The sequence below is a fragment of the Lissotriton vulgaris genome, chromosome 12, assembly GCF_964263255.1.
Source record: "Lissotriton vulgaris chromosome 12, aLisVul1.2, whole genome shotgun sequence".
Classification (NCBI taxonomy): Eukaryota; Metazoa; Chordata; class Amphibia; order Caudata; family Salamandridae; genus Lissotriton; species Lissotriton vulgaris.
The window spans coordinates 530161557-530305735 of record NC_141700.1 but is presented as its reverse complement, the minus strand read 5'-3'; the positions used below and the strand labels follow the sequence as shown (position 1 = coordinate 530305735).

At 45.1% G+C, this 144179-nt stretch overlaps 2 protein-coding genes across 2 annotated transcripts; one reads left to right on the top strand and one right to left on the bottom strand.

Moving 5' to 3' along the window:
• Nucleotides 1-33276: 33276 nt before the first annotated feature.
• On the top strand, nucleotides 33277-69556 carry LOC147677673 (zinc finger MYM-type protein 1-like). Its single transcript, XM_086945320.1, has 2 exons — nucleotides 33277-33355; nucleotides 66138-69556. Exon 2 carries the CDS (start codon nucleotides 66145-66147, stop codon nucleotides 68653-68655), a length of 2511 nt encoding a protein of 836 aa, XP_086801446.1. The 5' UTR covers nucleotides 33277-33355; nucleotides 66138-66144; the 3' UTR covers nucleotides 68656-69556.
• A 16261-nt stretch (nucleotides 69557-85817) lies between these two features.
• Nucleotides 85818-129185, bottom strand: LOC147677672 (uncharacterized). The gene is made up of 2 exons (XM_086945573.1): nucleotides 128837-129185; nucleotides 85818-86656 (listed from the first exon to the last, which is right to left on the bottom strand). Exons 1-2 carry the CDS (start codon nucleotides 129183-129185, stop codon nucleotides 85818-85820), a joined length of 1188 nt encoding a protein of 395 aa, XP_086801699.1.
• Between the last annotated feature and the right edge of the window lie 14994 nt (nucleotides 129186-144179).

The following is a 144179-nucleotide window of genomic DNA, read 5'->3' as shown; positions in this document are numbered from 1 at the left end:
AAGTTAAGTCTGAATTCTGGCTGATTCTGGCGGCAACTTACATTGCCCTCGCCACCCAAACACCCATACCCACCCTAAACCCTTTTCTAACAAGCATTTACAATGCAATGGTCTCGGCATTATTAAAGGTAGACCTATTGGCATTGCTTATGACTTTTTTTATCATAAATAAATAGCATTGTCATTTACAATGCCAATAGCTTAATCGCTCGCATATGCAAGACCTATTGCATTTATACACACAGAGCCACCCACACAAAAAGCTATCTACACAGGAGGAAAAAGTGAGATGGGCAGAAAGAAAGACAAGAATAGAAGGGGAAAGGAAGAGTGAAAGAAGGAAGGAAACTTCGAAACAAAGAAGGAAGAAATGGTGAAGGGTGGAAGGATGGATGGACTTTAGAATGAACCAATTGGAGTAATGGATGGAGCAATGAGTAGCAGAGTGAATTGAGGATTGGTGGAAGGATAGGTGATGGGCTAGTGACTGGATCAATGGCTAAAAAGATAAATGGATGCATGCATATACCGACGAGTGGATGGACAATGAAGGAAGCATGCAAATGTGGATGAATAAAGGGTGAAAGTGAGAACCGATGTGTGGATGGATAAGTGAAAGGAAGGACGACGAAATGGTATAGGAAACTGTTCTAGGGAGTATGGGCAGTGTCCCTTGGTGTTATTTAAGATAGGGTTCCAGGTGGGAGCTATTTTACTGTTATTACTGCTCAGTTGTTTCAAAGTCTATGAAATTCTGCAATTCAAGGAGCGCTGTGCTGCACTCCCGAATTTTCATCTGTTGACAAAGTTTGATTTGTTTCCCCTGAATATTTTGTCAATCTTTGTATTGCTAAATTAAAATCAACTAAAATTATGTGCACAGATTATCAAATCTGGCAACATATGTTTTGCTACCTCGGAAATCACAGCATTTCTAATTATATATTCTAGTATTATGAACCCAGATCTGGAGGGAATGTCCTGTTATCAGGACATTTCTGTATAGATTTTTTCTGGTCACCCTGAGAACAAAGTTGGTTACGAAGTGCAAACAACCCAACGTGAGAATACTTCTGATTACCTCTGAGGGCCATTGCTGGTTCCCAAATCTCTTTTCATCCTTCAGGGCAACAACATTGGAGCTTGCTGTGTAGACTGAATCGCCTGTCACAGGGCAGGCTACACCACTATATCTTCCAGCCGTTGAAGTTAGCATCTTGGCTCCTACATTCCTTAAAAATATGGAGATATGCCTTTATTACCTAATCTACTGAAGACAGCTAAGAGCCATTGTATCAGATTGTCTTGTTCCCCTAAGTGAGAGAGGTTCTGCATCTAATGTATCAATGTGAACATCGACCCAATGTACCGCAGGGGGACAATATTCTCTTCTCTTCTACTTAGCTCAGTCTGACTTGTCAGGAATCCCCGAGCACACTTTCCGCAGAGGTTACTGCTCGTATCTGGAAGGCCTTGTCACATTTCTGAATTCCACGGTAAGCATAGGCTTATTGTAGGCCGGCCTTAGGCAGCTATAGAGGCAAAGGAGGGCAGGGCACAGTGGACTACACACAACATTTTTGGGGCATGATAGGGAGAGTGAGAACAGACTGGCGAACTACCAGGGCATTTGGCTCAGGGGAAGATTTAATCACCAGTTGCAGCCACAACCTTTGCCTGGCAACTACAGTTTGTTGGTTCTCTGCTTCATTAGATATGATTATTATTTCACCCCATGTGTGCTCCCTTCACCTTTTCTGTGTATTACCATTACGGCCCCCTTTTCCTCATATAGGTCTCTATTCCATTCATGCAGTGCCACTCCTCTGTCATGTCTTGCACTATTAACCTCCTTCCGAATTTCCAAATTGCCTCCCAACCTATGATATAAAGACAGCAGGTACAGACTTTTACCCTAGGCTTGTTGGCATATTACTCGATTACACCGGCTAGTTACATGGAGAGTTTGTGTTTCCTTCTCCCCTCTTTCCTTTCTCTTACCTCTCCTTTCTGCCCTCTACACACTTTAGTGTCAATCATTAGTGCCCTGAAATAACCCCGTTTCTTTTCTTGTTCCCATAATTACATGTATCAGGGCTCAAAGTAGTTCCAAGGGTGAGGAGACAAAAGACATTGTGGGTTTTATTGGAATAAGACGTGTGAATCATTCCATCAGTTTCCCCAAGTGTTTCAGACTGAGACAGTGCTTAATTGGAGCGATGCTTGCAGGTGAGGCCAATTGGCACAAATTGTCAGAACCAGCACTTCCTTTTCCTTATCAAACATTGGCCCAGGGTAGCAGCATGCCAAGGTCCAATGTTTCACCAGAGGATCATCTGGAGCATCTCTGATTTGGCCGGGAGCAGGGTGCTGAGGTTGTTGGTAGCTGATGCTCTACGAAGAAAGGGTCCACCTCAAAACAGGCTGCTTAAGGGGACCCAAAATAAGGGACTGGTCACAATGGCCCCTGAACCACAGGAGCACAGCTGGTTTGTCGGTACCCAGGTCGGGAGGGATGGGTGCAGAGCAGATAGGTCAGCCGTGCACTGTGCATCAAGATGATCATTGTGGTCAGGAGCAGGCAGGATGTGGGTATGATTCCAAGACAGCTGGGCCACTCACAGAGTAGGTCTCTATATCCCTTGATGGGTTCTTGCTTCCTAGGCTGTTGAAGTCTGGATTGGAATCTTCGTCTTGGTGTCAGTTGCACGTGGTCCGGTACCTTGAGTATTGCTACTGCCTGGCTCCGGTGGGTCTGATGTCCCCTCACTTGTTGGGGGGACAGATCTGACCCTCTGTAGTTGGTGTACCACTTCTGGTTCTGTTGCTGTGTCATCATTGCCAGGGAGAAGCAAGTCAGTAAGTTGGACTCTGCGGGTTTGGTGCCTGTGCCTGCAGGGGACTTGTTCCTCTACTCCAAGGGAGTGCTCTAGGGATTGTTGAAGGGCTGGAGGTGCTTTGGGGTTCCTTGAGACCTCACAGCAGCAGGGTGAGTCAGCACCACATGATGGTCGAGCCCTTGGAGGCAGCAGGTAGGGGTTTGTGCCAACATTTTGCAGCAGGTACTCTGTTCTTGGGTTAGCAGCTCTTCTTTGTCAGCTTTCTTCTTAGGGCAGTTGAATCTGAAGTTTAGGGTCCTAGTGTGGCACCTAAGTACTAAATTTAGGGGCTTTAAAGGGGGTGACAGCTAGTAGCAATCAGCTACCTACCTTTAAGATGTCTATACCCTCTATTTGACCACTTGCTGTGGGAAGGGACAGAACCCTGACCCTAATAGGCTAATTCCTTCCACCCCAAGATGGAGGAATCGGTAAAGTGGGGTCCATATCTCCTTCTTCACCTTAGGGGTGGTGCTGGCTGAAAATGGGCAACCCTCCTAATCTAACTAATTTCCCCGACTGTCCTCCCACCAAATAAAGAGCAGGACAGGAGAGCTAGCATCCCTCACTAACTGGAGATGCCTGGGTTGCAATTCAAAGGCAGCATCGCCTCTGAAGCTACTCACCTTGGAGTGCCATTCCGGCCTGGGGCATGTGCGAAGCACCTCCGCCCGAAGCAGGCATTGTTTACGGCCTCTGAGACTGCAAGCTCTCACCCCATGAGGTCAGAAACATGATGGTAGCAGGCTGGCTAAGACTAGTCCGAGACCACACCAGTGTTTGGTAGGTTTTCAGGGTACACCTCTAAAGTGCCTCTGTGTGCATTTATTAATAAATCCAACACTGGCATCAGTGTGGATTTAAAAAGAAGAGATTTTTGATATCAAACATTCCTCTGTACATTGAAGCCATAATGGTGCTGGGGAACTTGTAATGACTGGTGTCCAACCCATGTACTCTCTCTGGCTTCCCTGCGCACTTACAATATCCAAGAATGGACTTAGATATTGTAAGGTCATATCTTCTCAGGTAGATAGAATCACACATGTGATATAGTGCACGCTGCCTTAGGGCTGTAGCACCTGCAGTAGGGGTGACTTACTTATTTCTCTTGCAGTGTCTGTGGACATGGCACACACAGATGTGTACTATGTCGACTCTTCAGTTTTCTTTGCACCAAGACACACAGCCTACAGTGGCAGTTTTCATGGTCTTGGTGAGGGGTACCTAGAGTGGCACAATTTGTGCTGCAGCCTTATTGGACCCTCTTCAGTTCCAATACCCTAGGCTTCTGAGGTACCATTTACTAGGGACTTTCAGCGGTTGCTGAAGTTGTGCCAATCATGGTACAGTTTAGGGAAAGAGCTCTGGCACTGGAAACCTGCTTAACAGGGAACTGGTGCACTTTCATTCGAAGTCACATCATGTTCCAGGCAAAAAGTGGAGGCACTTTCCTACAGTCTCCTCCAGACACTGTTTAGCCAGTAATTTTAACTTGCACTTTGCCCCAGAGAGGTAGAAAAATAATAGGCTGATAGTTGTTAACATCATCCGAGTGGTGTTTACTCTAAGCTGAGAATACTTGCCAACAAAATCAGATACTCTTGGGCCGGAAACAAAGGCAGCATTTGGCCATCACTATGTGTGGACTTTAGGGCAGATTAGTATGATTTTGTGCCTAGTTGTGTCACTTTTGTGGCATAGCCCCAACGCATAATCCATTTTGGCATTTAATGAGCCATGGAAACTCAATGTGTGAGTCCGTGAGTAGTAAATACAAAGAAAAGCGATGAAGCTCATAGGGCTGCTTTGCATTACCTAGGCATTACAGGAATGGAGCATGGGCATTACGTGCATTAACCCATTATTTTGATGCCAACCCTGATTTACAAACACTTGGTACAAACACTTGGATCCAAAATGGTGCACCTATCCAGCAGAAGCATAACAAGGAGAAATATCTTCTTTTCTAATTATTACTTACTCTTTCCATGTGTTATGAATTCTGCAGCACACACAGAAAGAGGAATATGCCTCTAAGGAGGATTGTTTTTGAGGGAAGATATTCCTTCCTGCACAAACACAATCCTGCCCATAGTGCAGGTACCTTTGCACCATGGCACTAGTGGGCCTGCGTTGGCGCTAGGCAGCTACAAGTATACCGGTGCATACAGGGTGCAGAACAACTCCAGAAATTCGTAAATAAGGCACTGTTCAGGTCTGGCACTTCCACATTGCATTTCTGAGCAGCTTTGTGGGAACTATCAGTTATAATATGCAACTTAGTGACCATCTGTATAGAACTAAGTGATTCCAAATTCTTGTGGAGTTCTTGGGCCAGATGTTCAGAGCTAATGGCCACATGCAACTTAAAGTCTTTCTGCAAAAAAATAACCTTGCCAAATGACGGATCTCATGTCCAGATTGCTTGATGATGGCATTAGTGATATTCTAACTAGTTCTCGTGTCTGATATAAAGGTCAAAGAAGGTTCATATTCTAGATGACTGTTGGACCTGGTCCTCTCTGTAGGATCATCCCCAAACAATTTGCCTTCCCTCCTCCTGTCTTTTTTTTTGTTAGGTCAGGCAAAGATAAAACATTTTAGGTCTCTGATTACAATGTCTGGAGATAAATTGGACCATCTTACTCTCTTAGCAACCGGGAACCAGTGAAGCCTGGCTAAGTGTCCTGAGATATTGGTCCTGCAGTGGCGGGCGAGTAGAAACTGAGGAACTCCATTTTGGGTGACCTGCAGGTGTTCAAGGAGGTATGAAGGCAAACCTAGGAATAGTAAGATTAGTCCAGAAGTGGTCACACTATTGCCTGGACCACCTGGGAATGGTGTTCACTAGGGAGAAGAGAGATGAACCTTTCACAGCCTTCTAAGGCAAATGAAACAGGTGGATGCTATTCTGTTGATCTGCATACCAAGGATAGTAGGTTATCATAGAAAAGTCCAGAGTTGTGAACTGTCACAATTACGAGTTGTGCTCAAGTGATAGGGTCACCATACCTCGTCCCAGAATCACAAGGGCAACCCATGATCATAATCAAGACGTCAGTTCGATTAGAACGGAACTACAAGAGGTTTTGATTCACCCATAGGGCCATCGAGATCATACAGTGCAGAAAGGTCTGCAGTGTTGTATCTATTGTTCCATCCAGGCAGATGATAAATGTGTGTTAGTGTCAGCTTTGAAAATGAAGCCAAAGGATTCAAAGGATCAAAGGATCCAAGAACAAGAAAAGTATTTCCTTCACCTACACTCCCTGACAAAACTTCAGTCTATTAGCACACTTTCCAATATGTAATCCCTTCTTTAGGCCTAAACAAAAAGCACCACCTCTATCCTAGTTCTAAACCTACCATCCTAATGAGACCCCAACTTTACAGGTTCTGGTGATATTACCTCTGACATAAAATGGTGTGTGTGTGTGCGTGTGTGCGTGTGCGTGGAAAGATGGGGCATACTGGACATTAGCAGGGTTGTGTGCCTGTTGTGCCCATAGGGCTGCCGTGTGGAACACAGAGCTGGTAGACACTTCATGGTACCATTAGCTCCCACCTGCCCTTTGAAGCTACATCTTCACTGCCATGCATGTAGAACAGTGTGAAGGGAGCCTCAGGGATTCTGCTACAATGGAAATGCTCTGTAATATACTGAATTACCATTCTTGGGCATGGTAACGCCCCTAAAAAGTGCACATGAGGTAGCGGAGAGGGGGAAGGAACCCTGGTATCCGCATTTTGCCTGGAGTGTATGAAGAGGGTAATCCTAGGGTTTACTGATGTAACACTTGTGTGGGATATGAAAACTCTTTCTGTGTTTCCCTCTTAGCTTGCAGCACATGCAAGTCGTCCAGAGGAAACTTGAGAATTTCCTGAGATATGCATAGTGAAGAATTAAGGAATATTATTAGATCAGTATGGTGGGCGTCGACATTCTACTAACATCCTGCCCAAACACTTGTCCATATTGGAGTCGAGAGGTCATTCCCTACCAACATGGGCAATTCACTGGCAAATGTGGGGTGATTTCACTATAAGACTGATGGAATCCCTTGCTCTATTCCTGTCGTGTGTAGTATGTGTTCTGGCTCCCCGCAGTCATATGACCCAGGCACGGTTTCGCGATGGAGCGTGACGCGGGGCGTGAAGAGAGCGGGATTACAGAGACTGCTGATTTGACGGACTCACCCCTTCATAGAGCATAACTTAAATAAAGTTACTGTTAATCAGCCCCATATCCCTTGTTCTCTGTTCCGAGGGGCATTACTACCAACCCCACAGTGGTGACGAGGCTGCCAGGCTGACGGACCTGCACCCAGCCCGACAGCGGACACGTAGGGGAGTTCAATCCAGGCGAGGCTGCATACTGCTGTTGCGCTCTTCAGTGTCCCCACTCATAGCGCCCCCCCCCCCTTGCTGGGAGGCTGCAGCGCTCCTTCCAGTGTGGTGCCCTGCTCAGCGCTTCAATCTCTGTGCGCGCATCTCGGTGCGTGGTGGACACCACGTGACCCTCACCAGTCTCGTACTTCAGGCCCAGCGCCCAAGGGCAGTCACTACTGAGCCCCTGCTCACAGGATAGCAGCCTCTGCCCCACACAGCGCAATCTCCACAGGCAGCCAGCTAAAGGCTGCAGTAACAAGGGAGCCTCAGCTGCATTTTGAGGCCGTGCACAGTGGGCCTGCCCCCAGGCCTGCTTCACGTGATTCCTCCTCCACCTGTGGACAGATTGGCATGCGCCAACCTCACTGTGCATCATTGGCAGGGAGCATTAAACACGGGACACCCAACCAATGGGATCCAGGTCTCCCTTCTAGCGCCCAGGAGCCACAAAGGATCACCGTGGTCTCCCGCACCGATACTGCCAGCCTGCGACCCTGGTAGCAGCGCCTTCCAAGCGCACGCAGGGACACCCAGCCCTCACGACCAGCGGGTGTCATCCGGGCCCTACAGATGCTGTTCAGCGCCACTGCAGTCCTCTCCACACGCACCATATGTGCCCAGACCTTCTCCTTAACCAACCCCATGCCCTTCCTGCCTAAGCCGGGAGAACAAGCCATGAATTGGGCTGATTGGAAGGGGTACATCTTGAATTACCTCTCAGCGTTACAGGACTAGGGCGAAGAGGAATTCTCAAGCAAGCGGAGGAAAAAGATCCTACTACATAATTTAGGACCAGAGGGCTTGCGCTTTTACGACCAGATGGTAAAAAAGACCAGGGCCTCGACCAATGACGATGTCTTCCAACATGTCCTCGAAGATCTGGACAGCCATTACCAGCCAGTGATATGCACGGCTATAGACCGTTACAACTTCTTCCAACGGAAACAGGTGGAAGCAGAGTCAGTGGAGGACTATGTGGCGGCCCTCAAGAAGCTAGCCATTAACTGCAAGTTCAGCACCCTGCACAATGACCTCATACGGGGCCAAATCACCATGCACTCCACCCACACAAGTGTCCAGAAAAACCTCTGGGTGAGCCGCGAAGCACCCCTTCCCGAGATCATCCCGATCATGAAACGTGCGGAATTATCCAAACGATGCATACTCGCAGCCAAGAAAGACACTGCACCAGAAGCCACAGTGTGCAAGATCTCCGACGGCTAGGTTCCATCGTCGAAAACTGCGACAGACTCCGTCTCCCCCTGCCAATCATGCCTAGGAGCAGAGGTCCCAGTCGCGCCCCTCCGGGGAAACAATGTGCCTGTTACAGATGCGGCAGCCACTCCCATGTGAGTAACGACAAAAAATGCCCGGCGTTCCACGTCGAGTGCTCCTTCTGCAACATCACAGTAAACTTCAGCTAGGTTTGCCGTCTGAGGCCCAGAAACGCAGCAGTCAAATACGTCCAGGACGTCTCTGATGACCAGGAGGGGGTGAAACTCTCAGACCTGGATAGCATCCTGTGTATGGAAGACCACATTCTGGGCGTAGGGGCGGTCCTACACAGTAAAAACCCTTGTGCAGGTTGTCCATAGGTGTCGTCCATTTCATCATGGTGGCGAACTCAGGCTTGCCCTACACCATCATCCAGAAACAGATTTGGGATACAAAGGGGAAAGGATCCCCATGGTGGGTTTCCAGCTGCTCCCGTTTGAATTCAAAGGACGGCACACCACAGCGAAATTATACGTGGCTAAAAAGGGCCCGTCAGTCCAAGGTTGGCCTGACCAGGGAGTGCTTGGGATTCAGCTCAACCCCGGCGGTGACACACAAGTGCTTCTGACGGATGACACACCCACGCCATCCTCACTCCAAGCAGAGTTCCTCACTGTCTTCAGCAACCAGATTGGGAAGATGTGCAAGTTCTCCCACAAGATCGTCCTAAAATAAGGAGCAGTACCAGTCGTCCACAAAGTCGGGAACATCCCGTTCAACTGCCGAGAAGCAGTTCAGCTAGAACTCAAGCACCTAAAGACAGCGGCATCATTGACCTGATCAAATGCGCCAAATGGCTCTCACCTTTAGTGGTGGCGCGCAAACCAAGCGAGAAGATCCGCCTCAACATCGATCTTCGCGAACTCAATAAGAATATCATTGTGGAAAAATTTCCGTTACCAAAAATCAACGAATTGCTCGCCCAGACCAAAGGTATCGAATGGTTCTCTACCATCGACCTCAAAGCCGATTACCACCAAGTGTCACTCCACCTTACAAGCCGAAAACGTACTTTCTTCATTACACCCTACGGTGCTACAGGTTCAGACGCATACCCTTCAGGCTCGCCTCTACAGCGGCCGTATTCCAAAAACGTATGCACAAGCTGTTCCAAGGGGTCCAGAGCGTCTTCTACTTTCAAGACGACATCCTCGTCATGGAGAAATCCAAAGCTGAACACAACGACATTCTACACATTGTCTTACACACGCTGGCAGCAAATGGCCTCACGGCTGAATTAGAGAAATGCAAATTCGGTCTCCGCAAGGTCACATATCTGGGGCACGAAATCACCAACACGGGCATCACCCCAAAATAAGCGAACGTGGAGGCCATCATGTCAGCCCCATCACCGACAACCAAAGACGACATTCTCTCATTCCTGGGCCTGGCAGAGTTCTATAGTAAGTTTGTCAGGAATTTTGCTATGAAGACACACAACCTCCGCCAACTGCTCAAGGAAAGAAACAATTTTGTCTGGTCGGAGGAAACTGAAGCGGAATTCTCAGCCATCAAACAGGACATCTGCAAGGCTGTTCCTTTACATGGGTTCGACGGCACTGCGTCCAGCATCCTCACCACAGACGCTAGTGACAAAGGGCTGGGCATCCGATGGCATCGAGACCACTGTGGGGTTTGCGTCACGATCGCTCACCCTAAGTGAAGATAAGTACAGTGTCATCGAGAAGGAAATGCTAGCTGCCATCTGGGCGATGGAGAAATTTCGCCAGATCCTATGGGGGTCAAGATTAACATTCCGCACCGACCATAAACCCCTGATTAAGGTTCTTACATCCAGCGGCAACGTGACTGCCACACCACGCATCACTAAAATGACATTGCGTCTGTTGGACTTTGTCTATGATGTGGAATACATCCCTGGCCCTCAGAACAGAGTGCCGGACTTTCTGAGTCGAGCAGCTGCTGTGGAAGCCCCCGTCACGTCATCGGAGTGGGAAGAGTACAGTGTTGCCTTCATGACGGATCATGAACACACCATCATTGCCCAAGACTGTGCGGAACTCTCCCAGGTCAAGACATATGTCACACAAAGCGGGCCGGAAAAGAGGCATATTGACTGGAACCTCGGAAAATACTGGGAACTCCGCAACAAACTCTCCATTGGTGAGGATTCCGTTTTCCTGTTACAAGGGGACAAGGTGGTGCCCTCGAAGGCGCTGAACGACCTCGTTCTGCACATCAACCACGAAGGCCACCTGGGCATCGTGAAATCCAAAAGGCGGATAAAACTTCTTTACTGGTGGCAAGCCATGGAAATCCAAGTGGAAAGGTTTGTGAGGGAGTGCGCCCGTTGCGCCAAAGCGGACAAAACCCTGGTCACCATAAGGCCCCCCCATGGGCGAGTTCTCCACTCCCAACAACCCCTGGGAGGACCCATCCATCGACATTGTTGACCTGATCCTGGACACCTGGGGTACACCCAAACGGGAAACAACCTTTACAACGCAACTTTTACAACGCACTATCATTACAACGAAACTTTTACAACGCAAGATCCATTAGATCGCATGCTATTACAACGCAACCATTACAACGCATGACACTAGAACGCATACCACTACAACGCAGGTCATTACAACGCAGTCATTACAACGCATACCATTACAACGCATACCATCACAACGCATAATACCCTTACACTATCCAACACTTACCCTACTGTTGCACCCCCTGGAGTTAGAATAGTAATTTTTACCCCTACACTGTCCAACACTTACCCTACTGTTGCACCCCCTGGAGTTAGAAGAGTAATTTTACCCCTACACTATCCAACACTTACCCTACTGTTGCACCCCCCTGGAGTTAGAATAGTAATGTTTACCCCTACACTATCCAATACTTACCATACATGCAATGTAATGGTATGCGTTGTAATGGTATGCATTGTAAAGGTAGTATGCGTTGTAATGGAATGCGTTGTAAAGGTAGTTTTTCAAAATTTGTTGTAATGGCATGCGTTGTAATGGAATGCGTTGTAACGGATGTCGCATTGTAAAAAATGTGTTGTAAAGGTATGCGTTGTAAAAGTATGCGTTGTAACATCATACATCCCACCCAAACACCTCATTGTCGTCGCGGACCGCTATTCCAAGTGGCCAGAAGGAAAATTTGCGACTCAGTAGACTCCGATGCCATCATCACCTTCCTCACCAACATTTTCCTGAGGGAGGGCATCCCCAAGTCCATCACCAGCGACAAATATCCCCAGTTCATGTCGACCAAATGGACGGCCTTCACCAACAGAAATGGAATCTGGACAAAGCACACCCCGGTTTACCACCCAGAGGGTAACAGCCAAGTGGAACCTTTCAACTGTGTGATAATGGGCTCGATCCAAGCAGCCATCAGCGCTGTAAAAAACGGGGAATCCGAGGTCAGGAACATGGTATGGTCATACCGCATCACATTGACAGTCTACAGCCCGTTTAAGATCTTAAGAGGCAGAGAACCATTCACTAGGGACAACAGAGCATGGATGACAATGAGACTTCGAAGCAAATGGTCTCCAGCCATTGTCCGCAGCAACATAGCGAAGGAACAAAGCATCTACAAAGCACATTATGACAAAAGGAACCAGGTGCGGGACACCTCATTGGCAGAAGGAGAATGGGTCCGAGTCAAAAAGGGTCAATCAGGACTCAAAGGAGACAGCAAATTCAGTGAACCCCTGTGGGTGGTGGAAGCTTACACCTGCTCGCCTTGTTGAGTGATAGCAAGGTCTGGTCCCAATCCAGAATGGCCAAGTGCAACAAGATACTGCATTAGGGCATGGGCGACAGCGAACCAGTAGAAAGCCACAGTGTAACGGAAGCGGCTGCACACCCTACAGACCATACGAGTGAGACCGGACCAGCCAGCATGGAGGGACAAGCCCTCGGACAAACAACGCCGGATCTGCTCAGCCTGGACGCCGATGATGGGTGCACCCCGGGTGAGACACTCAACGCCTGCCGGACAAATCAAGAAGAAGGCACAGGGTCATACGGACCCCGCATAAGAAGAGAGCAAGAGACCAGAACGCACACCCGAAGGGGCCGTGCGGTGAAGCTACCGAAACATCTCAGTGACTTTCAGTTGTGAAGCCATCTCTCTCTCTCTCTCTCTCTCTCTCTCTCTCTCCCTCCCTCTCCCCCTCTCTCTCTCCCTCTCTCTCTTTCTCTCTCTCTCTCTCTCTTTCTTGTTCTTCCCCCACACCAGAGCTTCTGTGGTCCATTATTGTTAAGAGGGAAGATGTGTAGTATGCGGTCTAGCTCCCTGCAGTCACGGGACCCAGGTGAGGTATTGTGATGGGGCGTGACGCGGGGGCGTGAAGAAAGCGGGATTACAGAGACTGCCGATATGACTGACTCTCCCCATCATAGAGCATAACTTAAATAAAGTTACTGTTAACCAGCCCCATAGTACTCCCCTGTTCTCTGTTCCGTGAGGCATTACTACCAACCCCACATCTTATAATTAGTGACGCCATGACAGATATGCGACCCTGGCAGAGGGAAGAAAAAACTCTGTCAAGAGCTCAGGCTACTTCAGAAAACCGGTGGAAATGGGACATTCATTTTAAATGCATCTTTTTTGGATCGTTCTTTTCATGGACAGTAACGGAAACATTCAAAAGGAAGAGTTCTCCCGGTATAGTTTTAGGTCCAGAGCGGGGAGAGAAGAAAACCTAGGCAAGGGGGGTACCTCTGATTGGACCTATATTACTTTTTCACAGAAATGTATCACAAATATTTCAAGAAAGGATGCTATAAGTAAGAGAAAGTCCTGTAATTTCTTCAAAACATTATTTTATTATTTTTCTTTTTTGTTTTTGTTTTGCAGTTTATCTGTTTATACATAAATACAAATTATTTTGTGACACGCAGTCAGACGTAACGGCGCGCACATCGGAGGACCCCCCAGTAGCAGAACGCATTCTAAACGAAAAAGATGGCGAGTTGATATGTTATCACCATCCATTTTCTAAATTGGGACAGGAAAGAATTTCAAAACCTGCCACCCCTGATAGAAAAAGAATACAGGAGATATCACTTGAAAGATGTAGCTGCACTTGGGATAAACGGTGCCCTCTTCAAAGTCCACAGAGTAGGAGACTGCGGACTCTGTCTTGTTATCATAAATAGAAATTGAAGAACTCCCCGCCTTTTAATTGTTGTATTTATGTTTTGTCCAATTTGTTCTCTTTATGCTTTGGCCCTGAAGAAGGTGATTTAATATCAGCTGTCACCGAAACATATTGAAGAACTCTCGTCTTTTAATTGTTGTATTTATGTTTTGTCCAATTTGTTCGCTTTATGCTTTGGCCCTGAAGAACGTGATTTAAATATCAGCTGTCACCGAAACGTACGTAGGCCTTACGCACCAAAGACCCGTACATATATTATAAATTTGTAAATAATGTATAGATTAGTAAGTGATTAAGTAGTAGGACTTCTCTCTTCACATCTATAGAGGTCTACCTTGAACATTTTGTGTTAGTCTTATTTGAGGTTTTGTTATTATGTTTATATCTGTCTTTTTAGAATGGGTAGTGAATGTAGAGGTATGCATGATAGAATGAATGACAATAGGATAAGATGAACTGTTTGGGGTGTTTTGCTTCAGTTGCACTTTATGAAGTTTAAATTTCATTTAGACAATTTGTTATTTAAGATTATGTCTGCGTGTCACAAAATAATTTGTATTTATGTATAAACAGATAAACTGCAAAACAAAAACAAAAAAAGAAAAATAATAAAATAATGTTTTGAAGAAATTACAGGACTTTCTCTTACTTATAGCATCCTTTCTTGAAATATTTGTGATAAATTTCTGTGAAAAAGTAATATAGGTCTAACCAGAGGTACCCCCCTTGCCTCAGTAACGGAAACATTGACATGACTCGGAGGGCACCCCAGAAAACTGAATAAGCTAAATTATATTGTAATAGCTCCTTGGCTCTTCAATAATAAAAATTAAAAAACGATGTTTTTGCAAGTTTTGAGGCCAGTGATTGATTAATAATCACCCCCTCTATTCAGTTCACAACCCTCTCTTCTGTCTAGATAGATTTTTTTTCAATTTTTTGACAGAATTTCTCCCTGCATTTGTATTTCTCTCCTCTGCCTGCTCAGTCAATTAAATGTGCTCATCCCCCGGAAGACATTGACGACGTCTTCCAAAACATGGCAAAGTATCATAATGAGCGTGTGCAGCTTTCCAAATGGCGCCTGTCACTGGTGACTAATGCTGTTATTGGCAGGTGTGAGACGAAGGCTGGGGAGAAAGGGTGCCCTAATGCAAACGTCCAGACAGTTCAAATGCCGTTCAGGAATCTCGCGAGACGGTCGGCAGGCTCTCGAAGTCTGTCAGCCTCAGCCAAAGGGTAAACAAACCAGAACCAACTAGGAAAATATTTTGAAAACATCACTACGCGTATGCACTGACAGCTTGTAGACTTTTGGGCCATAAAGAAGACCAAGGAAATCCATTTTGATCTAATCTACTGCATGCATAGGAAGCAATGGAACAAAAAGCACGCAGACCGGGAAGGCTAAACGGATCACTGAGGGGCCCGCAGCAACTCTACCTGGGGGGCAGGCATATAAGCGGACACTTGGCAAGCCCGGCAAATCGCCGGGCACGGATTGGGCCGCATGGTTCGAATGGCCCAATAGGCAGAGGGCCCCCTGGGGGATTGGTCGGATTGGGATCACAATTTGGCCCGGGCATTGACGAAAAAAGTGGCCCACATTCATGAGGCGTGGCCCACATTTAAGGGGCGTGGCCCACATTCAAAGAGCGTGGCCCACATTCAAGGGGCGTGCCCTTTCATGAAAGTGGGAGGATACTGTTCTTGCGCAGGACACAGGGCTAAGGTGACAATGGCCTACATGCTGAGCAACTAAAAAAAACAGCAAGGCCCCTCTCTGTTACAAAATTTTTCGAGCCCTCCAGCGCAGGAGCACCTGAAAAGCAGCAAAGCCCCTGCTATTACTAACCTATTTAGCCCTCCCCAGATCTTCAGCTCAGGAGCACATGAACAGCAGAGGTAAGGCCCCTGCAGTTAGTAAATTAATGAGCCCTCCCCAGCCCTACAGGCCTCAGGGCAATGTCCTGGCAGGGGAGCACAAAACACAGCTGCTGGGTCATCCATGGTAGCCAGGTAGCCAGGGGGAGGCTGAGGTGAAGATGGTGCGAGTTCAAAACATCACCTGGCCCCCACAGCGAGACCCATTCTTCCTCACCCACTATGCCCTGAATGTGAAGGGCTGTGGGTGAGTTGTTAAGACTAACACTGTTTCTGGGCCTCCAGGGGGCCCGAGGTGAAAATAGCTCAAAGGCCTGAGCAACACCTGGCCCCCAGGGAGGCCGAATCTTGCAAACAATCACCCCTCTCCAGCCCAGCCTCAGCGTTATTGCTTGGCAGGGCAGGGGGTGAAGGAGAGGCCACAGCTGATAATCGCTGTATGGCCGCACTGCGAGGCTCTTTCATTTCTCTGTCTCTGTCTACGTGCCCTCTGTGGGCCGTTTTTTTCCTCCCCTTTCCTAGTCCACTCTCTGTGGACTGGGAAAGGGGAGAAAAAAACGGCCCATAGAGGGCACTGAGACACCAGCCCTTTGGCCGATGCCCGAATGCCCACATTGCCAATCCGCCCCTGCCAGGGGGCTCATCAGGACTTAAGGGCAAAGGGGACCCCTACCAAGAGCATGTGCCTTCGCCGTTGACCCACACCTTAAATGCGGGTGTCTCAGCCGCAGGCAGAGGTAGGGCTCAGGCAAGGCAGAGGCAGCACAGAGGGACAGCAGTCAGAGCTGAACAGCCAAAGAGCAGGCGCTCAAACCTGTGTCCTTGGGATGCCTTGCGGCAGGGGCACATGAGAGCAGGCGACATGTCAGCATGGGTCACCAGAGGGCGGACACTGCACTTGCAGCCCGGGCCAGGCATGAGGGCCGCCCTCAACACTTGGCAGCTAGGTGTAGCCTAGAGGCCGCAAAAGGGCTATACCTGTTGAGAAGGGGCATTCGCTCAGGGCACTCTCTAAAATAGGGTTGTGCTGTTAAGGTTTAAGTGAGAAGCAAGAATTACATGCATGTGTTTATGACAATATGTAAATAAAAGCTGCAGCTTTTGCGCCATCAACAAGTTGTGTTACTTGTGGAATATGGAAGCTGGAGGTGCATAGGTTGCATGCAGGGGCTGAAAGCTCAAGGGGTGGCAAGTGCCCCTCCTGGGAGGGGTTATGTTTACACTAGTTTCACAATTGTCCTCAAAGTTTTAGGTTGACAAAAATACATGCAGTTGTTATTCTATGCTGGAGAACAGTGCAGAATCATACCAGGCTCCCTTCGTTACAGTGTTTTTCGTTGTTTAATTTGCAAAAGAATAATTAACTAGGCCCAAAGTTTAATTCTATGTTAAGACTGGAGGCGAGGATTACGCTGTTCTTTCTTCACTTTCTTCTTAACATATGCAGCCATTTCAGAAACAACAGCAGTAAAAACTTATTTTCCCATGAACCATTGGGAAAGGAAAGAGAATGTTAGTCCAACCAATCAGCTCACTGTATCTCCCTTTATCATCCCCTGAAGACCCTTTTGTCTCCTCTTTCTTCCTGCGAAAAAGGCAGATAATCATGTCTTTTACTCTTGTGTAGATGACTATGCCCCTACGGGAAAAAATGGTCTACATTATCATCAGGGAGCCCAGACTGTAACATACTAGTAAAGAGACGAACCTCAAATAATGGATAAAAACAAACATTAGCATCAAAAAATCAGCTTCACCAGTGACTTATGCACAGTGTACTATCAATGCAATAAAGTACCCAGGGGCGGCTCTTCCACTAGGGTGGAGGGGCATCCCCCCACTGCTTTCTCGCAGTGCAAGAAGCAGAAACATAAAATGGTAATAACTACCATTTTATGTTTCCGCTTCTCACACTGCGAGAAAGCAGAAGAGTTTAGTTACGGGCAGGCGGGAGGGTGGGGCTGCTCTGCAAGCAGGGCTGGGCAGGGGAGGAGTGTCGTGGCATGGCCACACCTGAGGGCACAATGACTATTCGATTGGCCCTCTGGGGCCGCCCAAACCAGTCATGCGCATCTGCCCTTTCTCCATGCATGCTACAATGCAGACTACATGGAGAAAATGGTCTCCCCATAAGCCCCTGGCTGGGCGACGTCCCCACCAAGCAAAATGCTGCCATTGCAGTGTTGTGATTTGCTTAGGGGAGGGGAGGGAGGCTGCCTGCTTCCTATTGCTGCCGGAGGTAGGAGAGCAGGAGCTGAGAAAAAGTGGGACCCAGGCAGTGGACAGGTAAGTTTTTTTTAATTATTAAATTTACCCCCACCTTCCCGGGTGACCCCCTGTAGCCCGCGATTAATACCGGCTGTGACTGAAAGTGTATACTCACATGTAATGTCTGTATGGAAATACATTTGGCTGGGTGAGAGAAATGACTATGAAGTATGGTGTCTCTACTGAAAACAACCCAACCTTTGAGACCAGGCTGTTCGGTAACGCTTGAGCGTGCTGTTGGCCCAGGCTTTGGAGAGTAGTGACGCACTTTGTGGCGAAAGGCCTGGAACTTTCCAGCATTCCCTATAATACTCCTCACCATAAGACGTCGAGTACCAAATAATCTCATACTGTGAAGAGCTATAAAGCAATGTTTTTTCTGTGTTAAAAACATTTATCCATATGGAGAAATGAATGGAGCAAAACGAATATGCAATTAAATATTCCTCTTACACCTAAACCTGTGGATAGTCCAGTTCTGAATGATGCACAGAAGTAAAGCCTGGCTAAATTGCTGAAGGCTTAGAAATGTATGATTTTTGTTTACGTACATCCTGGGCATTTGTGAGTCTCTAAAAATTCATACATTAATGCAAATCCTAGGTACATATCAACAATGCATTGTTTTTTGCACTTTTTAAAGATTTATTCCACAGTGAGATTCCACAATTCTTAATCTTCTATCATCCCTGTGAATCAATATGGAGTACAAATCTTTACTATATTTAATTTGTGAGGCACTTATCATCTGTCTAGCAAGGATGTGAACACATTTGTTTGTTTACATGATTGATATAAACATTGATAGTTGTTGTTCAGCATTAGAGGAAAGTCTATACAGATAATGGATTTATGCCTTAAGGATTGTTTAATTGACATAGGATTTTCTCATATATATGTGAACAACAATTATGACAGAAATGTACTAACACTTTCACTGATGTCACTGCATTCAAATTCACATATTAAAGATACATCTCAATATAATACAGAAAATCTATATTTTTTTTGAAAAATGACAACATATAAATACATGCCTTGTTGATAGTTTGGAGGGACTTACAGGATACACTGAAGGATTATATCAATCTTTGGGTTTTAGAATTTAGTAGCCATACTGAAGGAGAGATTATTAAATTCCTTGCTCTAGAATATCCATATATGATGAAAAATGTATAACATTGTTTGTACATCAGACAAATGCCTCTAACAGTTATGGTAAATGTATACATGCCAGGTGTAACTGTTCTAGACCAGAGGATTATTTATTTTTGGCCGATGATGTAACCAAAGGATGTACTATGAGAGTCGTTTTTGATATAATTTTACATGAAGAAATTTGATTATAAAGAAAGACACTCATTACTTGTCTCAAATCAACTACTTCTAAGACTCTAGGTCACAGTGACATATGCCTTTTAACTACATATTTTAATCAGAGATATAAACTTAAAATTATAAATCAACTGACATTGGCATTTATTACACACAAACCCCATTTTGAAATGCATCTTGCCCTCACACAGATGTCAGATTATAGAATTTAAAAATATGAGATAATTTCATTAGATGTCCTCCCTTACATGTGGAGGAATAGCATAGCCTTTATTAGGCCAAGTCGAGATAGGTCAAAAACTGGTCAACCCAAATAAATATGAAGATCTTCATCTAAAGACACATCTACTTTGACAGAGTGAATTGAATCGAAGGTAACCAGCTACATTTTCTGCATTTAAGAAATTAACATTGGATGTGATGGAAATGTGCCCTGGCACAGCCATTTCTGGTCTTACAGGTGACTACTTTGAATTTTATTTTGTGGTCTATTTGGTGACTTGCTGTTTATTTTGATGCCCAGAAATATGTTCTTGACAGTCCTATATGTGGGTAGCATAAATCTTTGTATTCTAAGCCTCTTGGATATTTACAACATTTAGCAGTGACTCTTGAGCCTTGGTATATGATTTCTGCAGATTTGATCACAGATCTTCAGATGGAGGCCACGTGATATTAGTTACAGTAGACACCTTTTCAGAAATGGCCTAATTTTATCCTCTGTTCAAATTACCAACTGCTGACAAAATGACACAACATTTTTTGATTTATATTTTTTGTGGACATGGATAGCCTTGGGCTATGATTCCTGATAAATACATTCAATATATTCCATGTTTTTGGAGACCTTTGTGTCAAGCATTATGACTTCAACACGCTCTTTCATCTTTATCAGTCAAATGGGCAAACAAACCAAACTAATCAAACTCGGAGCAATATCCGGGTCCAACTCTATAACAACTCACAATAATTGGGCTTTCTATTTAACAAACAAAACATTTTGTTATAATTATGAAACCTATACTTCCACCAAAGTATCTCCTTTCAAAGTATTTCCTTGTATTGTTTGTCTGTTTCATTCTGCCACTGATTTCTTGAATCAGTTACCAGAGCACAGGCAACGTGTTTGTAAAAGCTTACACAGTTCTAAAGTTAGAAAAAAGGAATACTTTAATAAATCAAGATTTTGGGCCCGATTTTATTCTTAGGATACTCTGTTACAATGTGGTTCGCCTGCCAAACTTATATGCAAGCAGGCCCTAGGATTAACCCAGTGGTGAAGTAAGGGGGGCCATGGGGGGTAAAAGTTTTGAGGGAGGTGGTCTCCCCCTTACACGCAGCTGTCACAGGCGGCCACAGAGGAAAATCGGCTGCACCCCACACCCCCTGCTCTTATACACTGCTGCAGGGCGGAAAATGCAGTGGCCGCCAAGGGCGGCCAGAGGTCTACCTACACTACTGGATTAACCATGGGACATACTACTCCGTCTCTACCTTGATTAATCCACTCCAAAGGTACTTCTGAATAAGGGTCACCAGAGGCTGACCTGTCATTTCACCCACCTCAGTAATTTGTGCGGAATTACAGGTCAGTTTCCACTGCTCATCCCTACAAGGAAAACCCTGGAGGTAAGGGGCAGTAACAACTACTATATGCCCTCCCGCCATAGGTGAGGACTCCTGCGGCGAGGGAGGCATTTTTTTTTATTTTCAAAAAGAAAGTCCAATTTGGGTATTTTCTTTTTGAAAATACAAAAAGTAAACTGTTTGCAGCAGGGCTACACCAAAAAGGAAAATGCATTGGCCAAATCCGCCATGACAGTGGTTCCTGCCAATGCTTTATATATGACCCTCAGATTGGAAGTTATTTAGAAATTTGGCGGGTGGAGTAGTATCAGCCTGGTAGACGTAAACTCCTCCGCCAGGCCAACGGAGATTGCTCCACTTGCTAACATTAAATTCAGGCCCTTAACTCTGCTGCCTTTGTTCCCATAGAAGAAGCCTGTCTGCCTTCTTGTTCTTTTTTCAAGTTCATACATGCCAGGTACATTGAGACCACAATTTCTAGGCATATTTGTGATAAGTCATCAGATCAACCCTTTTGGTTGAAGTTTCCTAGTACTTGGAAGATTAATTCTGTCTTCCATTCATCCTAAATAAATGCTCATCTTCCTGAACCAGCAGCTATGGCACAAGTGGAACCAGAATACGAGATTCAAGAAATTTGTGCTTCTTGGTTTTCAATTACTGATCCACTGAAAATATTGTCCTTCTAGTGAGATGTCTTAGGAAGATGCTTCTTCTTTTCATGCTCTCTTGCTAATTTGACATTTCTGTCGAAGACACCCTAATGCGCCAAGAGCAGTATCAAGAGCTTATCAGAGTCTACGTGCATTGAGGAAAGGAAGGGGTGCTCCTTACGCTGTCAGGCACTTCGCTGCTGGGCACTGTGCTAAGCACACGGTTGAGCATCCTCATCGCCTGAAGCACTCTGGTGTCTGTGCTAACGTCCATCCCCAGGGGTGGCCTGCCTGCTGCCTTGAGTATCAGGCATAAAGCATGGTGCTGAGACTGCAGAATTCAGTGCTTGGTGAAGGATGTAAAAGTTGGACTTTTTCTTCACGTGTCAAATGAATGTCTTAGGGTTTCAAGAAAGTGGTGAGAATAAAACATGTAAACTACCCTTTCCAAGATGGCGGATGCACTTTGAAGTTCCTAATTCAAGATTAATTTGGGTTTTTTCCTTTAATGTCAGTTTTTGTTTAACTCTAACTATTCCGCGTAACTGGGACCCTTCAAATACGACATTTGACACCTTTCACATATACTATTTTGTGGAGGGTGGTACCATAGCTATAAAGGCAGGGACTAAACAGACCTTCTCTGCACCCTGTTCCTTACACTTGGAGGTAAGAGGGGATGGAGAGAAAGCAGGAGGGCCTAGTGTCTAGGAGGAGGTGGTTAATGGTGCAACCATGGATGTTTGCAGGTGGGAGGGGGGCAAGGTAAAGGGAGGTGTGGCTGGGAGGGTGGGGAGGCCCTTCAAGCAGTAGTGACTATGGGGCACGGGTCTCTGTGGGGGAGGGGTCTTTTGGTGTGCTTGGATAGCCAGAGAAGGGGGTATTCAGATGCTCAGGGTGCTGTCAGGAAGCCTCTTCATATATCCTGCTGATAGTAAAAGCTAAAGTGGGGCATTGCCTCCAGTGGAGGAGTTCATTTTTCCCCCTTGCTAGAAGGTTGGCAAGGGGGATGCATTTTTATTTCCTATGCACGTGCAAGATTTCTTCAAATTTTTACACTGCTTGGTAATGAAAGATAGTCACCATAATTCTTACTACACCACTGCCACTTGAAAGCCATACGCTTTGATTTATTTCCAGATGTGTTTGTTGTGCTCATGATGAGAGTCTAGTGTCTTTGTGAGCTCAGACTTTCACTGACAAAGAGGCTTAGCAGTACTGCCCGCTGGGATCTGTTCGGATAGACGGTCTTCAGGTAGGTGGGTTTCGAGGAAAAGCAAAACAGGCACTGATATGACAGTTTGAGACACTTTTAGCATTTTAGCAAGGTAGGTGTCTACTATCTAGCACTTGGGAGTCCATTGTCAGTTGAAGAAAGGTAAAGATATATTGCTCAGTTTGTAAAATGTTTTGCCTGAAGGTGTCAATCAGGACAAGGCTGCCATAATTCAGTAGCAGGGAGGCTTGGCAGCCCTACCAAGTGTCACTCATCATGGGTTAACTAACGCAATCTGGGAGATTTCTCGCATTACTGCAAGGTCCCAGAATGCTCATGCATATCAGCTGGTTCAGCCACCAGTAAGTTCTACTCTCCTATTACAGCCTTTCCCACCTTACTCTTGCCCTGCCTCTTGCTGCCTCATATAGCCACAGGGAGGATAGTTAGAGCTCTGTGCTGATGGCCCTGCTCCTGATTATGGCTGCTATTATGACTGGCTATGATATTAGCCTGCATCCCCAGGCAAGCAATTTGATTGGTGCTTCTGCTGCAGTGTGTTCTCACCTCCTCCAATGAACTGTTTGTGCTTCTGTTTTAGGAGTACTGTGGGCTAATGTCACCTCAGGCACACTTGGTTACTCGATGTCTGACACTTGCACCACTAAACATTCCTCTTCTCCCGCAAGCATGGTCCCAGCTATGGCCAGCAGTGGGAATGGAGCCTGGAGAGAAAGCTGCCGAGCTGTGGGTTCCTGCCTGCGCAGTGTCACATGGTATGCACCACGACTCGAACCTGTTTGTACCAATGGAGGGTCAGGAACACAATAAACAGGCCTTCCTGGGGAATTAATGTCTTTGATAATGCACGCAGATGAAATTAGACTGATCAGAGAGGCCGAGGCCACCCTTACTGAAGTCGAATACTACATTTAGGGCCCGATGTAGGTAAATCTAATTTACCACTTCGAAAATACCGAATCATACCGATTCGGTATTGAAGAAGTGGTAAATTAGAGGGGGAGAAATGTAGGTAATTATGAATCGGTAAATACCGAATCGGTAAGATTCGGTATTTACCGATTCTGTAAATACCGAATCGGTATCCCCCTTTGATACCTATGGGCCTTGAAGCCCATATGAATCAATGTGGAATACCGAATCGGTATTTACCGATTCAGTAAATTCCGATTGTTGCAAGGGTGCAGGGGGTGTCACTTTGACACCCTCTAGCACCCCAATTCCGGACTTGTGTGCCATGTGGCACACAGACATGCCCTAAGGGCATGTCTGTGTGTCACATTGCACAGGTGTGCATGCACAGATGTGCATGCACACCTGTATTCGGTATTTTACCACCCAATAGGATTGGGTGGTAAAATACCGATTCTAAAAGGCCTTCGGGACTCAGAAGAGTCCCACCTACATGTAGATTTACCGAATCGGTAAATATACCGATTCAGTATTTTACCGATTCGGTAAATATACCAATTCAGTATTTTACTGATTCAGTAAATTTACCGATTCGGTAAATTTACCGAATCGGTAAAATAGGCCCCCTACATCCAGAAAAGCCATTTACCGGTCGGTAACGGTCAAATCGGCCGAATCGGCCGGTAAATGTCGACCTACATCGGGCCCTTAGTGGTTAACCTGTCTTTTTATAGCATTCTAACACTATTTTATGCCAATTTTAGTATTCAACAGTGTTCTTTTTGGGAAGGCTAGTGAAGTGCATGAAGACTACTGATATGTGAGTGGTACTTCTTGAATACTAACAGAATACTAAGCACATACTTATTTGTAATTGCATAGTCTTCATTTACAATGCAGAACATTTAGTGAATACAAACAATTTGAATACTACTGGACTTTACCCAGACTACTATTTTCAGTCTATTCAAGCTGCATGCTGAATGGTAGATCGGTGTCTTATTTATTATACTATTTGCATGCCTTATTTATTATACTATTGTGGTGTTTGTGTAGTGTTTGGTAGTGTTTTAGAGTATAGGGTTGTGCTAGGGGATCGTGCAGGGTAGTAATTGAGGGTAGGGACCAGACTGGGGGCTGGGGGAGGGTCGTGCTAGGGGTAGTGTTTTAGGGTTTAGGGTAGTGTTTGTGGGTCGTGCAGGTTAGTGTTTGAGTGTGAGGACCGGACTGGAGGTCTGGGGAGGGTCGTGCTGGAGGTAGTGTTTTAGGGTTTGCGGTAGTGTTGTGGTGTTTGTGTAGTGTAGGGTAGGCGTTTTAGGGTTTAGGGTAGTGATGGGGGTTGTGCAGGGTAGTGTTTAACTGTGGGGGCTGGACCAGGAGTCGGGGGAGGGTCGTGCTGGGGGTAGTGCTTTAGGGTAGCATTGTGGAGTTTGTGTAGTGTAGGGTAGTGCTGGGGGGGTCGTATGTACGATACTATTGAAATATTAATCTGAAAACTTAGAAGCTATGAGTTTCTCGTTGCTCAAAAGTGAGTCATTTATGATATTTATATGTTTCCCTTATCTTCATTGCTTGATTTTGCTTGCGGGAAAGTTTCACTCATAGTCGTCGAATGTCACTCATATTTACACTAAAATTATGAAAATGTCACACATGGCAATCTGAAACCTTGGCAGCTTTGCCCTGCCAAGTGTTACACATCTCGCGGTAAACTAACACATTTTAAGTTAGATTACAGCATTGCCGCATGTAAAACTATTGTCACGCAAGTCAGCTTACTTAAAAGCTGAGTGTATTACTGGTTTTCATGGTTTGTAGAGACCGATATTGCGTATGGTTAAAGAAACAAAGCAGGCAGCCCCGAACAGCCAATGCGAGTTCTGCTGTGCTGTGATGGTACCATGCTGGTTCACCCTTATTGGTCAGTGTTTTGCTTGTGTACGTACTACGTAGGTAATCTGACCTGACTACCTCGCCCGGCACTATTGGTCACTATAGTACTCACATGCATGCAGCCGTATGACCTGCCCAACACAGGGAGGTTACGTTTACTACTCAGCAGTCTGTGCAGTGTTAGTGCGGCTAAAAGAATAAAGTTAATCAGTAAACTGCATAGTGTTGAAAGACAGGGACCGAAAGGATTCAGTCGGCTCAAGCAGGATGTTTTTAGTTTCAAATCCCTGCTGCTGCCACTGCGGGCCACCAGGAATTGTAGCAGCCAGAATTAAATTAAAGGTCAGGGGAGTCCTCCCGACACGTGCTGTGACCTGTCTTCCCATGCTGGGGGTGGGGCAGAAGCAGCAGTGTTTTCTGGAGGCTGTGTCCGGTCACAGTAAGAGGAGGTGCAGACAGCGTGCCACGCCATCTGCTCTTCAAATGTGGCAAGTATTTCACATTTGATTCATGATCAGTTTTTTAGATAAAAGTGGCACAATGTAGCGCTGTAATGCAATGCATCACTTGTAATTTTTTGCCTAAAAAAATTAGATATTCAAGTTTGAAATTGTCGATCCTGTGATGATTTATTACAATTTGGGATAAAATGAGATTCTGATTTATAGAAAAATCAATCAATAGCGGAGGTTCATTCTCGTAAAGGTTCAGAACATATATTCCCAGTTTGCACGTTCGCTTCCACTATTACAGAGGCTAAAGGAGCTGTTATCAGCTACTAATTATTAGAAACAGAGATAAGGTCGACTGAGATTCAAAGTTGTTCTGTTATCCAGATGTAAAAAAAACATGTTGATTAGTAAAAGAGACACCGCATACATGGGGGGAAATAAGTTGCGAGGAAGTGTAGCATTTTCCCTAATAAATCAGGTCCGAACAGGCAGACTAATGCTTAACTGTGAATGATCCACACCTTGAAACCTATGTTGAAAATTCCGACCCTTGTCTGAAAAAGTGTGCTGTTCCATCAGAACTAGATTTACAAATGCGCAATCTACTGCTGCAGATCAGATGCAACGCAGTACTTTATGCTATACATAGAGCAGCGCCAGAATCGTCTAGGTCACTGTGCTAGCCTGCCCTCTCCACAGACTGCAGCTACAGTCTACAGGCCGAGCAGCGAAAGTTATTTCCCCAGCACTGACTGCATAGTTAAGTTAAAGAGAACAAGGGTTCTTTCTGAGGAGAGGTAGATTTGGCCAGGGCAAGTTGACTCACCAGTAGCGCAGGGGGTAATGTGCCTGCTGCAAAGAAGGTGCATCATGCATAGCTCAGAACCTAATGCTAAAAGGGATTAGTGTGGGTAGAAATGTATTTTTATTAGCAAAGTCAACCCCAGCTACTGTGGTACATTTTAAATCATCAGTTTGTGCTCCTCTAGATCAAACATTTAAAATATACTACACTTCGAAGGATAGGTAGTGAGGTATTGTCAGAGCATAGCCTATGCAGCAATAAGTTTACAGCTTACTATCTTAAAGTGGGGCATCAAGGGAACCACAGACAGCTACTACCACCGCTGTCAAGAGACAGTAAATTACAACCGTAATTATTGTCACAATAACAAGTTTTGCAGAGTTCCCTGAGCACAACAATATATGAGTGTATCTGTTAGATTTACAGATGATATCAATTCAAACAATGAAAGTCCATATCCATGTATCCAAGTTTGAAAAAAGTCCTTATTTTATTTCTCTTCCAGATGATCACGAAGACTTGTAGATACAGCAGTACAGTCCTGATATAATTTACAACAACCAAACGCCAACACGTGTTTCGTCAAGGGGCATCACCCAATGACTTCCTCAGGGCAAAAGAATAGTATAACTTGCAGATGTAAGAACGGCTGAGTATCAGGAGTTTCTATAGACCAATCCACCTTTGAATGGTATTGTAATTTATTCCTCACTAGTGTCTTCGACAGTTTACCAATCTCATTGTGAACACGATAGGCAAAATAAGCCTGTGTATCTTGAGACCATCGAGTATATCTCGGGCTCCCGTGTACGATCTATATCCTTTGGACGGCGTGTTCACAATGAGATTGGTAAACTATCGAAGACACTAGTGAGGAATAAATTACAATACCATTCAAAGGTGGATTGGTCTATAGAAACTCCTGATACTCAGCCGTTCTTACATCTGCAAGTTATACTATTCTTTTGCCCTGAGGAAGTCATTGGGTGATACCCCTTGACGAAACACGTGTTGGCGTTTGGCTGTTGTAAATTATATCAGGACTGTACTGCTGTATCTACAAGTCTTCGTGATCATCTGGAAGAGAAATAAAATAAGGACTTTTTTCAAACTTGGATACATGGATATGGACTTTCATTGTTTGAATTGATATCATCTGTAAATCTAACAGATACACTCATATATTTTTGTGCTCAGGGAACTCTGCAAAACTTATTTAAAATATACTGCACAGTTACACAATTGTTTTACTGTACGATCAGTTTGCAAGGTTACTAGGTGAGTGCCCTTCGATTTATGCTGCTTCAACATCTTACAGTTTTTCGTTGCACATATATATATATATATATATATATATATATATATATATATATATATATTTATATGCAACGTCTAAATAGCTTGATTTTGCTTCTGAGAAACAGTCCTGCCAAGAATCACGCATCAGGCGTTAGACTAACACATTTCAGTGTGGTGCTCTGCATCACCGCTCTGAAAATGCATTGTCACGCATATCTGCATATGGCAGCTGCCACTGTGAAGCCTGTAGATGGTGCTAGAATGTGTGGCATACTCGGCAGCACTTGTCTGTGGCTGAGGCGTGGCGCGCTGTTCCTGCAGGCTTGGGGCACTCCTGGGAGGCTCACAGCGCTACTATGTATCAGCATGTTCGATTCCGCGGCACAGTGCAGCCGCGCGGGTCTGAGTCAGACAACCTGACTTCAGGGCGGGGCCCAGTCAAGTAATTTGAATGGATTGGCTGGTGGCACTGCGGGTGTGATGTCATGCCTGATGCCGAGTCCCAGTAAGCTTGGGGGCTTCTGGCTGGTTGACTACAGTTTTTATTAGAGTTTGCGGGAGGCAGGTTGCGGAAATGGCACTACTACCACTGATGCGCAGCAAATTCATGTCAATGAACCATCATCCACGCGATCTGCGCCGGAGTCCGGACCCAACCCCACGGGAACATGCAGCACAGAGCACACAATGTGCAGCTGTCTGCTGCTGAGCATAAATGCAACACGTTTGTGGATGGAGTCAACGTGTTTGTGGCCAAGAGAACTCTAAGGAGTCAGGCAGCCCAGCTGTAAACTTGCCTCACAAGGTAAGTATCAATCTCAGATAGTGGTGTGCCTCTGGACTGTCTCTCACAGACTCAAAAATGAGCATTTTATTTATAAATGGCGCTTAGCACTTAGTCAGTGATCAGCTGCCTGTCCTATGGCTAAAGTTATATGCACCGCTAAAGAATTTTACCAAAAATCACGTTTTAAAACCTATACTTTGCAAAAAATTTCTCTGGACTTTAATGGAGAGAGGCAGACAAACTTCTTCTACTGGGGGCTCTGGTGACAGGAGGAAGACGAGACAAATGTGAAGGTGCTAGTGGGCGAGGGACAGAAGGCAAAAAGCATTAATTACCTGCAGAACGTGACAGCGAGGGGAGCGTGACAATCACAACGTATGTTTGCGCATACCCTTCCCCCTTCTAGTCTCACCCAGACGATTCTTGAATGGTAGGTTGGCCTATTGTGGGCCCCTATCAAAGAGCGGCATCCTCACCCCTAAATAAAGAAACGGAGTCGGAGTTTCTGTAGCAAGGGTGTCCGGCTTCCGGGGGTGCACCCCTGGGGGGCGAGGGATCTCTCTTGTGTTTGTTTTCGTGAAGGGGTGACTGGCACTCTAAGCTTGTAGGGGTTAGTTCCTGGCTGTATACTCGGGCTGTTTTAGTCTTGCTTTTCAATGTAGGGTTGAGCGGGGTTAGTCTTCCTCCTTGCTTTCGAGGAGTGACTGGACCGGAGAAGATAACTTTTAGAGGACTGTAGAAAGGAGCAGCTCACTGCTGCTGTTCGAAATCAGTTTCTTCCTTTCAACACTCAAGGCCTGAGGCCCTCCTGGGGGATACCTCTAATACACCTCCCCTCCAGAGACAAGATGCAAGAGAACCGACTCAAACCAGCCAGAGCAGGTCCTGCTCCAGTAACACCTTCCCCCTCCCGTGAGTTCACACTCCAGCACTGCTCACACTAGGTCCTGCGCGCTCACAGTAACCTCTGCTGAGTGTCAAATCCTGCTGATGGGACCGTCATAACACTTCCCTCCCCTCCACTTACTGGTGGATATAGCCCACCGTCAAGCTCTGACGAACCTCACATACAGCCTTCAACTTTGATCTCGAGCAACATAACCCCTCCCTAGACCCCACTCTTGTTATTTGGAAAATTGTTTTCTTTATTTTACATCTCAGGTTGGATTACAATTGGGAGAGGACACGAAATTAAAAAACACAGAGACACCAAGTGGTCCAACTGGTCTCTCTAAAGAGAAACCCTTCTGTCAAATGATCTGAGTGGAGATGGGAACAAGTTTTTACTTTTTTACAAGCACTATGTAAGCACAACCTGGTAGAGCCTTCGTGGTGCTTTATCAAGTGTAAGTATGGATGAATGTATCAATTCTGAGCTGGAAAAGTGGACCAGTTGTAACACACTTATCCCTTATCTTACCCAGAAATAATGTGTAACATGACCAGAAACTGACAGGCTTTGCGGCTGTTGTGAGTTCATGCAGCTCTTAGCCACAATACTCACCAGAAGGGAAACAGCCGTTACATCGCAACTTTTACAACGCACTACCATTACAACGCTACTTTTACAACGCAGGATCCATTACATCGCATGCCTTTACAACGCATGACATTACATAGCAGATGCTATTACAACGCATGCCATTACAACGTAAGTATAGGTAAGTATATAATTTTATTTTATATTTTATTTAACATTATTTAATTAATTTAATTAATATTGAAAATAAATAAATATAATAATCCATGTATTTTTATATAATAAATTAAATATATTAATTTAAGTAATTTTAAAGAATAAGTATAGGAGTATATGTTTTGGGGTACTGAGGTATATGTTTTGGGGTGTTTGGGTATTTTTAGGGTTCAGGGCTAGGTTTGGGTTATGGGGTACAGGGGTATTTTTAGGGTTCAGGGCTAGGTTTGGGTTATGGGGTACAGGGGAATTTTTAGGGTTCAGGACTAGGTTTGGGTTATGGGATACAGGGGTATTTTTAGGGTACAGGGGTATTTTTAGGGTTCAGGGCTAGGTTTGGGTTATGGGGTACAGGGGTATTTTTAGGGTTCAGGGCTAGGTTTGGGTTGTGGGGTACAGGGGTATTTTTGGGGTTCAGGGCTAGGTTTAGGTTATGGGGTACAGGGGTATTTTTAGGGTTCAGGGCTAGGTTTGGGTAATGGGGTACAGGGGAATTTTTAGGGTTCAGGGCTAGGTTTGGGTTATGAGGTACAGGGGTATTTTTAGGGTTCAGGGCTAGGTTTTGGTTATGGGGTACAGGGGTATTTTTAGGGTTCAGGGATAGGTTTGGGTTATGGGGTACAGGGGTATTTTTAGGGTTCAGGCCTAGGTTTGGGTTATGGGGTACAGGGGTATTTTTAGGGTTCAGGGCTAGGTTTGGGTTATGGGGTACAGGGGCATTTTTAGGGTTCAGGGCTAGGTTTGGGTTATGGGGTACAGAGGTATTTTTAGGGTTCGGGGCTAGGTTTGGGTAATGGGGTACAGGGGTATTTTTAGGGTTCGGGGCTAGGTTTGGGTTATGGGGTACAGGGGTATTTATAGGGTTCAGGGCTAGGTTTGGGTTATGGGGTACAGGGGTATTTTTAGGGTTCGGGGCTAGGTTTGGGTTATGGGGTACAGGGGTATTTTTAGGGTTCAGGGCTAGGTTTGGGTTATGGGGTACAGGGGTATTTTTAGGGTTCGGGGCTAGGTTTGGGTTATGGGGTACAGGGGTATTTTTAGGGTTCAGGGCTAGGTTTGGGTTATGGGATACAGGGGTATTTTTAGGGTTCAGGGCTAGGTTTGGGTTATGGGGTACAGGGGTATTTTTAGGGTTCAGGGCTAGGTTTGGGTTATGGGGTACAGGGGTATTTTTAGGGTTCAGGGCTAGGTTTGGGTTATGGGGTACAGGGGTATTTTTAGGGTTCAGGGCTAGGTTTGGGTTATGGGGTACAGGGGTATTTTTAGGGTTCAGGGCTAGGTTTGGGTTATGGGGTACAGGGGTATTTTAAGGGTTGTTTTTTAAAAAACGATTTTAAATAAATTAAATTAAATTAATTAAATTAAATTAATTACAATTTTTTAAAAAAGATATACTTACCTATACTTACGTTGTAATGGCATGCGTTGTAATAGCATCTGCTATGTAATGACATGCGTTGTAAAGGCATGCGTTGTAAATGCTTCTGCGTTGTATAAATCGCGTTGTAGCGGTGTGCGTTGTAAAAGTTCGCGTTGTAACGTCATACATTTTTAGGGTTCGGGGCTAGGTTTGGGTTATGGGGTACAGGGGTATTTATAGGGTTCAGGGCTAGGTTTGGGTTATGGGGTACAGGGGTATTTTTAGGGTTCGGGGCTAGGTTTGGGTTATGGGGTACAGGGGTATTTTTAGGGTTCAGGGCTAGGTTTGGGTTATGGGGTACAGGGGTATTTTTAGGGTTCGGGGCTAGGTTTGGGTTATGGGGTACAGGGGTATTTTTAGGGTTCAGGGCTAGGTTTGGGTTATGGGATACAGGGGTATTTTTAGGGTTCAGGGCTAGGTTTGGGTTATGGGGTACAGGGGTATTTTTAGGGTTCAGGGCTAGGTTTGGGTTATGGGGTACAGGGGTATTTTTAGGGTTCAGGGCTAGGTTTGGGTTATGGGGTACAGGGGTATTTTTAGGGTTCAGGGCTAGGTTTGGGTTATGGGGTACAGGGGTATTTTTAGGGTTCAGGGCTAGGTTTGGGTTATGGGGTACAGGGGTATTTTAAGGGTTGTTTTTTAAAAAACGATTTTAAATAAATTAAATTAAATTAATTAAATTAAATTAATTACAATTTTTTAAAAAAGATATACTTACCTATACTTACGTTGTAATGGCATGCGTTGTAATAGCATCTGCTATGTAATGACATGCGTTGTAAAGGCATGCGTTGTAAATGCTTCTGCGTTGTATAAATCGCGTTGTAGCGGTGTGCGTTGTAAAAGTTCGCGTTGTAACGTCATACATCCCACCAGAAACCCACACTATCCTTTTTAAAAGCATTACTGTAAGCGGATTATAGTGCAGAATGGAAAAAACAAAATAACCCTACACATGACCGGAGTCTGTGTGCCATGTCAGTTAGATAAGTGCCCTTCCATTCCTGGTGCTTTGCAGTTGATTTAAAATCTTTTTATAGTGTCTTGTTGCTCTCAAATGGGTGTAATTTCTGATAATTATATGTTTTCCTAGTCTTCATTCGTTTATTTTGGGTCACGAGAAAGTGTCACTCGTAGTCTTTGAAATGTCACTCATATTTACACTGAAATTATGAAAATGTTACACACAGCAATCTGAAACCTTGGCCGCTAAATTGAGGGCTCGCCTACCTTTGAATTGTGTGAGACAAGGACATTGCTTGCCATTGCCAGTGCTTGATGACTACATTAATACTGTGTTGTAGTCCTTCCTCTATTTCCTGCACCACTTAGAAGTTCCTCCTCTGTATCGGACGGAAACGGAAGTAGAGGTGCAGGCTCCAGGGAACAGTTGGAGCAGAGAAAGTTCTTCGTGGACAGTGTACAGATTCCGACCGTAGGCAAAGAAGAGATATTTCCTCTATATTTTTTCTCTGGGAAGGGGGAAGAGGCAGCGAGTGCAATGGGTTTGATTTAACCTCTTCTCGCACTTTGGGGTCATTGGGAAACGTCCTCCTTTGACAAGGGAAAGTGATTCCCCGCACTGCCAATGCTTGTTATTTAATGGTGCCCATCCACTGCTTGCTCTTGGACTTTTTAAAATTATTTTTATTATATTGTTGTTTCCTCCGTCGCATGGTTGTTTTTCTGTCCCGATCCATCGCACAAACATATTTTCAAGGAAAGGACCGGGATTGCATTTTCAAGGAAAGATTCTTGCCATTTGGATTTACTTGGTAAAATGTTTACTCACGGCCTGACATGGTTTCCCGTAACTGTTTTGCATTTTAATGCGCCGTCATAACTTAATAAGGAAGCCATTTCAGTGTTATGAGTCAGTTTGAGCTATTGGTGCGCTTTACATGAGCGCCAGATACAACACACAAAGTAACTTTTTTTGTCAGGCACGGGGAGATAAAGTGATTTGCCCAGGATCATAGGATGTGAAGTCAAAGCAGATTCAAACCTGGTTCCTCAATTCCAAAGTCGCCAGCTCGGGCCGTAACATTATATCCTTTTTCTTGCCCCTTCATTGTTTACACAGTTAATTTATGGCACACCTAAATGAATACAATGACAATCTTGGTCGCCTACCAGCAAGTCCTTCCAAAACGTGGCAAATCCAGATCTACAAATTGCTCAGCAACTTTGATACAGTGTCATGCCATGGCTGCGCTTGCCTCCATACAAAGTAATCAGAAGTGAATAAAACAGCCAACAACACAACTGTGCAGCACTGTTTGTACTGTGAGCTGCATGGCAGGAAGTAGGCACATCGCTATGTAAAGCCCCACTATAAAAACTACCCCTCATAGCATTGTGGGAACAGAAACACCACCAAAACTTGCTTTAGCAAAAGCCCAAAAGTGCAGTTCTACCCGTCTGCCAACCAAAACTGGGGTATCTGATTCAGACTGCCTACCAGTGTCTGAGCTGCACCCTTGCCCCTCCACCATATCCACCCATACCAGATTACTCCATATCAACAACATTATGGAGTGTGTAAATATAAATAAAAAACCTTTTGCATTTTTTGAGCTTAGTCTTAAAACCCATCTGTATTTTAAAAGAATATGCAAGACTAGAGATGTGTGTACTTGGCGAGATTAAGCCCTAAACGTGAGCTGCATGGGAACGAATAATCTGTAAGTATTCCTTGGCAATCTCACTTCTGCTACTACTTGATGTTTCAAAATATTCTAGGAAACAGCCAGTGTGCCCTGCTGACGTTAATTCCTAAAACACCAAACTGACAGTGCTCTCTGTCCCTCTAAAAACAAGGCCTAGAGTAAGGTTGGCATTAAATCCAGCTGCAAAGCATGTTGTTAAACACGATTTACGAGGTTGAAAGTATACACATAATCAATCAACATAAAGCTTTATTCGGTTGTAACAAACAGCCATAAAAGCATAGTAAACTTGCTAGTACATAAAAATACAGTTTAAAAAATATAACCATCATAGTAAGATTTCATAGGAATGACTGGTTCATTGTAGCATCGTGCAATTTGCCAATTCTCCTAGTAACAGTAAAGAAATCATGTCAGTAATCTTTAAGGTGAGACTCCAAGGAGCAGAGCTTCCACGTGGCGTATGTAAAGTGCGTGGTGCGTGCATGAAGAGATCCTGCTAAAGTTAGGATCAATAATTAAAACAATAAAAAACAGCAATCATACGCTGCGATAAGTTAAATACTAGTAAAATCAAGTCAAAGTTTAGCAGTTAAAACACGTCATGATAAAATCAAGCATTTGCAATGCAATAGGTCTCGCATTAGGAAAGTTTGAGCTATTGGTATTGTAAATGACACATTTTTTACTTATGTTTTGTTTTTGAAAATAGCGAAATTAATAGCTTTGTCATTTACAATGCCAATAGTTATAACTTTCGCAAATGTGACACCTTTAGCATTTGTAATGCAATATGTGTTGTATTTACGTGACTTGCATGTATTGATATTACAAATAACAATGGCTTTATATATTTTTCTTAATTAATACTTAAATAAAAGTTATTGTAATTTATAATGGCAATCGCTTAAACTTTTGTAAATAACTTTTGTGAAGATGATGTTCAGTGTATTTTATTTTGACGAAAATCCAAGAAATAATAATAGAACAGAAGTGAAATATTAACATCTTTTTGTTACATTTGTAATAAAGCTTGAAACATTTAGAGAACATATTTGAACCAGTTGTTGTTGAATGGTTGCACAGATTGATGCTGTGGTGATGCTGAGTGATGTTGTGGTGGCGAACGAGTGATGCTGTGGCGTTCAGTGATGCTGTGGTAGCGCATAGCGATGTTGTGGTGCCCCTGAGTGATGCTGTGGTGGTGCTGAGTGATGCTGTATGCTATGTTTTGTTTTGCTATCCTATGTTTTGTTTTGCTGTGCTGCTATGTTTTGCTGTCCTATGCTTTGATTTGTTATGCTATGCTGTGTTATGCTATGCTATATTTTGTTAGTCTATGCTATGTTTTGCTATGCTATGCTTTGTTATGCTGTGCTATGTTTTGTTATGCTATGTTTTGTTGTATTTTGCTATGCTTTGCTATGTGCTGTTGTGTTTTGTTATGCTATGTTTTGTCATGCTATGCTTTGTTATGCTTTGTTTTTTTATGCTATGCTTTGTTATGCTATGTTTTGTTATGCTATGCTTTGTTATGCTATGTTTTGTTATGCTAAGCTTTGTTTTGTTATGCTATGCTATATTGTGTTTTGTTATGTTGTGTTTTGTTATGCTATGCTATGTTTTGTTGTGTTGTGTTTTGTTATGCTATGATATGCTTTGCTATTTTTTGGTATGTATGCTTTGTTTTGGTGTGTTTTGTTATGCTATGATTTGTTATGTTTTGTTATGCTATGTTTTGTTATGCTATGCTTTGTTATGTTATCCGATTTTTTTATGTTATGCTATGTTTTGTTCTGCTAGGTTTGGTTGTGTTTTGTTATGCTATGCTATGCTTTGTTATACTATGCTATATTTTGTTTTGCTATGCTTTGTTATGTTATGCTATGCTTTATGTTATGCTATGTTTTGTTCTGCTGTTTTGTTGTGTTTTGTTATGCTATGTTTTGGTATACTATGCGATGTTTTGTTTTGCTATGCTTTGCTTTGTTATGTTATGCTATGTTTTGATATGCTATGCTTTTTTATGCTATGTTGTTTTGTGTTTTGTTATACTATGTTTTTTTGTTGTGTTTTGCTATGCTATGTTTTGTTATGCTATGCTTTGTTTTGTTATGCTATGCTGGTGAGGGTGTGTGAGGGTGAGTGACGTGTGTGAGGGGGCTTGAGGGTGAGGGTGTGTGAGAGGGTTGTGAGGGTGAGGGTGTGTGAGAGGGTTGTGAGGGTGAGGGTGTGTGAGAGGGTTGTGAGGGGTGGTGAGGAGGGTGAGGAGTGTGAGGGCGAGGAGTGTGAGGGCGAGGAGTGTGAGGGCGAGGAGTGTGAGGGCGAGGAGTGTGAGGGCGAGGAGTGTGAGGGCGAGGAGTGTGAGGGCGAGGAGTGTGAGGGCGAGGAGTGTGAGGGCGAGGAGTGTGAGGGCGAGGAGTGTGAGGGCGAGGAGTGTGAGGGCGAGGAGTGTGAGGGCGAGGAGTGTGAGGGCGAGGAGTGTGAGGGCGAGGAGTGTGAGGGCGAGGAGTGTGAGGGCGAGGAGTGTGAGGGCGAGGAGTGTGAGGGCGAGGAGTGTGAGGGCGAGGAGTGTGAGGGCGAGGAGGGTGGGGGCGAGGAGGGTGGGGGTGAGGAGTGTGAGGGTGAGGAGTGTGAGGGTCCGAAGTAAATGGTGGCAGGGCAGACATCTTAAGACAGAGAGAAACACAAATGTTAAGATAACAGTGCTCGAAGGGGTTGTGAGAAGGTGGAAATGGGATTAAAGGAGAAAGGATGAAATGTTAAGTAGGAAAGAGGCCAGAAAGGAGACACAAAGGAGGGGAGTGTGTGGCGGCAACAGGGAAAAGCAGAAAGAATGAAGATGGATCCGAGAGGGTGCAAGTAGGGTCACATGCAGGAGAAGGAAGACCTGTTAGGAGATTATAGGTAATTTGAAGCAGTGACACAGTGACGTGCCCTCCTTCTGCTCTGCAGAGAAACCTTGTGACATTGATCCCCAGATGAGAATATTGTTACGACTCTCAAATTAAACAGCCCTAAATTTTGTGATGTTTCGGGGTTCCCGCAATGACATGCTCGTATACTACAGAAAAGCACCACCTGTTACCTAAGTGCTAAGTGTGTGATTCTGGACACACCTTCTGCATTAGTTCCCGTGTCTGGCATCATTTGAGCACTCAAAAGCTGGCCAGCATCAGCATTAAGCCCTTTACATATTACACCCTCTGCCGCATAATTTTCCAGATTGCACTAAAATAAAATCTGTCTCGGATGGTTAAAAAGTTACCACAAAGTACCGCGTTTGGTGACGTACAATAGTGGCACACCCTTTCCAAAGAAGAAAGTGGTTACCTTTTAGGTGCCAGGGGCTATAGGAAGTTAGTAAACTGGTACCAAAAGGTAAATCTTTTGCCCAGTTGGTATTGTGTGCTTAGGTGACACAATGGTGAAAACGCACTGTCACAGATTGCACTGTGCCGCATTATCGTGCACAATGACACTTTTGTGAGGAAAAAACGTAGAAATAGAATTTGGTGGTCTGTTTTTTTAATAACAATCGAGCAAAGTTTGATAACGCGAGATTCGCCCGAGGGCAGAACAGTCCATGCTGTTCACACATTCACGGATTTTCCACTGAAATGCACGCTGTGCCATAAAAGTGTAACCAGGATGTTAGACCTTCTACAAATTAGCAGCAATTTGAACTGAAATAATGTTCTGGTGCACACCTCCAATATTAACCAAAATATATTTATGTAAATAAAAAATGTGAATAAAAGCAAACCTCAATTCTAGAATATTCCAGGAGAGAGTCACCTTACTGTTCTATCTGCATTCATAGCCTGGCTGGTGACCTGTGCTTGGTGAGGAGGTCACACACTGCTCTTCGCACGGATAATCTATTCGGGGGTGGTAGACACAAGGTACATACATGTCCACATCGCTGCGGCTACATATCAGCATCTCTGCAGTGTGACTGGGCGTCAACCATTAGAACACCTTCAGTCCTGCCGCGACGCATGCGCAACGGTGACATCATGAATGATGCCAAGTTAAGACTGACTGGCACTTCAAAGTTGGAATCGGCCCACTTGAGAGGTCATCTTATGAATTTAAAATCAATTCACTAAATTCATCAAAGTAATTCATTGCTTTAGTTTCCAAACGGTAGCATACAATTATAAATGAAGGGCATGCACTGCTATGAATAATATAATTAAAATAACATTTTATTCACAAACATGGTATGATAGCCCCTTACTGGCTTCTTGCTCCTCCAAGGCTTGGCAAGGACACAGCCCACCTATGCAGCTGGCCGTAGTTGTTCACTGCAGTACCCAGCTCCCAGAAGACCCAACCCTAACAGACTCGTAAACAACAAACAAAAGCAACCAGCAGCTGACCAAGGTTTCGCACATCCACTTCGTCTGTTTCAGAATTATTAGGCGGTGCGGCTACTCTCACCATCCACTGCCAAGGATGTATATCAGACCAATAGTTATATAAGAGCAGAGAGGCGCACTCAGTGAAGTCAATAGTATACGAGAGTCCAAAAATAATTGTAGATCTTCAGTTCTTATTTGTAAAAGTTTTCTTTATTTTCATGTACAGCGGCACAGCCAACGCGTTTCATTCCCATTCGTGCCTTGGGAATTTCATCAGGGCATGTATACAGACAATCTAGTCTATGCGGTGTCTCTCGACGTCGTACTTCTTCGAAAACCGTTTAAAGGACAGTCACAGTAGGTCACAGTGTGTACCTGCAAAATACTCTGTGTTAGGTTCCAAGTAGAATGAAGATCCAGGTCCCCCCGAAATGTCAGATTGCTGTCGCTATGGCAAGTCAATGAGGGTAGAGGTTCCGGACCCCTTGGGGGAACTCCAAAGGGTAACAGGAGTCCGAACGCTCGGAAAAATGTCCGATTTCAATATGAGTCTGCAGAGGCGTAGTGACGCAACGGTGCCTTAGGTATGGCTCCCGTTCTCCGCTGCTCCTCCTCCCGGAATACTGGATGCCTCATATTGAAATCGGACATTTTTCCGAGCGTTCAGACTCCTGTTACCCTCCGGAGGTACATGTGCCGCTGTACATGAAAATAAAGAAAACTTTTACAAATAAGAACTGTAGATCTACAATTCTTTTTGGACTCTCGTATACTATTGACTTCACTGAGTGCGCCTCTCTGCTCTTATATAACTAACAGACTCGTAGCACGCTCACATTTCTTAGGTTATTACGGGAATCCTTCCAGTTCTTGATTTTATTTTTTTATGTCCCACCTGAAAGTCAAGCCCAGTACAAGAAAGGAGGCGATTCTTTGTTGTGTTTGCATTTATTATTTATTCATCTAGTAATACAATCAGTTGTGCCTCTAGGCGCTATGAGAATTTGAGCAGGAGACATGTGGAGAAGGTTCAGATAGGTGTGCTCCACAGCTGTTCCGAAGAGCTGGGTCCGAGGTGCTGCAAACCACAGCCGATTGCATCCTGTGCAGTCTTGTGCTCAGATTTTCTGGAGAACAGTTTGTTGGTTGACCCGTTTGGACTTTAAGTTAAGCGAGGTCAGGGTGCAACGGAAAACGAACCTATTCCGCGCAGAGAAGAGGCAGCGTGAGATATGCTGGGGACATGGAGAAACGAACAAGCTTTCAGTACGAGCCCCCTCCGAGGAGACCTGGTCCCTTCACTGTAAAGGAGGTTGGACTTGTGTGATAGAAACAAACAAGAGAACATATTAAACATATCCGCCATTGATAAACAAGCACTCATCAGGAGATAGTCTACGTGTAGTGTGGCTCAATGATTAGAGTGGCAGACCCTGATGCAGAGGTCTAGCCCGGGACCAGGGTTCAATTCCCCGCCTCGGCGGGTCTTGGGCTCAAAAATTCCATGGACCTGATAATTCTCGCCTCTGTGCCTATTCCAATCATGGAGTCCCACTCTGCAACTCTGGGCAATAGCTGGCTTAATCTCCGCAACAGCCCCCACAACGCTAAGGATGCCTGGCCTCCACCTTGGGGGTGCCCAGGAGTGGACGCCTCACCGGGAAAGCCAGGATGGCTTCCACAACGGTATTCGTACAAGCGCCTTGAGACCCCTGCGGGTGAGTAGTGCGCTATACAAGTATCAATTTACAATTTTTACAGTCCGTGCGTCCACTGCTTGTGGCAGTGTGGCGTCGCTGCGCGCACATACAAAGCAGGGCACGGCATGGCAGCATTTCTACAGTCGGGTCAAACGCGACCCTACACTTGAAGAAGAAAACGAGCTCTTGGCATTGCTGTGGGGGCAGGGGAGAGCATTCCTTTAAAGTGTGAAGCAGGGGGCGGGGGAGCGGATCCCTTTGAAGCACGGCCTCGCGGCCGTGAAAGTAAAGCAGCCTGAGCGCACGCTGGGGGAAGCTTCAGATGCCTGTGGCAGGGAGGCTGATGGCTTTGATGTGGACGCGCTTTCCGCTTCAGTAAGCCTCACGAACTGTCCGAAATCCGCTGGTTTCAGAGCTTGGTTTGCCCACAATAATCTCGTCTATTTATTCCTTGCGGAATATAATAGTCGAGACCTAATAAGCACCCCGTGTTAGTCCAAGTCTCGCCTGTGCCTAACAGCTAAACTCCGAAATTTCGCTATAGGTTTAGCAAAACACTCAGCATCCAAACATTGCAGGGTGAGAAAAGCGGGACGGCACTTTTGTAGGCCCATAATTTTTAGGATCGGTGTGAGCCAGCGTCTCCTCGATTCGTAATAGAATTTGCAAAACAATATTGTATGGATCGTGGATTGAGGGAAGATGTTGTCGCAAGGACAGGGTTGTAGGGTCTGTTATATAAGACAGGCCCACTTCCAGATGGCATGCATAGGTGGATGTGCCCCGTGTGACTGCAAGTAAAAATCTTAAAAAACTATTTTCTACCCTTTGTACTGCTGCAACCTTCCCGTAACCCCACACACCTGCCCCGTATATTGCAGTAGCTAAACATTTTGCCCTATAGATCTCTATGAGTTTGTCCGGAGGCCGTCTGCCCAGTTTATTTGCAAAATTAACCAAGGCAGCTGTCGCTCTCATAAAAAGCAGCTTCCTAGACTCAATGGCGTACTTCCAGGAGCATTTGTGATCGAAAACGATGCCCAAATACAGGTACGTAATTGTACTCTCAAGTTTTTGCTTAGCAATATAGAGGGCCATAATATTCTTAATCCTGGAACCAGCGGACATGACAAACGTTTTTTTAATGTTGATCTTCAGGTCCAGGTTGGCCATAAAGGTACAATATCTTACGAGAGCACGCTGTAAATCCATGGGAGTACGGGCTAGAAGCACAGCATCGTCCCCATACAGTAACACCGGTATTGGGCGTTTGTTAATGGTGGGGAGGTCCTGGCACCCTGTTACCATGGCTTGTTCCAGGCCATTGGTGTAAAGATTGAATAAAAACAGGGGGGGGGGGGGGCAGAGCCTTGCCTTACTCTCCTCTCTACTCTGAACAACTTTGTTAACTTGCCCCCCACGCCATACCTAGGACTCTAGCTGTGGCGTCAGAGTATAATTCGCGTAGGAAAGTTACTAGGGACTCCTCTACTCCCATGCCCGCTAAAATAGTCCACAGCTTGATGTGACTGACGCAGTGGAAAGCTGCCGAGAGGTCGACGCACGCCATGTATAGACCCCCCCTTTTGCATTTACGTATTTGCCTATTAGGAGAGACAAATTAAGGGCTTGTTCAGTGGTGCCCAGACCCTCACGAAACCCAAATTGCAGGTCAGATATGACTTTATCGGACGCCCACTGCTGGAGATGCGCTAGGATAACGCGTCCAGCCACTTTCCCCAGCGAATCCAATAAGGAAATAGGCTGGTAACAAGAGGGTGATTGGCAGTCCCCTTTTTTGAAAATGGGGACAAGAATTGATTGGGACCAAGAGTCAACAAGCCCCAAGGCACATGATGCTTGAAGGACCCTAGTTATGATTGGGGTCCATAGATCCATGTTAAATTTAAAAAGATCGATTGGAACCCTGTCAGGGCCTGGCGCCTTTCCATTCCAGCTAGCCAACAGTGAGAGTTCGACCTCCTTGTGAGATATGTGGATGGCTAACGGGAAGGGATTTATCTTTGGTCTAATGCTGGTCAAAACTGGGGTTGTTTGCGTTGCGGTTAATGGGAGGCCGAATATCCGCTCAAAATATTCAACCCATAGCTGTTCATCGATCGCAACGTCAATACTGGGGTTAGCCCATGGATCTGATAGAAATGGCAACTTAACGACCTTCCAGAAGGAGGCACTATCCCTCAGGGTGCATGAATTGTGCAGTTGATCCCAGAGATCTTTTTTCAATTGTTCCTTCCTGCATTTTAAGGCCCGGTTATAAATCTTCCTAAGAGTAGCAATTTCCTTTGGGTCTCTATCCTTTTTGTGTAAGGCTAACTTCAGGTTCTGATGGGCAGTTGTACAGCTACTATCGAACCATCCCTTAGTTCTGAACTTACAGGTTTTCAGGTTAACAAATAGAATTTCCTTTATTGATTTTAATAATGTTGCAAAGTTAGCCATACCTCCCTCATTAGTAATAGCAGGATTGTGACATTTATCGATCACTATTGTTGAGTTTCTGACCAGTCTCGCAGTAATATCCAACGGGTCCACTTTTTCCCACTTAAGTGAATAACTATTTAACCTATCTAATATCAGGTTATTTTGACCAAGGGTCCTCATAATATCATACCTGTCGCATTTCTGTGGGATTTTTAGTGTGATACTATTTGGATAGTGGTCACTGATAATAATGTCATGGGTCTTACAATTCAATATTTGGGGTCCTGCTTTGACGGAGAGAAAGATAAAATCAATTATGCTTAACCTTCCTCTACCATTGAAGGTGGGAATAAGAGGTATGGAGGGATTCACCATATCATTTACAAGGGCGAGGTCAAGGCCGCAAAGAGTTTCATTCAAGCAATCCCCAATTAAAGTGTGAGGGAAATGAGTTACCGGATTATTGTATTCATCCACAACGCCACAGACTATATTTACACTGTGATTGCATAGAGTTTGATTGAAATCCCCTCCCCAGATTATAGCCACTTCCTTAGTGGCTTTGTTAAGTAATTCATGGAGGGAGAAAAATATTTCTTTTATAACTTTTTATTGGTCACCTGTGGGGAGATTATTGTAAAAATTCACCATTATAAGAGCGTTGGTTTTACTCTGGTGTAGAATGAGTATTTGGAAATTTAATTCCAATTTAATAGGGACTATATTCGTGAACTGCAAGACATTGGACACGAGAATAGTCAAACCGCCCTTTGCTCTGCCGGAGGGTGATGGTTGGGCTGGAGAAAAATACGTTTTAAAGCCCTCTAGGTGTATCTCAGACGTCGCCCATGTTTCTTGCAAACACAAGATACTAAAATTATGGACAGAAACGAGCCAGGTGTCATTCACCACCTTAGTGCGCAGACCAGCGACATTCCAGTATACTATTTTCAGGGACGGGTTTTCTTGATTAATTGCAATTTCGGGGTGTAAACCCATGATTTCCTCATGATGGCTAATCTGGGTCGTGGTAGACAAAGTTTCTTCATTAGCAATAATGCTTTGGTTTAGGTTAACTAGATATTCAATAGGGGCATAGGTGTTAGACATTATGTTAGAAGTCAGACCCTCGGACTCAAGTCAGTCCACCCTTTCCAGCTCAGAGAGCTTATCAAAATAGTTGAAAGTCGGGATGTTATATCTAGTTCTAGCCCCCTCCATCAGTTCCATATTCGGAACTCCCTTATGGCACATAGTTGTTGGGGAGGGGGGGGGGGATTGGGGGTAGAAAAAACTCAAATCTCTGGTATGGATTCCACTGTCGCCAAACTGAATAGGCCAGTTACATATGTGATGGACCACCCGTCTATCCCTGAAGTTAATGATAATACAGTTCCCCGGGAAATCTTTTCTTCTGTGGCCCACCCAGCTTAATCTCCTGGCAAATAAAAGTTCTCCACACATATTTGGGGCGAGTGGGCAGCTTTGTTTCTTAGCTTTGGGTACGTTTCTGATTTTTCTTGGCCTAACTCCGAGACACCAGCTGGCACTACAGTGTATGGGGATGATTGTGGGGGTAGATCAATATGTGGGAATATCCGCTTTGCTTTAGCAGCTATGGGTAAATCCTTGCCTGCACAAATATTTTTATTCTCCTGTCCCGCGGGTTCTTTAGCCTTAACCAAACCACCCTCCCCTATTTGCACACCCTCGCCTTCAACCGCCCTCAGCACCCTCAGAGAAAGCCTACCAGTCTCATCAGAGTTATTAGTTCGTTGGGCAGCTGAAGGCCTGCGGGCAGATGGTAACCGGATTATGTTGTTGGGTCCACTGTTTTGGGCTCTGGGACATGTTTGGGGTTCCGCGGGCTTGCTGTGTGCACCATCCACAAGTTGTCTTATAGTATTAGAACTAGATATCATTACTTGCTCCAGGTTATCAATTTTTTCGGACATTCGCTTTACCCTTTCCAGGAGTGGAGCCATTAGGGATTTTATGAGATGTTCGACTATGTCCATGAGCCCCTCATTATGTAAGGGGAAACTGATTTTTCTACCATTAAAACATTAGGTAAAGGGGTATTAGTCGATATGAGGGTTGGGGTTAAAGGATCTTGTAGTTGTTTGACAGCATTTTTGGGTGCTTTAGGGATTTTAGCTATTTTTGCGGCCTTTGGGCATCTTCCCTTCTGATTAGACCCACCGCGTTTCCTTTTGTTTGCTGGGCCTTGCCCTTGGGCTGTTACCAATACATTTGCAGTTGCTTTAGGTTTTGTTGGAAGAAGCATTAGTGACTCATTGGATGTAACATCTAGGTCAGAGTCTGGGCTTGAGTCAGTATTGCTGTCCTCCCTGATTATGTTTAGGTTAGGTGACGCCTCGATTGAACGCTCAGTTCTAATTCCCCCTCTAGTCCCGGCATTGGATGATTTACTCCCATCCTTCGTTGGAGTGGTGCTATTGCTATGGGGCCCAAGGAGGAACGTCTGTTATAAAGAGGTTCCAATGACAGGCGACGCTCAGTGATGGCAATTTCTTGTTTCAAGACTGATCTAGCCCAGGTTATGAACTGTTCCATGGTGCCAGCAACACTCCCCCCCCCCCCCCCGTAGTTAATTTCCTCCCTTTACGAGACATTTTACCCCCATCTAATGATAATAAGTACTTTCAATGCAACCTAGTATTAGCTGTGTATCTGAAACAAATGTCAAAAGTAAACATAAACAATTAATAAGGCAATGAACGCAGTGAAATCTTATGCTAAAATCCAAGTTGCAAATGCAAGAGGGGTAGCCTGGCTCGGCCTGCTTCGGGCTGTGACTGGCTAGGCCGGGCCGGCCCTTGGCCTGGGCTTCTCCCGTGATGCTCCCGGGCAGCGGTAGGGGAGGTTGGCTAAATAACGACAGCAAGGGCGGTGCTCAAAGCCCCGATTTAGGTGTGGGCGGTGAGGGGAATCCTGGGGCTATGAGTCCCAACAATGTCAGCACTCGTCCCTGGTGCAGTGACGATACAAAACTGGGCAGGCATGTTCCTTCTCCCTTCAGCTCCGTAAGGGCAAACACAAGAGTTCCACACGTAGCACCTCCAACGCTGCTGAACCCCGCATGTGTAAAATTAATTGGTTAAAAATGTTCAATCAAAACAGTCACTGATAACCAACATCTCTGCACTGTTACATGTAATGGGCTCTGTTTGTGTGTTCTGTCATTGAAATTATATTAAAGAATCACTCCTAGTATGAATCCAAGCACATGGCTTGCACCATGCTGCACGCCACACACTGCTGCACGCCACACACTGCTGCACGCCTCACACTGCTGCACGCCTCACACTGCTGCACTCCTCACACTGCTGCACGCCTCACACTGCTGCACGCCACACACTGCTGCACGCCACACACTGCTGCACGCCACACACTGCTGCACGCCTCACACTGCTGCACACCTCACACTGCTGCACTACTCACACTGCTGCATTATTAACACTGCTGCACGCCTCACACTGCTGCACGCCTCACACTGCTGCACGCCTCACACTGGTGCACGCCACACACTGCTGCACTCCACACACTGCTGCACACCACACACTGCTGCACGCCTCACACTGCTGCACGCCTCACACTGCTGCACGCCTCACACTGCTGCACGCCTCACACTGCTGCACGCCTCACAACACCACCACATCACTCAGTGACTGACTGTTTTTATAGAGTTTAAGTGTTAAATATAAATACCAAGGTGTATATGGTGAATCGCTGGGTGTATGAGTGCCTGTCTGGATGAGTCAGTTGGTGTCTAAGTGGTTGTATGGGGGTATGAGTGGGTACATGAGTGGCTGTATGGGCGATTGATTAGTTGTCTGAGTACCTGTCTGGGAGAGGGGGTGTGCGACTGCCTGTATTGATGAATGAGTGTGTGAGTCAGTAGCTGTATGGGTTAGTGAATGCATGTGTGAGGGGCTGTATGGGTGAGTGTGTGTATGGCTGTGAGGGTGGGGGAATGGATGTGCCCGTGATATATGAGTGAGTACCTGGGTATATAAAAAGCAGTATAGGTGAGCAGTGGGGTATGTAAGTGGTTGTATGGGTGAGTGTGTGTTTGTGTCAGCAACTGTATGTGAGTGAGTCCCTGTTAGTATCTGTATGCATATGAAGTGGGGGTGTGTAATTGTATGGTTGAGTTAGTGGCTGTGTGATTGACTGTATGGAGAGTGAGTAAGTGTCCGTAGCTCTACAGCGGACTAATCCAGTGTGTGGGGGATAATATGGGTGTATGAGTGAATATATTAGTGACTGTATGAATGAGTGGGTGAATGGGTGGCTGTATGGGTGAGTGGATGTGTGTGTAGATATAGGAATTTGTGAGTGGGTGTGTGAGTAGTGGTATCGGTCTGTAAATGGGTTTGTGAATTATCATGTGGGAGTGGGTGTATGAAAGGTTCTATGAAGATGTGAGTGGATGCGTTAGTGATTTTGTGGATCGTCATCAGTGATGTCACTGACCATGTCATGAGTGATGTAATACATGAGGTCATAGGTGGTGCATTGCGGGGGCGTAAGTTATAGTTAGCTCAGCAAATTATAACAGCTGAATTTCTCGGGTTTTGTTCAAGTGAAACTAGAGCCTAGCTAAAACGTCCCGGTGACCTTTGGTTTTTTCATTGAACTACAAAAAAAATTTCAATCTCCGTTTCCTAGCTATAACGCCCCTGTAACCTTTATTTTTTTCAGCGAATGTCTGTAGTTTTTTAAGCAGTAATGGCGTTTGCAGAGTGGTGGAGAAAGGTGGATGGGCCTCCAACCAGCTCTCAGGAATCCCGCTGTGTAGGACTTAAAGGAGGTACAAGGAGGGCTTCTTAGCCTCCAAAGGTCCCTCAGGAGTAAAATGGACTTCATCCCCAACCAGTAGTGTGCCAGGAGCCGCGTTTGCGGAGTGGTAGAGAAAGGGTACATGGCCTCCGAAGACCTCTTAGCAATCTCGCTGTGTGGGACTTTCTGGAGGTAAGGTTATTATTTTTTTATTTATAAAGTTTTATATAGCGCAGTGTCCCCTTGATCATCCACTCCACCCTGATCATCTGCCCCCTGGGTAGGAGGCGATGCTGCAGAAGGGGTTGCTGCAACAGGGGTTGTAGGCGCCTGAGAACTGGCCAGGAATGCCTGCTTAAAGTGACTGAACGCATCAGTGTTGACGCCAGAGTCTCTGGGTCGCTTATAAGGTGGTGGCTGAGCACCTGTCATGGCATTCCCTGGTGTAGGGTTTGGCACAAATAGCGCAGCTTTAGCCAATAGCTCACACGCCTTATCAATCTTGCGTGTCAGGCGATCCTCTAACGGCGCCAATGCCTCCGCGTCTATGGAATTGTCCACTGCGTCATAAAAAGAAACATCCCATGGTAGGGCATTAAGGGGATCCTCCTCCCACTGGTCATCCTGGTAAGTCTCCTGATAGGAATCCATGCATGACACCAGGCAGAAAAACCCTTCAAAAGGTAAGTGGGTAATTCGAAGGTCAGATATGGGGTGCTGGGTGCCAGCCTACACTTTGGGCAAGCAGAGCCTGCGTTTAAATAGGGCTACAGCCCAGGACCCAACAGCCCAGGTGCAGGAAAAATATTAATGGGCAGTCTGCCTAACAGAAGTGGGCCCTTGGAATTCTAAAATTCCAACATAACAGACTCCCCAGGAGCATATAACAAAACGGCCTATTACTGACCCCTCTGGTGTGTAATAACAAATTGCCTAATGGCAGACTACAGACCCGAGGAAAACGGGCGTTGGAAAGGGCGTCCACAAAGACAAAATTCCTGCCTAATGGCAGAGTACAGACCCAAGCAGTTGTGAAAATCAACTTAGGAGGAGTTAGAACATTTAAGCTTTTTTCTGGAGACTAATTCAATTTGGCACAATTGTTCCTTCTGGGTAGTCTGAAAACAAACACATGTTCCAGGTGCTCATCATAAAATGTTTGCTGAATGTATGACTAATGAGTTTGTAACAGGCAGATTATAATCATTCACTCCGAAAACATGTAACAATTAAACTTTAGTCTGACAGGCTCATAAGGCATCATTAAGAGAAGTCCTGTGCAAGCAATCAAATCAATTGCATTACTATAAATTAATCAGAGTGAATGTGACTAGTGTTCAATTAACATTCACTTTAAATTCTACTAGTCTTACTTGACGACGCCTGCTGATGCCATCACCGAGCCACTGCTCGCCCAGCAACCTGTGGGCCCACCCTCTGCACTGCCTCGCTACACGGTGACGCGTTGGCCTTCCTCACGCCGCCACTTCCTGCTAAAATCGACACCGCTGCTTGCACCGTGGTTCGGGGGCACCGCTCGTAAGTTTACATGCCGCACCGCCCTCATCCCACACCGCAGCCTTGGCCCACCGACGTCGGTGTCATTGACACTGAGCCGCTGCTCGCACCACGACCTGGGGTCACCGCACCGCTGCGCTTCACACAGCAGCACCCGACACCTGTTGGCACTAGCACTCCAGATCCCATCAGAAAGGAACTCGACCTGCAACATGAGTAACTTCAAGGGCCCCATCGCCCTGCATCTCTGAAAGGTACTGTTTGCGGGTCTTCCTGACACTGTAGTTGGCCTGCGACCCCGTGGTCAGCCAGGACTGTTTTTGGATTTGTGTGCTCACATCGCCATGGAAGCCCGGACGGAGCTATCCACACAAGGAACTCTTTTTAATCAAGGTCTTTTTGAACTGTGAACTTTTAAGTATAGTATTGTGGATTTTCATTGATTTTGGTCTTGTTTTAAATATATAAAAATGTTGGATATTTTTCTAAACTGTGGTGTCCTTTTGTAGTGCGTACACTGCCTTACTGTTGGTTATGTGCAAATGTTTTACACACTGCCTCTAAGATAAGCCTGGCTGCTCATGCCAAGTTACCAAGGGGGTGAGCAGGGGTTATTTTAGACTTGTAACTCCCTTATCCTGACTAGAGTGGTTTTTTTTGCCTGGCTTCGGCCTGTGCCCTAGCCTACCAAAAATCCAATTTCTAACTAACTTCATGTTAGATAATTGTGGGTGATGTGAGGAAAGCTGCTAATACCCTTGAATTACCTAAAGGTGCAGTCCCTCTTGCCCCTTTTCTACCTCCAGGGTCATAACGCATATGCCTGCAGCCCTTGTGATTCAGGAATCCGGCTGGGGCAGTTTTCCACTCCCAAAAGGGCCCCCTCAGTTTGCCTGTGTTTGTGTTTCTAACTCAACTTCTAAGTGCAGCATGGTGACTTCACTCTGACACAGGCCTGAAGAGAAACCAAATTAATTTTTCATTTCTCTTTTAGGTAGAGCCTGCAAGGTGCCTTTGGAGAATGGGTGGGGGTCCCCTCAGTGACACCTTCATCTGCAGAGAACTGCTCATCAAACACAGGGCCAAACACAGGCTCCTACCAGGGGTGTGGAATTTATTAAAATATCTACTTGTCCATGTGACAAGATGCTTCATAAATCTACTTGTCCTGTAACAATATCCACTTATCCCTTTGGTGCCATGTAGTGTAGCAACAAATTATGGAAGCAATCATTATATAAGAGTTCTAATAATAGCTTCTCTGAATATGCCAGAGCTCATACCATATTAGGGTTTGAATATAGCAATTCCCTTGTTTTGCCACCTTTCCGTAGATCTATATACTGAGGCTGGAGGTAGCGGTAAGGAATAGTTCCCCATGGATGGAATGCCTTTTTGAGTCTGTGCAAACCTACTAACTTGCATGTTTTATGGGTTTACATCAGCTCATCTCTAATATTTTCTCATACCGAGAAAGGTTGCAAATTTACTTCTGACAAGGGTAGAAGTAAAACATCTTCCAGGGTTGGGAAAAAGAGGTTGGTGACAATGTGAACTCATTACCGCCAACAGATTTTCGCATGAGCAAATCTACATATGCATTTGTGCTCGTGCTAAAATGTATTTCACAAATAATTTTTGGGAGTATGATTTCATGACCTGCTTCTGTAAATTCTTGTGAATTTATGAAAGCTTAAATCTGCACTAATACAAGGAAATATACCATGGGTGCTTGTTTGTGACTTTCTTTAAGAATTGGGCCCCTATTTAGGTCTGGCGTGAGCCAAGACCTTATGTTTTTATTAAAATTATATCTCTCTCTCTATCTACAGGCTGACTTCTCTGTGAGTGACAGCATTCAGCTGTTTCACAAGGAGCATATCGGCAGCAAAGTAGTTTCGTTCAGTGCAAACTGTGGTAATGTGTCGTTTTTGAGTAGGCCTGGGCCGTGAACTCCACTCAGTTCGTGGAGTTTGCAGAGTTTTCTGCACTCTGCACTCGGCAGAGCTCGCGGAGTGCAGAAAACTCCACTTTGCGTAGTACAGAGGAGTTTTTCCCCGCTCGCGAACGGTAAGTTTGCGAGTGCGAGCTGCCGCTCGAGTAGAATTTCTAACCGAGCGGCAGGAAGACCAGTGCGAATGACAGTTTGCACTGCACTCCACCATTTGTGGAACTTCGCTGAGTTTTTTGTCCCTTCGCAGAGTTCCACGTAGCAAAACTCAGCGAACTTCGCCCAGGGCTGTTTTTGAGACCAAAAATCTTTTTGCTTTTGCCAATGTTTGCTATAATGATGAGGGCCAGGCAGCTCCCACAACAATAAAGTTTCACAAAAACCATGTCAAAACAAGCCAAGCACTGACCAAACCAAAAGGGTGACCTCCAATGTCATACCTACTTGCATTGTCAATGCTGGTTTGTTTTCATGTTTCCTATAATTTTGTTTTAACTGGTTAAACTGATTTCCATTAATCATATATTTTTGGGAAATACTAGCATGCTTCAACACATTTTACAAACTGATGCTTCAAAGAAACAATACCTAAAATGTCACAGTAGTTTATAAAAACTTTTTTTCCAAGTTGCATTTTTTAATGAACATTTTCTTTTGAAAGCAACGCATCGTCAACCATGGTTTCAAGGTTGTGCGTATATTTAGATCTATTCAGAGAGCATCCTCGGAGTACTATACATAGCCTCCGCCTCATATTGTCAAACTTTGCAAATGTGCATACACATTTTTATTCTGGAACCACTGTCAGTAGTGCAGCCTGAACTTACATTTCCTTACAGTGCTCACCCTCCAATAAAGACTTTGTACTAATGAACCATCAATTTGGAACAGCATTAGCATATGGGCACACATATTACCTTAACTGCAGACAATGCCCTTCCCGGATCCATAATGTGGCACTGTAATCTGGCATCCAAAGAATCTAAGGACAAAATAAACATGAAAACTCATTGTGCTTGACCCCAAACAATATGTTCTGGCATTGGGTCCCAAAACCTTCAGGGGACCCTTTGCCCAATCAGTTTCCCATCTGTGAACTACAGGAGATCCCAGGGCCTCTCATCACATTCTGCAAGGGGGGGGTCCGATCATTTTGCTTTATGCAACTTGCTACCACCCTGGCTTGCCACCTCCTCTCTTGCTTAACTTGGTTTTACATTGAAGACCCAGAATTGCAACATACCTTCAGTGAGTGCTGTTTTTAGCCAACTGCCCACATGAAAACTGAAACTGCAAGTCGCAGAATGCATTGTCACCGTTGGATAAAACACCAGTTTTGGAAAATCTAATATATGAAGGGTGCTCATTAATACCTTTTTTATGGGCAGGTTTGGCTAGTCAGACATTGGTGCAACCCTGGGTGCATTTCAGTGGCGGCTACTCCGCTAAGGCGGAGGAGAATCGTCCTGCTGCCAAAAAGGAAACATAAAATGATAATAACTATTATTATTATCATTTTATTGTCACTATTGCAGTCAGTGGTGGATGGGGCAGGGCTGGCCAGAGCAGGGCCCGAGCATGAACTGTTTAGCCGGCCCTCTTGGGCTGAGTAAAACAGTTCATGCGCACCGTGCATGTTCCTACCAGGCTGCATTACACAGCCTGGTCAGGAACATGCACAGGATCCCTGTTGCAGTCTGAGCGCCGATCCACGGCGCTTAGACAAATAAAAATGCTGTGATTGGCTTAGGGGAGCCTGTCAGCCGGGTGCTTCCTACTGCCAGCCGGGACAGGAAGAGGAGGAGAACAAGGACTGAGCTTGAGAGGTGGTGGCCGGCCGTTAAAGGTAAGACCTTTTTATTATTTAACTAGCAGCCCGTCCTGACGTTGTCCGGGTATGAATTGCTGCCGGCCAGTAGTATATTGTTTTGTAGGATTTCGTTTTGATATCATTTCTTATCTGTGACAGGCCTGTGAAACGCTCCGATTCACAGTGCACTGCTGATGCACTTAAGAGTGCGCGTTCAGTAGTGTGTGAACTCTAGTTTCCCTACTTTATTTTTCCTTGCAATATTATATAGCGCGAACTCGACAACATGGCATGAGCACAATTTACATAACAGAAGAACACATTCATTTGTGGTAGGCACTGGGAGACAAAGCAATTTGCCTGGAATCACAGGATGTTGAGCTGATGCCGAGATTCGAACGTAGCTCCCCAGCTCTAAAGTTCGCAATTCTAGAACTTGTGGCGGGAGGTGTGTCTAAAAGTGTATGTTGTGCTGGCCATCAATGAGAGAGACCTGTGCATTTTTCAAATGGGTAGTGAAAAAATATGAGTATGTTGCTGGAGACGTGGGCCGCCATGCCACCAATGTACTTACCGGGGGAGGGTAAACACCCATTATTTCGCAACTTTCTTTCCGCATACCATCACTCCGCATACTTTCATTACGAAAGTACCATGAATCTGCAATGCCGTTATAACGCATGGCATTACATTTTATATGCTTTTACAACGCATACATTTACAACGAAATTCGTTGTAAATGCATGAATGGTAAATGCATGTTTTTTTTTAATGTTTGGATAAGGTAAGTATGGGTATAGGGGTATATGTTTTGGGGTACTGAGGTATATGTTTTGGGGTGTTTGGGTATTTTAAGGGTTCAGATATAGTTTTAGGTTATGGGGTACAGGGGTAGTTTTAGGGTTTAGGGCTAGGTTTGGGTTTTGAGGTACAGGGGTATTTTTAGGGTTCAGGGGTAGGTTTGGGTTTTGGAGTACAGGGGTATTTTAAGGGTTCAGGGATAGGTTTGGGGGTACAGGGGTATTTTTAGGGTTCAGGGCTAGGTTTGGGTTTTGTGGTACAGGGGTATTTTAGCGTTCAGGGCTAGGTTTGGGTTTTGGGGTACAGGGGTATTTAAGGGTTCAGGGGGTAGGTTGGGGTACAGGGTTATTTTTAGGGTTCAGGGCTAGGTTTGGGTTTTGGGGTACAGGGGTATTTTTAGGGTTCAGTGTATTTTTAGGGTTCAGGGGTAGGTTTGGGTTTTGGGGTACAGGGGTATTTTAAGGGTTCAGGGCTAGGTTTGGCTTTTCGGGTACAGGGGTATTTTAGGGTTCAGGGGTAGGTTTGGGTTTTGGGGTACAGGGGTATTTTTAGGGTTTAGGGATAGGTTTGGGTTTTGGGTTACAGGGTATATTTATAGGGTTAAGATGGGTTAGTGTTTAAGGGTATTGGGGTATTTTAAGGAGTAAGGGTGGGTTATAATTATGGGGTGCAGGGGTATTTAAAGGGAGCAGGGTAGGATTAGCACACAATATGAGACATGGCATGAAGGGCGGAACGTACCACATGCCCCCAGCGTTTGTCACGCCCCCAGCATACGCCCACAGCACAACGCAGACACGCCCACAAGGGACTACTTTGTTGGCACGGTTCTTTTACCTTTTAAATGTATATTGTGGGCGTCTGCATAGCCTATGTCCTTCTGCTGCAACTGCCCTTTCCAACGCTGTATTGGGTGTTGTGATTGGTGCTGTGGTTCCTGCGATTACCCGCCTCAAAGGTTTGGGCTCTCTCTTTATTATATTAGTATGGATATGGATTCCTCGCACCCTCCAGCACACACCTTGTACCCGCCCACCACTCCTGTCCGGTAGCAGCAGCTGCTGGTGCATTTTGGTAATGGGGATTGAGGTATCCAATGGCAGTGTTCTCGGCTATATTCTCGTTATGTTCACCTCAAGTAAAGTGGGACTTTTTAGAACTATCTGGCACAATTCTTGTTCTTTTTTCCTTAGCTTAGATTAGCTAAGGATGTACACTCCGCTGTTGGTATTCTGAGACCGAGGCAAGCAGTGGAATTAAGCTAAAGATTTTAAAATAATAAGGAGTCATGTAGTTGACGCCAGGCAGTGAAATTTCACAAAAAGAGGTCATTGCTGAAACCGATTTCTTTGAATAGACATTGGTGCTATTTTGTGCTCAAGATACAGTGTCACTCAAAATGTCACACATAGGGCAATGAAATGTCACATATAAGCATCGCGAAAATGAAGAAATGTCACACATAATCACCCTGACAACTTGGCAGCTAGGGCTTGTGTGTTTTTCTGGCACCTTCTTAGCATGACAGGAATCAAGGATTGAACTCTGTGGTGCGGGCGGTGCTGTGACACAGTGGCACAGAAAGTGTGATCGGACAGCCTATCTTGCAATGACTGCACTTACAAAGAGCTTGCGCTGTCACTTGTGAGACGTTCAGTTAGCGTGAAGGGGCTTACAGTTCTCCTATTGTTGCCGTTGGTTGTCTTCATCATCATTCTCATCCCTATGCTTTTTTTTTGGTTAGCACATTCAGGGTTTATTTCCTCTTTGTGTGTTTGTCCATCCCATGAAGCATGGCCAAAGTGCTGCTTTTGTTCCCACTGAGTGTCCTTCCACTACTCGTGCGTTGATGGCGGCCCTGTTTTTACTTTAGGAGGAAGCACTCAATAATATTGCGTTTGTGAGGAAGCAGTCCATAATACTGCATCTATTTGCAGGCCAACTATTTCCAACCCGCTCCCTCTCCTGCTTCAAGCATGTCTCACTTTGGCAACGAACGTTTATTTTTAAAGTGCGTGTGTGCATTATATTTTTCTGAATTGTATTGTTTTTGTTGTATGACAGATGTCCTTCTGTGTAGCCTTTGCCCTCCTCCCTCTCACTATCCTTCCCTCCATCCATGTTGCTTTTGCCTACCTTCGTCCCACCCACCGCCCCTGTGACTTTTGATCTCTCTCTCCGTATCTCCATCATTGTTGCTGCTTCAAACACGCTAAGTCATATGTGAGAACATTTATTTTCGGAGTGCGTTGATCACTTACATTTTTCTGACTTTTGTTGGTTTAGTTGTATTGCAGACATGATATTCCTTTGTGTTGCCCTTTCTCCATCCATCTGCCCATGGTGTCTTTAACCCCTACTGCCATGTGCCTTTGTCCCCTTCCCTCCCACCCTCCGTCCCTGTGGCTTTTGACCCTCTCTCCCATTACCATACCATATTATAAAATCAAAGGTCATACCACACTGTAGCATACTATACAAGGACAGGCAATACCATACTACTCATTGACAGGTCATACTATACAATACCATACCACTAATTGACAGGCCATACCATACCATACCATACCATACCATACCATGCAATACATCCCATTCCATAACATACCAAGTCCATACCATACCACACCACACCATATTATACCATTTAATCTGATACCATGCCATCCCATACAATGACAGGCCATACCATATGGTTACAACTCAACCCCATCCCATAACATATCAAATCCATACCATACCACACCATACTATACCATTTCATCCGATACCATACCATACCATACCATCCGATACCATATCATACAATGACAGGCCATACCCAGCCGCGTAGCTAGGGGGGCGTCCGCCTCATGCGGCACCTTATCTGAGGCGGCAGTGGCCGCGGACTCACGGGCCGGCACTGACTGTCTGGACTGGAGGCCGAGGCCCGTTGCGGCCATGGAGCGGCAGCGGCCTCTGTGACTTTAGGGCGGGCGGCGGCGCTCTAGTTACATCACTTGTTACCAATGCGGCAATACCAGTAAAGTTAGCAGCACTAAGCACTGCACACACAGAGTTCTTATGGTGGGCATTATTATAAATACTGTCTGTAAAAACACACTTGCTGTTGCTGTCGGCAGTCGGTCGGGTTCGAAATTAAATTCTACAAGATGACCGTTGTTGGCCTGCCCCCCCCTCCTCCCCGCCTCGCTCACACTAGTAGTCCTCCAGGGCCGTCAATCCAGTGGTAGCGTGCACGGCGCGTGCTAGCGCAACCAATGACTGCCCTGTAAGGACATTTGGCCAGCCCTCGCCGAACCCGCACCGTAGCAGTGACGTGTTACGCGCTCACCGCCCGCACCGCGCCCCCTACGCTCGCCCCTCGTCGTCGTGTCGAGCCAGGAGTCGGAGCAGTGAGTGCGTGCGTCACAGCCAGGGGCACCGGTAACCACTATAAAATAAATTAATTCAAGGTGAGGAAAGAATAAAGAACCTGGTCTAGAGTCTATCAGTAGGCAGGACCCTACTGTGGTCTGATTGATTGCGGTATTACTTCCTGCAGGATATTGTCAGGATGGAGGGGAGATCGGTCCTAGAGATTGTCCCCTAGCCCTACACATTGACACGGAGCTTGTTGTATGTAGTTGCGATTTTGGGCTCTCTGGCTCAGCTCATTGACTGCTTGGAGACTGGAGTTTTTTCTCTATGCCAACTATGTGTACTGCCAGGATATTAAGGAGGTCAACGGTCAACCTGTATTTCCTGTCTGTGAATATCTGATTGCCAAAGACATTGCCTCCATTGTGGTTAGAAGTGGCCCCGTGTGCCTGCCGGTACTACGTTATTTACGTCTTTGGCTACTACTTCCAGGCCTTGGATCCTTGCCTCATTTCCTTTATCCTTTGAGGGGGCTTTTTGGGACCACCTCAGGCACGGGCAGTTTAATTGGGTTTAGGCAAGGTTTAGTCTCAAAGAGGAACTTGTCCTTAACTAGTGAACTACTATTAAGGACAAGGAAAGAGCTCAAACTGATTACCGTTGTGGTCATATGTTGGCTTTTCCCTTGTAAAACACTTTACAGGGGGTTGGTTAGATTTGCTTCTTCGCTTTACATGTTTGATCTTGTTTCCATGAACTCGATCAGTGTATGATCCTGCATTACAAGACACTTAAGCTGACCTTTGTTGTTAGTTGGGTCGTATCTTGAGCTTAAAAAATACCAATTACTAAGGATGGAGAGGTTCAAAGTTGAAAATAACGATGATGTGTTGGCTTTATGCACTTCCGCTTGTGCTATAAATGTGCTTGCGCTTGACGTGCTTGTGTCTAAGTTAGGGACATCATGTGTGTTGTTTAAGGCTTGGATGTCTGCCCCCGATATAGTTCCAACTTGTGAAGGACTTGGGCACATTTACTCTGCTATAGTACTGACTGGGCTGTGTGTTTCTGAATTTGAAAGTTCGTTATTTTGTAACCTTCTCCTTTTGGTGCAGTTATATATATTCCTGCCTTTTTTAGGTCCTGCTTTATTTTTGCTGTTCCTAATTCTATTAACTATTTTTCCTTTGAGTATTTTATGGGATTTGGGTCAGGCGTTCTTGATCTCCTTAGTGTCATCTTATTGCCCTGACCCAGGTCCCCCATTATCCTACTGGACCACATTATTGTTGGTTTGCTTAAATTCCCTTTGCTTTTCTATGTTGTATCCTTGCGCATCTTACTAATTGTGGCACAGGCGAGTGGGTCTTGGGATAAATCCTATTGTGTCCCAAACTACACCCCATGAGAGAAGGAGGATGGGGAGACAGACTGGAGCAAGAATAAAAAGGGGGTGGGGGGCTCACCTGGTCTGCAAGCCGCACCTGGGCCTAGAAGGCCACCTCCGAGTTCACAGTGCTCGACCAAGAAGCAGTGGTAACTAAACCACTGCTCCCCTATTTGTACTTCCTACAGTCACTCACCAAATGCCCCTAACACCTCTTTGCCCACCTCAAGTGTTCCAGTCAAAGTCTGTAAAATGCCAACATCAAGTGTAGCCCTGCCTGGCTTTTGGGCTCTCCCCAAAACAAGGATTGTACCGTGGTTGATGATGCCGGTGACCTGCTGAAATGGAGTGCCTATACTGAACATGTTACGAGCTAACAGAGGAATCCGGAGTTACATTATTAGGCAATAGTTACCTCTTTTTAGCCTCTCCATTGCACTCTTGCTTCCAGCATACGTTGGTCTAATCTCTTTTCCTAATTCCTCGATTATAGAGATAAATTCTGCATATTTGCTCTGAGGTACTTGGTTACTACTGGTCCCCTGCGGAGTGATAAAAATTCCCTGACAGAAACACAGAAGCGACACAATCAAGATATTAATTTTATGAAATATATTACAATTAAAGACAAAATGTACTATTCAATAATAGTTGCTCATCATTTATTGAAAAAAAGACACCCAAAGTCAGAAGACCACCGAGCACCACTGGATTAGCCAAATGGGACAATGGTAATACCCCAGGGTAGTTGGGGCAGGGTTAGCTTTCTGGGCTCATCGGTTATGAATGTCCAGCCTATTCAGCTCGAAACATTTGGAGGAGGGCACAATTTCATCAAAGGCACCGCAGAGAAATAATGCTCCTGGATATTGTGCCAAACTTCAATATTAGAATATTTCAGGTTGTCGTTTTCCAAGTATCCTGTAAAACCTAAGTGTTTGTAGTTATTTTAGTTGGAAAATTGTGACGTAAAATTAATTTGTTGGTTCCATTTTTTTTTAAAGTGTTTCTTGGAAAAAAAGAAAAAAAAGGAAAATGTGTGTTATGCCTCATTCCGACTTGAAGGGGTTTGTAATACTAATTCCGGTAAATACGCACCCAGCTGCACTGGTGAATGCAGGGTGTGGTAATAACAGTGATCATATTGGGCCACTTAGTATGAGGTCTTAGGGTTTGCTCAATCTGTATTAGCATATGAAACCATCATGCAAAATCAGATCCAGTACCAGGGAGTAACAATATGAATGGCAGTGTCTCACACAGGAACATACAAAGGGGAAAGAAAGCAAAGCTGTCTTTTGTTCAAATATTCTTCTACTCCACGAATGAAGACATTGGTAAAGGGAGACTCCATCGTCCTCAGCGAGTATCAAGTTACCCTCAGAAAACACTCAATTTTTAGGAATTAGTTTAATTGTATTTACATTTAGCAAGAATGCATTGTACAGAAACTCAAAAGAGAATTGCATTTGGACTCAGTGGTAAAAATGAAATGGTGTTGCTATTTTAGTTGCGCCATCTTGTTTGCCAGTTTTACGCTGGCATATATGTATACACTTGCTGTGGCTTCAGCCAGGTCTGTGATTTTTGTAGGGGGCCTTCTATGTCCAAGCTTTATCTAAGGACCACACAGTACATTGGACCCTTATCTTCGCCTTTGCGCTCACCTATTGGGGCAGTGGGGATGTCCCTGAGCCTGTACTTTAGCTTAAAATACGTGCCAAATCTTGTCTAGCCCTCATGAGTTATTTTTTTCCCTTTAATCTGGCCCACTAATTCTTTCGTGTTTTCTGCACTCCTCTGTCGTTTGTAGCCCCTCCCCCGTCAAAGCATCAATATTCACATTAATTTAGCTAAAATTGGTAATGACCTCCATTTAGCAACAGCCTACCTGAGCACATTTCACCTCAATCAAAACACTGTTTTTATCATCTGGATAGCGAGTGGCCCACCTGTGCATCTTCAGCAAGACATCAGTCCTCTGAACCATGGCTCAACCAACAGCCTGCCAGAGTCCTGCCAGAGTCCTAAAACTGGCACTGCAAGGAATATTAAAGGGTTATTTTACATGAACGTTACAAAAATTATGCCAAGCCAACCGTGTAATCTAATATGTATTTTTTTGGGGGGCATTTGAGGGTTTCTTTTGGTGGTACTCAGTTGTTTACTGTACTTGTAGATGCGTAGCTTTTTTAAAATTATTATTTCTATTGCTTGTTTCATTTAACGTGAACCAACCAGCATCATGGATCAACCTTTTATTTTACTAATTTTATTTGCCAGTCCATTTTATACAGCGGATTTTTCTTGTTACCTCACTTAGTTATTTCAAATAAAGCTCCAGCAAGATAATACCAGGTAGAGAAGGGCTTAGAGTGATGGAGTTCTGTGCATTGTAATTTTGAAATACTTTAGCCGGAGTTAATCCTTGGCAAAGGGAGCTCTAGGTATTACTAATAGTAGAGGCTTTGTGTGCTGGGTTGGTTCTGATTGCTAGGTGTGATATTTTCATAATTTTATTGTAATCATGAGTCCACCGCCACAGACATTTGCACCAGTTTTAGTCCTTTTAGAGTGTCTCTCTCATTGCTGATTTCTCAAATGGGTGTAATTACACACACATTGTTTTTATTAGGTATATCATGAGTACATGTAAGCCCATTATGAGATTTAACAAACTGGATTTTGCTTTGGGGTTGTGCAAAAAAGTGGCGCAATCCCAATGCAAAATCTGGGCCTCAACTCATTTTCCATTTTTTTAAAAACCCTGCCACAAAGAAATTTGCAACAAGGAGAAGCATGTTAGTAGATCTTTTATGCTTAATTGGTTACAAAGTCTGCATTTTTAGGTCTCGCCTGTCGATGCGCATGCGCATCGAGCAAGCGAGACTATGGTGGCTTATCCACTCTTTATCCAACTTGCTAGGAATCGTGGCGATTCCTTGCCGTGCCCGTGACTTTTAAGCTCAATGCGCATGCGCATTGAGCTTAAAAGCGCGTGCACATGCCCCCAGCCGCCTGCCTTGCCTACTCTCCCGCCCCCTCACTTCTTGATTGCACGGCCGCTAGGCCGTGCCTCCCTTACTCTCCTCCTCCTACTCTCCTCCCCTCGCCGTCTGTTCCCGCACTCCTCCCACACCCCCGCTCCGCCCCCTCCCCTGCCTGCCATGTCGCGTCGCATTTCTCCTCCCCCCTCCCCACAGCTCACCTACTCTCCTCCTCCTACTCTCCTCCCCTCGCCGTCTGTTCCCGCACTCCTCCCACACCCCCGCTCCGCCCCCTCCCCTGCCTGCCATTTCGCGTCGCATTTCTCCTCCCCCCTCCCCACAGCTCCCCTACTCTCCTCCTCCTACTCTCCTCCCCTCGTTCTGAGGTTCCCGATGACCAGGGTGAAAGTCGCCAGTTGAAATTGTGTCTGGGTGTGTTTCTTACTGGCTTCGGGGATGGAGAGCGTGGACATGGTTTGGGCTCAACATGTGAGAGGATCTCTGCTTTGTCTGCTTAGCAGTCCACGTATGTGCTCCCCAAGTTACCAAGCACCCATTCGTCACTGATTGTGGCGACGGCCGTGTCTGATGAAAGGAAACCCCACTAATAAGCGGTTTTGGGAGGCCACCGAGGGAATGACTGACCCACATGCTGCTGTTTCTGTAGCTTTCACCCTTTGCTTCCTCTTAGCGGGTGCCACGGATCCTGTAGTACCTGCTGAAGCGGTTCCACGCTCGGCCTTGGATTTGTAGGTGTAAACGTGTCCCAATGCCTAGGAGGAAAGAGCTATGCTCCGTTGTGACAGGTGTTATAGAGCCTCGCAGCTCTCGTGTACATGTCACAACGAAGGAGACTTACGTGGCCAAAAAGAATCTTGAATGCAGCTGAACCCTTTTTAACTTCAATAAACGGCAGAGTGACAAGTCCCATGTACTCCAGCCAATCACATGCGTTAGCTGGGCCGAGGGTCTCGCCTCTTTAGGGACCTCTGGCACGTGCCCCTCAAGAGGTTATAACCAGAGCACTGTGGACCCATTGCCAGTTCAGACCCTCCTCAGAGTCCACAATGTTCTTCAATCGGACACTTTTACAAGTTTATGCTTCGGCTTCCATCTTCTGTAGTAAGCCTATTTAAATCCACCACAGTTATATACCAATCAGTACGAGATATGAACACATTAGAAAAGGGGAGGTTCAAAACACTGATATACATCATTGTTTGCACACCTCAGGCGAAGACAATACGCGCTTACAAATAGCCTGTGTTCAGGAGGTCAGTCCCTGCCTTGACTTATTTATTTGATTTGAGAATCTCCCCAAAAAACGAGTTTCTTGGCCTTCAGAAAGGTGTCTTATCTGGGACTGTAAAAGCCCGGTCGCACCTGCTTAACAGGCTTGAGCACTCGCCACTTCCATAGAAACTGCTGATGCCGACATGCTTTTCGGCCAAGTGCATTCAGCGGTTTGCCCAGGGTCAGGAGAAGCAGCAGCTGTTGGGACCCTGCTGCTTTCACACCCTCTCCCCGCTCCGCCCCCTCCCCTGCCCGCCGTGTCGCATTTCTCCTCCCCCCTCCCCTTCTCTGCCTGTTTCAGCCTTCTTTCCTTTCCGTCCATTTCGCTTCCTCGCTCTTTATTTTCCCTCTGCTCTTTCCTTTATTCTGCATTTCTCCTCCCCCCTCCCCTTCTCTGCCTGTTTCAGCCTTCTTTCCTTTCCGTCCATTTCTCTTCCTCGCTCTTTATTTTCCCTCTGCTCTTTCCTTTATTCTTTTTCTCTTTCCTTTCAGATTCCGTTTCTTTCCTTCCCCAGTTTGTTTCTTTTTTCCTGTTCCATTTTAAACCTATTTAACAATTCTTCCCTTACTCATCGTTTGTTCGATCCGTGTGAGTTTGCCGACTTACACCTCCCCTCCCTACTTTCTGCCCTGGCCCCTCCCCCTCTCCTTGAGGTGAGCGCGGCATCACCCTCGCTCATAGCCTCGAATCCATCACCCTGCTTCCAGTATGCACACCCCGAGCATGTCCTCGAAACACATTTCCATTCTGTCCATTCCTATGCATCATTCATTTATCACGCAGACACCTCTCAGATCCGTTTCAAAGCCAAACTGCAACTTTCTTGCATTTCAGTTCTAAATGATTTTGTAACGCAGGGCTGCATACCTAAACTGAATGTGTAGTTCTACAGAATTATGTAGTGCACACTAATTATCTTATTTAGATGAACATTTCTTTTAATACATTCTTTTAACTGCCAAATGTCATGGGGATTTCACAGAAGAATACAACACAGTATGTTTTGCAGCATGTCCAAGTGCAAAGCAAAGATGCACTATCGTCATGCCCCCCTAATCCGAAATTGCATTAATAACTTACTTTAGCAGATTGAAAAAAAAAGCTCACGGTAGCATTAGAAAAATAAAGTAATCGGATTCGTTTTTTTTTTTGTTTAGCTCAGAGGAAACACCACATAGATGTTGCCCTTTCGTTTCTGAAAGGAACACTGGCATAGCGCCTGGTTGCCTCCTCCCTCTTTTACACGCAGCCGGTGAAGGACCAAGGCAGCTGATGGCTGTTTTACAGGGGCCTAGACTGGAGGGACTTACACCTCCCCTCCCTACTTTCTGCCCTGGCCCCTCCCCCTCTCCTTGAGGTGAGCTCACCCCCCCCTCACCCCCCTCACCCCCCTCATTCACCCTCATTCACCCTAACACACCCTCACCCTCTCACACACCCTCTCACACACCCCTCACACAACCCCTCACTCACGCTCTCACACACCCCCTCACTCACCCTCTCACACACCCCCTCACTGACCCTCTCCCACCCGCTCACCCTCACCCTCACTCTCCCTCACCCCCTCACCCTCCCTCACCCTCCCTCCCCTCACCCTCACCCCCCTCACCCTCAACTCCCTCACCCTCACCCCCCTCACCCTCACCCCCCTCACCCTCACCCCCCTCACCCTCACCCCCCTCACCCTCACCCCCCTCACCCTCACCCCACTCACCCTCACCCTCACCCCCCTCACACTCACCCTCACCCTCACACCCCTCACCCGCACCCCCCTCACCCTCACACCCCTCACCCTCACCCCTCACCCCCTCACCCTCACCCCCCCTCACCCTCACTCACCCTCAACCCCTCACCCTCAACATCAACCCCTCACCCTCACTCACCCTCACTCACCCTCACTCACCCTCACCCTCACTCACCCTCACTCTCACTCACCCTCAACCCCTCACCCTCACTCACCCTCAACCCCTCACTCACCCTCACCCACCCTCACCCTCACTCACCCTCAACCCCTCACCCTCACACAGTGCAATAGGTCTCGGAGCATTTGAGTTAGAGCTTTTAGAAATGTTTATGGCTTTTTTTTGTAATTCTTTAGCATTGGCTACAGGAAACAAAAATGCTAAAGATTTACAAAAAAACCCATAAACAATTCTAAAAGCACTAACTCTAATGCTGCGTGACCTATTGCATTTCCAATGCTTGTTCTAATATTTTTATAGGGTTAAGGCATCTGCTTCAGGGAATAATAATTGGTGAGATAACCCTGGAGGTTAAAGTATTTCTTGGAGAAATTTCTGTTTTGTGTAGCCTCAGATCTGACTCGAAGTAGTATAGAAGGTTAATGTGCCTGCAAAGCACATCATGTAATATGCAGGTGACAGATTTTGTTTTAATGTAGCTAGGTAAGGTAAGGTTACTGTTGTGAACACAGTCAGATCCTTTTGTTACTTGCAGTTTATACATAGTAAGCCTTTTAATATAGCACAGTGAGCTATGTAGGATATGTGACTGCTACTACTTTTAACCCTCACTGACTCGTGCAACACATCTCGTTCACTGATTTACACACTTGCATGATTTATTTTCAATCTGTATGTTATTGAAATCGCACTGACACTCTGCATTGGGATGTGTAGCGTTATAAAAGAAAGTAAAATAGTACTATTTAAATTGTATGTAAATACTGGGACAGACCAACACATCTGAGATACTTTCAGTACATGCACTTACATAAAGGGGCCTAACAAAGTCAAAAGCATGCCTCTCTTAAGTACCTGTGAAGAGATAACCAGCTGTATGCTTTTGTCTCCGTTGTATTTACATTTAAGTGTGAGGTTCCAGGCCACTTCATCAAAAGGAGGCCTAATGGCACCTTAACTGAGCCGCACTCTGACAGCTGGGACGTGATGTGACGCCCTCCTCTGTATGGTACTCAACGTACAGGCTGTGTCCGACAACAAGGCAGTGAGGGTTACAAGGTGTAGGAGTCACATGCCCTTCTTGTCTCACTTTATTTTATTGCAATTGAAATGGAGCAGACTACAAGCTAACATTTTGAAATTGGATGTATTTATGCGTTATTCTTTTTATTAAGAATATCTTTTTCTTGTTCTTTCAAGCTTAAAGATGAAGCGAATAAAAGAAAGCGGTGCAGCCTTTAGAAAAAAGAAAAAGGCTAGAGAGGAAGAATTAAAAAAGTATGAAGGTTCACTACTGAAATACCTCAGTCCCGAAACAGAAAGTACTAGTACTACTACTGTTACTGAAGCAGAAACTACTAGTACTACTACTGTTACTGAAGCAGTTTCTGATTTTGAAGTCAATCCATCATCAAAGTCAAGTGATCCTTCAACAAGTGATAAGGGGTCTGATGGACAACAAATTCCAACAGTTGACTTAAAAGATGTTGGTCTTTGGCCAAGTAAGATTAAAGATGACACACGTATCTTGCTGGTACAACAAGGGGCGTCTGTGGTTCAACATCTAGATTCTGATTTTGGTGAAGTCATTCGTGAGGGTGCTTTGATCAAAGGACAAACCAGAAAACTTACACGGGAGTGGTTTTTTCAAACTCTGCCAAATAATGAAAAAATGTTGAGGTCATGGTTGGTGTACTCTCCTTCCAAGAAAGCTCTTTACTGCTTTTGTTGTAGACTATTTGCTGACAGAAGTCATTCGAATTTTGATTCTGCAGATGGATTCAACACGTGGTGGAAACTAATTCCTAAAATTTTCGATCATGAATCTAGTGTTGCCCATGTTCGATGCTTCACACAATGGAAGGAGTTGGAAATTAGAATCCGATGTGGAGCAACAATTAATAAAAAGGCACAAGAACAAGTTGAAAATGAAGTAAAGAAGTGGAGGGAGATACTTTCAAGATTGTTGGATATCATTAGATTCCTAGCTAAACAAAATGTGGCTTTATGTGGTCACCAAGAAGGAATTCATTGCAAGACTGATGATGAACCTGAATCAACAGGAAATAGAGGACATTTTCTAGAATTAGTTCATTTGTTGGCAAAATACGATCCAGTGCTACGTGAGCATACTGAAAGAATTAAGATGGGAAAAAAGTATGCTAAATCATATATGTCGCCTACTATTCAGAATGAGTTTATAGACATTTTGGGAGAAAAAGTAAGAAGCAAAATTATCGAGCAAGTGAAAAAAGCAAAGTATTTTTCTATAATGTTCGACAGCACGCCTGATATTTCTCATAAGGATCAGATGAGCCAAGTTTTACGCTATGTTATGATCAATGGAAATAAAGTGATGGTTGTGGAATCATTTGTCGATTTCTTTGAAACTAAAGGTAAAACCGCTGAGAATATTTCAACTATGATTTTGCAGAATTTAGAAAGCAACGGAATTGATATTCAAAATTGTAGAGGACAGGCATATGATAATGCTGCTGTGATGGCTGGTCAACATACTAGCATTCAAAGACGCATCAGAGAAATTAATGAAAAAGCAGAATTTGTCGCATGTACAAATCATTCGCTGAATTTGGCTGGTTTACATGCAGCTTCTGTTGCTGTGAATTCTGTTACCTTTTTTGGAACTGTGGAGCATTTGTTCACATTTTTTTCTTCCTCGACCCATCGCTGGGATATTCTGACTTCAGTCACTGGTCAGTGTGTCAAGCGTGTAATAGAAACTCGGTGGAGTGCACGTGGAGATGCTGTGAGTGTTGTAAAAAAGAATTACTCAAAAATCTTAAGTGCTGTAGAGCGTTTAACTGGTGAAGAAGAAGATAGAGTTACCAGGTCAGATGCTGGTGTGCTGCTTGTTGCTTTACAATCTTTTTCCTTCCTGTGCTTTCTTGGACTGTGGGAATCTGTCCTTGTAGAAATTAACGACACTCAGGTCTACCTCCAAACCAAAGGATTGAATATACAACAATGTGACATAAAGCTCAATGCTTTAAAAAAATTTCTAACTGAAAATAGATGTGAATTAGTTAACAAATCAGTAGCTTACGCCAAAGAAATTTGTGATGATCTTGGGATAGTCATGGATCGTCTGTTTAGAAAGAAGAAACTAATCGCAGGTGAAGAATCAGGAGGTGCTGAATTGTCATATGAAACTGAGTTGAGGAGAGAAATGTTTTCTTCACTGGACAGAGTGATCCAAGAAATCAACACAAGATTTCAACAACTTCATGTTCTTGCTGAAAAATATGCTTTCCTTACTCCATCAAATCTTTTGGATGATAAATACGAATGTCAACTGAATCATTATCATGATGACATTAATGAGGAAGAGTTCCTGGTTGAGAGAAAAAGACTTCAGAGTTTTATTTCTGTTGCTGCTACGCAACACGAAACAGAGACATGGAAGGACAGTCCCCTTGAACTTTTGCAGTTTATTCTAACATACAATCTTGAGAACTCCGTTCCAAATATTGTAATACTACTGCGAATTTTCCTTACAATTGCTGTAAGTGTTGCTAGTTGTGAAAGGAGTTTTTCTAAATTGAAATTGATTAAGAATTACCTAAGATCTACAATGAGTGCCTTACGTTTAAGAAATCTTGCCATACTGTCTATAGAACAGCAACTGAGTGATGAAGTAGACTTTGATGATGTCATCGATGATTTTGCTAATAGAAAAGCAAGAAAAATAACAGTTTAGAATGTTGGATGTAAGTTTTACTTGAAAATTCAACATAGTGTTTTCATTTACTTTCCTATACATCATTTAGAATGTTTGTTGTAATTTTGATGTGTATTAAGAGGGGCTGCAAACTAAAACAATATTTTTTTATATTATTACAAGACCTAAGAATAAAGTCATATTAACCTTATGTGTTCTTTGTGCTGAGGCTGCTCTGAAGGAGAGATGTACTATTACAAGCTGGTTTTGTGTCCCAAGAGCACACATCTTTTCATTCCCAGGGAGTTGGATGCTGCTTAAAAGTAATGACAGGGCGCGACCCCTGGTTGTTTCCTTTGGGCCACCAGAGTGGGCTGTGTATCCAGTCTGTATTGGCAAGGTGGAGCTGACTGACCCCTTTGTGCTGTGTTTAGTTCTAAGGGTACACAGTGAGTCAGTCCCTGTGATAATAATTAATTTGCTGTTTTTGAAAGGTAAAGAAATACAGGCTTCGACACTGTTACGTTGGTTTTGGGTCCCCAGAGCACATCACGTTTGTGCAGGCCCCACTGCTTTAATGGGGGTACTATGATGTATGGTCATTTAATGTCAGCTGTAGATGATGGATCCCTGAACAGTGTCATGTATGTGCATGTTTGCTTTGTGCTGAGGGGTACATTGCTCACACAGCTCTCTGATGGATGTCACATGGTTTTTCTGAGTCCCCAGATAGATAATGCAGTTGTGTGTTCTCTTTTGTACTGCCAGTCACTGGTGTATTCAACTGTCTAGCCTTTGACCGTGTCATGTATGTGCATTTTTGCACACTTTGAACTATTTTTCCATCATCTCAAGAGTATCCCTAGTTTACAGTATTGTGGCTTTTTATCGTTATTGGTCTTGTGTTAAGTCTATGCATAAAGATACGTATTTTTTATAACTACGTGTGTGGTGTCCCTTTGTAGTGTTCTTCACTGTGTTACTGTGTATGATCATAAATGCTTTACACGCTGCCTCAGAGATAAGCCTAGCTGCTCGTGCTACTTTACCACAGGGTTGAGCAGGGGTTATCAAAGGGTGTAGTCCCCTTAGCAGCAATACTACGTGTCTCTCCTCGGAGACTCGGACATCCTTCAAGTGCTCACCGTCCTTTTTCCCCAGAACTCTTCCCCCCCCCCCCCCTCCCTCCCCCACCCCACCAAGGGGCGGCAATCTGAGGGGTAGCCCCGGGCGCCACAAGCTCTAGCTACGCTAGATAACTTTTGTGAAGATTATGTTCAGTGTATTTCATTGTGAAGAAAATCCAAGAACAGTAGTGAAATATTAACATCTTTTTGTTACATTTGTAATAAAGCTTGAAACATTGAGAGAACATATTTGAACCAGTTGTTGTTGAATGGTTGCCCTGCCCAATTGACTTACTGTTGTTGCTGTTGCCGGTACACGTCGGGAGTGCCCTGGACCCTTTGCCCACCACCGCGGACCATCACCTGCACCTCTGCTGATCGCCGCCAGTGCCGCTGCTGCCGGGTCTTGGACCACACTGCCCGGCAGAACTTGCGGCGCGCTTGTCACCAGCGTGGGCTGAAAGCTCCAGGAGGTGCTTAAAAGGCGTGAAGAGCACCCGCGTCACGGGACGCGCGCGGGCAGCGCCGGGCGAAGCCCGGGACAAGGGCGTGGCCGTCTAAGGACGAAGGAGTCGGGGCTGGGCCACCCCCCTTGGCCATTGCACTTTAATAACTTCAGTGTCCTATTGGGTATGCTAAAATACGTTCTACCTTACGTTGACGTTTAAATTATTGTTAACCATCCTTGACTTGTTAGCTTTTTACCAAGCCAGGGTGTGATTGGGCTAAGAAGGAAAAGTTTATTGAATTGTGGCGCTTAGTATTGGGTGGTTACCGCTAGTAGATTCCATCAATAAGACATTGTGAGTAATCCTTAAAAAGTAGCGCCAAAGGAGGAAGTCAAAACTATTGTCTATTAAACCGGATAGTTGCGACTGTTAATTGAGCTGTAGGTTTTCTTTCTTTCCTTTTTAGCCTATGAATAAGGTTAACTCTTGATACATAGGTATATATTTAGTATTTAACATGAGTAAACGAAAGGGCTCAGCAGGGACACTTGATGATTTTTGCATAAGAGCAGAATCACTCATAACCCACGAAATTGAACTTGTTGAAAGAAGATTATCTTTAGACCCATCTAAACTGACAACGTATAAGAAGGCTTAAGGCAGGGGGGAGTAACAAAAGAAAGACCAAAGAGAATATCTCGGGGAAAACGGAATGTCAATAAAAATGGGAAACCAGGGCTGTCAGGGAGGTCAAACAAAGGGGATATTGAAATTACAGAACATATGGAGATCTCAAGCAGGTCCCTTGGAACCCAAACTGTGATCGATAATTCTCCTTAATCTAATAGAACAGATGGTATGATTGAGACATTAGAGCAAACTGTTGCGGACATTTTTTAGACTACTTTAGACTCCGTCCAGGTCCAAATAAATGATTGTTTGAGCAGTAGAATGAGGGATATAGACTGCAAAATTGTCCAAATAAATCAGGCCATAGCCAAATTAGATACTATGATTGGAAATGGGAGTAACATAATTGATGAAGGGACTAAACTACTTGCAGAGTATAGAACCATCCATTCCAAAAATAAGGAAGTGAGACCTGATGCAAATATTTTAGTGCAAGAACAGATCTCCCGGATAGTACTGGCATTGAAGAAAGAACAGAATTAGTAAGAGATAGGGAGGTACTGAGTAAGACTAACAATCCAGGAGAGAGAAGAACAGATCTAATTATGTAGAGAATAGATCACTCTGAAAATGGAAATATAAGGGTGCCAGTATTCAGCCCAAAAGGAACTGACCTAATCCCGAATCATGATATTCTAAATTTACCCCCAGCTGCATGCCTGTATGTTTTAATATTAACTGGCGTACCAGCTCTAAGGAGGGACCAAACTGAAACTTGGCATAATCTTAGAAATAAAGCCGTAGATTGGCTCCAAAAGTTTAAAAGGTTTAGTCCACAAAAAATGAATGAAATCCTAATGGTGCGTAGAGTGGGTGGGGGATCATAGGAAAAATATTCAAGGCGACTGTATAGTCCTAAATTTTAGGCCGCCCCCTACACAGCTCATAATCTATTGAGAATACATGAGGAGACCTTGATGCAGAATACCAACATCCATGCCCTCCCTCTGGGGTATTTTTATAGACCAGTTGGGGAAGAAACAACCCGGACTTGTGATAACTACTCCCCTCATACTTCCAACAGGTTCCAAGAATTATCTTCCTTGGAGGCTGTCGATTGACTGCATCCGCCAATAGCTTTGGGAGATGAAATGTTGGTTGTACCGATAGAAATGGAGATAGAAGGTGAAAAGATTGTTCCACACACTGTACCACAGACCAATTTTTTTTTTATAGTAAATGAGGTAGATATAGGTGGGGATGGTTTAGTGCCCCAAAATATAATACAGAGTATGGCTGGCGAAGTAGTATTGTCAAAGGAAACCACGAATACAAGTCATATCCTGTCAGATGGATCCTTGGTAGCCACAAGAGGTAGTAACTCGTCGGGAATAAAATTAATTTCATGGAATATAGTGGGGCTTAGGAAAAATGTTAGTGACCCGGAGTGGAACGAGTACATTGAAACAAGTGATATTTGCCTCTTGCAGGAAACGTGGCGTTAAATACTCCGCATAGAGTGGGGTTTAGAACATTTTATATTGACGCAGTTCCCTCTGCAAGAGGAAGGCCCTCGGTGGGCTTGCAATATGGATAAAAGTAACACTTGAGATTAGAATCACAGAATTATGTATAAATTCAGTAGATATACTCGGAATAAGAATAATAAAGAAAGGAAGGGTGCTACATCCATTCAATGTGTATAACAGACCAGGTCTCCTATCAAAAGAGTCACTGACATTAGAAAAGTTGGACTTGTTCCTAAATTGTTTGGAGGAAAAATCAAGTATAATAATAGGAGGTGACCTGAACTGTAACTACGAGCCCATTATAGGGCTTGGAGACATTTTTGAAGATGAAGATAGTGCCAATAATATTCCTATATTACATAACATCAATCCGGTTCCCTGCACGGTACTAGCCTTCCAAATTACGAGGTTGACAGCTACCTACGGGCTGAGAGCTTGTAACGGCCGTTTATCATCAGACACATTAAAGGCCTCTACATTCTTTCGGAATAATTCCCATAGCAAAATTGATTATATTATGGTCTCCCTTGATATCTGGTCTCATGTAGTAGATCTAAAGATTATGCCTAGAATTGAGTGACCATCGTCCGCTCCAATTGTTTCTTCTTAACAGTTTACTGCCTGGTATAATTACGTATAATGAAGCATCTAATGTAACTAATGATGATATATATTAGCCAGAAATAACCGTTGCTCACTAAAATGGGCCCATATGCTGGAACATGGCGAAGTATTAGCAAAAATTTATAGTACACTAGCTGATACTTTTTTTAGACACTTAACCATACCATTCGAAGGAAGTGTTTTTGTAGATTTACACAAGGGGTTTTTTAAATCATTAATACAGCTGGTAACAAAAATGCCAACAAAAAACATTAAAACCTCAAACACTATGCCAAGCGGGAAACCCTGGTATGTTAAGGATTGTCGTAACGGTAAGACTAGATTACTACAAACAATACAAAATAAGAACCCTATTGAAATCAAGGAAGCTAGAAGAGAATATAGGAAAATACAATAGAAGGCGAAAATAAGCTGGGATGAGGAAAACTGGTCAGAACTGTTTATTGCTGCCAAGAATAAAGGTCAAGTGGGGTTTTGGTGATTAGTGGCCAAAGGGAACAATTCAGGAAGCGTAGTTAAAGATGTTTTTCTTGATGAGACTACTTGAGTCGAACATTTTACTCCTCTATATAGGGCACCAGACAATGTTTGGTCATTAAATAAGGATGTGTTATTGTTAAGCCCTAATGTAGCTAAACTAGAATTTGATCTAGAAGAAACAATGTCTGCTATCAATGTCGTAAAAAAATGGAAAGGCACCCAGACTGGATAAAATTCCGGGTGACTTATACAAGCATGAAACCAATGTCTGGGGGCCCTACATTAATTATTTATGTAATGCTGTAGCAGCAGGTGTGGATTTCCCGGATACTTGGAGGGGAGCGGAAATCGTACTAATTTTTATAAAGGGCAATAGGAATGATCCAGCTAACTATTGCCCCATTAATTTAATGGATATTTTACAAAAAATGTATGCAAGGCATATTTTAAATCGTATGAACACATGGATAGAGGAAAACGATGTCCTCACGAAGTTTCAGTCAGGTTTTAGACCCAAAATAAGCACTATAGACCAGGTTTTTAGATTTTGTTGTTTATGTTGGAAGTATGTTAATATAAAGCAGGGGCATCTGTGTGTCGCTTTTATAGACCTCAGGGCTGCTTTTGATCTTATCCCACGTGAATTGTTATGGGAGTCATTACATTGTCAAGGGCTCCCGGTTAGCCTTTTGCAACAGATTATAAGGTTGCATGAAAATAACTATGCTAGAATAAGATGGGGTCCGAAGGGCGAACTAACATACGCTATCCCTATTAAGAGGGGAGTTCGCCAAGGATGCGTGTTGACACCCACATTATTTTCAATGTTTGTTAATGACATCCCATCATATTTGGAGGGCTGCAAAAATGATGCACCGAAATTGAAAGGAGAAAGGGTTCCAGCCCTCCTATTTGCAGACGACACTATATTAATATCTCAAACGCCCAGAGGTCTACAATCCTTACTAAATTCATTCCAAACATATTGCAACGGAAAGGGTCTTGAGATTAAAACTAACAAGACTAAATATATGGCCATAAATCCTCATAAAACTTTTAGGGGGAATTTGTTCTTAAATGGCTAAAAGTTAGAGGCTGTACAGATTTTACATACTTGGGCGTTTTATTGGATTCAAAAATTATCGTGGAATACCCAAGTAGTAAAAAGCAGAATGATACTAACGCAGAACACTTTACCAATTATGAAAAAACATGGGAACAGTCATACTAAGGCTGTTTCCCCGGCACTCGAGATTTTTAAATTTAAAGCCCAGTCCGCTGCATTATATGGGGTAGAAATATGGGGGACCGCGAGTAGGAATGTTTTCGCGAACATCGAAAACAAATTTAACAGGGCGCTCCTGAGACTGCCGACAAGTACACCATTAACACCAGTAATGCTTGACCTAAATATGAAACGTACGGACCATTATGTTATCCTGAGACCATTATCTTTGTGGCTGAGACTCTGGTCTACACCGGAGTTCGTTGATTATAAAGATGGTCTACAAGAAATAATGGGATTAGACCGGAACAAATCTAATATTTGGTTAAAACATGTCTGTACATGGTTAAAAAGGATTGGTTTGGCGCAGTTTTTGGATGAGCAATCAACATTGACCGAAAACTCGGAAAAGGTATTGAAATCTGCATTCTGGGTATATATTGATCACAGTGTGTTAAATGAACGAGCAGTTGGAACCCTGATAACTATGGGGTCCATTAGGATGGTGGGGCGGGGGGGAAAAACAGCTTTTTCCGCCCGCGAGCAGCGGAACTCACATCCGCCACATTAGGATAGGTAAACATAGGTCATTTCCCGTCCGCCGCGGAGTGACGCGCACCGCCATCAAAGTGCGCCCGCCACCGCGGCGGCGGGAGCCAATCGAGACTCGCCGCAGTGCCGATTGACGTCCGCCCTGCTCGACAAATTAGGATGGCCCAAACAAGCTGACGCAGCGGAGACACCACCCAGCCTGAGCAGGCGGAAACTCGACAGTGGAGCGAGATAGCCGAGACCCGGTCCTGACCGCCAGGAACCCAGCCCTCCATATGCATCCTGTGATGTTCCCCCTACAACACAATCGTCAGATGGGCCGCCGCGGACGCCGCCTCAGGTACGCAAATACACATATGCAAGACACAACACACAGGCCGACACAGGGTCCAATCACCACACAGACACCCTGCTGGGGGACACAACACATCCACACGGCCACCCACACATCACCCACCTCACAGCAAGGCACCCCTCAGCATCCGGGACACACATCAACCTCCAACCAGCAGCAACGTCCCAGTCACGTCAGCGCCGCGGTCAACACATGCGCACTATGCAATAGGCAGGGCCATTCCAAGGCATGGGTAGGGCACAAACACCACAGGGACACACAGCCCCCAACCACACAGCAACACACCCCATCAACCCACAGGCCAGGTGCCCATCCCGTGCACCCCCATGCACACCAACAAGCACTGCAACAACAAGCACAATACACACTCTGCACCACACAACACACAACCAGGGAGACAGCCACTGCAGGAGTGGCGGACAAGGAACAAACAACACCACTGCCACACACACTCAAGGCCCACAATCCTTGGAAGCACACACACACTCTCACACAAACACACCCTGGGTGTAGCCATAAACACAACACACACACAGGGAAGCCCAGCCTATGCCTGCACAAGAACAACACACAAACAATACAGGAACACATACTGAACTCCAAAAGAAACTCACATACCCTGTCAGCCAAACTGGGGAAAATCAATGGGAGAACAGACACAACAGGAGTACACAACAACATCACTCAGGAACAAAACACACACACCATAACACATCACACAAGAAGTGCATCTTGACCAACACACACAGCCACATCAAACCCATCACAGATGCACATGAAACCTCAATCAACAAACACCACAAGACGGGGGATGCACATCAGGCAATGCCAAGGCCACATACACACAGCACCGCATGCACGACAAAGCATTGTCTGCATAACAGGCATGACTGACACAACTGCATCACACACCACAAATCAGCACTGCGCAAATACAACACAACACCCAGGAACTGAAGCATTACCACACCCTGCATCCAGACAACCAACACAACAACTACACATGCACCACTCTGGGACACAAGAGCACAGCCACCTCCACCAGAGCACTGGCCAGCACACACAGCTGAAGTGCACATGACCACTACAGAATGACCAATAGCACAAGGACAGGACACATAAACCATTGTGCCAATGTCCATAGTGGAACAACACTTATGGCCCAAGAACTGCACCACAAAGTACAAGCCCACATATGAAGTGATGTGGAGGCACACACACATGGAAACCAAGGGGAAAGCTGACATCTAAGTTACACAGCCGGCATGTCCGTAGCAGACATGTAAGGGGTGTACCACACACCAATAGAGTGACGGAACACCCACAATGGCCAGGCACAAGTGGCACACATAGGGGATGGCCTAAAACCACACACACCATGCCATACAGGAGTGCAAAAACCACCATGTGCCTGCAATGCATGACAAACACAAACACAATGCCAGTGTGAAGCAGTAGGGCCACACAGTCTACACAAACACACCCAAAACACATTGAGTATCAATCTAACACAAAACTGATGTGCAAGTCACACACTTAGTACACTCCAAACTGACAAACGCAACAAGGAGTCGTCACACACAACACCATGGACACACCAACACACAGCACAGTGCACTACAAACAGCTTACACAAGTGCATACAATCCTCTACCCATGGCAAGACAAAACAAACAGGCATACCACTCCTGGGTGATACTTGTGTGTCTCACACAATACAGGAGCACACACACATCCACTACAAACTGACACCCTTCACACTGCACACCTCTGCTACACCCAACACCACGCATCTCATGTAGACCATGGCACCAGGACCAAGGCCCAACACAGGATGACCATACACATACAAGGCTGGGCACACAGAAAGCAATCCACACACATACTGCATTACATAACCCAGCCAGCTTCGAAACATTTGCACAGCATCACACCCTGTGCTGGCAGTGTCCCACAACCAGACATGTGAACAGTGTAGGCAACAACTGCAAATCACTAACAAGATGCCTGCATGCCAGGTAAAATAGCTATCACAGATCACACAATTTGCGGGCCCAGAATAGGCTAAGACCCTGTCACCCCTGCCCAAAATTATGATGGCTGCAAAGAGCCTTGCAATGTTGAAGTGATACATGGAGCATGGTGCACAGGCAATCAAATGCGAACAGAAACAGAACTGAAATCAGCAAGGACACCGACAAAACACACACCAGAAGTAACTGTATTTATTAACATATTGCACAGATGCAGCGATACTACAATAGTAGACAACAGCAAGGCTCAAAATGATAAACTGCTATATACCATGTACAGGTGAAACACAAACAGGAAGGCCAGTGTCCATAGCACAGGGGAGAGGCCAACAAAGCAGAGCAACAGGCCCAATGTCCAGGGGAGAGGCCAACATAGAGCAACAGGCCCAGTGTCCATGGCAGGGGAGAGGCCAACACAGCAGAGCAACAGGCCCAGTGTCCATGGCAGGGGAGAGGCCAACACAGCAGAGCAACAGGCCCAGTGTCCATGGCATGGGAGAGGCTAACATAGCAGAGCAACAGGCCCAGTGTCCATGGCAGGGGAGAGGCCAACACAGCAGAGCAACCGGCCCAGTGTCCATGGCAGGGGAGAGGCCAACACAGCAGAGCAACAGGGCCAGTGTCCATGGCAGGGGAGAGCACGACACAGCAGAGCAACAGGCCCAGTGTCCAAGGCACAGGTGAGAGCACGACACAGCAGAGCAACAGGGCCAGTGTCCATGGCAGGGGAGAGGCCAACACAGCAGAGCAACAAGCCCAGTGTCCATTTATTTTATTTATTTATTTATAAAGTTTTATATAGCGCAAACTTGATCCCGAAGGATATCGGAGCACTTTACAATTTGAGGCAAAGGTAACAAATCAGAACATTCGTCTAACATGGGGAATCTAATGGGCATTGAGATGTTTACCCCTCTCAAAATTGGAATGGTTGTTTGTTAGAAATGGGGGTCTCTAGTTGGAGCAGGGGAGAGGCCAACACAGCAAAGCAACAGGCCCAGTGTCCATGGCAGGGGAGAGGCCAACACAGCAGAGTAACAGGGCCAGTGTCCATGGCAGGGGAGAGCACGACACAGCAGAGCAACAGGCCCAGTGTCCAAGGCACAGGTGAGAGCACGACACAGCAGAGCAACAGGCCCAGTGTCCATGGCAGGGGAGAGGCCAACACAGCAGAGCAACAGGCCCAGTGTCCAAGGTACAGGTGAGAGCATGACACAGCAGAGCAACAGGCCCAGTGTCCATGGCAGGGGAGAGCACGACACAGCAGAGCAAAAGGCCCAGTGTCCAAGGCACAGGTGAGAGCACGACACACCAGAGCAACAGGGCCAGTGTCCATGGCAGGGGAGAGGCCAACACAGCAGAGCAACAGGCCCAGTGTCCATGCTTGTAAACAATGGTCAGGACTAGCACACCTGTATGAGGCACAGGCGCATGAGGGGGATGTCAACTCACTCCTGGAAGTCATGCAGACTTGGACCTGGCTGTGTGTCGGTGACAGCAGGCCCACTTAACTGGGGTGACAGAGCCCCAGGTGCTGTGGGGCTAACAGTGGCTTGGCAAGCTGGAGGGCTGTGTGGACCAGGTGGCATAGTTGCCCGTGGAGGTGGAGTCATGCAGACTTCTGACACAGTGTGGGTGGGAGAGGTTGGAGGGGTGCCCTTCCACTTTTTGGGAATATGAATTGGCGTCCCTGTCTTGGGGTTGATGGGAAGTGTTGATGACCCAACAGGCACACACACCAACTGTCCCACATCAGGTGCAGACTGGCACTACCTCTGGTGATGTGCTGGATCCTGCGGAACGCTTGGTCTGGCTACGCCTCAGGGCCTCCTTCCCCTCTTTGCCTGGTGTACCCCCTACAGTGCTCTGCTTTGCCTTTGTGCCAGGGGTGGTGTCTACAGTGCCCTGCTTTGCCTTTGTGCCAGGGGTGGTGGCTACAGTGCCCTGCTTTGCCTTTTTGCCAATGGTGGTGGCTACAGTGCCTTGCTTTGCCTTTGTGCCAGGGGTAGTCTCTACAGTGCTCTCTTCCACATGCTTCAATGGACTCAGAATTGGGGTAGATGTGGTGGGTGGATGTGTCCCTTTGCTCTTCCTAGGTGTACCCCTGATATGCAACACCTCCTCGGTGGACACAGACACTGCATGGGTAGGTCTGTGTGAAGTTTCAGTGACAGGTGAGTCTTTTGCTGGTGATGCCTCTGCGGCATGTGAGCCTGATGTCTGCTTCATTGATCGCCTGTCCTTGGTCTTCCCTGACTGGCTCTTGTCTGTGCATTGTGGGGTGGCCCTGCTCTTCAGTGGGGATGGTGTCTGTGGGCGGGAGTGCCTAGGTTGTGTCTGTTGTGTGCTCCTTTTGCTGTATCTTTCTGGGGATGCAGGCGAACCGTGATCACTGTCACCTGATGTGGCCACTGACTGGGGGGTGGACAAAGGCACCTGAGCTGCAATGGGAGCATGTGCCTGTTGAAGGGCTGACGTCACTGTGGAGGACAACGCCTGGACTGTACGGTGTAGCCCACCCACGTCAGAGTGTATGCCCTCCATGTATGCAACCACCTGGCCTAATTTCTTGTCATGGTCACTGAAGGCATTGAGCAGGGCGGTCTGGCCCACACAGAGCTGGCGCAGGAGCTCTACACACTCTGTAGTGAGGGCAGCAGGGGGAGGCAGGTGCAGGGGCAGCGGTGCCAGGTGTGAATGTGACTCGTCCCCTCTTAGTGACACAGATACGGGCAGCACCAGAGGAAGTGGATGGGAGGCTGGGCACTGGCCGCTGGTTTGTAGATGATGATGCAGACTCCCCATCCCCTGTGCCTGCCAACATGGATGCAGCTCCGCTGGCATCAGATGATGTGCTACTCTGTATCTCAGCCACGGATTCCTCCTGCATACTTCTGTCCCCCTCAGATGCGCTGGTTGGCTCTGTGTCACTTGCCACCGCTGCAGCTGTAGTGCTACTCTCGCCACCACTGGTTTCTGGCTCATGTTCCTCCGTTGTCTCTTGTGAATCTGTATTAGAGAGAGATACAGGGTTGTGTAAGTGTCATCATCTGGTCACACGAATTCGAAGCAATGCAGTACAGGAGAGGTCCAAATGTACATGGTAACCACCACACCCTGCAATCACTGTGCAGCTACAGACAACACAGACCACAACAGTGCCTGCTACGCTGAATATCTGCCATGAGTAAGCCATGTTGATGCCACACAGCACTACACCCTGCCCGTACATGAAGTGTACCACACACACAACTTGGCCTGCCCACACCTTGGGACATGATGAGGGTACAACACTTGTTACCACTAACTGACCTTCAGGGAACAGGCGGGGACAACACACACACCTATTATGACATCACAGTCCCCAATGCCACGTAGGCCGTAGCAAGCACCATGTGGTAATCTGGGGCACATTAATTGCAGATGTTGAGGCACCAACGATCATGGTGCAGGCAAAGTCGGCATACATGAATTCACACTCAGCAAGTGGACACTGCTGTTCACCCCATAATAGATCACCCATACCATTCCAACGCTGAATGACCATGTGGAGGCCAACACATCTGGCAATGGGAAAGTACAGCAGGGAGTATCTGCTCAGTAAGGCCAGGGTGGCACAATACCTGATACAAGCACACATCACAGCAGCCACTCACATGACACAGCACAGCAGCACACGCACATCGCATGGCTCACCGCTGCCGCAGGCCCTGTACACATGCATCCACTCCAAGCAAAAGTCACACTCCCCAGATACTCACCAGCCCTGCCTTGCTTGCCATGCTCCTTCAGATGTGCATCCAGGTTTGGATGAGTCACTGCCAAGATGTGGGCCATCACTGGAGTCATACTGCGCTGCGCCAAACGCCCTGTGCGTGGTAGCATCCCCAATGTCATCTCAGCCACGGTTTCTGCAAGCCGACTGATGTTATCCCACCTCTTGTGGCAGTGTGTGCGTCGGCGGTTGGATACCCCCAGGGCTCGCACATCTGCCGCAATGGCCCTCCACACAGCCTTATGCTGGTTTACCTTGAGCTGCATGTATGAGATAAAAGAAGGGTTAATGACCAGTTCCACAATGTCAGGTACCAACATCTATCAGTACAGTAGCAAGACCCAGACCCCGACCCAGGACCTATTGTAACCTCCCTCCCTCCAAAACTGGGGGACCCCTCACAAGGGCACTTTGCATGGCCCACACAGATGTAATTGCATGCACACATTGGGGCATAGAGTGTCCAGGATAATCTCACAAATGCAAGATGCATCAACATAATATGCATCGACAGAAGTGTGTAAGTGCAATTACACAGGGCACAGATGTGGCATATCTAATATTTAGTGGGAAGGAACTGGTGCAAGGAACATGTGAGTGGTGGTGTTTTTCATTTGTGTGGGCAGCCACTGGTCCGACTCTCTGGGTCACACTGAGTCAGACAACAGGGGCACACAGAAATACTCACACAAGCAATTACTGTCCTGGCACCTACATGGCATACATTCGGTGGCTCTGTATGGCTGACAATGTAACACTCCCCACTCACACATACAGGTGCAGGCATGGGAAAGAGTGACATTGTCACACACACACACACACTCCCTCGCCCTGGAGACAGCTTGTCTGTCAGTGTTTGACACAACCCCACACCCTCAGGCATATACTGCAGCAGCACAACTACACGTCTGACACCCCCCTGCCCGACAGCTGCCTTCATGGTGACTTACCACGACATTGGGACCACCAAACAGCCTTGGGTACTGTGCCAGCACCTCGTCCACAAGGACCTCTAGCTCCTCACTGGTGAATGGACTGACACGTATCTTCTCTGTCCTTGCCATCCCTGTGCACATGGAACACATGTGGCAGAAGAGAGTGGTGAGGGGTCCCAGGCAGCAGGCTCAGGAGGCAGCACCAGGAGAGGGTCCCAGGCAGCAGGCTCAGGAGGCAGCAGCAGGAGAGGGTCCCAGGCATCAGGCTCTGTGAGCAGAGGAAATGTGAGGCTCACTCCCACAAACATATAGCCCCCTGGGGTCGTCTGTAAGCTGCAAAGTAGCACCAATTGGTTGTCCAGGTCTGCTTCTTTCAAAATCATCCAATGACTGCCTCCGTGGTGGCGGAGCACACCTTCCACGTTTTTCAAATGTGCATCATGCCACCACGATCATCGCTCCCATTGGCTGTAGGCAATGCTTCATGGCGGTGATGCACCGCGGGTGCCCGGGGTGTGCTACCGCGATGGTGCATCATTCAAATGCATCCAATGACCGCCTCCGTGGTGGCGGAGCACACCTTCCGCGTTTTTCAAGTGTGCATCATGCCACCGCGATCATCGCTCCCATTGGCTGTAGGCAATGCTCCATGGCGGTGATGCACCGCCGGTACCCGGGGTGCGCTACCGCGATGGTGCATCGTTCAAATCCATCCAATGACTGCCTATGCGCTGGCAGAGCATGTCCACCGCCATGCACACATGTCCATATGCCAATGGCTTCCGCACTTGTGAAGGGGGTGGTGCTGGTGTCACACCGCCGGGGACAGGCGGTTGGTACCGCGATTCATGCGGCGGAGCATGCCCACCACCATGTACACATGTCCATATGCCAATGGCTTCTGCACTTGTGAAGGGTTTGGTGCTGGTGTCACACCGCCGGGGACAGGCGGTTGGTACCGCGATTCATGCGGCGGAGCATGCCCACCGCCATGTACACATGTCCATATGCCAATGGCTTCCGCACTTGTGAAGGGGGTGGTACTGGTGTCACACCGCCGGGGACAGGCGGTTGGTGCTGCTAATTTCATGACCATTAATGGCTATGTCAATCCTGAACACTGTATCAGTACACAGCAGCAACATGGTGAAGGGCACATCATTGTACACACAATGCCATACTTCCATGTCATCCACAGGTGGACGCACGTTCAGTGTGACACACTTTGTCTGTGGTCCCTGCCATGTTACTTATGCATTTCATGGCTGATGATGCTTGACACTCTTGAGCTGGTGTTCATGATGTGGTACAAATCCATTTGTTGTGGGTCAGTGATGACCTTGACAAGGCTTGTGTCACTGCATTGTATTGTATCAGACTGGTGCATTCACAACCGCTCATGCACACAACTGAACGTTTTCCTGATACTGTGATCATTGTGTTGATGGATGTGTGCAGAGTTTAGATGATGCATAGAGGTGTGACAGGTACAGCAGATGGGTGTGATACAGACATGGTAATTTCCAAAACATTGCTGGATGTTGCTGCAGCTTGCCTGCACATGTGAATTGTGATCTCCAGTATGTGCGCTTTCACATTCTCCGATGTGTTTGTGGCACTTGTGTATTGACAGTGGAGAGGTGTGCCCTCTGTGTGTATCAAAAGGCCAACCATGTAACCTGGTGTGCCATGCATCTCTCAGGCAGTCGGTTTTTTTCCATGACATCATTGATGGTATGTGCTGTGGTCATCTCATGATGGTTGTCACTGACATTTTCTATTTTACTTCTCAACTAGGAGGAGGCCAAATCTCCTACGTCACCTGACAGTGCTGGAGGACATGGAGAATATTGCAATTATTAGGAAATTCCGCCTGGACACACCAACACTGAAGATCCTGTGTGATCTATTGGAGCCCCACCTGCAGCCTCGCCGTCACTATCCTACGGCATTCACACCCACATACAAGGTGATGGCAGCACTCCACTTTTTTGCGACAGGTTCCTTCCAGGAGACCGTGGCTAGCGCTGGAGGGATGTCACAGCCCATGTTCAGCATGGTGCTGAGGGATGTTCTTGCTGCCATGATGCTCTATCAGAATCGCTACATTCATTTCCCTAGGGGAGGAGAATTGGCTGTCGTGAAGGGTGACTTCTATCCCCTTGGGCGCATCCCACATGTTGTTGGTGCCATCGATTGCACCCATGTAGGTCTGGTGGCACCACAGGTGACGGAGCACATATATAGGAACCGCAAACATTATAATTTAATCAATGTGCAGGTGGTGTGCCTTGTGGACATGACCATTTCTCATGTGTGTGCGAAGTATCCTGGCTCGGCGCATGATTCGTACATCATGAGGAACAGCATGGTGCCCCAGATGATGGAGAATCTGCATCCCGAGCGTGCTTGGATTGTGGGTGAGTATGCCTACTGATATGGTGTGCTGTGTGTTACCTGCTGCACTCTGGCTGTGCAACATTGCAATGGGTGTTTGTCATTCATAGGTGACTCTGCATATCCCAGTCGGCCATGGCTGTTGAGCCCCCTTAGGAATCCCAGGACCCCGGCTGACATCCGCTACAATGACGCCCATGGCAGGACCCGACGGGTAATCGAACGGACTTTTGGCCTGCTGAAGTCTAGATTCCGCTGCCTTGACAGGACCGTTTGTGCACTGGCATACTCGCCTGGGAAGGTATGCAAGATCGTTTTGGCATGCTGTATGCTGCACAACCTGGCCATCCACAAGGGGATCCCCCTGCTCCTGGACGATGGTGAGGAAGCAAGGCCACCACCTGCTCAAGGACCTGAGTCTAGTGATGAGGACAGTGGAGAGGATGAAGGAGTAGACCTGCACCAGCAGCTCATCGAACGCTACTTCACTTGAAGGTGAGTGACGAGGTACAACATGTACATTGTGTGGTGTGGTTGCTGTTGTTGTCAAGGGCTATTCGCGGATGTAACAGACAGGCACACGTTCAGTCACCTGTGTGTGGTAAAAGTGACATTGACGTTCCATATGTGAACGTATGCTGGACCCTATTTGTTCACACCTGCAGCCCATTGTCTAGTATGCCTGTAGTGTATTGTGTATGTTTTGTGTGGTGTTCTGCCTGTGATGCGAGACTAGTGACTGTTGTTCTGTTGTATCTTCCTAGGTGCTACAGACAAATCCTGCACTACATACTGTACATCATTTGGGCACATCATGGACATTGTCAACATTGTAAATATTGCACTAAAAACGATACTGCACAAAATCTGGTGCATCAGGTATTTTATTTTGACAGTGGACATGTGATTTGTGTGGGAATATTTACATGACAGTGGGGAATGAGCAGTGAGTTGACAGTCCTGTTCGATGAGATGCAAAAGTACAGTCCACATGGATGTGGTGACCCAGTCCAACAGACAGGTGCCATTGCCAAGGAAATGTGGATAAAGACAGTCCAAACAGTCAATGCAGTAGGGAAGAGGGTTGTCATCACGGCTGGCTCCGTGACTGGCGTGTGGCAGGTGCTTTCACTCCGGAGACTCCTAGGCTCTTTGGATGCCCCCTAGATCTTTTTGGCGGTGGGGGGCCTGCTGAATGGCCAGCAGCATGAGGGGACTCGTCCCTCTCTGTTGGCGCAGGGGAGGATGGTGAACTGTCATCCTGCGGCACAACAGGAGGGGACGGAGGTGGTGGTTGGGACACAGGCCTGTCCCTCTGCAACGCCACTTGCTGGCCCATGAGGTCCACCATCTGTCCAAGGCGGTTGTCGATGGACCTCATCAGCAGGATGAGCTCCCTTAATAGTTCATCCGACCGGCCACTTTGTCCCTGGACCTCTTGGTATGCCTCCACTACTCTGGTGAAGTGGTCCAGGGATGGTGTCCACTCCTCCCGAGGTCTGGTGGTGACCCTGGCCCTCCCACCTGCTCTGCTGCCACGGACCTCTTGCCTTGCCACTGTCGGTCCACGCACTCTCTCCCCGCCCTCCACAGTAGTTGCTGTGGGCTGGTCATCCCCTGGGACGGGGAGGGTGCTGCAGGTGGTACTGGTGGTACTAGTGGTAGTGGCAGTGTGGGTGGTGATGGTGGTGGCAGCGGTGGAGGCAGAGGCCATGACAGCAGGGGTCTGCTGCGCTCTTGTTGCAGCAGGGGATGTGGTGGGGAGGATGGGGACCTGGGACCTCTGGGTCGGTGGCACACCAGATGGGCCGGCCTGGAGCTCTTCGTCCAAACTGTCCTGGGTCTCCGCATCTGAGAGTCCATGGGCCGGGGGTGGAGACTGGCTCAGCTGGTCGTTGGTGTGGTCCTCAGCAGTGAGTTCTTCATCACCTGTGGAGTAGATGGGGAATGGTCAGTGTTGGGCACTGTGCAAGTATTGTCTCAGCTGCATGTAAAGGACTGTCTGTACACTACACAAATATGAAGTCAGCAGTAGTACAATTCATAGCGACACTGTGTAATTTCATAGTGCAGGGGAACATCATTTACTCATACATGTTTGATGTCAATGCATTGCATGCAATTGTTGCTGCGTTTCGGGATGCAGGTCTCCCACACACACACATCAGGAAGAGTTAAGATAGCTACCTACCTGTTGAGTGAGGGAGATCGGTGCAATGGCTGACACTTGCTCCTGGGTGGGGGAGGCCTGTATCCTGCTCAGCTGTGGGCCAGGGGGCATGCTGGGAGTAGTAGTGCAGGACTCCCACCCCCAAACTGCTCCAATACAAGATGACTTGACCTGTAAGTCTGTTTGTTGAACTGTGCAATGGCTGACACATGCTACTGGGTGGGAGAGGCCTCCATGCTGCTGGAGTGTGGGCCAGGGGACATGCTGGGAGTGGTGATACAGGGCCTCCCACCCCCAAACAGTGCTCCAATACAAGATGGCTACTGACCTGTAAGTCTGTTTGTTGAACTGTGCAATGGCTGACACATGCTCCTGGGTGGAGGAGGCCTCCATGCTGCTGGAGTGTGGGCCAGGGGACATGCTGGGAGTGGTGATACAGGACCTCCCACCCCCAAACAGTGCTCCAATACAAGATGGCTACCAACCTGTAAGTCTGTTTGTTGAACACTACAATGGCTGACACATGCTCCTCGGTGGGGGAGGCCTCAATGCTGCTGGAGTGTGGGCCAGGGAACATGCTGAGAGTGGTGATACAGGGCCTTCCACCCCAAACAGTGCTCCAATACAAGATGGCTACCGACCTGTAAGTCTGTTTGTTGAACAGTGCAATGGCTGACACATGCTCCTGGGTGGGGGATGCCTCCATCCTACTGGAGTGTGGGCCAGGGGACATGCTGGGAGTGGTGATACAAGGCCTCCCACCCCCAAACAGTGCTCCAATACAAGATGGCTACCGACCTGTAAGTCTGTTTGTTGAACTGTGCAATGGCTGACACATTCTCCTGGGTGGGGGAGGCCTGTACCTCGCTCAGCTGTGGGACAGGGGGCATGTTGTGAGTGGTAGTGCAGGACTCCCTCCCCATACAGGCTTCCTAAGCAAGATGGCTAGCTACCTGTTGTGTGAGGGTGGACAGTGTAATGGTGTTTTGGTATTGCAAGGAAGTACTTCTCAGTGTGTTGTTAGGCATTTGTTTGTACTTACCAGCCTCGGCTCGCCCGGCTACTCCTGTGAGACTCAGGTAGCAGTATGGCAAGCACCTTTTCCTCCCATGGTGTGAATGTTTTCTGTGGGAGGGGAGGGCCACTGCCAGTCACGTTCGCCAGCGTCCAGGTCTTACTCCTTCTCTCCTTGACAACCCTTTTGAGATCATGCCACGGCTTCATGATCTCCTTCCTGGATCTTGGGGTGGTCCCTACTGCATTCACCCTTTGGACTATCATTTCCCACATTTGTGTCCTCGTGGCTAATGGTTTCTGTTGGACCAGGCTACCAAACAGTTGTGGCTCTACTCTTACAATCTCATTGACCATGACTGTCAACTCACTGTCGGTGAATTTGGGCATTGTTGGTGTTGTCATGGTGTGTGGTGGTTGAGGTGTTTGTGGGTGCAGGGGTGTGGGTGCAGGTGATGGTGTTGAGGTGTGTTGTGTGCTGTGTGGTTATTTGTGCTGGTGTAAAGGTGGTGCTGATGGTGGTGGTGGATGTGTGTTTGTGCTGTGCTCTTTTGCCTCTCCTGTTAGATTTGGGGTATGGCCTTCTATTCTGGAATGTTGCAAAGGATTGTGGTTTGTGAGGGGGTGGCTTTATACTCAGCTGTGTGAGTGTGTCCAAGTGGATTTTGGGTGTTAGGTGTGTTGTTGGAGTTGTCCAGGGTTTTAATTTTATTTTTGCTTTATTTTTTTTATTTGTATGTGTGTTATGTATTTGGGGGGCATGGCTGATTTTATTTGTGCACTGTTTGGCATCACTGCGGTGTTTTGGCATCGTCCTCCATGTTTTTCATGTCCCATCCACTGCGGTGTCTATGCTGCAGCTCTTCCGCTATGTTTCCCATTCACTCCTGTGTGCGACCTCGGCGGTCGGTAGCAGCGGTTCCGACCGCGACACCCTCGGGGTTATCTTAATTTCCCGTGCGGTGTGTCCGCTGTCCTTGCGCCGGGTTGTAGCTTTTCCGCAACTTTTCCGACCGCCGTGGTCGATTTTTGGCCATCACCGCCGGCCTCGGATGGCTTTGCTTGGCCCGCTACTGCTGCGGTCGGTCTTTAGTGGCGGTTGATCCTAATGTGGCCGCCGGTGTATCCGCGGTGCAGGCAGGCGGTTGGTTTCCGCCTCCATGGCGGTCGGGGTGGTTTTCCGCCCGCTATCCTAATGACCCCCTAAGTTCCTTGTATTCAAAGATAGTGCTTACTTTGAACAGTTTTTGGACGAGGTCCAACCACCTTTGGCCAAAACATTATATCTGAAATTCAAGTATGGAACTTTGAAAACAAACATGATTATAGCCAGGTGGACAAGTATTCATACCAAAAAGACTAGTGACCTATGTACCATGTACCCATGTAATATAAGAGAAGATGAGTCGCATATTCTTTTTTTTTTTTGACCAGCTTATGAGGTTATTAGAAAAAGATGGATTAAACCTCTTTGTTTAAGTTAAGGAGTGCACTCATATAAAGAAGTGGAAAGGATTTTAAAGACCGATACAAGTCAAGTGATAGTTTTCGGTGTCAGTAGATTTTTGCTAGCAATAAGTGTTGCACGTAATAAAGTGGGTCTGAAGCTCTTAACGGAATTATGATGTAATTTTGAAGCAACTAGTTACAAAAGGTTGTTGCCACTTTGTTTATATTATGTTGTGTATATATATTCTTACTTTAAAGTGTTATTAAAATTATAAAATGATGAAGATTATGGGCTGCAGCAATGAATTCCATGTGTTTATATCTTGATGCCTTTTTAATCTATTTAAATTAAGCTTATAAATGTAACGATTTCCTAACCGTACCTGAGTTATCTGTAAAATCATTAATTCCCTTATACGGACCTTGTAACAACGTAAGTCATGTTTTATGTATCTTTTATGGCTTTACTTTGTCGAAATAAAGATTATAAATGAAATGAAAAGAAATGAATGGTTGCATAGATTGATGCTGTGGTGGCGCTGAGTGATGTTGTGATGGCGAGCGAGTGATGCTGTGGCGTTCAGTGAGGCTGTGGTAGCGCATAGTGATGTTGTGGTGCCCCTGAGTGATGCTGTATGCTATGCTATGTTTTGTTTTGCTATTCTATGTTTTGTTTTGCTATTCTATGTTTTGTTTTGTTATGCTATGTTTTGCTATCCTATGCTTTGATTTGTTATGCTATGCTATGCTGTATTTTGTTATGCTATGCTATGTTTTGTTATGCTATGCTATGTTTTGTTATGCTATGCTATGTTTTGTTGCATTTTATTATGCTATGCTTTGTTTTGCTATGCTATGTTTTGGTATGCAATGCTATGCTTTGGTATGCAATGCTATGCTTTATTTTGTTATGCTATGCCATGCTATGCTATGTTTTGTTGTATTTTGTTATGGTATGCTATGTTTTGCTATGCTTTGCTATGCTATGTATGGTATGTTTTGTTGTGTTTTGTTATGCTATGCTATGTTTTGTTATGCTATGCTTTGTTTTGTTATGCTATGCTATGTTTTGTTATACTATGCTATGTTTTGTTTTGCTATGCTTTGTTATGTTATGCTTTGTTTTGTTATGCTATGTTTTGTTTTGTTATGCTATGTTTTGTTATACTGTGCTATGTTTTGTTGTGTTTTTGTTATGCTATGCTGTGTTTTGTTATGCTATGCTATGTTTTGTTATGCTATGCTATGTTTTGTTATGATATGTTTTGTTGTGTTTCTATTATGCTATGCTTTATTTTCCTATGCTATTTTTTTATGCTTTGCTATGCTATGTTTTGCTGTGTTTGGTATGTTTTGCTATGCTATTATATGTTTTGTTTTTGTGTTTTGTTGAGCTATGCTATGTTTTGTTGAGTTTTGCTATGTTTTGTTATGCTATGTGTTGTTGTGTTTTGTTATGCTATGTTTTGTTATGTTATAGTATGTTTTGTTATGCTATTCTATGTTTAGTTTTGCTATCCTACGCTTTGTTTTGTTATGCTATGCTATGCTATGTTTTGTTGTGTTTTATTATGCTTTGTTTTGCTATGCTATGCTATGCTTTGTTTTGTTATGCTATGCTAAGCTTTGTTTTGTTATGCTATACTATGTTGTTTTGTTATGCTATGCTATGTTTTGTTGTTTTGTTTTGCTATGCTATGTTTTGTTATTTATGCTATGTTTTGTTGTTTTGTTATGCTATGTTTTGTTGTGTTGCTATGTTTTGTTATGCTATGTTTTGTTATGCTATGCTTTGTTTTGTTATCTTATGCTATGTTTTGTTATCTTATGCTATGCTTTGTTCTGCTATGTTTTGTTGTGTTTTGTTATGCTATGCTATGTTTTGTTTTGCTATGCTTTGTTATGTTATGCTTTGTTTTGTTATGCTATGTTTTGTTTTGTTATGCTATGCTTTGTTATGCTATGCTATGTTTTGTTGTGTTTTGCTATGTTTTGTTTTGTTATGCTATGTTTTGTTTTGCTATCCTATGCTTTCTTTTGTTATGCTATGCTATGTTTTGTTATGCTATGCTGGTGAGGGTGGGTGAGGGTGAGTGAAGGTGTGTGAGGGTTGTGAGGCTGAGAGGGGGTGTGAGGGTGAGGGTGTGTGAGGTTGAGGGGGTGAGGGAGTGTGAGGGTGTTTGAAAGTGTGAGAGTGTGAGGGTGTGAGGGTGAGGGTGAGTGAGGGGGGGTGAGCGTTTGAGGGTGTGTGAGGCTGAGGGTGTGTGAGGGTGTGTGAGGGTGGGGGTGAAGGTGGTGTGGGTGAGGGGTGTGAGGGTGAGTGAGGATGAGTGAGGGGGTGTGAGGGTGAGGGGTTTTGAGGGTGAGGGGGAGTGAGGAAGAGGGTGAGTGAGGGTGAGGGGTGTGAGGATGAAGGGAGGGTCAGGGGGTGTGAGGGTGAGGGGGTGTGAAGGTGAGGGGGTTTCAGTGTGAGGGTGTGTGAGGGTGAGGTTGTGGGGTTGTGAGGGTGAGGGTGTGTGAGGGTGAGGGGGTATGAGGGTGACGGGGATGAGGGTGTGTGAGGGTGAGGGGTTGTGAGGGTGAGGGGTTGTGAGGGTGAGGGTGAGGGGTTGTGAGGGTGAGGGTGTGTGAGGGTGAGGGTGTGTGAGGGTGAGGGTGTGTGAGGGTGAGGGTGTGTGAGGTGAGGGTGTGTGAGGGTGAGGGCTTGTGAGGGTGAGGGTGTGTGAGGGTAAGGGCTTGTGAGGGTAAGAGGGTGTGAGGGTGAGGGTGTGTGAGGGTGTGAGAGGGTGGGAGGGTGAGTGGTGTGAGGGTGAGGGCGTGGGGTTGTGAGGGTGAGGGTGAGGGTGGGAGGGTGAGGGTGAAGGGGGTGTGAGGGTGACCGTGACGGGATGAGGGTGATGGGGTGAGGGTGATGGGGTTGAGGGTGGGTGAGGGTGTGAGGGTGAAGGGGTGTGAGGGTGAGGGTGTGTGAGGGTGTGAGGGTGAGGGGGTGTGAGGGTGTGTGAGGGTGAGGGGGGTATGAGAGGGTGTGTGAGGGTGAGGGTGAGTGAGGGTGGGTGTGTGAGGGTGAGGGGGTGTGAGGGTGAGGGGTGTGAGTGTGAGGTTGAGGGGTGTGTGAGGGTTAGGGGGTGTGAGGGTGAGGGAGGGTGAGGGTGTGAGGGAGGGTGAGGGACAGGCATTGGACATTGAGGGACACCAGCACGGAGCACTGAGAGGAACAGGCACGGGGCAGTAAAGGACACTGGTTTGGGGCAGTGTGGGTAAAACATGAAAAAAGCCTTTTTGCTAGAACGGTACACCCCACCAAAAAACTGATGTGTCCCAAAAAAGTTTTCAAAAAATGAGACAGTGAAAGATGAGCAACAGTGGAATGGATGTAATAAGCAACGGGATCAGTAGGGGGCAGTAACAGAGGAGCTTCGATGGTGAAATGAAAAATATTTAAAAGAAATTGAAACAAGTTTGAATGCAGTTAAAGGGTGCAATTTCGAAAAATGCTTGCGTTTTTGTTGGGGAAAGACAGGTTTATGTTTTATGTTTAGGACCTGCAATACAAACAGAGGGCATACACAATTTGAACTGGGGTGCGATGTCGGGCACTGCTTGAAGATGAGCAGAGGAAAGGCAGCGCTGGGAGGGGGGCTGGGCAGCCATGCCAGCATTCACGAGCAGATGGTCCTGTTTATGACCTGCAGCGTGTGAAGTGCTGTTGGCAAATGGAATCAAAGCGGCCGTGGTCGCTTTGATGTTCTTGTCTTGGTGTGTGGGAGGGGTAGGGGGAGCGAATTCCTGTGCACGCGCCTGGGTCACATGAACTGTACGCGATCCGCAGTGGGTAGACTTTTGAAAGCAGCTTACTAAAATCTCGCCTACCATCCCTTCGGGATGGGATAGCCGAGACCTAAAAAGGGGCCTATGTTTTAAAATGGAGGCAGTTTTTAACTTGTAAAGACACACTGTGTCATTGTTTTGCAAAGACTACATGGATTTAAGCTTGCTTCAAGCAATGCCTGTGGTGATATCAAGAAAATCAACAGGAAAAATGGGCCCAGCAGACCATAAGGATGGCCAACAAACAGCCAAAAAATGGTCCAAACACTGACCTGTCAGACATCTCATCGGGCACAGCCAGTTTGCCTTGTAGGCCAGTCCAACACAGACTGGAAAGAAGATCTAGAAACCCAAAGTAGTACTTTGTTCTTGTCCGAATCTCTTTCAGAGGACCACGGAGCACACAGGTGCTACTAAGCCCAGCCATGGTGGTAGAGACCTTTTAGTCCTGATGTATTTGGGCATGACCAACTATGAATCCCACACAACTAGGCCAAGTACCCCTTCTGCATGTGACTCTCAGTATTAGCAGTGGTCAAGCAGTCAAGGCTCCTTTGGGGCGGATGTAGATACAGGTCAATGAACATGACTCAGAACTCAAAATGCAGACAGTACAAACAATAAATCAATGTCCAGCCAAATAATTGTTCTTATAAGAAAAAGTAGTATTTTATTTCTAACTCTACACATGCAAAGAGAATATGAAATTTAGAAGCAACAACACAATCCCCCTTGAGACCAGAGCAGGGGAGTTGTCACTGACACCTGTATAGGGCTGTGCCTGTCCTCACATAAAGCTGTCTGCTGCCTCTTGTAGTGTACCTGGAGCCAGGTCGGGTAAAGGCAGGGTCTTATGCACTTCAAAGACCTGCCCTTGAATGTTGCCTACATCAAAGGCAGAAAGGGGTAGAAGTATTGGACCTCAGAAAGCCCGAAATCAGACCACTTCTGGCTGAGGACATTCTGTGAGGATGAAGAGCTGGAGAAGCTGTTAGGAGGGACTGCCACTTTGCTGTTTGCTTTGCTGTGTTGGCCTGCTGCTTTGCTGCTTCTGTATTGGGAGGGAAATGACTGGACTTTGCTTTTTGTATCCTGCTTCCAAAGTTCTCTAAGGGCTTGAGTTGAGCTTGCCTCCTGTTAAGGAGTATCAGGGCCATCAAAGGCTTTGTCTGCCAGAGCCTGATCTCTGCTGCTGAGAGTCCTGACTTGCCAAGTGGTGCCAAACTTCCGTCTGTCAATTGTGTGTCTTTTGCTTTCTCACCTTAAGTGCACTGGGTATGCCCAGACGTGGGTCCCGGACTCACTGTGTCACTGGATTCAAGCTATCCTGGCTGGTGAGGGGTGAAACTGGTCCTAGGATGCTTGTTTCCGGTCCAGGGAGGACCTGGGTTGGCAATTCGGGCTGAACTGTTCCCATGAGGCACAGGGTCAAAACTGATTTGCATAAGGCCATGTCTAAACTGGGGTGGCATGATGAGCAAAAGAATGATAGATTTAACCCAGATCTCTTGACTGGGGGGAATCTTTTGATTTGTTCTGAATTCCGTCCATCAATTGTGTGTCTTTTGCTTTCTCGCCCTAAGTGCGCCGGGTATGGCCAGACATGGGTCCTGGGCTCACTGTGCCACTGGATTCAAGCTATCCTGGCTGAAGAGGGGTGAAACCCCGAAACTGGTCCTAGGATACTTGATTCCAGTTCAGGGAGGACCTGGCTTGGCAGTTCGGGCTGGACTGTTCCCATGAGTCACAGGATCAAGACTGATTTGCATATGGACAGGTCTAAACTGGGGTGGCATGGTGAGCAACAGAATGATGAATTTAACCCAGATCTCTTGACTGAGAGGGGGGGGTGGATGCTCTGATTAATGCATCACCGCTGTCTGCCCTGAAGTATGGTTCCCAATCGACCCATCAACCATGGGATTCTCTGCAGGCCCCAGTGTATCATCGAGTGCATCAGAAATATCGCCACAGAGTGAGTCCCAATCATCGTTTCACTGACGTCCGTCGCACCCGCTCCAATGCAGCACCTGCATTGCAGCTGTGGAATCAATGCAGCACCTGCTTTACCTCTGTCGCATCACACAGCAAGTCTGGATTTTCTAAACTGGTCTGGACTCCTTTTGTAGTCTTCTCACTGTGTTAGTGTGCGTGTATGTGTGTGTGTGCATGTATGTGTGTGTACAAATATTTTACACATTGCCTTTGAGATAAGCCTGACTGCTTGTGCCAAGCTACCATGGGGATGAGCAGGGTTTATCTTTGCTGTGTGACTCTTACTCAGACTAGAGCGAGGGTCCCTACTTGGACAGGGTGCAAACCACTTCCAAGTAGAGACCCCATTTCTAACACAAACTATTAGGCTGTATTCAAGAGTTCCCTTTTGACTCGTCAAGATTTCATTTAAAAGTGTCCATCATGCCATAGCACCTTCATCATTGAATCCTCTGGGGCCCTAAAAGTCCGGTGTCAGTGTTACCCGTGCTAACGGTGTGATAGTGTTCAGCAGTCCAGCGAGTGCCCTCTCTATGGGTAGTCCAGTCATCGGAGTTGATCCTGCTCGGTGAACGCAAAAGGTAAGTTGCTCTTCCCTAGCAAAAGATGGCGGGAGTTCTCCAGCTTCCAACTGGTGCTCCCATGATGGTGTGATATCCTCAGTGTTGTCCTATGATTCTTGGGGAAACAGTTAGGAGCGGTGTGTTACCGTTACAACGGAACTTTTACAACGTAATGCTGTTACAACGCAGCTATTACATCGTAAATACCATTACAATGCATGCCATTACAACGCATGGCATTACATAGCAGATGGTATTACAACGCATACCATTACATCGTAAGTATTGGTAAGTATTTAATTTTTATTTTTATTTTATTTAATATGTTATTATTGATTTAATTATTATTAATTATAAAAAAAAAATTATTTCGTTTTTAAATATTATAATTTAAATATATTAATTTAAGTATTTTTAAAAATAAGTATGAGTATAGGAGTATATGTTTTGGGGTACTGATGTATATGTTTTGGGGTGTTTGGGTATTTTTAGGTTTTAGGGCAGTGTTTGGGTTTTGGGGTACAGGGGTGTTTTTAGGTTTTAGGGCAGGGTTTGGGTTTTGGGGTACAGGGGTGTTTTTAGGTTTTAGGGCAGGGTTTGGGTTTTGGGGTACAGGGGTGTTTTTAGGTTTTAGGGCAGGGTTTGGGTTTTGGGGTACAGGGGTGTTTTTAGGTTTTAGGGTAGGGTTTGGGTTTTGGGGTACAGGGGTGTTTTTAGGTTTTAGGGTAGGGTTTGGGTTTTGGGGTACAGGGGTGTTTTTAGGTTTTAGGGTAGGGTTTGGGTTTTGGGGTACAGGGGTGTTTTTAGGTTTTAGGGCAGGGTTTGGGTTTTGGGGTACAGGGGTGTTTTTAGGTTTTAGGGCAGGGTTTGGGTTTTGGGGTACAGGGGTGTTTTTAGGTTTTAGGGTAGGGTTTGGGTTTTGGGGTACAGGGGTGTTTTTAGGTTTTAGGGTAGGGTTTGGGTTTTGGGGTACAGGGGTGTTTTTAGGTTTTAGGGCAGGGTTTGGGTTTTGGGGTACAGGGGTGTTTTTAGGTTTTAGGGCAGGGTTTGGGTTTTGGGGTACAGGGGTGTTTTTAGGTTTTAGGGTAGGGTTTGGGTTTTGGGGTACAGGGGTGTTTTTAGGTTTTAGGGCAGGGTTTGGGTTTTGGGGTACAGGGGTGTTTTTAGGTTTTAGGGCAGGGTTTGGGTTTTGGGGTACAGGGGTGTTTTTAGGTTTTAGGGCAGTGTTTGGGTTTTGGGGTACAGGGGTGTTTTTAGGTTTTAGGGCAGGGTTTGGGTTTTGGGGTACAGGGGTGTTTTTAGGTTTTAGGGCAGGGTTTGGGTTTTGGGGTACAGGGGTGTTTTTAGGTTTTAGGGCAGGGTTTGGGTTTTGGGGTACAGGGGTGTTTTTAGGTTTTAGGGCAGGGTTTGGGTTTTGGGGTACAGGGGTGTTTTTAGGTTTTAGGGCAGGGTTTGGGTTTTGGGGTACAGGGGTGTTTTTAGGTTTTAGGGCAGTGTATGGGTTTTGGGGTACAGGGGTATTACGACTTTATATAAATTAAATTAATTAAATTAATTTTATTTAATTTTATTAAATTAATAACAATATTTACAATTATTAATTTAATTGTATTAATAAACGATTACAATTAAATTATATTATTTAAAAATGTTTAATTAATTAAATTCTTTTAATTTTATTAAATATAATTATATTATGTATTATTTATAACTTAATTAAATTATAATTATATTTTTTGTAATTAATTGCATTATATTATTTTCTATTTATAAATGTTTTATATATCATTTATTATATTATTTTAAATATATTAAATTAATATATTATTAATTTAATTGTATTTATAAACGATTATAATTAAATTATATTATTTAAAAATGTTTAATTAATTAAATACTTTTAATTTTATTAATTATAATTATATTATGTATTATTTATAACTTAATTAAATTATAATTATATTTATTGTAATTAATTACATTATATTATTTTCTATTTATATATTTTTTATATATCATTAATTATATTATTTTAAATTACTATAATTAAATTAATTTCTGTTTTAAAAATGTTATATTATTTTTATTATTTAAAATTAATTTAATTAACTTTATTACATTTTTTAAAAAAAAGATATACTTACCAATACTTACGTTGTAATGGTATGCGTTGTAATACCATCTGCAATGTAATGCCATGCGTTGTAATGGCATGCATTGTAATGGTATTTGCGATGTAAAAATCGCGTTGTAACGGAACGCGTTGTAAAACATCGCGTTGTACTGACACCAATCCGTTAGGAGCAGTAGGCCAGTTGGACCCGCTGGTCAAGGCAGTAATACTTCAGTCCTTGCCACGACCCACACAGTTGGCCACTGCAGTACTGGCATCCCCTTCCAGCATACAAGGTTGGTGCATTGCTTACTATCGGGACCAGACTCTTCAGTGCAATTGCCCTGCATATGGTGGACAAAAGTCTCATGCTCTGGCCCAGTTAAGTCACCGGTGACTCCTCTGGCATACATCATCACTGTAACAAGGCAGTGTGGGCTCAGCGCCCTCCACACAGTGGTCGATACTTGCACAGTCTACGGCAGCTCTCTCCTGGCATACAGGGTCACCAAAAACAGTTTTGTATGTGGAAATGGCCTGATTGGCGCACTGTAAGTATTTATGGTAGGGCTCCCCAATGGACCTTGCTTCTTCCAGTGCTCTCCTCTTCCTCACATGGTACACTGGTCTTGGCAAGCAGGCAGGTACTGCTGCTCCAGGGTAGGCGGTCTTGTCTTCCCTGGGTGGTGTCCCTTGACCCAGCAGGGAGACTAGTAGACCTTGGCCCACGTCCTTATTACAGGCAGAAGTGTTACAGAGTTTCCCCATCTCAAACAGCCTGTCTGGGTGCTTCAACCTTCCCTTCTTATAGTCCTTTGCAGGCATGAAATGAAATTTGGGTTCCGGGTCTTTGGAATTTTATGTTGGGATGCTGCATCTATTGAAGTGGGCACTTCTCCTTTTCGTCTTCTTCATGAAAGAGGTCTGTCACAGCAAACAGAATTCCAAAGCATAATGTCCACAACATAATTCATGGGAATGACCAGAGATTACACCTGGATGTCAGCCACAGTTATATGTGCATCAAAGGATTGATCCCAGACCCCCAGCACTACTCTTTATGATTCTCTTATCAGGCCCCATCTCCCTTCCTAATAAATGTCCTTCCTTCTGAACTATCACCGAATCAAAGAATAGTCCTCTGAAATGTAAAGGGAGCCTCTGCCTTCCCTCCAGTGTGTCCCTATCCAGCTCACTGGAATGCAGCAATACACAAATCTGTTTGGGGGATTCCTCTCCTCCTCATGTTTTTATCAGGCACGCGTGGGCTTCCCAAAATGGAACCTAGGGTCCGACGTGTAATGTACCATTACAGGCGCATTCAGTCAGTGTACTTTCAAAGCACACTTTCTATCCCAGCACTGTTATTCCATGCATTGTACCCTTTCATGTAGTCAAGCATCCAGTGCACACACTCAGTCAAAGTGCATTGTTCAGCACTGAAGCTTTTCAATATGTAACCAGGGTGTGCTCTTTACAAACACACCCACTACCAGCACACACACTCCATATGTGTGCGCTGCACAACACTTCACCCTTCATATTGTACTCCACGCAAGCACACCTACACTCAGCATATGCTTTATCCACACATGTACTGCACAGCACTACATCTCTCGTAATGTATTCCTCCCAGGCATAGATACACTTAAGACATGTACTAACCACACCTGCATTGCACAGTACTGCTCAATACCTGTACTGTACCCTTTCTAGGCACACATACATCCAGCGCAGAGTCACTACTCCTGCTTTATACACATTTAACTGATGTAGGCCAAGGGTGCATTCAACACACAGCAGCGGAACATTTAAAATGGTGAGTGCGCCTGTAGAACTCACTCCAGTGTCACAGGGTAAAAAGGTCCTGTATACTAATACAGATCACTACACAATAGGCTGCCACCACCACACTCATGCTGCTTAACTCCTGCTGAAGGCAGTGGTGCTTCGGGTGCCCCTCTCAGTACGACAAGATGGCAATCCATGAGAAAGAACTGTGTCATGGCGCAAACGGTTGATCTGTGTTTAACTATGACAGAAAATCAGCACTAGTAATTCAAACAACAGTACCATTGGGCACTCAGGACAGGGGTACGTGTCTCTCACCTTGCAGAGATGCAAAGTACTATGCTACCTTGCACTACTTTGCATTAAGGGGACATCTAGTGAGTAGAAGATGGACAAACACCCATGGGACGAGATACAAAGCCCTATCTATTAAGCAAATGGGACAAAGGTCTTTACATCAAAAATGTAACCTCCGCAACGCAGGCGTAACGTTTTCCCAAAACCTTCCTATCTTTGCATGTGTGCTGTAAAGTAAAGCACACGTGTAAACTTGGAAAAGTGTTAAACTATGTCTAAGTATAGTAACTTGCAGTGAAAGGCTACCCTTTCAATACAAAAGCTATGCTGGCATCACACACACACCTGTGTACTTTGATGCAAGGGTCTGTGTATGGCGCAAGGCTGTCAAAAGTGCACCGGGCAGAGGAAGAGAGGAAAAGTGTGATATCTAAGTGGATATGGTTCTGTTTTACTCTCTTCCTTTGACACAGGGGTGTAGTTTTCATTGGCACAGTAGGTGCAGTGGCACCAGGGCCCAAAAGCTCAAGGAGCCCATTCAACCGAGGATCAGCTCACTCCCACTTTCAAATGGGACATTCCCACCTCTGCGACAGACTCCAACATCGTAGCCATGAAATTACACAAATGGATCTCCAACTGCGCAGACAAGCTCGCAGCCCTGGGGCACAGCCAGTGCCCCAGAAAGCCGCCAGGTTCACCACCGACCTCCAAGAAGCCAGACGCACCTGCAGGCATCTCAAGAAGCACTGGAGAAACCGCAAAATGCCTGAAGACCACACCACCTACAAGAACGCCATGACCGGATACCATCAGCGCATCAGGACCACAAAGAATACCTTCATCCAAAACAATATCCGCGCCAACTCCAGCAACTCCAAGGAACTCTTCAGCATCATCAAGGAATTCACCTAGCCCCCAAGCGAAACCACGGACTAAAAGATGCACTTCATGGCTTGCAGGTAAGTTTACAGTAAAATATTTTCTGAAGTAATGCATCAACCTGGTGCTAGGCAAACACGGCAAAGAGCCAGAGATCACTTATAGAATGCGTGATCAGATGAATTTATCACTGGAAAAAGCACTGTGGCCATTCATCTATTTGTATAGCGCCCACCAGAAACTGAATTCTCTTTTCGATTCTTGCTTTAATGTGTGAAGTTTACATCACATGCAAATGTGATTCTGGGCAAATCACTTAATCTCCCCATGCCTAAAAAAATGTGAATGTGCTCGTCTGTAATGTAACTGGTGCTCATGTAAAGCGCCCTGATACCCTTGGGTCGAATTCGAGCTATAAACATTGATGACAAACGTGCGAGAATTCCTGCCGCCAGTCAAACCCTTTCTTGTAGTTAGACCCCACATCGTCACAGCAGGCACTCCACCCACCGGCCTACCCTGGGCCATCTGCGACGAGCGCCCACAAGGCCAAAAGGCCCCGGTCAGCATGTGGCGCTCGGCGCCTCCCTCAATAAGCGCTGGATTCCTGCAAGGAGCACAGCTGCTCCCTCTCTCCAAAGCAGCATCTGCCCCTCCTCCCCCGGGAACCGCCCCCTCCTTCCCACCAACCCCCGCATGCTAAGCACAGGGCAGCTCCATCAGGCCCCTCCAAAGACACTCTCTGTGCACTTTAAGGTAATTGGGGCTGATTTAGGGAGGGCTGGGGAATGGAGCGAATGCTTTCTAATGGACCTCGGGAGTAGGGTTTGTACTGGAATGTGAAAATGATTATGAGGGATTCGAGTTATTAGTGTAACGAGGATGGGCGATTAACAGCGGCTTGACATCAATTGAGGTGGCTAATGTGCTTACTGGCTATGAATAGCTCCAGGGGTGCAGGGCGGCTGGTGGGGGAGGGGTGAGAGGGTATTCTTTTCTGGGTGGGAGTGTCACACAGGCCTATCGGGAAATAGAGACATTTTCCTGGCACGCCTGATGCCTCCCAACTCAAGCATTGTCAAAGTCAATAGGTAACAACGGGTTGGCTGCCAGCCTTTCGAGTTTGTCAATGCTTGTTTTGTTTTGACTTACCAGGTGCTTATCAATATAAAACAAATACACAAATATTCACAAACAGTGACTAAAAGAAAAATATTTTGGGGCCTCACAAATGCACACTTGTAGTGAAAGGAACTACTTTTTGTGCGGATGAGTTCGCTGTGAAAGAACAGACAGCCCTCACTCAAAGTAAAGTTAGAGAATAGCTGAAGTGGTCTAATCCACTGCCCCTTGCTGTATGCCAAGTAGGAGGAAGAAATATGGGAATTATACAATATAGACCCATCGATAAAGGGTGACTGGATGAACACCCTTATAAGTAACGGTGTTGTATTTAAGTTTAGTTAAACCAAAAGGTCTTGGCTGAAGGCTGACCTAAAAAGCATGATTGTGGCGGTTACTCAAATACTGGTCCCCTTTCCCTAGCAGAAAGCCACATTTTAGTGAGTCTTTTTTTCAGCCAACTTTACTGTGTCTGCTGGATATTGTGGGTTAACTGTCCTCTTAGGTCACATCATGTTGGCTGGAAAGCTGTAATGGCTAAAACTCACCCTTATGAAATGCAGTCTATGACAGCCTTAAACGAACAAGCCCGTTAAAAAACATCCTCCAAATCGCTACTTTGGCACTGTAACTATATACCCCAGGAATTCTCATAGTAATGCTCTCTGATTACGTTCTGTATCCTGTTAATTCCTTGGCCTCATAGTGCCTCTTGATGGAAAGCGCTATCAAATCCGAGTCCACAGGTTGTTCCATGTCAGGCGTGTGTAGCTCACACATTCTTAATTATTTGGTAGGTATTGTGACACAGGGACTTGTCGTCCTGCATTTACAATGGGACACTCCAAACTACAAGTACCAGAATGCACATAAAACTAGCAATAGGTGTACTATTTGCACCGGCATGAGACATCTTAAGAGGGAAAGGATGTACGTTCTTTTTTACAATGGTGTATAATCGAATAGACTCATTCTAGCTTATTTACAATCATGCATGCTATTATGATTGTGCACGAATTCTTCCAAATGTAATTTCCGAGCTAAAAACGTGCTACTAAAGAAGTGTTATTACTCCTGTTTAAGCTCTGAGCAACAAAGACCACTGTGTCGGTCATTTCCTGTCATTTATTCTATGCCAATTTAAGAGCCCCGAGAGTTGTCCCAGGCCTTTAAATCTCCTTCCAGAGCACTCACTTCCCAGTTAGTATTTATCGATAAACTATACATTACAACAATGTGTTACATCCATTTAGAAGTCCGAACATTAGCTGCTTGCTATCAATACAGAGAGACCTAGCCAATCAGAGCTCTCCTTTTGTTCCTACGAACCTCCAATAAGCTGTTATAAAGGTTTACCCCGCCCCTTGACCCTTCCATGAATCCCATGGAAGCTTACAATTGTGATATAAATATAACAATCAAACAATCCCAAGTGAGCCAACCTAGGAATATGTATATATACACTAATGCAATGTACATGATTCCCACTTTGAAGTAACAAGCATAATTACTAATGTCATAAACTATTTTACAGGTCAGATTACATGTCACACTACCATTAGGGCTGTCAATGAGCAGACTAGGAGTATGCTATTATGTATTGGTTTGAGTTTAAGTTCTTTTTATAATGATGTTCGGCTTATAAGTGCTGTTGTTTATTGCTATAAGTAATATATCATGAGCTCTGTATTTGGTGTGCCAGTTATGGTTTGCATGCCATTTGCGCGACTTTGCAAATTTGCAAAATTATGAATTGTAGGCCAAACCGTAATTTGTGAATTCTTTTTTCGGTTTTAGGGGCACATGCATCAAGCGATTTTGGAGTCGCAAACGGTGCGAATCGCAAAATTCGGCCGTTTGTGATTCCAAAATTACGTTTTGGAATGCATTAAACAATTTTTAGAAATCAAAATTTTTTGCGATTTCTAAAAATGCGATTGCATTTAAGGAATCACATTTTTCCGAATCCTTAAATGCAATGCATGAATGTTTAAAAAAATGTGAATTCGCAAATAGGGGGAGCAAATTAACACGAGGGTGAACCTTGTGTTAATTTGCGAAATCTTTCAAAAATGCTCAAAAAAGCATTTTTGAAAGTGTCATGTTACACAAACACATGTCCTTTGGACATATGTGTGGGAAACTTGCACTTAAAATAACATTTCAAGGGTGCAGGGGGGTGTCCTTTGGACTCCCCTCAGCACCCTTGAAATGCATTAACAAATTGTGATTCGCAAAATGAAAATCGCAAAATGTTAATGCCTTCCCATTGATTCCTATGGGCCTTTTGGCCCATAGAAATGAATGGGAAGGTTTTCCTTAATTGTGATTCGCAAAATGTGAATCGCAATTAAGGAAAATTAAGAAATCTCAAAAATATTTGCGAATTAATCATGCATTGCCGTTTGCGATTTCTAAATTGCGATTCCTTAATTTTCGCAATTTAGGAATCTCAAACGGGTGCAATGATGCATGTGCCCCTAAAAGTCTTATTTTATACCATCAGTCTTCCCCTCTCTAGGAACCAACCCCCAGATGCATCAAGCATACATTTTGCGATTCCTTATTTGTGAAAAATGAGGAATTGCAAATAAGGAATCGCAAAATGCAATGCATCAAGAAATTGCGAAAAAAATTGCGATTTCTTAAAATTCATTAATTGCGACTCGCAAATTGCGAGTCGCAATTAAGGAATACCTCCCCATTCATTCCTATGGGCCTAGAGGCCCATAGGAATGAATGGGAAGACAATCTCACTTTGCGAATCGCAAATCGCAAATCGCAAATTGAGATTGCGATTTCAAGGGTGCAGGGCTGTCCAAAGGACACCCTGTTGCACCCCTGGAATTGATCTGTGCACATATGTTGCGCACACACATGCCCTTAGGGCATGTGTGTGCGCGACATGAAACTTTGAAAAATGCACTTTAGTGCATTTTTCAAAGTTTTTGCAAATTACCATGAAGTTGCACTTCATGGTAATTTGCGTGCCCTATTAGCGAAATCGCTATTTTTTAAACTTTAATGCATTGCATTTAAGGAATCTCAATTTGAGATTCCTTAAATGCAAGTAATCGCAATTTAGCGAATTCTCAATTTGCGATTTTTGCACTTTGGATGATGCATCCCAAATGCAAAAATACCGGTCGCAAAGGGGCAGATCCTGAGAATCTGACCCTTTGCGAGCAGATTTTTGTTTGATGCATCTGGGACCAAGACTCAATTTGCTGGATGTAGTAGGAGGGAAGTGGATTTATCTAGCAATAATTTGTCAGTTTTGGTGCTTACAAGAACAGACTAAAATCCCCCTCCTCCTCCCCTTTGAGCAGCTGTATTAGTTGGCCTATCCTCTTCACATTTGCAACTCCGAGAACCCCCTACTTGAACGAATGAATATACATCTTTTAGAGCGCTAACTTAGCCCAGGGGCATCAAGGCGCTACTTGAGGCCGGATGGAGATCCAAAAACAGTATGGCCATCTTTTGGGCTGAGGAGGAGGAGCTTCACTTTTTGCTACATCTTTGCCAGGAGTCATGTTGAGATCTTTCGAAAGGCTACATACATACATAAAATGAAGGAGAGCTCCTGATGGTTAGACCTGCATGTTCCTGGAACATAGCGTACACTGAGAACTTATGCTGCCCAGACCCTCTGGTGTCCCCTTGCATGCAGTCTCCTGGAGGGGTGTTCTGTGGATTACCTGGAGCTCCAGGCATGAAAGGCAAATACAGGTTCCTCCAAATCTGCGCGGAATGGAAGGTGTCAAGCATGGGTTTCTCAAATCACCAAACAAACGTCATGCCTTTCTGCAAAGAGGCTTTTTCAAACATTAGAACTAGCCTTACCCAATGTGGTGCCTTGACAATGGAGCTGTATTCATGATTCCAGTCTAAGATGAAATGAGTCTTTTCCTGTGATGTCAGATCTTGTTTTTATCATATATAAGGGAAAAAGTCAAGAGAGGGGAATGTAACACAGTGCATTTATTCCTTTATCATTATCCTTTAACATTCGTACTTTTGGATTTCAATGTTGGCTATTTTCTCTTTCCTAGTTTCAGGAGGACGTTTGAGCCCTGCAGCTTTCTTTAGTTCTAATCTTCATCTTCAAGCAAGACCTATAAGATTGTCAATGTAGGTTTTTCCTTTTTGTGCATGTTTCCTCCTCACTGGGAAACTCTTAAGGATACACTGGCACCTTCCACAAATACTAGTCTGTGCCAGGTGGCTACTGGGAGGAGTGGCCCTTTCCTCAGGCAGCCAAGAAGAGGATTCAACTGACCTTCTCAGGCTGCAGTCTGACACCTTTTCACTCCTTTGTGTCTCTTTGCATCTGGATGGGACCCTGGAATCTGGGACCAATGTCCTTTCTCTGATATTGCAAACTTAAAATGTATTTTTCCAGTGGTGGTTTGCATTAAAAATAGAAGAATAGGCATATTTGTAGCCCTTTAATGTGCTTTAGGCGGACAATGGCGCCATGATAAAGACATGCCTTTTTGGTATCGGTGAGTACATTTTAGATTACTTGATAATGATCTTCCTTGCACTGAGACTTTAGTCAGTGTGCCCACTCTTATTGTACACCCTCACTCCCTGAGATGAGGCAACATCAGTCACAGGTGTTCCTAAGTTGTCCGACAGACAGAGGCAATGGGAATATTTAAGAGCCTCCTACGCCTACCCATGCAAGAGAAGTAGGCTACAATAAAGGAGTCATTTTTCAGATCTTGAATAAAAGGTAATGTTATTTACAGCAGAGTGTCTGTCTGCAGAGGTAGATATCCTTAACGGAGAAAAGATGGGAGAAGGAAGTAAGAATTATAGGAATGAAAATGACTTGTAAGTAATCCAAGTATACCACAGCACGTTTGAGGCACCACCCAATCTTGAGCCCCACTTTGTAAACTCATTCCCCTCTTGCATACTGAATGCCCCCCATAGCTAAGTCCCCTGTGTCATTTATGGTAATTCAGTTTCTAGTTTGAAACATGGGAAATTCGATTCAGGACGTTCTCACAGCAGTCCGAAATTAATGGGCCCTAATTGTATCGTTGGGGGCCAGCTCCCTCTGGTGCTCCCAGACGTCTGTATTCTGGACCCCAAAACTGGGGGCCGAGTACCCCATTTAGGTGTTAACAATGAGGAGGGCGAGGCAGACAAGTGGTTTTACAAGCCTTGACATCATTATACAACAATACATTACAAAAAGCTTATTGTCTATGCAATATGTGTTTCCCTATCAAACAGGAGTACCTTCAGATTTCGGCATGACTTTTCATAATCAAGGAATGAGGCCTACTTCCTTTGATATATGGGGCCATAATCCTCAGAAAGAGACCACATATTAACACGAGGCTCGTAATAAAAAGCTAATAATAATGCCAGGAAGAGCTAAATAAAAACAAGAAGTCTTTCTTGGAAGACACTTGGTTGGGTTGGTCAAACCCAATTATAATAATATTCCCATGCGTTTCCTCCATAAAGAGATATTCTAACACCAGTCACACTTAAATATGACTTGGGCTAAGCTTGCAAGCTCCTGCGAGTGATCTTTGCTGTTTACCAGTTGCCTGTTCACCGCAGCGCTTAAGATTACGCAAGCACATGAGGCAGCCATGTTGTGATTCTTTCACCTTTCATGGTTCCTTTCAAGCAAACCACAGCTGCAGTGGATGCGACTTTCTTGGGGTGCACTTGCTCTGCAGAGGCACCCAACACTTCTGTGGCACTGCTTAGTCCTTCAAGTGGGGTGGTGTAGTGCTTCCACCTTTCCCCGACTTCCACTCTCTGGATTCCCGCATGTACCTGACCTCCTTCCCTATCCGCAAGTCTGACGATCTGAGCAGTTGTGCCTTCTCTCCTGTGCTTTAAAAGGCCAGGTACTATCCAGTACGGAGTACCTGCACTTCTTTAATTTGAAAGGGAGACTTTCTGTCCTACTCAGCAGTTTATCAATACATTTAATGGGAGAGTACCAGCCCTTCTCGGGAGCAAAGCGGTACTCCATCTAGAGAGTACCTGCACTTCTCCATATCCATTTAAAGCACTGCTTGTGTCCTCAGTAGCCTCTCAATGCAAGGGGAACAGTGTCCTCCGAGAGTGGGCATTGCTCTCTGTGCCCACAGTGACCTAGTCACAGGGCCGCAGTGTTGAGGCCGCGAAGCTTTCCCCGGTGGAGGATCAATTTCCTTTGAATGCCACAGAGAACCAGCCAAACATAGCACCCCTTCCAGGTCATGGGTGTGATTGCAAGAGCACATGGCTACAATACAAATGTTTCATGATACCCCACTTCAAAAGGGCCTGTACCTTCTGCGTGTAATCGTGCTCAGGATTTCACGGTGTCGCCTGGGCCCCTCTACTCAGGGCATCCATTCAGACTTTACACAGGGTTTGGAGCATTTCTCTCTTGAAAACTACCTCGAGCCAACAGGAAAATAAGCTGAGAGCCTCCTGGTTGAGAAACAGAGTGGCTTGTCACAGCCTGGCAAGCACTGCCCCTATCCTTCAGCTTCATATATCAGAGGACTACTTTCTTCTTCTGGCAATAGCAGCTTCTTTGTAAGGACTCTGAGGGTTTGCTTCTGTCCAGCCCTAGGGATCTCCTGACCTGTGGCTAATCAGCTCTACAGCTGCACCCCACACCTCCTTGATGCAAAATACACTCCGCGCTTATACTCCCCAGACACCCAGCCATGGCATTCTCTCTACACCTCTGCTCACGCCACAGGCAAACAACAAACCCAGGTTACATCCAGGAATAAGATGAAAACTACAACTCTTGTTGCAGAGAAGAGCAGAGAAGAGCAGAGAAGAGCAGAGAAGAGAAGAGAAGAGAAGAGAAGAGAAGAGAAGAGAAGAGAAGAGAAGAGAAGAGAAGAGAAGAGAAGAAATCAGATCAGATCTCCCTTGATCTTTGGGTAGCTATGACACACCTCATAGGCTATTCTTCAGATCCAGGTAGTTAGGGGCATTGATTCCTACATTCTGTGGCGTGTGAAGGCAACGCGCAGCAGTAACACCCTTCAGTTGAAGCAGCAGTTTTGTTCACTGAAATAATGAACCCTGTGCAGTGTATTGCAGTTTTTAAGTTCAGCGTCACGTGTCCCCCATGGGCACTGCTGAGTGAGGAGACTTTTTTGCAGAGGAAATCATTGGTTCCGAATGAAGAATAATGAGCCTGGGGTGCAGAGTCAATACTCATCAGTGGCCTCACCTGTTTTGCTGACTTTCCCGACCTACTACACACACACACACACACACACACACGCAATGCTGGTGTAATGACTTTCACAAAGGAACTTACCAGGATCATTAACTGTAGAGCCTGGACCGTGTGCCAGCAAGATAATGTGGAGGAGTGCAAACATAAATACTGAAATATTCATGCTGAAAATGTTTAACATAAAAATGGTGATGCTAAAACTTTTTAACTTGAATTTTCTAGAAATTACAATATTTGGAAAAGTGATGAGCATTATAAATATTCAAATAGTATGTAAAACAACCTGATTCTTAATGCAGCCATTTTGGATGTGATATAGTTCTGCACTTTGGTTACATTTTTGGTTATTGGCACCATGGATTTTCTATAGGTGGCGCAATTGAGCAATGGCGGCTTAACTTCACTTTAAAAAAAAATGAAATTATTGCCAAGCTTACTAAGCTTTAGAATATTTAAATAGCTGGCTGGTTTAAATTCCCATTGTTTATTTTATTATGAGTCTAGGTATGCATCTTACATAGTTTATTTTCATTTAAAAAAAAGTATTTAGGAATTTTCTACATGCTCACCCAGTATTGGTGATCCTTCAAATGCAAAAAACTGGTAATATGAAGATTTTTTTTTAATTATTTAAAGTGATTTATATAGCGCTGGCAATATGCGAGGGTATCAGAGCGCTTTAAAAACATTTGATTGTCAAAGGCAGTGTTGGATAAAAATAGGTTACAGAATAGAGTCTTTTTAAAGTTATGTTATGTTAATTGGATTTCTAGAGAGCAATGGTTACCCTGAGGTGTCCTGGCGCTATGCACTGCCTACTGGTTAGCGGACAAATGATGTCAATGAGTGAACAGCCATGTCTTCAGCCCCTTCTAAAAGAGAGGAGATCTGCTGGATTCCTCAAGTGGAACGGCAGATCGTTCCAGGCCTTAGAGGCACAGGTGATGAAACTCCTACCGCCCCAACTGACTTTTTGTAAATGTGGGAACTTGAACATTTTTTGCTCCTGTGGACCAAAGAGTCCTACCAGGAACATACCATTTGAACCTTTGCCTCAGATGGTCAGGCCTATTCCATTGAGGGCTATAAGGCCGTGCAGAGGGCGTTGAAGCGTACCCTCTGTTTCACGGGGAGCCAGTGTAGTTGAGTACGTTTTTTTTCACAGAGACAAATGTAGGTGTCCCTGACAACAACCTGGCTGCCGCGTTTTGTGCTATCAGAAGCCTGTTGAAATCAGTTACAGATTATAGGTTACATGCTACAGAATAGAGTCTCTTTAACGTCAAATCCCAGCACTTCCTGAAGAGGAACAAACAATCATGTGACACTCGGTGGGATTTTTAGTTGGGTTTCCAGGTTGTGTGCTAGGCGTTAGAGACCGAGGTGCTAATTGAGGACAAGATATTTTAATCGTCTTTTGAAGCTCACAAAGGATGGGTTCGTCCTGATATTTTCTGGGAAGGAGAGCCATATTTTGGGAGCATTGTGTTTTGGGAGGGGGGGATGAGAAGCATAGTGTTGGAGCTCCTTAAATTTCTCATCTGTTCTGCCTTTGTAAGTTTGGAAGCAATGTATCCTGGTTGTCCTGTGTAAAGGCTTTGTGTTTGAGACAGACAGTTTTGATGCAGCAATGGGCTTCAATCGGAAGCCACTTTAGATTTTCCAGGGAGGAGATGTGATTGTGATATTTGATTCCAGTGACTGTCCTTGCTGCTGCATTTAGTGTGGCTCTTAAGGGAGATATGTGCGACTTCGGGGTACCAATGAGTGTGGTGTTTCCGTAGTCTGGTCGTAAAAGAACCTTAGCTTGTGTGGTGGTTTTTAGATGATTGGGAGAAGAAGGGCTTCATTTTATGTAGGAGTTTTAGGTTGCAGAATGCTTTCTTTGCTGTATTCTTTACGTGTGGGCTCATGCTCAGGCTTGGGTCCACGGTGATCCCCAGGGATTTGACGGAATCAGCCTGAGTCAGTTTGCAGTTAAAAGCATCAATGGTATTTATCCATTCTTGGACTTGGGTGGTCTGTTCCTTATTTGACAGGAGGAGAATTTCTGTCTAGCGTTGGTTGAGTTTCAGGTGGTCATGTGTTAGCCAGTTTTGGACTTTTATGAGTGCAGTAGTTAATCGTCATGTCTTCTACTGAGGATATTTCTAAGTAGAGCTGGGTGTCGTCAACATAAAGGTGTATGGGATGTTGTCTTGTGTGAGTATGGTGGTGAGGGGTTTCATGTAAATATTGAAGAGTGTAGGCGAGAGCAGTGAGCCTTAGGGTACACCCCTGATTATGGCGGAAGTCTCTGAAATTGTTTTGTTTATTTATATTACTTGGGAGTAGGTATGTAGGTAGGAGGTGAACCATTTCAAAACCAAGCCATCAGCTCCTATCTGTTTATGGAATGATTTTACAAGGAATTTGTGGTCGACCGTGTCAAAGGCAGCTGATAAGTCTAGGAGGAGGGGTAGGCAGCATCTATCAACATCTAGCGATTTGTGTAAGTCTTCTGCTTTAGTCAGAATAGTGGTTTTCGTGCTGCAACCCTTCCTGAAACCCAATTGGAACGAGTCAAGAAGATTGTTGGAGTCAAGGTGTTGGTTGAGTTTGGAGAGAACACATTTGTGGGAAAGGTTGGAGATGGGCCTGAAGTTGCTGGGGTCATCCAGGACAGCACCTTTTGTTTTTAACAAGGAGGTGACTTGACCTAGTTTGAGGCAGTCAGTCATGACTCTAATGCTCAGGGAGCTGTTTATTTTCTTATTCCAGAGAGGGGTTAGGGCATGGCTGAGACTTTACACCAGAGCAGGCCGGGAGAGGGTCTGGAAGGTGGGAGGAGGGCTTGGACTTCACAATCATCTTTGAGATGTCTTCCTCTGTGAGCAAGCTGAATGTCTTCCAGCTGTTGGGATTTGTGCGAAATCCTAGGATTTGATTACATTCGGCAGGTTCAGGGTGGAAGTCTATCATTTGGGAGTTCAGAGTAAATGAACGGAGAGAGATTTTAGTGGTTTGCAGTGAGTGGTGGTTTAGGGAGAACTCAATCTTCGTGATTTTATTGTTGATGAATTTTGAGAAATTGTCACAGCATTCTTTGGATACATAGGGTTTAGTGATTTGATGTTTGATGATGTTGAAGAGTTGTTTTGTGTGGTTCTTTGCTTTATCTTGTACACTGTGGGAGCATGTGGCTTTTTTCTTCACAATGTGTTTTTTTTGCAATTCCTGCTTTCCTCTCTGAGCTTTTGAAGATGGGTTATGGCCATACTAGCTCTCCAAAGTCTTTCTGCAGCTCTAGGCTGCCTTCTTTCTTTTAGAGTTGAGGTCTTCTTTGAAACAGGATCTCAATGGGGTATTACTGATTTTTATGAGTTGCAGAGGACCTATTTTGTCTAGGATGGCTGTCATTGTTAAGTTATAGTGAGTTGTAAGTTTATCTGTTGAGAGGTTCTCTTTTGGGGGGAAGCAAAGGTAACATTCTTTCTTCCAGATCAGCTAGGGAAATCTGATTTATGTTATGAGACCATTGGATAGTTTTTGTAGTGTGAATTGGGGTTATTTTCAGTAGGGTTGATTTTAAACCGAATGATGTGGTGATACAACCCATCAACTGGAAGGATGTTTAAATGAGATTACATTGAATGAATGTATGAAGAATTTGTGAATGCCATGCTTAAGCAACAGTGCTGGAACAATTTTCAGAGTAGGGGTGCTGATATCAGTGTTAGTCACCAAAGTCATGGCGGTTGTGAAAAATCCAAGTTTCACATAAAGAACAAGTGTAGCAAATGGGCCTTGCGTATTCAGCAGGAGAGTGGTATGGGTATGGTTTGTAGGCAGTGGTGCATTTTGTCACAAAAAACGCATGTTGTGATATCACACTATCATTTTCAGACACCACATTTTCCAATGAAATGGTTACTGAATTTGCAACATGTAGTTTTCTGCTAACACTTTTTTAGTGCACAGATGATAATGTATGGAAATTGGGTTTCAGTGAATAATTATCATTTACACATCACCAAGTAAAGTGTCTTAATTTGTGTTGATACTATTTAAATATTTGTTTCCATCACACTTCAGAATTACAAAAGAATGTGCTTTATTTTTGCTTTCCTAACTGTTGGAAATATTTGTGCAGTTTGTGGTTTGATGTGTGTGTTTTCTGATTCTAAAGCCTTTCCTTTCACACTCAGTAGGATTGTCATTTAGTTCACATTACAAAATCATCTCACTTTGCAGTCAGAGAAAGACAAGTAAAACGCAATCTCCATGTTAACAGAATAAGCAGCAATTTTAACAAGATGGAGCCTTACTTCAACCTCTATGAAAAGAGCATCTTTATTGCTCATTCACCTTCTGTTCTCCAGAATGGTGATTTTGGGGGGCATGCCTCGCACCTGTATTTCCAGCGTGGCTGTGCTTAAGGCATCAACAATATAAGTGCATGGGTTAAAAACTTCTCTATGGAGCCTACTGTAGGAAGGTACCCCCACTTTTTGCCTGGTGGTTTGCTGGTTTTTGACTAGTCTGACTGGGATCCTGCTAATCAGGACCCCAGTCTATCTGCTTTCTCCCTAAAATGTTATACATGTACTTAGGTACACTCTAGATTGGATACTGGGGCACCCTTATAAGTCCCTAGTTTATAGTACATATGTACCCAGGGCATTGGTACCCTAGAGGGCCCACACGGGCTGAAGCATGTATTATGCCACCCATGAGAGGCTATGCAAAATGGAACTACAGGTCTGCTACTGCAGCCTGTGTAAGCTGGTGCTTGCACCACTTACTTTAGTATAAGTTCACTATAACTATAGATCACTACACTTAAAACATATAAAACATATATAGCAGGCCTTAACAATCCTGAAGGCAGGGTGTTGGGTTTTACATGAGAGGGTGCCTCTATATGAGCAGAGCCCCTCTGCAGCCTTCGGAAACCATTCCCCGGGTTGCCTGTGGCTCAGCCAGACATATAGGTAAAGGTGCATTATAACCTCGCGATAAATGCTATCTCGAAAACAGCTGAAACAAAACATGTCGTGTTTGGTATCAAACACCTTGGAATCATACCTCCACACCAGTCACTGGTGTGGGGAGGTATAATTCCACCCTTCTGAAGCAAGCTTTGTGGGGTCACTGGTCTTTCCGGGCCAGCCTTGTCGACCAGGTCAGCACAAAATGGATGCTGCTAACCAGAGACACATTTCTGCCCTCCTACTGCTGAGCCAAGCTTGAGCAGAGGAAGGCAGCACAATAGGCATCCTCTCACAGGGAGATGTGACTTCGTCCCAGACAGGATTTCGTTTATTGAGGCTTGGTGGGTGCACTTCCAAAGTGCCTTAAAGGCTGCACCTGGGGCACATTTGATGTCCCTGTGCATAGTCCAGCTCAATTCAGTTCTGGGAGCTGTTGGCTCCTGCTCTGGCGCACAACTGGACACAGGACATGGGAGTAGCCTCCCCTCTGCCCTGACCCTTCCCTAGGAGGGTCCCCTGAATCTGTCCAACCCTCTCCCGTGGGTACTTAAGGGCTTACCTGACTACAGGACCTTTGATTTTACTTGGACAAGATTCTGCAACAAGAAACCACTAACCTTTGACCGTCTGGACACTCTGGACTTCGCTGGACTTCGACTGGGCCCAACTTTGTCTCCCTCTCCATCCAAAGCGTTGTCTGGCACTTGCTCTATACAAGCTCTGTGCAGGACCTGTGGTGCACTAAGGACAGCTGAAGAATCTCCCTTGGGGTGAAGGAGTCACTCCCCTGCTTTCACAGCCACCGTAACGCAACTGACTGGTCTGCTGATCCTGAGCTCCTGCAGATTTCAAAGGCTTCAGCAATACAGGATGTGGGTTCCGATGGTCCTTGAGGTTGGTCTTCCCACTCACCGAGTTTGAGGCCAGTATCCATTGTGGGGACCACATAACCTGAACCTTTGTGCACCGTGTCCTTTTGCAAGTGCATATGCTTGTTGGTGATTCTTAAGCTTGTGCATTGGACTCAATATAGTCCAGACCCTAAGTAATATTTCCATCAAAGAACTCTAGCCTCCTAGCACTGAGTGCTCCGTTGGCTGGTACTTTTTGATCTTGCTCGAGGTCCCCTCGAGACTCCTGGTCATTCGGCCTGTGGGTCCTCCTTAGGGTCATCTCAAATTCTGTTGGGCTTTCCTGGTTGCTCCAGATGTACCGTGACTCCCCATTGCTTGGTGAGTCCCCTGGACCTTGCTGTTCCACACTGTAACCTGCTTGACCTTCCAACGTGGGTTGCGGTTGCCAAGGCTTGTTGGTGCTCCAGCCGGACACTGACCCCTCAGCACTCAACATCCTATGTTGAGCAGCACTTATCTGGGTACTGGTTGGCCTCAACATCTCCTGGTCCTGTGAGAACAATGGAGCGGTGCACTCCTTGGACAGTATTAAGTTAATAAAGAAGCTCTATCGTTTCTTCGTTGAATCAATCTTTATTTTTGAGAATCCATATGATTGTTAAAATACATCAGCCAACGCGTTTCGTTCATGGAATGAACTTCATCAGGGCAAAGTGCGTTCTTTAATACAGAAAACGCAGTCCTCAGTAAAGTCACTTGAAAGTGTGCAGTGGCCTCCTTGATAAGGGCCGGCAGAGAAGAACCTAAGATGTAGGTCCCTGTGTGTCCGCTACCCATACAGCATGGCTGCAGAGTCAAGCATCCCTTCTTCGCACCCGAAGCACCTGACATCGGTGGGCATTCATCTGAAGAGCCCCTGGTCACCCTGAAGTGACCCACACTCTGTCCCATCTGCTTTCAGGTTGCTTCAATCAAGTATCCACCCTTGGATTCCTATGGACACTTTCTTCCTTCCCAGCAGCAGCTCTTCTTTGCAACCCTCCATTGAAAACGACAGTGGTTTCCGACATCACTTCAGGCCTATGCACCTGGCTTCCCTGGGATAGGTAACTCAGGTACTCCGGTATCCACGGGTGGGTTGGCTCTTCAACCTCTTAAGTACCAAAGGGTTTCCTCGAAGTCCACCTAGAAGGGTCCTTAAACTTTCAAACTCCAACTGCGACTTTCCCATAGAGTTGTACGGAGCACGCTGTTGTGTTTCCACACTGCACCTGTCCTCCGTGGGATCCCTGTGTACTCACCTTGGGTGGTTACTTGGGGTTTCAGCGATTCTACGTACTCTAGGCACTGTCTCTATCCAAGTCGTGGTTTTTATATCACTATTTTAGTATATGGTTTGGTCTTTCCCTGGTGCCCACTGTGTATTGTGCTACTTACCATTGTTTATTTGATAAAGTATTGTGTGCTTTGTGTTACATCCTCGTGTAGAGGATACTAGAGAGTGTTATATAAATAAGTACATATTTTTATAACTACTGTGTGGTTCTCCTTTCATTTAATTAATACTAAAGGTTATAATCCGGCAAAACAAGCTGCTTTACATTCCTTCAAGATTAAGCCTTAGGGCTGCTCTCCACAGCTACCACTAGGATAGCTTTCTAAAGGTTATTTTTGACCTCTTACATTATAATGGTTGTTTGGACTGGTGCAAGGTGGCCACTTTAATTAGTGGACAGCATATACTAGGCCAACTTCTCACACCTGCCACCCGTGCCCCCGAATGACAGTGTTGCCTCATCTGATTCCACTTCATGTTTGTTTATTTCATCATCCAACACTTTTTGTCTCTTTAGCTCAATTGTTCTGGTTATTTGTCATCCCGATGATCAGTGTTTTCCTATCCTTTACCTCTTTCCTACTGCTTCCTCCCTTTTCTGCCTTTCACCTACTCTAGGTTTAAAATAAGTCCAAGTCTCCAAATATGTTTTCCAACAACATATTGAATTCAAAATATCATCTGACCATAATATTGGGGTCAAAACATTGTGAGTACAAAAACATTGGGGACCAAAATATCGAAGATAAGTATATAGTTGTTTACAATAATATCGAAGATTACAATAATTTACTTCAATATCATTGTTTAAATATTTAATTTAGGATCCTTTTTAAACAATTTGCTGACCCTCGCTGGAATCGATCCCTGCTCCCCGCGCAGAGCGATCTAGGCTCTGACGCGGTCTGAGACAGGGCCGGCAGACATCTTGGGGAGGAATTGAGGTGAGTGGACTAGTTGTTGTCCCACCTCCTGCCCACTGTATTTAAGGCTTGTAGAAACGCGCCGGCACATACTAAGTGTGTCGTGTTATTTCCCCTGAGGCGGAAGCCGGGGGTTTAGGCTGCTGCTCATTTTAAAAATTATTGAAGTGTGTTATCTCCCCTGAGGCGGAAGCCGGGGGTTTAGGCTGCTGCTCATTTTTTAAAAATTATTGAATTGTGTTGCGACGTTTAAATATTTAATTTAGGATCCTTTTTAAACAATTTGCTGACCCTTGCTGGAATCGAACCCTGCTCCCCGCGCAGAGCGATCTAGGCTCTGACGCGGTCTGAGACAGGGCCGGCAGACATCTTGGGGAGGAATTGAGGTGAGTGGACTAGTTGTTGTCCCACCTCCTGTTCCCCTCCATTCAATAAATGGAGACTGATTCCCGACAGCGCAGCGGGCGAGCCGGCGGCGCGCCGAAGGTGCGCCAAAGGTAAGCCCGTCTGGGCCCGTCCGGGCCTGTACGGGACTAGGGGCTACCCCCCTAACATCTAGGACTCCCGATAATCCACTAAGAACATATACTAGGGACCAACTCCTGGCAATCAGAAGTGAGCACAAGTCTACCTGTAATCTTCTCTCTCCATATGTCAATGACCAGATCCCATGTAATGGATGTAATTTTAAGTTTACGGCTGATATTGTTACCCCTGATGTAGGCTCCTACTCATTAGCACTAATAAATTGCAGATCCCTGCGCAAGCATGCGCTGGAAATTTCATTACTCCTGGAAGAACGAGACCTGGAGGTACTCTTCCTAACGGAGACATGGACTAACGAGAGCTCCGACCCAGATATCGTAAGAGCTTTACCGCCTAATTATGCAATCATAAGACAAGACCGTACTGATGGAAGGGGTGGAGGGATTGCGATAATTTATAAAACATCAGCGATTTGCAGACAGGAGAAGGTCGCTATAGAAGGTTCAGAAAGTCTGTCCTTCTCCATTACACTGTCCCCGACCTGTACATGCACAGGGCTCCTTGTGTATAGGCCCCCTGGACCCCTCGGCCAATTTTGTGACGAGCTTGTGAGCTGCGCCATTAATCTCTCCTGCAATGCCCCTAACTTTACTATGCTGGGAGATTTTAATATTCATCTGGATGAAGGAGACTCCCATCCCTGTCAAAAACTGTCAACAGCTTTAGAGGTGATGGAACTCAAACAAATCGTTCTAGGTTCCACACATATAGCAGATCACACTCTTGACCATTGTTATACCAATATGAACGTGCTGAAGTTCGAAAACTCAACAGTGGTTCCCTGGTCGGACCACAACCTCTTGTCCTTCTCCTTGACCCACTATAAGCAACCAATACAGACCAACGTCTCTAAAAAAATGTGTAGGATCTGGTCCAAACTCCCTGTGGACAAATGGACATCGGAACTTAGGAAAACAAAACCAGAGTATACTAATGACCCAATAGAGGCAAATGCGCGTTTTAATCATTGGGTGAGGAATCCCTTGAGGTGACCCTGCCTAAAACTGAACTTTCCCATCGGAAAGGGGCGAATAAAAAAACGTGGTACACACCAGAGTTGAGAACACTCAAACAGATATGTAAACAGAAGGAGAGAAGGTGGAGGAAAGACTATGGTGAAGATAATAAAAAAGTTTACAGACTAGCATTACGCAATTATAAGCAGGCTATAAAAGTGACCCAGTCCAACTATTATCAGGAAAAAATCTCTCTAGCTGCTAGTTCCTCCAGGGAAATTTAAAAATTTTTTAAAGCCTTGGTTACCCCTCCTACCCCCGTTATGGACTCAAATATGGAACTCCCGCGCTGCAGGGACTTGGCAATTTTTTTTGCCGCAAAGGTAGCAAATATCTATGCATCTTTTCAAGCGACTGCCACAGGTGACTGCAATAGGGCTAACCCCCCTTTGGCACAAGATCTACCTACGCTCAATGAATTCTCCCCTCTGGATGTCGACAAGGCCCAATTGCTTCTGGGCAATTTGAAATCTGGATCACCTAGTGATATAGCTCCACCAACCATCCTCAAGCTTGTCTCAAACACAGTAGCCCCTGTGATGCAGAATGTGATTAATACATCCTTGTCCTCAGGGGTAGTTCCAACCATGTGGAAACAAGCAAGAGTAAGAGCGTTATTAAAAAAGCCCAACCTCAATCCTGACGATTGTTCCAACTACCGTCCTATTTCCCTGTTGCCCACTGTTAGCAAGATTGCGGAAAAACATGTTAACTCTCTTCTATCCACCTTCATTGAGGCTAATAATCTGCTACATTACACCCAGACTGGGTTTAGATGTAAACAGGGTACTGAAACGTCCCTGGTGGCTGTAATTGAGGAAACCAGGAAGATTCTGGACGAAGGGAAATGTGCGGCCATACTATTATTAGACCTCAGTGCGGCCTTTGATACCGTTAATCACGCGATTCTCATTCAGAGATTAAGTGATATAGGTGTCACTGGGACCGCACTGAACTGGCTTAGCTCCTTCCTGTCCAATCGGACCTTTTCAGTATTTGAGGATGACATAGTTTCAGCCCCAATACAGCTCCAATGTGGTGTTCCCCAGGGGTCATCCCTCAGCCCTACTCTATTTAATATTTACATGAGACCTTTGGCTGAGGTGGTGCAACCCTGGGGAGTACAGTTGGTAACTTATGCTGATGATACTCAGCTTATCATCTCCCTGTCGGGGCAGGAGACGACTTATAACAACCTATCCTCCTGTCTTAGTAAAGTTCAGGATTGGATGAATGACTCTTTTTTGAAGCTTAATGGAGCTAAAACAGAGGTCATGATGTTAGGACATAAACCACCTACCTCTGTGGATATGTGGTGGCCGGACTCTTTGGGGCAGCCTCCAACCCCTAAGGAGCAAATTAAGAGCTTGGGAGTATGGCTCGACCCAGCCCTTAATTTTCAGGTCCAAGCCCGGAAGGTAGCGGGGACTGGTTACGCCCTCATGAGAGCACTCAGAAAAATTTTAGGACTACTTCCCTTTGAGGCTAGAAGGATCCTAGTCCAATCCCTTATACTATCACGATTAGACTATGCCAACGCAGTCTATCTAGGGGCCCCTAAAGGGACAATCAAGATCCTTCAGACCATCCAAAACTGTGCTGCCCGATTGCTACTAAACATCCCACGCAGAACCTCTGTCAAACCAGCATTGAGGCAATTGCATTGGTTGCCCGTGCAACAACGAATTCAATTTAAAGCAATGACTATTGCTCACAAAGCCCTGCATAACTCGGGACCAGACATTCTTGCACCCTTGTTTATGCCTTATCAAACATGCAGAACCCTGAGATCCAGCAATAAGAATCTACTGGCAATCCCCAGGATCAGGAGATCGCGCACCGGGGGCAGACGTTTCGCTCTACAGGTTGCAAAGCTCTGGAACAATCTTCCAGATGCTATCCGCTTGGAGGAGAACCATCTCAGGTTTAGAAAAATGCTGAAAACCTTCCTATTCTGCTAAAGTTAATGGAGATGACTTGACCACATAAGCGCTGGGATGCCTTAGGGTAGCCATGCGCTATAGAAATGTGTAATCATTCATTCATTCATTTATCATGGTGTTTTATTATATTCTATTGTACGATTTGTTTTTTAAAATTTTATTGTTATTGTTAATGGAACCATCCACAAAATGTCATGACCTTTTAGGACAACCCATTTAAGTAATGGCATTTGGAAGGCAATTCACCTATCAGTTATGAAAAGGCCAGTGAACATTGACTATGTGGAACACTGTTATGTCAATTTTTTAACTTGCCCATGAGTTTGCCCTGTAAGATTTTCGAGCAATTGGATACTATTCTGCCAGCACTAATATGGACTTCCAAAAGACATTGCTTAGCAGTGTATGAACTCTGATTCCCAAAATCTGAGGACAGCATGAATGTACCGGATTCCAAATGATACTATATAGAAGCACACCTACCGTGGGTGGCCAGGTGGCTTTTTGAAATCTGTTGCCGCAGACTGGTTATGTGTTAGTAGATGCCCAAACACACCTCAGCACCTAAGCACCCACCAAGGATTATATTCCCTACTCATAAGGGCTAAACTCATTCCAGTGAAGGAAATGTATACTTTGGATGTTGGGACCTCTTGGAGAAAGGCATGGCTTAGCTGGAGGATGCACTATGCGTAGATGCATAAACACAGTTTCCGAAACTACATCTCACAATAATGCACTAAACGACCACGATGCTTGGAAATGTTGGAGACCATTTCGAAGATATGGAGTATACGTTTGCATATAGTCGAAAACAGCCAAAGATACTTTGTTTTTGCAGCCATAACTAGTATTTGGTAAGGGTAAATGGACTTGTACAAAGAAGGATACTGTGTCCAACACTGACAAACTTACTGCCCACACCTCCTGGCCATTCTAGCATTGAGTAACTTGTGCAGTTCACTCTGAATCTCTATTAATGGCACTAACAGTTTGGTTGAACCACACAAAAAAACTGAATGCAGACATAATATCGAGTTTTAAATATCGATATGCCATAATATCGATGTTTAAATTTCAATGTGAAAGAATATCGACCTGCAAGAATATTGCCAACAAGAATATCGTCATGGAGGTAAGAAATATTGTTTTACTTAATATCAAAGTTGGTGTTTTGTATGTTAGTATATGTGTTAAAAGGGTAGCTTATTTTTCTAATGTATGTTTGAATTTTTTACATGTAATTCATTTTATGTTAATTAATTTTTGCGTATTTTAGTTCTGTAGCGGGTTGTGGGTTTATAGGGGAATAGGGTGGGAAGTAATTTAATTATAATGTCTTAATTAATAATTTTTTAGAAGTTATCAATAAAAAATGAAAATATATTGTGTTTTAGTTCCGTAGCGTATTGTGGGTTTATAGGGGAATAGGGTGGGGAGTAATTTAATTAATAATGTTAGGAATTAATATTTTTGTATTTAATAATTTATATTGTTAATTGTGTTAATTTGTTATTAATTGATTTTTAATTGTTAATAATTAATAATTAATTGGTAAATATGTTGATTTTGTTAAAAAAATTATGAGCGGTTTGTGGTTTTATAGGGGAGTAGGGTGCAAAGTAATTGGATTTTAATAAATTAATTAATACTTTTATTAATTAATATTTATGTAGCTAATATGATATATTGTGTTACAAATGTTTTAATTAGTTATTAATAGGATATGAATTATTAATAATGAATTGGTAAGTATGTTAATTGTGTCATTTTTTTAGGAGTGGGTTGGGGGTTGATAGGGGAGTAGGGTGGAAAGTAATTTCATTTTCATAAACGTTTTATTATTTTTTACATAATATTTATTTAAAGTTATTTTATAGTGTTAATTGTGTCATAATTAATTTTTGATGGTTTTTAAATTGCTTGTTAATTGTTATCAATATGGTGGTAGGCAAATGTTTTACCAATTAATTATTCCTTAATCAATGTTAATTATTTTGCAGGAGTGGGAATACTAAATCTTTCCCCTCCTCTATCCAACACTTTCCCTACTGTTGCATATGCTGGAGTGGGATTAGTAAATTATTCACCTACGCTATCCAACACCTTCTCTACTGTTACACTTGGTGGTATTGGGAACAGTAAATTATTCCCACCCGCTATCCAACACTTTCCCTACTGTTGCACTCGTTGAAGTGGGAATTCTAATTTTTACCCTCCCGCTATCCAATATTTTCCCTATTGTTGCACTCGCTGGAGTGGGAACAGTCAGTTTTACCCACCCGCTATCCAACACTTGCTCAACTGTTGCTATCACTGGAGTGGGAATAGTAATTTTTACCTACCGGCTATCCAACACTTTCCCCACTGTTGCAATTTCTGGAGTGGGAATAGTAATTTTTACCCCTCTGCTATCCAACACTTTCCCTACTGTTACACTCATTGTAGTGGGAATATACATTTTTACATCCCTGCTATCCAACACTTTCCCTACTGTTGCATTTGCTGGAGTGGGAATAGTAATTTTTACCCACCTGCTATCCAACACTTTCCCTACTGTTGCACTCACTGGAGTGGGAATAGTACATTTTACCCCTACACTATCCAACTCTTTCTCTACTGTTACACTTGTTGGAATGGGAATATGAATTTATACCTCTCTGCTATTCAAACTTTTCCTAGTGTTGCACTCACTGGAGTGGGAACAATAATTTTTGTCCTCCCGCTATCCAACACTTTCCCTACTGTTGCATTTGCTGGAGTGGGAATAGTAATTTTTACCCACCAGCTATCCAATACTTTCCCTACTGGTGCACTCACTGGAGTGGGAATAGTAATGTTTACCCTCCTGCTATCTAACACTTTCCCTACTTTTGCAATTACTGGAGTGGGAATAGTAATTTTAACCCCTGCGCTATCCAACACTTTCCCTACTGTTATACTCTGTGGAGTGTGAATAGTAAATTATTCCCCTCCGCTATCCAACACTTTCCCCACTGTTGCACTTGCTGGAGTGGGAATAGTAAATTATTCTCCTCCGCTATCCAACACTTCCCTACTGTTGCACTCTCTGGAGTGGGAATAATAACTTTATCCCATACACTATCCAACTTTTTCCCTACTGTTATAGTTAATGTAGTGTAAAATATTTTTTGCAAATAATTATTGTCAATTATGTAATTTATTATATATATTTTTTATTTTTATGTTTATATTACAGGTTTATGTATATATACATGTATTTATAATTTTTATTATGTTTCTAACATTTTATAATTACATAAAATAATTATTTATTAATATTAAGTTATATATAATATGTTTTTTAAATATGTATGTTACATTTTTTATATTACATGTATTATTTATCATTTTTAACTTTTTCAAATAATTCTATGTTTTTAATAATTACATTTATTATTTAATTAATTTATATTATTTTAAGACATTTAAAAAAATGATATTTTAAACAACAATATTTTGGTTTCAATATTTTTGTACTGACCTTTGTTGAGATAGGATGTCGATATTCTGTCCATCGTTATTCTGTACTCGATATTCTTGTAGGCAGATATTCGGTCCTTCGAAATTCTGTCAGTGATTCCTAAAAACTGCTTGCCTCACAATCACAGCCAAGAGCACCAATATTAAGGCAAATTAATGCTGGCCAAACAAATAAAAGACAAAGAAATTAGCTCGTAAAAAGGGTACTTTGTTTAGGGCTTACAGATGGAGACACCATATAATGGGGATTTGTGAGGTAGGTGTGTATAATGTGTCGAAATGTTTTAGCAAGCCCTCTGTCCTTTCTTCTCTATCTCTTACTCTTTTCATAGGCAGTGCCTTGCATGCAATCTACTGATTTTTTTGTTAAAGACTTTATTGAGTTTCATACAAGGAATATAGGCTGTGATATCTGGACCCGGTCAATCAAACAGATGGTCACAAGTTACTTGGAGTATAAGTAGAGCAATACATAACCCACAAGGCAACAGTTCATCTTTTAGTTATGCACAAGTACATTTTCCAAACTTCCCATGAAGCCTCGAAATGCCTGATTTCGGTTCCTGCAATAAAAAACACATCCCTCTAGGTGGAGCATGTTGCTCAGCCATCAAGAACTCCACTCAATTTTGGCTCTTCCACATCGCTCATGCTGGTCTCCCAGGGTTCATCATTACCACAAATGCAAACTGAAGGGTACAGGGAGGGTGTGCAGAACTCTTCTCCTTTGGACAGCAGTCAGGATCAGATTTCCAGAATTCCACAAACTGCCCAGAACTGTCAATGATCAATTCGGCATTAACCGCTTAACCGCGGCGCGAATTCCGCTGCAGTGCCGCGGTTTGAACAAGTGGGTGGGGCTGCGCATTGAAGGGGTTAAAGGGTTTGCCTTTCTGATCATCCAGTGAGCAAGGCTCATCCAGGCAATCACAAGACAACGTCATGGTCATACCCTCAGGAACTTTCTTTTCAACTCAGTGGTAGATTTGGGATCAGGCGATCAGCCTATTAGCAGAGGAGAATATCTGCCCCATAATTTTCCTGCCCCATACCTTCCAGGGATCCATATTTGATGAGTCCACCATCCTTCTTGCAGATTTGGTGGCAGGCCACTCTGCCATTTCAGTGAATGCTCTTTGCACCCCCCACCCCATTTATTTTGCAGCCTTAGTCTTTGATGAAGTGCTAGGTGAAGGAGACTGAAGTGCTGTGTTTAGCACAGATATTGTGTCCATTATGAACAGATTGCACTCATTTTACCGCTGACAGTGAGGCCTTCCATTGCACATGTCAGTGCCCCATGTTCCTTCTTAACCTCTCCCAACCAGGTCTGTGTAAATGATCATTTAGCAACATCTAAATGATAAGAGCTTGATTAGTGGGGCTTGTGGTGACAAGAATTCTCGTGAGAATTAGCAGGATCTATCCAGCAAGGCAACGCTGATCGGTGTCAGCAATATTTTGCCATTTTTTTGCCTAGCTCTAATGTTGGAGCTTTAACTTTTGTCCCCGTAATCCACTCAAGATCTAAGGGGCTGATTACGATGGCATCGTTGCTGCAAAAGGGACCGCCAACCATAGGTGCGGTGGTACCGCAAAATTAATTATGATGCGCCCGCCACACTGGTAGGCGCATCCTGTATGTTTACATTGTGGCGGGTGTAGGCACTCGCCACAATGTAAAAATACAGGTTTTGCATGTGTATGTACAACGTGGCAGGCACTGTGCGGTGCCTGCCACCTTGTACATGCACATGCAGGGGGGTACCATAGGTACCCCCACGTGCAGCACCCCACCCCGCGGCGGAAAAATCCAGCCTTGCGGGACCACAGCGGACAGTCTTTCCATCCGCCGCGGTACCTTTCCCATTCCCTTTTTTTTTTAATTTCTTTTTTTTATTGGGGTTAAGATGCAATAAAAGGACACAGCATTTCATTTAACATAGACATGACACCAATATACACAGGATTAGCAATACCAATCCAAGAATAAATGCACAATTGGTGATAAAAGCATGATAATAAAAAAAATCAATTAATATAGGCCAACCAGGTTATACTTTCTTATAAATAACATTGTCATACTGCTTCCTAAATCACAATCTTGCTTCCCTCCACTTTGTAATGGGGGCCCAGAAGCGTCTTCCCATCTCCCGTTTTTTAACACCCTTCATTTCATATAAACTGGACTCAACATTATGTATACCCAATAATCTAGAGAGCCACATCTGGAAGGAGGGAGCAGGAACATCTTTCCAGCCTGCCGAAATTAAAATCCTGAGTACAGCAACTGACATAAAAACTAGGGCTTCTTCTTCCTTCCCTAGTTTCAGCTTGGAATCTGTACCCAATAACATCAGGGTAGGGGATAGATCGACCTTATGACCTAGCAGCCCCCCCCAAAATTTCATTATCTCATCCCTAATTGGGCCCAGACGATTACAGTGGAAGAACATATGTTAAATATCTGCTTGGCCGACATTACATCTAGGGCACCTATCATCTTCTCTTACACCCCAGGTGAATAAATTTGCCGGAGTATGATAAAGGTTAAAGACCGTTTTATAGTGCTGGGCCCGTAGATTTGAAGCCCAAAATATCTTTTTATTCAAGCATAAAGCAAGATCCAAGTCGACGTCAGGATTCCCCAATTTTGTAGCCCAATTACTTTCCGTCTTCTCGATATCATCTTGGATCTTCGTTAGAAGAATATTATACACTACTTTAATCTTCTTACATCCTCTAGCTAGTGCCTCGACTACGGGAAGATCTACCGGGGGCGGGAGCTTTGGTCTTAGGGCCTTAAGAGTTCGAACTATTTGGCCATACAGGAGCCAATGGTCGGCTGGAATACCAAACCTACCTTGTAAAACATTGAACCCCACTATCTATCTCCCTCCATAATATCCCCAAGGGTCTTAACTCCCAATCCTTTCCAAACCTGTAGATTCCTGTCTGCTCTCAACTGAGGAAGGAGGCTAGAGTTACCAAGATGTAAATATGAGTTTAGCTTTGGGGCATTAAAACATTTCAGGATAGATTTCCAGACCAGCCAGGCGCCATACAGAGTCTTAAATCGAGCCTTTTTATTGAATCTCCTTTCCACTTCACACAACAGCAGCCCAGTTGCCTTTCCCCCCAACAGCATCTTAAAAATCGGGGGAGGACTCTGTACACCAGAATTTTCCGCACCAGAGTCCACTTCACAGTGGAAGAAAATAGACATTTGGATCAGTAGGCAAGACCAGTAAAAAGTCTTAGATTCGGGAGTGCCATCCCCCCCCCTTTCCCTAGGTAGTGACATAAGGCTGGTAGATCGCCTGACCTTGCTGTACTGCCAAATGAATCTTATAAATATGGACTCCAGACTTTTCATTATTATTTCATCAATGAATAGGGGTATGGAGCTAAACAGGTACAACACTCTGGGAAACATTAACATTTTTAGTACATTGGCCCTCCCTACCAAAGAAAGATGCAACACATCTATTCTTTTTAATTCAGCTTCTAAAGACTTGATAAGGGGGGAGTAATTTTCTTCCACAATCTGGTCCATTGAAGCATTAATTTTCACCCCTAGATAGATAGCAGAATCCACGAATCTGGAATCAGATTTAACAATATTTTTCGAGCAGATATTCTGTGTTTTTGATTCGTTCAATAGGTACCCTGAGCCACAACCAAATATCTTTGCCATTTGGGCCAGACCAGGGAGCGCCTGCTGTGGGTTAGTGGTGATAACCGCCAGGTCATCGGCATAAGCCAGAATTATATTCACATAACCATTAAAAATCACAGGGGTTATCCTAGGGCACTCTAATATTTTCTGGATGAGAGGATCAATATAAAGGGAAAGTAGGATGGGGGAGCAGGGACAGCCCTGACGCGTCCCTGTCTTAATATCGATTTTGTCCAATTTCTCGCCCATAACCATCACCCTTGCTACCGGATCTAAATACATGGCTTTAAGAGCTCTAATAATTTTCTCGCCAAAACCTCTCCCAGCCAGGATACCCCAGAGAAAGCTCCAAACAACACAGTCAAAGGCTTTCTCTACGTCGAGCAGGATCATGGCCATCTCCCCCCCGTGGAAGCCTGGGCGTCAAACAGTGTTATTGCTCTGCTTATATGATCTGTCGTACCACGACCAGGGACGAACCCATGCTGCCACGGAGATACAAGACTGCCAATGATCCTGCCCAACCTCTTAGCCCATATCTTGGAATACAACTTAGTATCCGAATTATTCAACGAAATCGGGCGATAAGACCCTGTTTTTTCACTTGGTTTCCCCTTCTTATGAAAGATTATAATATTAGTTTCCTTCCATGAATCAGGAACCCCCCCTGAGTACATAACCCCGTTAAACAAATCAACCAACAGTGGGGCGATCTCAGATTCAATCGCTCTGTACACATCCAGGGGGATCCCGTCTGGGCCTGACGCCTTGCCAGGGGCTAATTCCCGCAATGCGGCTACGACTTCGCTATGCATAATATCTTTATCCAGTTCTTCTCTGGCTGCGTCATCCAAGCGAGGGCCCCTATCCAAATACTCACCCTTCTGATTCCTAACACAATCCTCCTCATCATAAAGCCTTTTGTAAAAGTTTTCAAACACCCTCAATATATCCCTCACTTCAGTATATTCATTCCCATCCTCTTCTATACAGGAAATTACATTTTTAGCTTTTTCCTGCCTTAACCGAAGGGCTAGAGCTCTTCCAGCTTGCTCCCCTGTTTCGTACCTTTTGGCCCTAGAAGTTTGGAACTCGCCGATCGCCTTCTGAGTTACCTCCTTCTGCAGTGCTGCTTTAACCGTCAGCAATGCATTTTGACTTTCACAGCTATCCCCCCCTGAAGCAATATCCTTTACATGCTGTTCTTCAGCACTCGCTAGCTTCCCCATTAATTTCTCAGCCTTGCACCTATCATCTTTTCTCAGCCTGGCAGAACAGCTTATAGACTCTCCCCTTAAAGCAGCTTTAAACGCCTCCCAGACCACTTTACGGGAGGTGCTATATCTGTTCGCTGCGAAGAATTCGCCTGCCCATTTAGTAAGATGTTCCACTAACCTATTATCCGCAAGTAATCTCCTTTCGAAGGTCCATCCTGTCCTTTTCCTTTCCACCCTACCCAGATAATACTATAGTACCAAAGGGTTGTGGTCTGAGATTAATCTCGGGAGTTTTGTAATACCTACTTTTTTTTATCTCTGACAACAAGATAAGAAAGCAATCCAGCTTTGTATACTTCTGAGCGGGGTTTGAGAAATAAGTAAAACCAGGATTTTGAGGTTCTTTAACACCCCAAACATCTTGCAGCCCATGCGAGCTGATAGAGCCTGTAATGCCCTAAAAACTCAGGGTTTCCGCCTAGCATATACTGCTTCAATACCCCAATCTGCTGAGATGTTTAGATCTCCAGCCACTACTAGGGGGTAGGCCAGCCGACTAGCTCTACTTCTAAGAAATCAAAAATCTCAGGATTGTGTTTATTAGAACCATATATGACACTTAGTGTAAAGCCTATTTCCATTTCAGCTATTACCCATCTTCCGTTACTGTCAGCTTTGACTTTACTAGCTTTTCCCAAAGAAGATCTTGCCAATATAGCAACCCCCCTAATAGTTGAGGATTGCGTTGAACATGCCACCAACTCAAAACCATTGAGAAACAGCAATTTCCTCTTGGCCCATGAGAGGTGGGTCTTTTGAAGACAGAGAACGCCTATTCTGTTGTATTTCACAAAATATGCCAGTCTCTCCCTTTTCTTCCAGTCATTCATACCCCCCACATTGATAGTGCAAATTCTAATGTTCGCCATCCTGCTGAGCTGTACAACCTACAACTAGAAAGTGATCCTTCATTGTCCTCTTCTTTGATAATCTTATACTCTGTCCAATGCTGCACCATTTCCCCCTTTTCCATGTTTTCCCCCAGACCCACACGCACCCCCTCCCCCCCACAACCCCGCCACACCCTTCCACCCTCAACCCTACCCCCCCTGAACCCTCCTCTGTGAGGCGCTCAGACCTAGTCTGTGCATGTGATGGAAACACGGTGATAACGGTGAGGACTTAAAGTTCGCCAACAATCAAGAAACAAAAACCAACGTGAAGCACTAAAGACCAAAGAAAAGAAACACAAAAGTCTGAAAATCATCCGCCGGCCAGAATCACCCTATCCATCAATCTGTCGATGTGTACCGTCCAAGGTTTTGACTTAAAGAGCGGTATCCACCCGGTAATTAGAAATTCCAGTCTAACTGCCTACAGAGTCCAGATACGCCTTTGCCTTTATCTCTGAGGAAAAAAACAATGTCCTCCCTTCGTTGATGACTTTTAGCTGTGCCGGATTTATCAAGAATGCCTGCATCTTTTTATCCTGGAAGGGCTTGATCATTCCTCCTAATCGCCAGCGTCTTTCTACAGTCGAGTGGCAGAAATCCGGCCGGACAAAAAATGAGACCCCTTCACTGCTTCGTTTCCTGGCTAGATCCGATATAGCCTGTCTAAGAATGAAATTACCAAGGAAAATCAGAACTGCCCTAGGATTATCCCCCTCCTTAGTATTCCTTCTGATTTTAAAGGGGGTGCGATGTACTCTCTGCACCTCCACGGGCCAGTTCCAGCTGGACAGTTCGGGGAATGCCTTTTCAAAAAGTTTGATGATGTACGCCTGTCCTGACCCGGTTTTTGGCTCTATTTCTGAGTGATGGTGACTTTAAGCTTGCTACCATCCTAGATCCCTATTCTTAGCTTGTTTTGGTCCTTTTAGGCCTCTTTTCAGACCTAGAAGCATAAACTAGAGGATAGCCGCTTTATATGATGATGGATCCCTTATTCCTGACTCTAATCCATCTATTGCCTATTGGCTTTGACATAATTATGTGTCCTTTCATCATTCTACCTATAGTAGAGGGTGGATCCTGTAGTTCTGACTTTATATTATCTATTGGTAGGGTTTGTGTATAGAGTTAAGTGTCTATTTCATCCTTTTCGGGCCTACAAGGCCCAGAACCAGAGAGACTCCATTTTGCTTTCTGCCTCTGCAGACTGAGATGCATGTAGGTCAAGTGTGATGTTTTAGTAATGAGGTGTTGTTCACTTGGAGAGAACCGGCCTGGGCCGGCCCTTATCAGTAGACTGTATTTTTCTTTGTGTCGAAGACTCCACAAAAGGCCGGCCGGCTGGGTGTGTGTCCTTGGCGCGGAGTGGTGCAGGGATCTGATGGGCGGCAGGCTGATGACTGGAACTTTCCACTAGTAGAGAGCATTCCATATTAGCGAAGTGCAGAAGAGGCGGAGTAGTCAGTCAGTTTTTGGAACAGTTCAGGTCAGTTGGTTTTTGGAACAGTTCAGTTCAGTTGGTTTTTGGAGTTGTCAGAAGCAGTTGTGTTCAGATGATTTTTGGAGCTGAAGAAAGCAGTCAGAAGCAGTTACTTATCAGAAGGAGTTGTGATCAGTTGGAGCAGGCAGTTAACAGCTGGAGTTTGGAGTGATGCCTTTTGGAAGAGACTGAAGTTATATTGTGGATTAGTCTGTGGGAGCAGCTGGAGTGAGTTGGACATTGGAGCTGGAACAATCAGACAGAGTGAAGAAGCTAGTGGAGCGAACGGTTATCAGAGCGGCAGAAACTATATCATTAGACTGAAGTTGGAAGGTGAAGACAGTTCGTGGGGGAGAGGAATCCAGTGCAGAGTGATCGGCGCAGATGTGTGTCCAAGAGTGCAGGGGAGAATCTGAGATGAGCCAAGGGTCATACGAGAGAGGAACCCAGATGACAGCTAGAACAAGACTTCATATTAATCAGGTGATATCTGTCCTGTTATTAGTGCCCATACATACATTAATCTTGTCCTTTATTTCCTAGGTTAGATTCCCTACTGTATTGTTATACTGATTAATCCCTTTTCTTTCAGCGGTGTGCAGTCTGTTATAATCCATTTCCCTTTTTAGCTATCTACAGTTCCTGTCAGCTATATGTAGATGTGTTAGTAATAAAGCTTTATACCTTGGATGTGTCTATTTCCCTTTACTTTTCAGGCTATGCCTAGATTGCTAGTTATTGTGATGTTATAATAATAATAAAGAAACCCCAGTTCTTAGTGATCAGCTGTGCAAGTGTTATTATTCATAATAAAGTTAACCTTTCTTCTAGTCAGATGCTGTTATGTGAACGGATGCATCTCCCGTCCAGGTAAATGGTAACTGAGCAAGGGAGTAGAGGAGCACTAATATTAGGAAATAACCTTTGCATATTGTAATTTGGCCATTCGTGTGTACCACATAAAATATAACAATTGTATATGAGATATATAGAGAAACTTTCCAACTGAGAGAGAGAGAGCTGAAGGTATTCATAGGACAGTGATCGTCGTTGTGTAGCGGGGTTAATGAGAGCATTGATTGTGATCAATGTGTATACCCACAAGATTGTGGCTTGCGTGAGCACTGATTGTGATCAGTGTGTAATGAGATCGCCGCTAGGGAAAGTGGCATTAATGAGAGCATTGACTGTGGTCAATGTGTATACCCACAGGATTGTGGCTTGCGTGAGCACTGATTGTGATCAGTGTATAATGAGATCGCCGCTAGGGAAAGTGGTGTTAATGAGAGCATTGACTGTGGTCAATGTGTATACCCACAAGATTGTGGCTTGCGCGAGCACTGATTGAGATCAGTGTGTAATGGTAAGTTATCGGAACTGCCCCCTTCACTATGAGTAGGAGGGTAGCATAGTCTGGGTCTGAGTTGCCGCAAGACTATAAGGTATGAGTGTGGTGTAGAGCATGGAAGTCCTTAGTAATCAGAGAGTATTTTTAGTAATCCCTATAGATTTAGTGGTGTTTTTGATGATATGAGCTTGTATATTGCTAATTCCCCATCCTCAGGTAGGTACCCAGGTGCCTTTTGTAAGTAGGTCCTGAGGAGGGAGGTGGTTACGTTTTGGCTGGGTTTGGTGGTGTTTTGTGAGCTGATTCTACCTGGTCCGAAAATCCGGTCGTTACAACGCCCTAATATCAGAACCCTCGGCTCCCTCCGGGATTCCCAATACCCTCAAGTTGTTCCGGCGAAGCCTGTTCTCCATTTCCTCAAGCTTCCATTGTATGTCCACCACCTGAGAACATTGTGCATTAACCTTGGAAACAGCCTCGGCCACTTCCGTCTCTGTTGATACTATCCTGTCTTCAAGATTTGAGACTCTGTCCCCAGTGTTTGCACAGGCCTTTGAAAGCTTCCTGACCACGCCCTGCATCTTCCTCATTGCCGCCTGAGATTTACGATTATCCTGGCGTGTTTCCTCCCTATGGGCAATAATTTCCTGGTGAATCGTTTCCAATAACAACATTTGGGCAAGCTCCATGCTGGGACTATCCTGCATCAATTCACACTGGGTATATGTCTGGCCTTTAGCCGCTGCTGCTGGGGCCTTTAATGCAGTTGCAGGCTGATCATTTTCCAAGTCGCTTTCAGAATCCAAATAAGAACTACACTCCTCGTCCTCCTCAGACCACTGATCCCATCCGAGGCCCAGAAAAAGGCTTCGCTTGGAGCATTCTCTTTTCCATCCCCGGCTCCAGCTCCAAGAAACGCCGAGCCGGTCACGGTACATTGAGTGTCTATCTCGGGGGTAACTCCCTGATCCGATGGCTCTGAATGCTTCCCCAAACCAATGTCAACGACACCCTGTACCAGCAGTCGAGGACCATCAATATGCAATCCAGAATCAGGAGACCCCAAAAGCCCATCCTTCCTTCCCAATGAAGCAGCAGCATTTCCAGGGGTCTCTCCCTCCATTGGACCCTCCACTTCGCCCTGTAAGTCTTCTCCCTGAATCGTGGTCTCAAGTGTTGGGGGAAGGATCCTAAGGGGGGGACCCCACTAGCATCGGTAACAGCTTGGGGGACCACCACTTCCTCCTCTATAGATATGCCCCCCGCCTCCTTAGTCATGAACTCTGCCACCTTCTCCTTACCAGTCTTGGCGAACAAGTCCGCTATTGATGCAGCAGCCAAACTGGTTCTGGCTGCAGTCTGCTGCTTCTTCTTGGACTGTTCTTCTTGGACTGTTCCGTCGGGGGTGTTTGAGCTCCAAGTGCCTCCGCTGCGACTTCCTCACGTTGATTTTTCTTTTTCCCCACAAAAGCTTTTGGGGGCCATCACTTCCTTTGGTGCCGAGCCCTGCTGACCAAACACACTCGGTTCTTCTTCGGGTGAGATCCCGCTGATGGGCTCTGCTCCGGAGTCCGACCTGGATTGCCGCAGCGGCTGCAGCTGCCTTCGACCCTGGCTCCGCCCTTCTGTGCACTCACGGTGCTTCTGACCGGGTGTGAGAGCGGCGAGCGTGGACGCCAGTTCCCGCAACAGTTGTCTCGCTGATTCGCGACAGGAGAGCGTCGTCAGCATACCTCCAGGGATTTCTTTTTGGACTAGGTATTTTCCGCTCCAAAAACGATGTAAGATAGCGCCCGACTGTGGCTAAATCTCCATTGGGCTCCTTCTGCTGCACGCCCTCACCGCTCCACCGTAACAGCGACAACTTGGCGGTGGGGATATTCAGGGGGATGGCGAGAAGTCCGCCACCGCCGGGCCGGCGGTCCTCACCGCCAGCCCAGCGGTGGACAATGGAGACACAGTCGCCCTCATCCTCCTCGACCTCTCTGCAGCCTTCGACACAGTCTGCCACAGCACCCTTTTACAACGCCTCAGAAACATCGGAATCCAAGGTAAGGCACTGGAATGGATCACCTCGTTCCTCACCGGAAGAACCCAGAGAGTCCGCCTCCCACCATTCAAGTCCGAGGCCTCCGAAATCATCTGCGGCGTACCACAAGGATCCTCACTCAGTCCCACCCTCTTCAACGTATACATGAGCCCCCTCGCGGCCATCGCCCGCCAACACAACCTCAACATCATCTCTTACGCGGATGACACTCAACTGATCCTATCTCTCACCAAGGACCCCAGCACCGCTAAAACTAACCTACACGAAGGAATGAAAGAAGTCGCCGAATGGATGAAACAAAGCCGTCTGAAACTGAACTCAGACAAAACAGAAGTCCTCATCTTAGGTAAATCCCCCTCTGCATGGGACGACTCCTGGTGGCCGGAAGCCCTCGGAAATGCACCCATCCCGACAGACCACGCACGGAACCTTGGCGTCATCCTGGATTCTTCACTCTCAATGAACAGACAAGTCCGCGCCGTATCCTCTTCCTGCTTTAACATTCTTCGCATGCTCAGAAAAACATTTCGCTGGATCCCCCCCGAAACAAGGAAAACAGTCACCCACGCTCTAGTCACGAGCCGACTGGACTACGGAAACACCCTCTACGCAGGTACCACAGCGAAACTCCAGAAGAAACTACAACGAATCCAAAACGCCTCAGCCAGGCTCATATTAGACATCCCACGCAACGAACACATCTCCGGTCACCTTAAAGACCTCCACTGGCTACCCGTCAATAAGAGGATCACTTTCCGACTGCTTACCCACGCACACAAATCACTCTACGACATCGGACCAGATTGCCTCAACTCTCGACTGTCCTTCTACACCCCCTCCCGCCAACTCCGCTCTTCCAGCCAAGCCTTCGCCACTGTACCTCGCATCAACAAGACCACCATGGGAGGCAGATCCTTCTCACACCTGGCTGCCAAAACATGGAACTCACTCCCCGCTTACCTTCGCCTCACCCAGAATCACCTAGCGTTCAGAAAGCAGCTTAAAACGTGGATATTTGACAAATAATCCACCTCCCCTTCCTAAGCGCCTTGAAACCCTCTGGGTATGTAGTGCGCTATATAAATGTTTTGACTTGACTTGACTTGACTTCCTGCCATCGTAATGACCCCCTAAGAGTTTTTTAAGAACATGCTTCCCTGGGTCTGTCAGTCTTTTCTCTGTGTACCAAGTGAGTGGTCAACTAAGTGTTTTGTGAGTTTGGGTCTGCTCTCTGCTCTTAGTTTTGGCTTCCAATCATAACAGCCTATTATCCATTCTTCAGCTTCACTGTGAAACCTCCCTGTTGTGCTACAGCATGTGGGGGAGTCTACCTTCATGCCCATTTGGCATTATTTTTGTGAAAGACCTATTCCATCAAATCCCTGGCATTTTCTGAAAGGTTTACCCTACTGTTGGTGTTGATGGGACATGAACCACTTTTCTAGATGTTCCATTACAACCAGGATATTTTGTTACCAGCATTCATTCAGAACCCGGTGTACTTGTAGGAGCAGAGGCATATAATCTTGATGCATGTGTGCCCTGTTGTATAAAATTTAATGGTTTCCGTAGTTCAGTCAATACTTTTGTTGTGTTACCTACAGACTGTGGAGTTTGGCAGAAGCTGTTCATGGCAACTTTGAGCTGGTGATTCTAATAGGTTATTGCTACTGGCTCTAGGGAGGAAGGAGATCTTCTGGAAATTAGAATCTGTGTGCAGTACAATGCATTATGGGTGTTCCCTTCGAGAAGTCACTTGACCTTTTTTGATCTCTTGTGCTTCTCATAGCGTTCTCGTGCTGTGAAAAGTAAAGAGGAAGAGGTATAAGATGGACATTTAGTGATAATCTACATTACACAGAGTCCTACTCATCCTCCTTGCAGTTCCAAGTCTGTCCTTGAACCCTTGACTCATGTTGCACAACCAGGACTTGCTGGAAGGAAGGAGCACATTTATGGATGTTGAGAACGGGGCGCGTTACTTCTCCTACAAAAATATAGTAGGGATTATGGATAAAATGATGTAACACTTCCTGAAACTGAGTTGTCATAAAACAAAAATTCTCTTTTGGCCCTGCCTTTCCTCTGAACCGCCATTTCAGTATTGACAATCAGAATTCACAGTGTACTGAGCGACGCCAGCCCTATATGCTTAAACAAAGTCCCTTAGGTGCTTAACAAAATCTGCTTCTATTGCTGTATAAAATGTATAAAAGGGAAGAACAACTCCCAGTCCACCTCACAAGTAGAATATTGATAATTAGTCCTCAGTAACCACTTGAGCACAGAGGTGCAAGCAGTATAAGGTCCACATAGTATGGGAACACAACACTCTCATGCCCCCCTAAAGTGGCTGCACACCATTAAAACCGATCTCAAGTGGTTGTATCAGATTTTCGATAACAAAAATATTGTCTGTCATAAATATTGAGTCCTAAATATAATTTACAAAAATATCACTCTATGGGTGGTAGATTCTCTTTATTAACTCCAAAAGTCCAATATGTTTGCAATTGATATTTATGACACAATATTTTTATCAGGCGATATTGAGAACTCAATACTCTGTTAACATACCTTTTCAGGTTAACTGTTGCTATTACTTCCTCATTCCAATCTGGAAATCCTTACACCATATCTACTTGAGTCTGCATTTAGGAACCAGCTTGACCACCAAACCCACACACTGCAGCATCCCAAATCTCTGGTATAAATTTGCACAGTGTCTGACGGCATGCAATGCAATAATAACATGTAATGTAAATCCAAATTTCAAATAGTGGAATGCTTGATTCCGGTCCAGGAAAGACATGGCTTGGCAGTTCGGGCTGGACTGTTCCCATGAGGCACAGGGTCAAGGCTGATTTGCATATGGCCATGTCTGAACTGGGGGGGTGTGGAGTGCAAAAAAACGATGGATTTAGGCCCAGATCTCTGTACTGGGGTGAATGTATGACATTGTTCTGTATTCTGTCCAACTGTTATTTTTGCTCTTATTTATTCTGGGTACATCTATGGCTGATTCGAGGAGACTAAACTCCACCCCATTTGTATAAAGCGAAAACAGGAATGGTGCGAGAACGCACGCTTGCCGAACACCTCTGGTATCTGGGAACCATCTAGTGCACTCACCCTGTATGCCATACCTTACACATGCTTCACTCCTTGAATACAATTGTCTTATAAAGGCAATTATTTCCTGTTCTACCCCCATTTCCCTCATGATTATCCAAAAATGCGAATGGGATACATAATCAAAATCTGTGCTATGATCGATAAAGGCCAGATATAAATTGCCTTGGTTAGCGTGGGTGTACTTTGCTATAAGTAGACTCTGGTTCAGACACTGATCTTGGGAGCCTCTCCCTTTTCGGAAGCCATATTGTGCCGCGATCAGAATATTATTTGCCAGAGCCCATGTTTCTAGTCTATTTAATAGCACTCTTCCCATAAGTTTGGCCGTGCTATCAAGGAGGGAAATTGGCCTGTAGTATCTGAGATCTAGTTTACCCCCTTTTTTGTGTATTGGAATTAAGAAGGCTTCATGCCAGGATGCAAGCTGTCCCTCTTTGGCTATGGCGTTAAATATATTAGTAAGTAGGGGTCCCCACAAATCAGGGTGGTCTGTAAATAAATTTATTGGGGTGCCATCTATACCCAGTGCCTTGTTACAGGAGGATTGTGCCAAGGTTGCATCTATCTCTTTATGATTAAAAGTGAGAGACATGCCGGCGGCAACCAAGATGGCCGCATAGAATCGCGGCGCTGCCGGGGGTGAGCCATTAGCCCGATAAATCCTGCTTTCATCCTGCCACGCAAGAGCCGGATTCGGCGCCTGGAAGTGTTCCGGAGCCGGTGGGAGCAACTCTGGTTCCTCTGTGACCGCGAGCGGCGGATAGTCGAGACCCGGCGGCGGTGGGGCCTCCAGCGGCCTTTCCACCGGAAGACCCGACAACGAAGCACCGGCCTCAAGTGCCAGTGGGGCCGGGTGCAACAGTGGGGAGTAGGTGCCGGATCCAAGGAAAAGCGGCGGCCTCGCGGCCCATCGGGGTGGGGCCGGCCGGACATGGCCCTACTGCGGATGAGAAGGCAGTGAGGGCTCCAGAGTAGAGGAGACAGGCCTTGTAAAGGAGCGCCAGCGGCAACAAGGAGGAGTGAGGTGTCCGATCACCCTGGTGTCCCCGTGCGGTTAATGGCGGCGCTCGGGGAGGAATCTGGCCCCCTTGTGCTGGAGGGCAGGGGGACCTGAGGCAGCCGAGAACTGGAGGTGTGTGCGAGGCCAGGTCAGTTGGAGGTGCCCGGGAGCTGCGGGGAGCATCTGGTCCCTGAAGAGGCAGAGTGGGGGCCCAGGTTCTCCGTATCCTGGGGGAGAGTTGCCGCGAGAGTGGGGAGGACCCCCCCTTTGTAACCGGACTCCCTGGGAGGAATAGCCTGGGATCAGCGGAGCACAAGAACAATGCGCTGCCTTGGGTGGGCAGACAAAATATTGATTTTTTAATATCGACCTACCATAATATCCATGTTTTAATACCGAAGGGACAGAATATAGAAGGTAAGTAATATCGATTTTTTTTTTATATCGAAGGGACAGAATATAGAAGGTAAGTAATATTGATTTTGTTAATATCGATGTAAGTAATATCGATATTAATAATATCGATTTTTTTATATGATTTTTATGTATATTATTATGTATTTAATATGTAATATTTTTTTTTATGTAATTTAAGTAAATGTTGTATTTTAGTACCGTAGCGGGTTGTGGGTTTATAGGGGAATAGGGTGGGAAGTAATTTAATTATACTAAATAATTTTTTTATTTTTTAGCAATTATAAGTTAATTTTAATGAATTAATAATTTATTTTAATTAATTGATTAATTGATAATTATGTTCTGTAGCGGGTTGTGTGTGTATCGGGGAATAGGGTGGGAAGTTATTTAATTATACTAAATAATTTTTGTATTTTTTAGGAATGATAAATTATTTTAATTAATTGGTAATTTGTATTAATTGATAAGTTATTATAATTAATTGATTAATTGATAATTATGTTCTGTAGTGGGTTGTGGGTTTATAGGGGAATAGGGTGGGAAGTAATATAAATCTAGTTAAGTAATTTATTTTTATTAATCGTTTTTGCTAATTATATTATTGTTAATTAATTATTAGTTGGTACTTCATTTTTATTAATTGGTAATTAATTTTAATTAATTGGTTAATTGCTAATTACGTTAAGTGTATTATTTTAATATTGGTGTTTGTTGTGCGTGTGTAAAGTAATTGATATGTAATTAAGTAGGTATTACATTTATAGTTGGGTATTGATAATTAATTTATTGTATATTAATTATTAATTGGTAATTATTTTTTTAATAATTATTTATTGGTATTTGTAAATAGTTTAGATTAATGTAATAATTTTTTTTTTAATATTTTAAAATATTTGTTTATTTATAAGTATGCTATTTTTAACTTCTATGCTATCCAACACTTTCCCTACTGTTGCACTCTCTGGAGTGGGAATAGTAATTTTTACGCCTACGCTACCCAACACTTTCCCTACTGTTGCACTCTCTGGAGTTGGAATAGTAATTTTTACCCCTACGCTATCCAACACTTTCCCTACTGTTGCACTCTCTGGAGTGGGAATAGTAATTTTTACTCCTACGCTATCCAACACTTTCCCTACTTTTGCACTCTCTGGAGTTGGAATAGTATCTTTTTACCCCTACGCTATTTAACACTTTCCCTACTGTTGCACTAACTGGAGTTGGAATAGTAATTTTTACCCTTACGCTATCCAACACTTTCCCTACTGTTGCACTAACTGGAGTTGGAATAGTAATTTTTACCCCTACGCTATCCAACACTTTCCCTACTGTTGCACTCTCTGGAGTTGGAATAGTATTTTTTACCCCTACGCTATTCAACACTTTCCCTACTGTTGCACTAACTGGAGTTGGAATAGTAATTTTAACCCTTACGCTATCCAACACTTTCCCTACTGTTGCACTAACTGGAGTTGGAATAGTAATTTTTACCCCTACGCTATCCAACACTTTCCCTACTGTTGCACTCTCTGGAGTTGGAATAGTAATTTTTACCCCTACGCCATCCAACACTTTCCCTACTGTTGCACTCTCTGGAGTGGGAATAGTAATTTTTACCCCTACGCTATCCAACACTTTCCCTACTGTTGCACTCTCTGGAGTTGGAATAGTAATTTTTACCCCTACGCTATTCAACACTTTCCCTACTGTTGCACTAACTGGAGTTGGAATAGTAATTTTTACCCCTACGCTATCCAACGCTTTCTCTACTGTTGCACTCTCTGGAGTGAAAATAGTAATTTTCACTCCTACGCTATCCAACATTTTCCTTACTGTTGTTTTTTTGGGAGTTGAAATAGTATTTTATTCCCATTGTTACCTAATATTTTTTGTATTGTTTTAGTTAATGTAGTATATAATTAATTTAAACATTATTTAAAATGTATATTTTTTAATTTGTTTTGCATAATTATTTAATTTTTATTATGTTATTATTTTATGTTTATAGATGAATTTGTAATATATAATATTTTTAATTATTTATAAGTTATTACAATAAATATTACAACTGATTATTAAGTATATATATTATATATTATATGTATGTTTAATTTTTTTTATTACATTATGTATATTATTAATTTTAAATAATATAATATATTTTGTACTATGTTTATTATATTTTAAAGTATTTTTTAATTAATTTTACATATTTCTTTTTAATTCAAAAAACGTTATTTTAAAAAAACGATATTTTTGACATCGATATTTTTTTACTTACTTTTTTGTAGATAGGATGTCGATATTGTTGACATCGATATTATTGCTCCGATATTTTTGTAGGTCAATATTTTGCCTTTCCATATTTTGTCATAGATCCGCTGCCTTGTTCACAACAGGAGAGTGGCTCACTGGACAGTGGACTTTGGCGCACGGAGAGGAGGACGCCATGCACCTTGGTGTCTGTGAAGCGGCGCGACAGTCTGGGGTGTAGCATGTGGGGCCCAGGGGGCCTGAATCTTCTGTCAGCGATCCTCTCCAGGCGGCCTAGTACCTGGCTCGGACTAGTCAGCTCCAGCAACGATAGGGGGCAGCCCGACGGGTCGGTAGCAAGTGTACGGCGGACGGAGAAGTGGTGAGCCCCGTACAGAGACAAGATGAAGCCCAAGAAGTCTACCACCGCGCAGACCAATACAATGGACAACTACACAGCTTCGACTGGGGGGGTGTAAGGTGCCCCCCCCCTGAGGGTCGGGTCAGCACCGCAGAGCCATCCCTGGCCTCCATCATGCAGGCCATACAAGCCTTGGGCACGACGCTGGAAACTAAAATCGATAAAGTCACCATAGAAATATCTCTTCAGCGGGCAGACCTGAATAAGACCTCTGAGAAGGCCCCTCAAAACGCTGCTGCGATCACCGAGCTCCAACGTACCACCAAAATGGTCAACAGTTGACCCGCCAGCAGAAGCAAACGGAGGTCAGGCTGGAGGACTAGGAAGGGAGAACCCGAAGGAAGTGCTGGAGAAAATGGAGGGTCCAGACGTCGACTTGTTCCTAGAGGACATTATCCTGAACCAGCTAAAGCCCAAAAGACTCTCAAAGTTCTTTTTTTTTTATTGAGAGAGCGCACAGGGCTCCAAACCCCCCCTGCCGCGCCCCGGGGCCCCACCAAGAACGATTATTGCCCGGATCCTTAATTATAGGGACTGAGACGCCATCTTGCAGGCTGCCCGCAGCACGGAGACCTTAGGATCGACAATGCCACCATCCGGTTCTTTCCCGATTTCACCCTTAAGGTCCAGCAGGAGCGTCAATCGTTCGACACAGTCAAAAAGGTGCTTCGCGATCGTGGCATTAAGTACATGATGTTTTTCCCGGCGCGTCTCAAGCTTCTTTTGCATTGGAAGTCCTTCTTCTTCATGTCCCTGGAGGATGCCCACACTTTGCTGGAGGAGCATATGAAGCAACCCGATAATCCACGGCCAAAACACAGCTGGAGGAACACTGTGGAGCGCTCCCAAGCCTCCTCCACGGGGTCGGCGGGGGGAGAGCAACAGTGGCGTGGCGGTCCTCCGGGGCCTGGCGGATGCAGGTCGAGGAGTCTTTCTGCCTCGCCGGATCTCGGATGAGGTGCCGGAGGATGCTTGACCGGGAGGGCCAAGTTGGAGTGAACGTAAAGTATGAATGTCAAATCGTTGGGGCTTTGCTGCAACGCGGTGTACCTGCCCTCACTGACTGATGAGTGTGATGTTTGATCCCAATTTGACATCCAAAGCGGGCATGTGACAATTGGGGGGGGTTTGATACATATATCAGGTTGTACTATCTATATTGCTTGTCCTGTCTCCCCTAGGAAGCATTGTTACGGCGGCATGAGATGTAGAATGTGGGCTGGGCGAACCCCTCAGGTTGCCTAATTGGTTGAAGCACACACTCCCCTACGTTTTCGTTTATGGGCGACAGGCGCTCTGCTGGTTGGGGTGTATTGGGTCATGTTGACCTGAGAAGCAGGGTAGCAGAGGGGGGGAGGGCACAGGAGGGTGGGGGCGGAAGTTGAATGTTTGTGCGTTGCATTTTGGCTTGTACAAGATACTGTTTTTTGGGCTCAATTGGCACTCACAATAGACATGAGGGTGGCGGGTGGCGATGAGGGTGGGCACACACCTCTATGGTTTGTTATTTCAGCTGTTTATGAAGCATACAACGAAGGCACTGTAGGGTTAATATATTGTCTTGGAACGTTAATGGTCTGCAGAACAAGATAAAGTGCACTATGGTCCTCCAGTATCTCCACAGACACGCCCCATACATGGTCTTCCTCCAGGAGACACATCTGATAGGTTATCACTACAAGGCCCTTAACAGATTCGGGTACACACTGCAGGCCCATGCAGGCTTCACCATGGGCTCCAGGGGAACCAGGATCCTAGTGAAAAACTCACTCCCTTTGGTGATTGAGCGCAGATGGCTGGATCCTCTGGGGCGCTATGCGGCGGTGTCTGGGCGGTGGGAGGGACGCATGATTAATCTCTGCTCTGTCTATATTCCTCCAAAACTGCATGGCACCACTCTCCCAGATATAGGGAAACAGCTCTTGGAAATGCCGGTGGGGGGTCCTGAT

Bases quoted from the DNA above. Each gene is read 5' to 3' on its own strand.
- LOC147677673 (XM_086945320.1), top strand. From the start codon at position 66,145: ATGAAGCGAATAAAAGAAAGCGGTGCAGCCTTTAGAAAAAAGAAAAAG.
- LOC147677672 (XM_086945573.1), bottom strand. From the start codon at position 129,185: ATGGGGAAGCTAGCGAGTGCTGAAGAACAGCATGTAAAGGATATTGCT. The intron at 86,657-128,836 runs GTGAGTATTTGG...TCTACTCCACAG, and splicing joins TTGTGTTAGGAATCAGAAGG to GTGATGAAGAACTCACTGCT.